Here is a 144,179-nt window from a genome sequence, read left to right as displayed (position 1 = left end):
ACGCCAAACGTCTCTCCATTTCACATTTGTTATGCTACTGCATTGTATTCATTAATCTGTCTCGAATCTCATGCAATTGGCCATATGTAGAATTTCCTGGCCTTTCCATTGATGTATGTTTTAACACCGTACGTTTATTATGTCTATATATCGCCATCTGTTTGTCTGCCGACAAACACAGATGTCTGAATCTTTTACCTCCGTTTTCACCTGTCTGTGTGTAGATGCTACTTTACCGCTTGCACACGTCAATAACATCTTCAAAGATTCTGTACGTTTATCTCAGTAAGGAACCGCCAATAAACCAGTTAACACCCAGCCAGTATGTCACTCAATCTCCTGTCCTTACAGTGTGTTCTTTTTTGCAAACCCCTTCAAGAGGAAAGGTTTCAGTGGCTTTGTCTGTTCTGCAGCGATTGTCAAATTTCGGAAATAGACCAATAAAAGAAATTTTATCGGAATCTTCAACATTTTCAGTAGTACAGTACCCATTTTAATGTTCATGAGAAGCTGTGAGTTAATTGATAAAATATAAAAAATCAATCAATCAATCAGTATAATGAATTTTAAAATAAGTAAATTTTATGATTTTACTTAATTTATTTTGAATTTTAATGTACCTTTTGTAGTGAGTACATATGGAAACACGAGTATAAATGTATTTATTGTGCGAGTGTGTTCCAGTATGAAAGCGCATGCCTTTTTACACTTTTAATTTCATTTTCATTTTTGTTCATAATTAGCAAGTGGCCTATTTGGTCCCAGTGCTAGGCTTCTAGCCTAGACTTGTCATTTCATCCTAATCCTTCGGGCCAGCCCTATGAGAGCTGATAGTCAGGTCAGTGGTCTGGTTAAACTTTTTAATAATAGTAATAATTAGTGAGGTGATGGTGCGGCTCCTGTCGTGATGGGATTAGGTCATCTGTCATCTCTAGAGAAGCTCGATGTCTAACAGGCAGAGTAATGTACAGTTGCTTCAGTGGCAGTTGGAGCGATTCTGGAGTGCCTTCCAGGACTCTCTTTCCCAGCTTATTTCTCTGAATTAGGAGTTAAAGGAGGATTTGACCTAGTGGACAGAACAGAAACTTCTTAAAGGAAGTTCCTTTGAACTCTCTACCTCTAATGCTTATGTTTTCAGACCTATTGAGAGACGCGTGAGATGCACACCTGAGAGGAGAGTTCATTTCGGGTGTGTAGCCAAAGGATTCACCTTGTCTGCTCATCAAAATTCTGGGAATGCAGGCACCATGGCAAGCATTTCACGCATTTCAGGTGCAGTTGAGAGGTCACTCAGTAGTGTTGTTGACAACATGACTGCAGTAGCCTACATCAACAAACAAGGGGGAAAGGTGTTTTGGAGTCTGTATCAACCATAGTTCTTCGTTGGGTGAGTGGGTTCCATTCTCAGCTAGCACTCTGCTGGCCGCGAGTTCGAATCTCCGAGCGGCCAGTGAAGAATAAGAGGAATTTATTTCTGGTGATAGAAATTCACTTCTCGTTATAATGTGGTTCGGATTCCACAGTAAGCTGTAGGTCCCGTTGCTAGGTAACCAATTGGTTCTTAGCTACGTAAAATAAATCTAATCCTTTGGGCCAGCCCTAGGAGAGCTATTAATCAGCTTAGTGGTCTGGTTAAACTAAGGTATTATACTTGACTTGTATCAGCCGTGTTGCAGATGCACAAGTTGGCAGTTAGATAAGCCATCGATTTAACTGCAGGATACATTCTGGATAAGTGGAGTGTTATTGCAGATCAACTCAGTTGTCACAGTTAGGTTGTGGGGATAGAAAAGTCTCTTCATCCTTGATGGCAGAGAATTTGTTTGAGTTAAGGTGGTCTCCTATGCTTAATCTGTTTTTGACCAGGTTGAACAAAAAACTTGCTTTTCTGTTCTCCAGTTCCTGATCCCCGGGCAGTAATGGAAGATGCTTTTCAACACCCCTAGGAAAGCCTATCTGTGGGTGTGTTTCCACTGTTCAGACTTCTTAGCAGGGTGATAAACAGTGTTTTGTCACCCCAGATATTCATATAACTTTGTGGTTCCTTGTTGGCCACAAGCCAAGTAGTAACCCAGTCTTCTACCTCTTCAGGTCGAGGAATCAAGAAAGCTACCATCATGGGCCACCCTCCCATGACAGCTGCTTGTTTGAACTTATCATCAGGCAGTTCACTCCATGCACCTCCACACTTATAGGTTATCCAGCACCTCCTGAGAGAGAGAGAAAGAGAGGCTGCAAGGGCAATGTCAAGGTACCTTCCATATTCCTCAGTAAACGTATGCCAAGTATCTCTCTGTTTGGAGTATTTATTCCGTGGATCACTCCCTCATCTACCTTCATCAAGGCAACCTTCTTTCAGTCTCTGCAGCAAAAAACTATCACTCATCCTTGTTGCAGGTTTTCAGGCTGAAGGAGCTGAATCTCAACATTTCAGTGGAGTTGTCTATGCAAAGGAGAAATTTTGAATGGTCTTTCCCCCCACAGAACTCCAGCCCACTAAGTGGCCTAGTAAGGGAAAGACTTACCACTTAGTGGTATGTCTCTCCCTTACTAAGCTTTCTGTTTCATGCTACAGGCAGAGTCCTTGTACTTAAGACTGTTTATCTCTTTGCTTTGGCGGAAAGGGTGGGCGAGTTACATGGCCTGTTGTATCTCATTCGGCATTTGGAATGCATGGTATTTCTCTCATTCTTTTTCATTCCTGAGTCTGGCAAAAATTTAGGATCCATCTGTTTATGACATGAGATTCAAGAGTTTCTTGATTCCCTCCATCTGAGACTTCATTGGTGGCAACCCAGATGTGATGCTACTTTCCCAAATTTGCATTTATAAGTACTATTTGAATAGAACCCATTCCCAAAGGCTGGAATACATTAGATGTGTCATTAGCATAGATAAGCACAAGAAATAGTTGTCAGAAACACACTTTCTTTCTGGCTTTGTGAGGCTTTTAGGTGGGCCTACACCTCTTCCTCCTCTGAAGATTTGGCTTCCCTTACCAATTGAGAGATCACGAAGTCAGGAACTTTCTGGTTTTTCAGGTAATGAGGGCATGTGTCTGGCAGAGTCTCTACCTCACTGTACCTGAGGGATGTTGCACACAAGTTCCTAGATACCTTCCCTTTGGGACCCGTGGTGGCTGCTTAACAAGTTGTGTAAGCACCTGAGCTCTGTTTCAGACAAGAGTAATATCTCATCTGAGTACCAAAAGTCTTTTTTGAGTCTGGAGGTGTGTATGTAGAATGACCGGGTTCCCTTGTATCCTTTCCCCTCTTTTGAGAATAGTATCTGGGTTGGAGTACGGGCTGCAGTTGGAAAAGAGACCAGTGAGAATATTTTGGGCATCCTGTTCTAGTCCTTGTGACTGGGAGGTATTGCCTTCATCCTGTTTCTTTTAACAAAGGGAAGGGAGCTTGGCAGAGTTGTTCCTACACGATATACAAACCATCGGCCCTTTACATTAGGAATTATTTACGGCAAAGCTGGACACGGCTGGTAAAACTCTTGAACAAGGTGATTAGGCAGTAACTACCGTCTGGTAGGCGGGAGTCCTGCCTGCCCAGATGTAAATATTCCAATTTGCTTTCAGCCATCATGCTGTGCAGACGTATGATCGTGCTCTCTGACCTGACTGCTGTTTTTTTACTCTTTTATCCCGGTGGTTTCTTTCTTGTTTATTTACCTTGTGTATTTGATATCATTTGATATTTAACAAACCCACGAATTATATTTTCCTATTGGAAGGCCGCCAGCCCCAACGTGTATGCACTGGGATCGGCAGCAAGGACTCACCCGCTATCAATCAGTGGTGTTGATAATCAAATAATCAACAGCACCACAGTAGCCCTTTATGTTGTTCTCATGGCCTTAGTGCTTCTTGGTTGGGCATGACTATAATTAATCATCTGTACTTAGTTTTGTTCTTGGTCACCTATGCTCATACTGGGAGAATGGTTGGGGAGCTGCAGAGATGTCGCAGGTTGGATATATGTCTCTGACGGCACTCTTGCTTGTGGTTCCCCCTCCTTCGTTCTCCCCCTTGTGAGCTTCCTTTAGCTCCCCCTCTGGGGAGTTCTCCCGTTCGTCATCTTCGCTCGCCATCGGGTGGAGATTGTCGAGGGGAAGGGGGGTGCTCCTCTCGTTTCGAAGGGAAATCCCCCCTCGGAACAAGAGGAGTCTTCCTCTACTAATTTTCTTTGTTTTTTTCTTCAGGTTAACAGCGAGCACTGTGAAAGTGCAGTAGTAGTGATGTCTGGATATCTTTCTCCATTGGTGTTGGATATCCTGGCTTCTGTAGAGTTTCCCTGTGGGCACATGTACATGATCTTTCGACGATGATCCTGGTTAGGTTGATGGCGATGAGAAGGCCCCTGCATTGGTGTCTACGTTTTTCTCTGTAACCTTGACAAGGCGGGCCGAATGTTATTCTGCTGGCACTCATGTATGCCGTGCCACTGCTGCTTGTCGTACCCGTGGTCCCGTCTGCTCCTCCTGTGCCTCCTGTCTTTTTGCTCCTGTTGCCCTGGCGGCCAGTTTCTGAACCGCTCCTGCTGTGCCTCCTGCCCCAGCTGCCTAGTTGCTCCTGTCACCGCTGCAAACATTCTTGAAGTTCCTGCCGGCCGTGCCGCTCCTGCCTCAGCTGCCTGGTTGCTCCTGTTGTTTCTCCTGGTGTTCCTGTTGCCTGGGCCACGCCTGTTACGCTTCCTGATTTAGCTGCCTTGTTGGTTCCTGTGCTTCCTGACCACCATCCTGTAGAGGATGTGAGAGATCGAGGAAGAAGCCCTTCTCCCCTTCTTCTTCTGAGGCTCATAGGCCGAAGAAGAGGAAGGCTGCCTCTCCCTCCTCCTAAGAAGTCCCACCAAGAGGCTTCTAAGGGGCTGCCTCCCTTCATGGGGAGGCAGTCGGATCTCTCATTGGCTCTTCCCTGCCTCCAGGCTCAGAAACCGATTTGCTTACCCCAGGGTCTTGCATTTTGGGAATCACGGGTGTGCAGACTTCGGTTTACTCTCCATTCGCCATTTTAGGGTTCTGCCTCTAGACTAGTGCTGTGTTGGGTGCTCGATTTTCTCGAGTCACACTAAGTACTCAAGAATCTTCGAGTCTCTTGCATCCTGAACGGTGTTGGAGAGACCTCTCACCATCCCGGTTCAGGCGCAGGACAAGAGAAAGAACCAAGACATGCAAGAGTCTCGGTTATTCCTGCCAGTACTATTTTGAATGCTTGATCAGTTCCGAAACAGTGCTCAGTCAGGTTCCCAGACTGGTGCCTCGGTCCCGAGGGTTCGAGTGCCTGGACAGGCAAGGAGGAGGTTCCCTTCAGAGGTCCTGTGGGACTTCTGAGGGACTATCTCTCTTCGGAGAGGCAGTGCATTCTCTCATTTGGCTCTTCCCAGCCCTTGGGGTCGGGAACCAAGTCGCCTTCCCCACTGGGGTCTTGTGTCTCGGGGGCCTCGAGTGTGCGACCTTTTGAGGCTGCGCTCTTGGTTCCAGTTCTTAGAAGTCTGTGTCTAAGACTGATTCTGTGCCCGTTCCTCCTCGGTTTTCTTTGGAAGCCGAGAGGAGATGACTCCTGACGATTGTTCTTACAAGATTCGGGAGTCTCGCCGAGCACTCAGTTAGCACTTGGATTCCTTGGGATTGCGAGCACTTAGATTCCTTAAGATTGCGAGCGCTCAACTAGTGAGTCATCGAGTGTCCGAGATTCTGCAAAATCTTGGTCACTCCCCAAACTGGTACTAGGGAGTTTGATTTCCGGTCTGGTTTAGGCACAGGACGAGAGGTGTCAAAGAATTCAGATGTTTCAACACTTCCTGCCTGCTTTGTTCTGACTGCTCGATCAGTTCTGAAACTCGTGTCTCAGACCCTTGGGTTCGAGCACTTGGGTTAGCAGACAAGAATCCCCTTTAAATCTTCTTCTTAAGGGAGCCTCAGCCTCAAAGGAGATTAAAGCATGTTTTGAGGATAGCGCTAGGTCACGGCCAAGCTTTCCCGTCTCGGCTAGGCTCAGCCCTGCTTGCTTGCCCAGCCAACAAACACGTTTACGTGATTGGTTCAGATCAGCTCAGCTCATGCAGTTTGGCTTGCGCACCCAGTACCCGATCACGTTTACGTGATTAGTTTGGCGAACCAAATGCTGTCAAGGTTCTCCTTCCTCAGGAGACTTGGCTCAAGTGAACTTTCACTCTCTTCAGGTTAGCGCTTCGCCGTGGCGTTAGCTCTCTCCTTCTTCGGTGCTGCTGTCATCACCTCTGGTTGATGATCACGAGCAGTCGGCCTCTCCTGCTGGTTCTTCTAGCAGGGCAGGCAACAGTCTTGGTTTATTTTTGAGGTGCAGTGAGTCTGAAGGTATTGATTGCATTTAGGAGCATACCTTTTTCTGAGAGAGGCATTTTTTGCTTTTAGTTTTGTTGGCTGTACTACTGAAACCCATGGCACTGGGTGCTGCATCCCATTCTGTAAGAACAAGATTCTCATGACAGTGGTTACTCAATGTGGCACCGCCCCAGTACAGTAGTACCATTAGGTCTGATGAAGGACTCAAAATAGAGGCAGTACTTTGTGAAGTAAGAGTTTCATAAGGATGGTACTGTATCCTTTAGTTTTTTAGCTAGCTGTGTTGTAGGGCTGGTATTCAGCTAGATAAATGTTTTATAAGTTTTATTGAAATAACCTAAAGTTCATAGTTAAATTATTTATTTCAATACCACATTCCTAAAACCCAACCGACCTTCCTTCAGCCTAGTGGACAAAGAAAAAATGGAAAGCCAGAAACTTGCTAGAGTTACCTGCAAATGAGTAGTTAGAAAACAGACATCCTACCACCCAACCAGGTGTAATGGAAGTTTCTTCTGTGCTCTGTATATAAAGGTATAACTAGATGATTGTTTATTATAAAAATTTTGTTATGTTATTTTGTATTTTTCCTAACATACAAACCTGAGGTCTTTACATATGGGATTAACTTTCAGCTAGCTGAAAATCGGCTGTTAAACTTTTGCAAGGTGATGATGGTAATAGCTACCAATGGTAGAGGCGGAAGGAAGCACAGCCCACCAAGTCAGTGTGCATTCAATTCTACGCAGTTTACCTTTTGGCCCAGGTAAGAGAATGACGGGTGGTCAGAGGTGGGCCCTTTATGTAAGGACCTCAGGTTTGTATGTCAGGAAAAATACAAATTACATAAAAAATTTGTCATTTGTTCCTACATAAATACAAACCCTCGGTCTTTACATATGGGAGAGTTATTTTTGGAGGGGGGATTCTGATTAAATCTCTGAAACGACTGGTAGTTCGGCTCAGCGGGGTACTCTCGTCCTGGTCATGAAAGAGCAATGGAAGGAGACCATAACCCTGATCGATTGAGCAAGAGAGTTGTTCAATTGCCAGACTTCTGAGCATTTCAAATTAATGAAATGTAATATTGCAATACACTCCCTGAACACCTGAATTAGCCCTTAATCCCACTAGCCCGAACAACTCTCAACTACCCATCCCACTATAGTGGGAATTTTAACAGCCAGCGTTACCAACACTGCAGGTAAAATCTTGTCACTTGAGCTACCATAACAAACGGTTGGCAACGCTGACAGAGGTGTGCGCCGACATGCCCCATTTTCGTCAATTGCTTTTTGTTCGCACTGCTGGAAGGTTGTTTCCTTCTGCAGTGCGAGGTTTTAATCCTATTGCCCGACTTCTCTTTGTATTTTGGACTTGTGGTGAAGACCTGAATTGGATTTAACGGTTTTCTCCTGGATTTTCTGGATATCTTCGACGTGGAACGTCTTTTGGATTTGGACTTGCTGGTTCCCGGTCTCGATTGTGCGTCACGGACTTTTCACCTTCTACTACCGTGTCATCGGCTTCGACGTCGGCCTCGACTGTCTACGATGGTGAACTCTGGCGCTCATTGCTTCTTCTTCCTGCAGACAGATGAGTACCTTGAGACACGATAGACATTCCGTCAGGTGTGTAGGAAGGTTAATTGTGATGTCAGACTCATTGCAATGAGTGTTCCCATTGGAAGGCACAAGAGAGGGATGATTACATTCGTCATCGCAAGTCTTCGGCTCGTAACGGCGGCAGATGTCGGTCAGATTCTCGTTGCCTCAGTGTCTCAGACTTCTGCTACAGATCAGTTGATGGATTTAGCGAGTTCAATGGTAGTCAAACAGATAGAGGATAGGATTGCAATTAGGAAGATTCAATAGCTAGTCTTCTTCAACATTTCTCAGATAGGGATAATAGTAGTATTAGGATGTCTAATTCTTCTTTCTTTTCAGCTCCCCTGCCTGTTCCAGAACCAGCCCTAACGGGTGCTGAGGGTAATGGCAGAACTGCAAGCCTCCGAGTGGGTAGGGTCTGCTGGCCCCCTCAGTGCGGAGCAGGCAGTGAAGGATCCCCCCCCAACCCCCTTGTAATATTGATAAATGTAATGTTGATAATGTTAGGATCAAGATCTAGGTGTGATAAAAGAGGATAGGTTTGGTAGTGAGGAGAAGGTTTTAACGGTGCAGTGTCATTCTCCTGAACGGGTTCTGGTTTCAGGTTCGAGTGGTTTTTGTTGTGCTCTGACAAGAGTTTCTCCATCTCTTCTTTCGATTTGGCTCAGTCTCAAGTCAATGTTTCAGTTACGTGGGGCAGAATCCTTCTGCTTTCGCTTCTAACTCACTTCCTACTGTTTTCTAAATCTCCTACTGTAGTTTCCCCCTTCCCTGTATTTTCTACTCCTCCATTTAGTAAGGCGGATTATGGTGTGTCCTTTCGGCTTCTAAAGTAATTTGCGGGACCTGCAATTGGCTGTGGCGGGTTATAAGATGGATGGCGGGGTTTTTCGACAGGTATAGACCTTTGGCGAGAGGATATATTTTTTTCTCGAATGTTTTCTCTAACATTAGAGAGTATGTGACACAGTAGTGTCCAGAATTCATGTCGGATATGTTTTCAGGATTATTTAGGGAGGCCAGATTCGGTGTACCTTCTTTCCTTTTTGTTCTAAGTTTTCTTCTTCGTTATCTGTCGCTTCATCTCCTGCTCCCACATTCTCTGTTACCCCCTTTTCAGTCTCCTCTTTGGCCCTTTCTTCTTCTGTTCCAGTCTTTCCTGCGGCTTCCGCATCTTCCGTTTTCCCTCTTCCTTCGATTTTGGTTTTCCTCCTCTCAGGTAACTTTTTTATGCGTCTGCTATTCCTATGCCTCCCGCCTTTTCCTTCCTTAGTACAGTCTTCTCCGGTAGGAGGAGCTTCCAGACAGGTGAAAACCCTGTTTTCGGCAAATTTTGGCCGCAGGGGTCTCTTGTTCCATCCCTTTGGGTATGCGCAACCCCTTGCTTCCGCTTCATGCGGCTGTCCCGATAGCATCAGGTATTTCACAGGGTCTTCCCGTCGATTCCAGTTCGGGTTTGCGCTCCGCGGTTTTGGCAGAGCATGCGGTACTTTCTTCGAGCGGTCCGCGGCTTTCATCGCCTGCATTTTCTGTGGCGGTAACTCAGGCTAACTTCTACCTCTTTCATTCTCTCTGCTTCATCTTCTTCCGTCCCTCTACAGCGGTTTCGTTTGCGCATCCTCCCCCAAGATTTAACAATGTTGGTTTGGCTACTCTCACTCGTCTTCCCCTTGGTAATAATGGGGAATCGGCTCCGGGTTTTTTTATCGGTTTAGCTTTCTCTTCCCGCGGATCCAATAATACGGATTCAGCTTCGGGTACCCGATTAGGTGCAGGTGCGCAGCATTCTGGTTAGGCTGGTCCAATTGCGGACTTCATCGTTGTCCGGGGCTTCGTCCAGTGTCTCCTCCTTTGTCGGTCTTAGACCGTTCGGACATTGCGGAACAGGATTCTTATCCGTAGGTGCAGGAGATTCTGGCGGACTTAGAATGTCCTCTTGCCAGCAGTACGATTACGGACACAGGCTTGAGTATGTTACTTCATCGTACCCTCAAGTAAGAGCTCCGGACCTCCTGATTTTGAGGTTTTTATGACACTAAACCAGCTCCTGCCTCTTTTTCGTGTTGGCTGGTTTGGTTCGATCGGGTTAGCCAGGCTTTGGAGGAGGCAGATGTTCGCTTGGCATCGGTAGTTGCTTCTAATAGACAGCACTCTTCTCTTCTCTCCTCTCTCCGAGTAGGACGACTTACGCAGTTCGAGGTAATCCTTCAGCAGGTGTCAGGTTGCCCTCAACGAATCGGTTGAGGCATTCCTGTTTAAGTCTCCGGCGTCGTTTCAGCTCGTAGGGACTTCTCTTAGGAAGCAGGTGCTTGGGGGTATGTGTTGCGCAATCAGACTGAGGCTCTTGCGCATTATTTCTGGATGCGGTTCAAGTTATTATAATGCGGGTTCTAAAGAGTGACGGCTATGTCCCTTCGGATCCGTGGCTGTTGGCAGCCTAATTATTTATCTCGAGGGGTTTGGCTCACCAGGCGAAAGCTTTGGCTTCGTCTACGACATTTGGAGCAAGAAAAGTCGAAATTTCTATCTTGGTCATCTTCCCCCTCAGTATCTGGACGTTCATAAGAGGGATTGCTTAGAACACCATTAGCCTTAGCTAATTCTTGTTCAAGGATGATGACATAGCCAGTATGACGAACATGGTTTCTTCTAACTCATGTCTCCGGTGTCGGCAATTATGCATCGTCGAGGATACAGAGTGTTGAGGTATCGAGACGATATAGTGTGTTGAAGTATCTAGACGATACAGAGCGTTGAAGTATCTAGACGATACAGAGTGTTGAAGTATCTAGACGATCGTTTAACTGGCCTCCTCTCCAGAGGAGCTAGTAAGAGCGAGGGAATTCTATGAAATTCGTAACATATTCAGGTAAGCGGATTCTCTCTTCCTCTGAGGGTTTTCACAACCCTAGAGAGAGTCCAATCGGTCCTTCACAGATAGAAAGGTTCCCGTCCAACAGGGAACGGCCATTACCAGCTTGGAGAAGCTTCTTAGGGAGAATGTCTCAATCTCTCTCTCTCTCTTTTAATTCCAGGGTCTCGTGTCCGAATGCGCTCTCTCTTCAGGTATGTCTCAGGAATCGCTGGGACTTCCACAACGAGAACGCTGTTATAATCAGGAGCGATTCTTGCCTGTTGGATCGTTTGTGGTAGTCAGAAATGCATCTGACAGGGGAAAGGTCTATCGACTCCCCTCTTCCTGATGTTCATCTGTACACAGATGCCTCAGATCAAGGTTGGGAATCAACCTTGGAGGAATCCAGGCCTCGGAACGAGAGTAGTCAATAAATCTTTGGGAAAATCAATGCTATAAAGGAAGCCCTTAGTTGTTCTCAGTCTTAGTGCGCTACAGAGTAGTGGCTATGTTTAGCGACAGCGTAATTGCCGTGTCGTATCTGAAGAACTCGGAGGGGAACAGGCTCACAGAACTCAATACTATACTATAGCACATAGTCCTGAGAGGGTGCGAAGAACAAAAAGTGTCTCTTCTTCCCCAATTTATATCGGGGAGTCTCAAAATGCGGGCAGATTCGCTAGGTCGCTCTCGTTCAGGTATTAGGGGAGAGTGGACTTTGACTCTGGAAGTAATATGTCAGGTTCTCCGTAAGTGACCAGCAACTGTCGACTTATTCACGCGACATGATTAAACCATCATCTTCCGGATTATTTCTCTAATGGTATCCCTATTTCAGTAGTCACCAAGGTGACGTTACAAGTTGGAATCACATGCAAGTGTACGCCTTTCCTCCATCCGGTCTCATTAATCAAGTAATAGGGAAATTACGGAAGAGTGTCAAGATGACCTGGACTCTAATAGCTCGCCTTAACACACATAGTTTCCGGAACTCCTAGAGCTCCCTACGGGAGTTCCGTTGCCCCTACCAATGCAAAACTACTACTACTCAGACAACCGCATTCTTTCTGTTATTTTCCAAACCCTCGCGTGCTGGACCTAGTTGCAGGGCAACTGTAGAGAGAGCCGCTAAACAGTCCAGACCCCCTAAAACTGTGCCTAAATAGTTTTCTTTTAGATTAAGTCAACCCGTAAGCCTTACCAGGTTCAGCTAGAATGGTATAGAAGTTAGTGTCGTAAGGAAGGTCATTCCATCTCTTGACCTTCCATAGCCAAAATAGCGGATTTTCCTTTATTCCTCTGGAAAATCAAGTCTTTCGTATTCGGCCATTGCTGACTACCACTCAACGATTAGCAGTATATTTAGTTTCCACATTCCTGAAGTTTCAAGTAGTAAGATAATCGTTGATTAAGTTCTTGTAAGATTGAACGTCCTGTTTTTGCCAACTCGGGCGCCCTTATTGGGACGTACTGGAAGTATTTCAATATTTATCTTGCTTTCCCCTGCCTTTGAACCTATTGAAACTATAACGTTAAGACACTGAGAAGTTGCCTTTTCTTACGGCTTTAGCTTCAGCTAAAGGGTTGGGTGAGCTTCAGGCAGTTTCGAGGTTGGGTTCCTGTCTTCCAGAATTTGCGGCGACGAAGAGTCTGAGAATGATAAAGTTCTTTATCTGCAAGTGTTCATTACTGGTGATCCAGCGGAGATACCTTTATGTCCGGGGGGAGCATTAAAGTCTGTTTATCAAGGGTTGCGAAACTCCTTCCGCTTCCGCACACACTTGTGTCTCCTCGAATCCTTCCCGTCCACTGTCAGAGGATGTGATTAGTTACTTCGGAGGGCTTCTCAGGGTTGTTCTTCGTCATCTTCAGCTCTGTATTTTCCCGACCGCACAGTATTCGTAGTATGTCCAATTCATCTTCCTTTTCCCAGGAATTATTTACTGCCATCTATTCTGGAAGCAGCTACTTGGAAGTCCGTCTCAGTGTTTACGCATTTTACTTAGTGACGTTCGATTCGCCTCACAGCGTTTAGCGGCGAAGTCTATTATGTAGGGTGCGTTCATTTAGCTGAGGGGGTATTAACACGGAGGTTCGGAGGGTTATTCTCTTAAGGGGTGTTTACACGGTCAAACGGTTCATCGAACACGGTTCGCAGACCTGTGTTTGAAGTGATGTTCGAACGTGTGAATCAGGTATTTGGTTGTCGAACACATTGTCGACCAGTTTGAAAAAGTCTGTTCGAGCCTGACTTTGTGGGCGGGGCTTCATTGTCCACAAACCGTTTGAATGTGAGAACGCGCGTCGAACATCAAACTTCAGTTTATAGTTGTAGTAGTAACAACAGTAGCAACACCAATGACTCCGAGATCATGAGATGTCGCACTATTTTGCATGTGTAGCGGCGAAGTCTATTATCTTAGGTGCGTTCATTTAGCTGAGGTGGTATTCGCTTAGTGCGGAGGGTTATTCTCTTAGGCCACATTAGCGGCGAAGTCTATTTTCTAGGGGCGTTTATTTAGCTGATGCGGTATTCGCATAGTGAAGAGATTCTTAGGTTAACCAGATAGAGGAATTCCTTTTAGTCTTTAGAATTCTTAGGCAACAGTGATATAATCACATGAACTTAGGTTTAGTACGTGTTAAGTATCTTAGTCTTTGATAGTTTCCCTACGAGAGTCCAAGGGGGTACTCTAATAGGCTAGGCTATTTCGGCGGCACCGAGATACTTCTTCGCTCGTCAATCGTCGGACCTTATCCGGAGGATCAGGGCTCGGCACATTGCTTCATTTCCCTCCATACATGAGAGGCTATGAATAGCCACATGGGAGGTCACCGTACTCCTCCATACATGAGAGGTTCTGAAGAACCACATGGGAGGTCGACGGACTGAGACAGTACGGACCTGACGGGCAATCAAAGTACTTTCCATCATGTCTCATCACCAAAAGCAACGATATAAGGTGAGTGTTTAACTAGATAGTACTGACCTGACTCGATCAAAAAGTACTCTCCAACAGGTCTCTTCACTGAAACCATTGATTGATATGGTGAGTGTTTGGCTAAATGGATATCTTATACAGAGCAGATTGGTGAGCTACCATCTCTGCGGTTGTCAAAGGGGTGTGCAATAGAATTGATCCCTCCTCCTCTAAATGTTGTTAATCGGGCTAATTCAGGTGTTCAGGGAGTGTATTGCAATGTGAAGTTTTCATAATAAAACTAATATTGTAATATTTACCTGAACACCTGAATGATTCCCACCCTCCTTCCCCACATCAATTTTGACCTTGAATAAAGCAACTGACGAAAATGGGGCGTGTCGGCGCACACCTGTGTCAGCGTTGCCAACCGTTTGTTATGGTAGCTCAAGTGACAAGATTTTACCTGCAGCGTTGGTAACGCTGGCTGTTAAAATTCCACTATAGTGGGATGGGTAGTTGAGAGTTGTTCGGGCTAGTGGGATTAAGGGCTAATTCAGGTGTTCAGGTAAGTATTACAATATTAGTTTTATTATGAAAACTTCATATCCTTGATTCAAAAGGTTTAGATGAACCAACAGTGTTGGATACTGTAAAGCTAAGAATAACCAACTGTTTTGTTCATAGTCAGTCCCTCTCTCCCCTTGCCAGAGAGAAGGAAGGATTTGCATCTATTAATCCAAATGAAGCTAGATTATAAATAGGATACTCAGCCAACTAGATCACCTGCATGCACGCCCATTCACTGCTTGACAGCTCGATCACTGTTCCTCTACCCACTGGAAGAGGAAGAAAGACAGGAGAAAGGGAGGAGGCCAGTCCCACACACATCTTCCCCTTGCTACTGCACACCGTAAGTGAGATGCAACCTGTCCTTCAAGAGCTGGGTGAAATACATGACTTGTTGAGTATCCACCGTAGGACCCAAGGAAAAGGTGTCCAAGGACCTATGAGCAATGTCTCAAGGTAAAAGGAGATGAATGTGATCTGCATGATTACATTCCATTATGTACTCGACTGACAGGTTCTTACTGAATGCAATGGATAGACGGATGCCCCTGGCCTCGAAAGATGTCTCAAGATGTACTGATGACCACCAGGAAGTTTGAGGGTATGCTTGTTTGATCATCTCACTAGTCAGAGAAATGACAATTTGGACACCGTTTCTTGGCCAACTCGAAGCTAATGAACAAGTCGTTGGCACTCGGCTGAACGTCTAGTCTTTAAGGAGGCAACATAGACGTCATACTGTCTTTGGAACCATGGGACCATAGAAGTGGAATGATCAATCTCACTGACCACCTTTGAAACTTAACGGCAAAAGGCATAAGTCTCTGGATGTAAATGGATATTAAAGATGCCTTGCTTTGTTCAAGACTGCGAGAAGACAGAGCAGAACAGCGCCAGTTCAGTAAGTCGAGAAAGGAACGACTATGATCAAACTTCTTCAAGGGTTGAACAAATTTCCGGACGTCTAGGTGACAAGATGAACGGTCTGTACCTCCTGACTTTAGCAACTGGATTGTTTGTAATTACATCCATCTTACTTAGGATGTGTCTGGATAGTCACTGTACTGAATGTTCTGCTGTCCACTCGTGTACTTGCCTGCAGAAGAGTATATGAAAGGACACTAGGCCCTTTGTTGACCTTGGCACTACCATGGTATCGTTGCTATCAAAGGAGTGCCTATTCGGGCCCTGAGACTCCTGAAACTGCCTTAAGATCCACATAACATTCTCTCCCTCTCGGGTTGTAGATCAACTAGTAATTGCAGCTGCACCAGCTACTGCTTACATCTTCTACATCTTTCATTTCTCACTGGGGGAGTGTAATTATATAAAGTCAAAAGAAATGGAGATCCTAGACACCACTTCTTGGCTGAGTTGGAACCAAAAACAAGTTGTCGGCACCTAGTTTGGTGGTGAAGTCCTAAGTGATAACATGAAAAGGCCTTCAGGCACTTGGTAGTCTTTATGGTCCTTAGAAACGGAATGCTCATACACTGTTGATCTCCCAACGAATCAGGCAGAACGACAGGAAGTTTTAAGCCCAAGACATGAATCATGAATGCGAAAGATGTTTCCTAGACGCCAACAGCATCTGAAGTTCCTAGGAAGTCGCTTTTCTACATAACTGACTAGACCCAACATTTCTAACCATGGATGCAAAAGATGTCTCCTAGACATCAGCAGCAACTGGTGTTCCCAGGAGGTTTCTAACCATGGATGCGAAATGTCTCCTAGACGTCAACAGCATCCGGTGTTTCCAGGAGGTCACTATCTAAGCAATGAGCAGACCAAATAGTTGCTAAACTTCGCTGACCTGACAAGAAGCAATATTTTCAATGTGGCACAGTTGATGACTAGTATGCCCACAGTCCATAAAGACAAGGTCAAATGATGTCAGCTTCGGGGTGTCGAGATTGAATGACTAACCCGACTGTCTTCCTAGATCGAACAATTCTTTGAAACGTCGAGGTGTCAAGACTAGTTGTCGATAACACCAACATTGTCATACATCCATCATCCTGGAATGTGTCTGGTTGATCAGTGTGCAGAAATATCTATTTAGTAGACTTCTGTACCTACCAGCTATATTATCATGATTATGTTTTGCTTTGCTACTACAGTATATGTGATTCATCTTTAGATAAATCTATTAATTAATCTATTAAGTGTAAAGTACAGGTTATTTTAGGTCAGGAACTTTGTGGAATTGCTGTTAACTTTAAGGTATCTAGAAAATATTGAGTGCTGGCTATATTATATGGTGTTTGTTACTTACCAGAAAGGCAGATCCCTAGAGCCTCTGTTAAGTTGTGGTGCTAGATATGTAATATTATAGTGGTGCTGTCCAGCTCCCATCATTAACAAACTTACAAACTATCAACGTGTAAATCATGAGAGCTAAATAAATTTCAGGTTAAAGCCACAGAATCCACATACAGTAAACCTTGTAGGGTATTATCAATATATAAACAAAACTAGAAATATAGCTATCTACAATTCAGATATTACTGTAGACTGTATCTTTGTTCATCACTGTATAAGCCAAATATTCTTCTTTTAGTTCAATATGCGAGATATTGACTGTAAACCATGTCCTCAAAATGTTGAATATATCAGTAACTTTTACTGACAATACATTGAACATTAGCATTATATGCATGGTTATTCTGTGTATCCTTTTTTCTATTTAATAGGTTGTTCTGACATATACTATAAACTACAATACGGCATAATCAGCACAGTTGGTTGGGACGCCTCTACAGAGACCACGTCTGGAGAGAGTATAATGACTTCAGCACAGAAGATGAATACATTCTCAGACACATCCACTACAGGAGGCACACCATTGGCAAGAAGCAGACGTCGAATAGATTGGGAATATATACATGATTATCAGTATTTTGGTAAATTCCCATGGTGGTATGATGATAACGGCAATACAAGTTGGTCTGAAGAATACTCTGAAAACCAGAATAAATTAAAAAAGAATAACCTAGCTTTGAATGGTATCGCTTACACAGGCAGCTGTGAACAATTAGTTTGCATTGGTCGAGACCACATCAACAGGACAGGAGCAATTCATCCTAGGTGTGAGTATTTCAATTTGAACTGGAGGAGCTTCATTCAATCTTGCTAAGTAATGTGGTAATTGTAAACATAATATAAATTTTTCCATTGTATGTATATGCAGGTAAGTTTTATTTTATGCATTATATATGTAGGTATGTATATGTACATATATTCGTAAAATAAAGTAAGTCTTAAAATAATGGATCGCTCACTACCAGTCTGCATAAGGAACTACTTTTATATTTTGAAGTACTCTAAACATTCATCGACGCTCAAAGAAAGGGAGCACTTTTAGCTCAGAATGATTAAATCAAGCCAAGTGAAGGTCAGGCCATACATATGATTGTGATGCAAAATGCTAGTCTCATATCCTCTCATTCAATTTGGGTTCTAAAGTTTCCATACAGCCATGTACTGTGCTGGTTTTCCAGATATTCTCAAAATCCTCATACAACTGTTTCTTAATAAACTTGTGATCTGAAATCCCTCTTCCTTGCCTAAACCCACACTGTACTTCACCTGTCAACCCTTCATTCACCTGTGTCCCATTTTCAATCAGAAACTGTACCATGTACACTCCATTTTGTACTATAATAAGTAATATGATACCCTTGTAATTATTAACCTTCTCTTCTACCTTTACATTTATTCAAAGGTACAATAAATAGTATTCTCACCCACTCTCTCTGAACCTTTCCCTCATCCAGAAGTACCTTGCACACTTTGACTGTTCACTCTCACACTTTTTCAGCAGTGGTTGGCAATACAGTGTATTTATTTATTTTTCTAAAAAGCTTTTTCAATGGTGACTGGTATCATCACGGTTATCCAGTGTACCTGGACAACTGCAAACCACAAGTGTGTTCAGAGGGTAGTTGGGTGGAAGTTGATCACTTTGACCCAAATTGGGAAAGTAACTGCTAAACAAAACTTTTTCTAAATATGGTAAGGCTGCAGTCATGAATAATTAGTATTGTGTGTCAATTTACTTAATGGAAAACTATGAATTTATGAACTCACAATTTGAGAAGTTGAAATGAATTAATTTACTTTAATCATGAACAATTAGAGTTCTACACAATATTTCCAATCTCTCCAGTAAAACAGAATTATTCTGGAAGACTGAGCTTGAAACAAGAAATTGTAAAGGCATGTGTAAAACAACACGCTAATGCTGAAAAGGCATATTCGGTGCTTAGGAACTCATACACCTTGCAATGACAGTAGACCAGACAGTGCAACTTTGATTAAAACCGAACTAAAATATTATTTTGTATAAAACAATGAACAAAAACCACAAGAATATGCCTTAGAAATTCAAAAGGAAAGTGACTACAGAATTTTAAGTTTACAAGTTCTTGTGGACAAAGTGAAAACAATCATTTTCTTTTCAGTTACCAGGGTCTTTCAGGATGTTTGATATAGCTGTTTCAATCTAAAGTTATTTATTTCAGGAGTGCTGTGTAGTACATTACTTCATTGCTTTTAAATTTCTTACTCTTTTTTTATCTGAAATAATCCTTGGATAAAAATAAACTTACCTACCTAATGAAAATTGTATGGACTATAGAGAGAGAGAGAGAGAGAGAGAGAGAGAGAGAGAGAGAGAGAGAGAGAGAGAGAGAGAGAGAGAGAGAGAGAGAGAGAGAGAGTGCTAAAGGAGTTAGCAGTCATGGAGAAAGCATCTCTTTTGAAATATAATATATGGAAGGGAAAAGTTAACATATTTACAAGAAAATATCATCTCCAGAAGAGAGGATGACTTCCAATGTAGCAGGAACAGCAGTTACCATAAATATTCAGCCATTAATAAAGTTTCTTGATCAATTGCTGTATTCACAGTTTCACTTAGCTCTAGACATATGATTGATCTACAAGTTCTTGTACTATATAATGCACATGATTTATGTACCTATGCAACTTGATATTTGCTATTCCCATTTTCAAAACACCTCACTCTGTTCAATAGTTGCTGCAGAAATTTCTATTTAGCAGACTTCTGTACTTATCAGCTATATTATCATAATTATGTTCTGCTTTGCTTCTGCAGTATTTGTGACTCATTGTTAGATAAATCTATTAATTAATCTGTTACGTGTAAAGTATAGGCTATTTTAGGTCAGGAACTTTGTGGAATTGCTCTTAGCTGTAAGGTATCAAGAAAATATTGATTGCAGGCTATTTTATTAGGCCTTTGTTACTTATCAGAAAGTCAGACCCCTAGAGCATCTGTGTAAGTTAAAGTGCTAGATATTCAATATTGTAGTCATGCTGTCCAGTTCCCATCATTAAAAAACTTACAAACTATCAATGTGGAGATCATGAGTGGTAAATAAATTTCAGGAGGTATTATCAGTATAAAAACAAAATTAGAAATATGGCTATCAACAATTTGGATGTTACTGAAAGACTGTATCTTTATCCATCACTGTATAAAATATTCTTCCTTTAGTTCATTATGTGAGATACTGGACTGTAAAACATGTCCTCAAAATGTTGAATATATCAGTAACTTTTACTGACAAATCATTGAGCATTAGCATTAATATGCATGGTTATTCTGTGTATCCTTTTATCTATTTAATAGGTTGTTCTGACATATACTATAAACTACAATACGGCATAATCAGCACAGTTGGTTGGGACACCAATACAGAGACCACGTCTGGAGAGATATAATGACCACTCTAGAGGAGATGAATATTTTCTCAAGCACATCCACTACAGGAGGCACACCACTGGCAAGAAGCAGACGTGGGATATGATTGGGAAAATATATTTTATTATAATTTCCCTTGGTGGTATGACAACGGCAATACAACCTGGTATGAAGAATACTCTGGAAACCAAAATGAATTAAACAAAGATAACCTTCCTTTGAATGGTATCACTTACACAGGCAGCTGTGAAAAATTAGTTTGCATCAGTAGAGACCGCATCAACAGGACAGGAGAAATTCACCCAAGGTGTGAGTATTTCAACTTGAACTGGGGCCGCTCCAGGCGAATCTTGCTAACTCAGTAAACTGGTCATTGTAAACATGATATAAATTAGATAAGTTTTGTTTTGTGCATTACATATATAGGTACAGTATGTACATATATTCTTAAATAAGGAAAACCTTACTAATGAACAGAGTATGCTACAGTACTCGTATATTTAGAAACACTGTACTGTTTCATCTAAGCTCAAAGGATGGAACAGTTTATTTTGAAGAACTGTACTGTTTTCATCTATGCTCAAAGACAGGGAGCACTTTTAGCTCAGAATGATTAAAGCAAACCAAATGAGGGTGATACTTATGAGTGTGATGCAAAACACAAGAGTCTCATATCCTCTCATTCAATTTGGGTCCTAAAGTTTCCACAGAGCATGTACTGTACTGCTTTTTCAAATATTCTCAAAATCCTCATATAACTGTTTCTTAATACTGTAAACTTGTGATCTAAAATCCCTCTTCCTTGCCTAAACCCACATTGTACTTCACCTGTCAATCCTTCATTCACCTGTGTCCCATTTTCAATCGGAAACTGTACCATGGACACTTCATTTTGTACTATATAATAAGTAATATATTATGTCCTTGTTTATTAACTTTCTCTTCTGCCTTTACATTATTCAGAGGTACAATAAATAGTATTCTCACTCACTACCTCTGAACCTTTCCCTCATTCAGAAGTACCTTGCACACTTTGACTGTTCACTCTCACACTTTTTCAGCAGTGGTTGGCAATACAGTGTATTTATTTATTTTTCTAGGTTGCTTTTTCAATGGTGACTGGTATCATCATGGCTATCCAATGTACCTGGACAACTGCAAAGCACAAGTGTGTTCAGAGGGTAGTTGGGTGGAAGTTGATCACTTTGACCCATATTGTAAGTAATTGCCAAACAAAACTTTTTCTAAATATTGTAAGGCTGCAGTCATGAATAATTAGTATTGTGTGTCAATTTAATTTAATAGAAAACAATGATTTTATGAACTCAGTTTGAGAAGTTGAAATGAATTAACTTACCTTCATCATAAACAATTAGAGTTCTACACAATATTTCCAATCTCTCCAGTAAGTTAGGAATTGTTTTGGAAGACTAAGCTTGAATTGAAAAGAAGAAACTGTAAAGTCATCTGTAATACAACAGGCTACAGTGATGCTGAAAAGGAATGTTTGGTGCTCAGGAACTTATACACCTTGCAATGACAGTAGATAAGAGAGTGCATTTTGATTAAACAATGAACAAGAAAGTTACAATAATATGCTTTTGAGAATAAAAAGGAACTTTTGAGAATAAAAAGGAAAGTGACTACAGTATTTGAAGTTTACAATTTCTTGTGGATATATTGAGAATCATTTTCTTTTCAGTGTCATTTTCAGCTACCAGAGGTCTTTCAGAATGTTTGATGTAACTGTTTTAATCCAAAGTTATTTATTTCAGAAGTGCTGTGTATCATACATCACTTCTTTGCCTTTAGTGTTTCTTACTCTTTTATTTGAAATAATCCTTGGAAAAATCCCTTACTTACCTCCCTGATGAGAGAGAGAGTGTTTTGAAATATAATATATGGAAGGAAAAACATATATTTAAAAGAAAATATAATTTCCAATAGAGAGGGTGAATTCAATGTAGCAGGAACAGCAGTTACCATAAATATTTAGCCATTAATAAAGTTTCTTAATCAATTATTGACAGTTTCACATAGCTCTGGACTCAGAGTTAATTTCCAGTCTTGTACTGTATAATGCATTAATGTACCTATGCAACTTGATATTTGCTATTCCCATTTTCAAAACACCTTACTCTCTGTTCATCAATCACTGCAGAAATATTTATTTAGCAGACTTCTGTACTTACCAGCTATATTATCATGAGTGTTTTGCTTTGCTACTGCAGTATTTGTGATTCATCTTTAGATAAATCTATTAATTAATCTATTACATGTAATGTACAGGTTATTTTAGGTCAGAACTTTGTGGAATTGTTGTTAGCTGTATCCAGAAAATATTCGAGTGCAGGCTATTTTATATGCCTTTGTTACTTATCAGAAAGTCAGACCCCTGCAACATCTGTGTAAGTTGAATGCTAGATATTCAATTTGTTCCGACATGATATACAAACCGTCGGTCCTTTACATTAGGAATTACTTTCAGGCGTAGGCAGGAAACAGCCGTTAAACTCTTGAGCAAGGTGGTTAGGCAGTAACCACAGCCAGGTAGGCGGGAATACCCGCCTGCCCGGATCATTCGGATGTAAACATTCCAGTTTGCTTTCGGCCGTCATGCGTTGCTGACTTGTTTTTCATTCTCTCTGCCTGACTGTCGTTAAGCTCATATTATCCCGGTGGGATCTTTCTGTATTTTTGTTTATATATACGTGTGTTTGATATTTATTATTACAAACCCACGATTTGTGATAACCTTGCATAAGCCGTCGTTCCCTGCGCTGTCTTGGGTTTGACGGCCAAGGGAGTAATTGGAGAAGCATAACCAAGTAATAATGCTTCTCTTCCAGCAGCCTTTTACGTAAATACTGAAGGCACCCCTGTACATTGGGAGATATAATTTGGGACGTAATATCTTCTCTCCCCTACATTCATCGGGACGTAAGAGTTCATTCCCTTCTTGGGCTTTTGCCCTCCGTGTATAAGGGGCATCACTAATTCCTTCCTACTTATGCTGTGTTGCTCGCCGCCTGCGCTTGGAGAACTGCGGGCCGGGTGGGAGGTTGCGGGCGTCGTCGGTAAGTTCTGCTTCCACAGCGCCCTTGGTGGCCTCCCCTCCGTCCTTTTTTCTCTTCCCGTAGGTTCTTCCTTCTTCCCTTTAGTAGATCTCTCTCCTTCACTCTCTTCGCTCACTTGCCAGGCGAAGACCAGAGGTGGGGAGCAATCGGGCGACCTCTTCTAGAGTACCTCCTCCCGCTGCGTAGGGCAGTTCCCCTTGTAGCGAGAGGAGTCTCCCTCTACTAATCATCTTTGCTTTTTCTTTCAGGTTGACAGTGAGCATCGCAGACACAGCAGTAGTTGGCTGGATATATCAAGGATATCTTGCATGAAGCAGTCCCTACATTCATTTAGTGTTGCTTCAGGATCGACCACAATACCTGGTTAGATGACATATTTCCACGTCGGGATCGTTCTGACATAGTTCCCGCCGATGTGGATTAATTGTTGTCATTGCTGGTCTTCATGTATGCTGTTGCACTGCCTGCGGCGTATCTGTGGTCCATATACTCCTGCTGTTCCGTGTTATACTCTTGTCAACTCGACGACAGTCTCTGGGCTGCTTTTCCTGGTCTCCTGCCGCAGCCGCCCTGATCGTTCCTGTCGCTGCTGGTACTTTCATGTGACATTTCTGTCCGTTGCAGTAGCTCCTGCCTTCCGAACCGCTAACATAGCTCCTGCATCGGCTGTCCTGATCGTGCCCGCTACTTCTCCTAGTGGTCGTGCCCAGGGCCGCTTCTGTTGTGTTCCTGCCAGCTGCCCTGGAGGTTACGATGTCTGCCATCCTGTAGATGTCGGTGTGAAGGGGAAGGAAGTCGCCTTGTGGAAGTGACGTTCCTGGCCGTTGCAATAGCTCCTGCCCTCCGAACCTCTGCCGTAGCTCCTGCATCGGCTGTCCTGATCATGCCTGCCGCTTCTCCTGGCGGTCGTGCCCGGGGCCGCTTCCGTTATGTTCCTGCCAGCTGCCCCAGGGGTTACGATGTCCGCCATCCTGGAGAAGATGTCGGCATGAAGATGAAGGAAGTCGCCCTGTTGAAGTGATGCTCCTGGCCGTTGCAGTAGCTCCTGCCTTCTGAACCACTGCCGTAGCTCCTGCATTGGCTGTCCTGATCATGCCTGCTGCTTCTCTTGGTGGTGGTGTCCTGGGCCATGTCTGTTGTGTTCCTGCCGGACTGGCCTGGAGGTTACGATGTTTCGTGTCCACCAGCCTGTAGAAGATGTCGGAGTGGAAGTGAAGGAAGCTGCCCTGTGGAAGTAGCCACCGTCTTCTTCATCTTATCTTCGATTTCGTCTTCTGCTGCGTCTTCCCTTCCTCTCCCAAGGTCCAAGGGGGTCCCAAGAATCGGACAGATGTCCGTCAGCCGAAGGAAAGGAAGGCTGCTTCTTCCCCGATGCCCTTGGACGTCTAGGGACTGCCTCCTTCCAAGGAGGCAGTGGGTCTCTCGTTGACTCTTCCCAACCTTCGGGTTAGGAAACTGATTCGCATAGCCCTGGTCTTTGTGTTTTGGAAGCCGCGGGCGCGTAGACCTCGGTTTACGATCCCTTTCCCAGTCCTAGAGGTCCTGCCTCTAAGATGGGGGGCTGCTTGGGGCGCTCGTTCGCGAGCCGCTCTGAGTGCTCGAGATTCTATGGAATATAGAGTATCCCGATCTGGTCTGGAGAGATTTTCCTTGGCCCAGTTCAGCAGCAGTGTGAGAGAAAGGGCCGAGGCACCCAAGTGTCTCTGCTCTTCCTGCCAGCACCGCAAGCGCTCCCCGAGTGCTTGCCAGTGCTCAGTCGGGTTCCCAGCCTGGTGTCTTGATCCTGTCGGTTCGGACACAGAAGAAGCAGGGAGAGAGATTCCCTTCCGGGAGTCCTATGGGACTTCTAAGGGATTGACACTCTTCCGGGAGACAAGTTTCTCGTTGGCTCTTCCATGTTGGCGAACCGGTCACATTCTCCTGTGGGATCTTACGTTCGGGGGCTGCAAGAGCGCGGCCTCTCGAGGCCATGTTGCCAGTCTTGGAAGTCTGCGTCTAAGACTGGTTCTGTGCTTGGCTCTTTCGATCTCTTATGAAACAAAGCAGCCGCTCCCGATTTTGGGAGTCTCGTGGGTAGCTCGAATTCTGTGAATCACGGCGCTCTCCTGACGAGAGGCACAGGACAAGAGAAAGTGCCGAGATACCAGGTGTCTGGTTGCCAGGGGGTACCCAGGTGTCTGGGGGCCGAGATGCCTGGGTGTCTGGGTGCCGAGATGCCTGGGTGTCTGGGTGCCGAGATGCCTGGGTGTCTCGATACTGCCCGCCAGCTGCTTCGGTTGCTTGGCCGGGCTTCATTCTTGTGTCTTGAACTTTAGGGTTCGAGCATGCAAGAAAGCAGACACAGAATTCCCCTTTGAACCTTCTTCTCGAGGGACCTCGGCCTCGAAGGAGTTTAGAGTTCAGGAAACTAGCAATTATTCACAGCAGATGAGTCCGGCCTGCCCAGTTACGATTGTGTTTGCTCTGCGCGGCTCGGCTCGGCCCAGACTGGTCGGCGTTTACGAGACTGGCTCGGCTCGGCTCACCCCGCTTGCCTCCCAGTCCGCCACATACCAACCAGTTGGATCACGTTCGCGTGATCGGCTCGGCTCGGCCCTACTTGGTTTTTTCCGATTTGGGTTCTTGGCTATGTTCGAGTGAACTTTTTGCTCTTCCCAGGAAAGTGCTTTGCCGCGGCACAAGTGCTCTTCTTCCCCTGTGTGGCAGTAATCTCCTTCGGTTGATTATTGCTCACGGTCCACCTCTCCTGCTTATCTTACTGGCAGGACAGGTAGGGATACTCTTTCTCCTCACCTGTTCCCTTCTCTCTCTCAGTTGTTCTGAGAGGCGTGAGATGGACAGAGAGAGCTCTGACGAAATTATCTTCAGAGTTCAGCTGCCTGGCGTGCTTTGGGCGTCGGTTCCCCGATTCTCTCGTAGTATAACCAGGTAGCCGAGGAGGGTTTCATGGGATCTGTCAAGGTCTCCCTCCAAAGGGAAAGGTACAGGAGTTTCACGCTTCAGAAACAGCGAGGGTCTTCCTCTTCAAGTTGCAATTGCCCCCGTGTTTTCGGAAAACTTCGCTGACGAATCGGTGCAAGGATCCCCAGGACAGGACCGCAGCTCCCCCAATGAATAACCTTCATCACTTGCAACCCTTGCAGTTCCCGAGGGACCGAGAGTGTCGGGGACCGCCGCAGCCCTGGCTTCCAAGAGCGTTCTTGACCTGATGAATTCTTTTCTTCGAAGGAGTTAATTCAGGTCGAGACACCAAGCTTCCACCCCTGCCTCGACAGAATATGAATTCTTCTTGCCTCAGAGGGTCTTGCCCTCTGCAGTTTGTTGGGCAATTCTGGTGCTAAGAAGAAGGACTTGTCCCAATTCGGATCTCCAGTTTCGTAAGTCCCAAGTTGGCTCAACCCTTAGGAACGAACCTTTACTTGGTTCTGCCTTTCTCTTTCAGAGATTTGCCAGATACCTCGGTAATCAAGGTTCGTACCAGGGCACTGACTTGTCCTTTGGACAATGGCCAAGAGCTTTGGGTCTTAGTCATCTCAACTCGACCTTGAGTTCAAGCCAGGCCCCCCTCAACTCCTTAGCTAAGAAGTCCTAGGCTTCAGAAGAAGTTTGCAACTGCTGATGCCTGGACGAAATGATACTTATCAAGTCTCTGGAACTGGCAGCGACATTGCCGAGACCTGGGAATGGATTCCTTTAGGAGAAGTATCTATTTCCCTTAGGTCTCAGCAATTCTTTCCATCGAACTTCCATCCCACCTCCTCTCCCGTGCTCCCGATTCGGGAAATGCCAGCCCGGCTAGAGCTAATTGGCTCGGTACCCTGTCATCTTGCAGAAGCTTCCCCATGGTGGAGAATGGAAGTCTGCTTCCATTCCTCCGTCCTTCTTTCCTCTTCGAAGTATGAGGAAAGAGTTAGGCTAACGCATGATTGGAGGAACCTTCGAATATGCTTGCATATTCCCCTCACATCTTGTGTCTACTTATGGATTCACAGATTGAGGAATAGGTGCACACTGGTAAGACCTTGTCTTGAAGTTGTGTGACCGAGACGATTAGTACCTTCTCATCACCGTCCTGTGCTCAGGGCAGCCTTTTGGCCGTCCGAGAATTCAGGATGGGTTTTGTGGCACTCACTGGTTTCATTGAACAACAAAACCACAGTAGTGGCATTTGTCGACAAACAAGAGGTAATCGTTTTTTCCTCCTGTTTCATCTCGACATTTGCAGGTACTCGAGTGTTGTTCTATTGCACACTCGACAGCTCAATTAACTAGATGCATTCCTGGTGGGGATGTATTGGTAGGCAAGCCTGGCCTCGGGTTTGAGTGATTGGGACGGAACATGCTGCTCACTCTTTTCTTCACGAAGATTCATGCAGAGACTGCTCGACTGAGAAATCCCTCCCGTCCTTCTGTTGCCTCCCTGCACACAAGTCGGTAGTTTTTTCTCGCTCCTTCATACCATACCAGGGGCCGCTCCGGTGAGGCATGCTGTCTTTTCAGGGAAAACTCGATATCGACATTTTTTCCCTCCTTATTTGTCCGTTTCGCTAGGGGTTCACAAACATTGCTCACCCCGAGTTACAGACAAATACTTGAAGACTTCGCCTTCATCCAACATGATTGCCAAGGCATCGAGAAGAGTTCCGATTGACCCAACCTCCTGCAGCAGCTACACAAGAAGCGATTCTTGAAGCAGTACATCCCTGTGTGTTCAGGACTGGGAGACTTTCCAGCTTTCCTTGCAAGCACAGGCTTTCTCGCTGAGCCAACGGATATAGCTGGATATCCCTGGATCCTCCCACACTGTCCCAGGGACTGGATCCGTCTTCGCTGGTGGTGTCATTGTCGGAACTTCTTCTCGGGTCAGAGTTGCTTGTCAAGCCTGGACTTCCTCGTCTTCTTCACCGAGGGTTGCTTCTCTCCCTTTCATTTGTGAAGAACATAGGCCCTTGTGACGTAGTCTTCTATCTGAAGTAGCCTTCGTCTCCTCAGACGAGTTAGCTACGGACGAGAAGCTTCTTCAGTTGTGCTGTCCCAGGAACTGTTCCCTGGGTGGCATGTGATTCTCGTTTAGGGTTCCTGTCCGTGCTCTGCACGCACCTTACAAGAGTTGTTGGATAGAGATATGTCTTCTTAGGACCATCTCTCATCTTACCCTGGCCTTGGCATAGAAGATGGAAGAACAGGGATGGGGATCATACCTTGACTCCTTCTTGGATGTCATAAGTGGACTCTGAATCCATTGGCATCTACTGTCGGGTTCGAGTCCTTCTTGTTTCCCTCCTCCTTGGACTTTTTGTTGATGATCCAGATCATTCGTTACTGTCCTATTAGGGAGCTGTGGTACTTTCCGAAAGGCTTGACATTCCTAACCTGGATGTCGTCAATGTTTCTGCTAGTACTGTCTCTCCCCAGGAAGAAGTGTCTAAGGACACATCTTCCTCCTGACTTCGTGAAGTGATCAAGGAGGTACTCGGCAGCTAACGACGACGATACTGGTACCTTCCACCCGAGAGCTCACGAAGTCGATGGCTTGGTCCATCCCTCGCATTCTGGAAGTTTCTGTCGGTCTGGAAGCAAGACGTGGTCTCTCAGACCACACTCTTGCCTTCTTCCTTCGATGTCTTGCCCACAGGCCCTTGGAACCCTTTTTTCCTTGGCTCTGTGGTGGCTGCTCAACAAGTTGTGTTGTCTTACCCAGCTCCTTCAAGGGATGAATGGCATCTCGCCTAAGATGTTGGTTCTGGAAGTGAGAAGGGTTCCAAGAGTGACTTGGCCTCTCTTCCTCCTCCTTCCCCGTCCTCCAACTTCTCCTCCCTAGGGATGAGAATAGAACTTGAAACAATAGCTGCTGGAACTGGCACTGATGCGGTAAGACTACACATCAGAGCACCCGTTCTATTTTTCTTATAGAATCATAGAAACAATTCCGCTCCTTCCTCTAGCAAGGGAGGAAGGAGAGACTGACAATAAGGAACCTTATCTCGGCGTTTCTTTACTGCCTCCGACTCTAGATCTTTCCAGCCTATTTCTTAGGAATTAAGTTTCCTCACTCATGCGAAAAGGTCCAGTATCTGACATTTGATCTTGCAGTTCCTACACTCTGATCAATATGTCAGAGGCACGGTTTCTCCTCCTCGCTCTTTCGACCAGGAGTAGTCCAGGTGTGCAAAACTCCAGTCAGTTCAGGAGACTCACTCAGATTCCTCCCTCCAACCAGCGAGTCTTCCTAATGTAAAGGACCGACGGTTTGTATATCGTGTCGGAACAAATCGCAGTTTTTGAAAGTAAATTGTATTTTTCATAACTATACAAACCTAAGGTCCTTTACATTTATACTATGCCTACCTCATGCCACCCCTCAATCTGAACCTGGACCGAAAGGCAAACTGGAATGTTTACATCCAAGCAGGAGGGTATTCCCGCCTACCTGGCGGTAGTTACTGCCTAACCACCTTGCTCAAGAGTTTAACGGCCGTTTCCAGCCTATGCCTGAAAGTAATTCCTAATGTAAAGGACCTTAGGTTTGTATAGTTAGGAAAAATACAATTTACTTTCAAAAATTGTGACATTGTAGTGGTGCTGTCCAGTTTCCATCATTAACAAGCTTACAAACTATCAGTGAGTAAATCATGAGAGCTAAATAAATTTCAGGTTAAAGCCAGAGAAAATGTACACAATAAACCTTGTAGGGTATTATCAACATAAAAATAAAATTAGAAATATGGCTATCAACAATTTGGATATTACTGTAGACTGTATCTTTGTTCATCACTGTATAAGCCAATATTCTTCTTTTAGTTCATTATGTGAGATACTGGACTGTAAACCATGTCCTCAAAATGTTGAATATATCAGTAACATTTACTGACAATACATTGAACATTAGCATTATATGCATGGTTATTCTGTGTATCCTTTTTTCTATTTAATAGGTTGTTCTGACATATACTATAAACTACAATACGGCATAATCAGCACAGTTGGTTGGGACGCCTATACAGAGACCATGTCTGGAGAGAGTATAATGACTACGACACAGAAGATGAATACATTCTCAGACACATCCACTACAGGAGGCACACCACTGGCAAGAAGCAGACGTCGAATAGGCTGGGAATATATACATGATTATCAGTATTTTGGTAAATTCCCATGGTGGTATGATGATAACGGCAATAGAAGCTGGTCTGAAGAATACTCTGAAAACCAGAATGAATTAAAAAAGGATAACCTAGCTTTGAATGGTATCGCTTACACAGGCAGCTGTGAACAATTGGTTTGCATTGGTCGAGACCACATCAACAGGACAGGAGCAATTCATCCAAGGTGTGAGTATTTCAATTTGAACTGGAGCAGCTTCATTCAATCTTGCTAAGTAATGTGGTAATTGTAAACATAATATAAATTTTCCATTGTATGTATATGCAGGTAAGTTTTATTTTATGCATTATACATATATGTAGGTATGTATATGTACATATATTCTTAAAATAAAGTAAGTCTTAAAATAATGGATCGCTAACTACCAGTCTGCATAAGGAACTACTTTTATATTTTGAAGTACTCTACCGCATTCATCAACGCTCAAAGAAAGGGAGCACTTTTAGCTCAGAATGATTAAACCAAGCCATGTGAGGGTCAGGCGATACATAAGATTGTGATGGAAAATGCTAGTCTCAATATCCTTTCATTCAATTCGGGTCCTAATGTTTCCATACAGCCATGTACTGTGCTGGTTTTCCAGATATTCTCAAAATCCTCATACAACTGTTTCTTAATAAACTTGTGATCTAAAATCCCTTTTCCTTGCCTAAACCCACACTGTACTTCACCTGTCAATCCTTCATTCACCTGTGTCCCATTTTCAATCAGAAGCTGTAACATGCACACTTAATTTTGTATTATTAAGTAATATACCTCTTGTAATTATTAACCTTCTCTTCTACCTTTACATTTATTCAAATATACAATAAATAGTATTCTGACCCACTCCCTCTGAACCTTCTCTCATCCAGAAGTACCTTGCACACTTTGACTGTTCACTCTCACACTTTTTCAGCAGTGGTTGGCAATACAGTGTATTTATTAATTTTTCTAGGTTGCTTTTTCAATGGTGACTGGTATCATCATGGCTATCCAGTGTACCTGGACAACTGCAAACCACAAGTGTGTTCAGACGGTAGTTGGGTAGGAGTTGATCACTTTGACCCAAATTGTAAGTAACTGCTAAACAAAACTTTTTCTAAATATGGTAAGGCTGCAGTCATGAATAATTAGTATTGTGTGTCAATTTACGTAATGGAAAACTATGAATTTATGAACTCACAATTTGAGAAGTTGAAATGAATTAATTTACTTTCATCATGAACAATTAGAGTTTTACACAATATTTCAATCTCTCAGTAAGTTAGGAATTGTTTTGGAAGACTGAACTTGAAAAGAAGAAATTGTAAAGGCATGTGTAATACAACACGCTAATGCTGAAAAGGCATATTCGGTGCTTAGGAACTTATACACCTTGCAATGACAGTAGACCAAACACTGCATTTTGATTAAGGTACAAATGAAATATTATTTTGTATAAAACAATGAACAAGAAAAAGTTACAAGAATATGCTTTTGAAAATCAAAAGGAAAGTGACTACAGAATTTTAAGTTTACAAGTTCTTGTGGACAAAGTGAGAATCATTTTCTTTTCAGTTACCAGGGGTCTTTCAGGATGTTTGATATAGCTGTTTCAATCTAAAGTTATTTATTTCAGGAGTGCTGTGTAGTACATTACTTCATTGCTTTTAGTATTTCTTACTCTTTTTATTTGAAATAATCCTTGGATAAATCCCTTACTTACCTCCCTAATGAAAATTGTATGGACTATAGAGAGAGCGAGTTTTCTAAAGGAGTTAGCAGTCATGGAGAAAGCATCTCTTTTGAAATATAATATATGGAAGGGAAAAGTTAACATATTTAAAAGAAAATATCATCTCAGAAGAGAGATGACTTCAATGTAGCAGGAACAGCAGTTACCATAAATATTCAGCCATTAATAAAGTTTTTTGATCAATTGCTGTATTCACAGTTTCACTTAGCTCTAGACTTATGATTGATCTACAAGTTCTCGTACTATATAATGCACATGATTTATGTACCTATGCAACTTGATATTTGCTATTCCCATTTTCAAAACACCTCACTCTGTTCAACAATTGCTGCAGAAATATCTGTTTAGCAGACTTCTGTACTAATCAGCTATATTATCATAATTATGTTTTGCTTTGCTTCTACAGTATCTGTGACTCATCGTTAGGGAAATCTATTAATTAATCTGTTACGTGTAAAGTATAGGCTATTTTAGGTCAGGAACTTTGTGGAATTGCTGTTAGCTGTAAGGTATCTAAAAATACTGATTGCAGGCTATTTTATTAGGCCTTTGTTACTTATCAGAAAGTCAGACCCCTAGAGCATCTAAGTTAAAGTGCTAGATATTCAATATTGTAGTCATGCTGTCCAGTTCGCATCATTAAAAAACTTACAAACTAGCAATGTGCAGATCATGAGTGGTAAATAAATTTCAGGTTAAAGCCAGAAAAGTTAAGTATACCTTAGTTTTACCAGACCACTGAGCTGATTAACAGCTCTCCTAGGGCCGGCTGGCCCGAAGGATTAGACTTATTTTACGTGGGTAAGAACCAATTGGTTACTTAGCAATGGGACCTACAGCTTATTGTGGAATCCAAACCACATTATAGCAAGAAATGAATTTCTATCACCAGAAATAAATTCCTCTAACTCTTCATTAGCTGGCCGGGGAATCGAACTCCGGCCCAGCGAGTGCCAGTCCACAGCTCTACCGACTCACCCATAAACCTTGTAGGGTATTACCAGTATAAAAACACAATTAGAAATACTATATGGCTATCAACAATTTGGATGTTACTGTAGACTGAATCTTTATCCATCACTGTATAAGCCAATATTCTTCCTTTAGTTCATTATGTGAGATATTGGACTGTAAAACATGTCCTCAAAATGTTGGATATATCAGTAACTTTTACTGACAAATCATTGAACATTATTATTAATATGCATGGTTATTCCATGTATCCTTTTTCTATTTAATAGGTTGTTCTGACATATACTATAAACTACAGTACGGCATAATCAGCACAGTTGGTTGGGACACCAATACAGAGACCACGTCTGGAGAGAATATAATGACCACTCTAGAGGAGATGAATATTTTCTCAAGCACATCCACTACAGGAGGCACACCACTGGCAAGAAGCAGACGTGGGATATATTGGGAAAATATATTTTATTATAATTTCCCTTGGTGGTATGACAACGGCAATACAACCTGGTATGAAGAATACTCTGGAAACCAAAATGAATTAAACAAAGATAACCTTCCTTTGAATGGTATCACTTACACAGGCAGCTGTGAACAATTAGTTTGCATTGGTCGAGACCACATCAACAGGACAGGAGCAGTTCACCCAAGGTGTGAGTATTTCAACTTGAACTGGAGCCACTTCAGGCAAATCTTGCTAACTCAGTAAACTGATCGTTGTAAACATGATATAAATTTACCATTGTTTATGCAGATAAGTTTTAATTTGTGCATTACATATGCAGGTACAGTATGTGCATATATTCTTAAAATAAGGAAAGCCTTAAATAATGGATCATTTACTTACAATTTCTGCATAATGAACAGAGTAAGCTACAGTACTTGTATATTTAGAAACACTGTACTGTTTCATCTAAGCTTAAGGGAAGGAGCAGTTTATTTTGAAGAACTGTACTGTATTCATCTAAGCTCAAAGACAGGGAGCACTTTTAGCTCAGAATGATTAAAGCAAGCCAAATGAGGGTGATACATATGAGTGTGATGCAAAACACAAGAGTCTCATATCCTCTCATTCAATTCGGGTCCTAAGGTTTCCATAGCGAATGTACTATACTGCTTTTCAAATGTTTTCAAAATCCTCATATAACTATTTCTTAATAAACTGGTGATCTAAAATCCCTCTTCCTTGCCTAAACCCACACTGTACTTCACCTGTCAATCCTTCATTCACCTGTGTCCCATTTACAATCAGGGAACTGTACCATGCACACTCCATTTTGTACTATAATAAATGATATAATGCCCTTGTAATTATTAACCTTCTCTTCTGCCTTTGCATTATTCAAAGGTACAATGAATAATATTGTCACTCACTCCCTCCAAACCTTTCCCTCATCCACAAGTACCTTGCACACTTTGACTGTTCACTCCCACACTTTTTCAGCGGTGGTTGGCAATACAGTGTATTTATTTATTTTTCTAGGTTGCTTTTACAATGGTGAGTGGTATCATCACGGCTATCCAATGTACCTGGACAACTGCAAAGCACAAGTGTGTTCAGAGGGTAGTTGGGTGGAAGTTGATCACTTTGACCCATATTGTAAGTAATTGCTAAACAAAACTTTTTCTAAATATGGTATGGCTCCAGTCAATTTACTTAATGGAAAACTATAAATTTATGAACTCAAGTTGAGAAGTTGAAATTAATTAATTTGCTTTCATCATAAACTATTAAGAGTTCTACACAACATTTCCAATCTGTCCAGTAAGTTAGGAATTGTTTTAGAAGACTGAACTTGAAAAGAAGAAATTGTAAAGGCATGTGTAATACAACAAGCAAATGCTGAAAAGGAATATTTGGTACTTAGGAACTCATACGCCTGAAATAACAGTAGACCAGACAATGCATTTTGAATAGGGAACAACTGAAATATTTGATATAAAACAATGAACAAGAAAGTTACAAGAATATGCTTTTGAAAATAAGGAAGGTGACTGTTTTAAGTTCACAAGTTCTTGTGGAGAAAGTGAGAATAATTTTCTTTTCAGTGTCATGTTACCTATTTCAGAAGTGCTGTGTACTACATTACTTCTTCGCTTTTAGTATTTCTTACTCTTTTACTTGAAATAATCCTTGGATAAATCCCTTACTTACCGCCCTGAAGAAAACTGCATGGGCTTGAGAGAGAGCTTTTGCTGAAGGAGTTAGCCGTCATGAAGAAAGCATCTCTTTTGAAATATAATACATGGAAGGGGAAAGTTAACATATTTAAAAGAAAATATCTCCAGTAGAGAGGATGACTTCCAATGTAGCAGGAGCAGCAGTTACCATAAATATTCAGCCATTAATAAAGTTTCTTGATCAATTATTGATAGTTTCACATAGCTCTGGACTTATGATTGATCTCCAAGGTCTTGCACTATATAATGCACATGATTAATGTACCTATGCAACTTGATATTTGCTATTCCTTTTTTCAAAACACCTCACTCTCTGTTCATCAATTACTGCAGAAATATATAATTAGGAGACTTCTGTACGTACCAGCTATATTATCATTATGTTTTGCTTTGCTACTACAGTATTTGTGATTCATCTTTAGATAAATATATTAATTGATCTATTAAATGTAAAGTACAGGTTATTTTAGATCAGGAACTTTGTGGAATTACTGTTAGCTGCATCTAGAAAATACTGAGTGCAGGCTATTTTATAGGGCAATTGTTACTTAACAGAAAGTCAGACCACTTGAGCATCTGTGTAAGTTGAGGTGCTAGATATTCAGTATTGTAGTGGTGCTGTCACTTTTTCTATTTAATAGGTTGTTCTGACATATACTATAAACTACAATACGGCATTATCAGCACAGTTGGTTGGGGACACCTATGCAGAGACCACGTCTGGAGAGAATGTAATGAGTACGCCACACGAGATGAATACATTCTCAGACACATCCACTACAGGAGGCATAACACTGGCAAGAAGCAGACGTGGAATAGATTGGGAATATATGTATTATTATCAGTATCATTATAAATTCCCATGGTGGTATGATAATAACGGCAATACAAGCTGGAGTGAAGAATACTCTGAAAGCCAGAATGAATTAAAAAAGAATAACCTAGCTTTGAATGGTATCGCTTACACAGGCAGCTGTGAACAATTAGTTTGCATTGGTCGAGACCACATCAACAGGACAGGAGCAATTCACCCAAGGTGTGAGTATTTCAATTTTAACTCGAGCAGCTTCATTGAATTTTGCAACTAAGTAATGTGGTAATTGTCAACAATATAAAATTACTGTTGTATATGCAGATAAGTTTTATTTTGAGCATTATATGTGTAGGTACGTTATGTACATATATTCTTAAAATAAGGAAAGCCTTAAATAATGGATCATTCGCTAAGTCTCTGCATAATGAACAGATTACTGTATGCTACAGTACTTGTATATTTAGAAGCACTCTACTGTATTCATCTAAGCTCAAAGACAGGGAGCACTTTTAGCTTGGAATGATTAAAGCAAGCCAAATGAAGGTGATAAATATGAATGTAATGCAAAACACAAGAGTCTCATATCCTCTCATTCAATTCGGGTCCCAAAGTTTCCATAGAGCCATGTATTGTACTGCTTTTCCAGATATTCTCAAAATTCTCATTTAACTGTTTCTTAATAAACTTATCTAAAATCCCTCTTCCTTGCCTAACCGTGCACTGTACCTCACCTGTCAATCCTTCATTCACCTGTGTCCCATTTTCAATTAGAAACTGCACAATGCACACTCCATTTTGTACTATACAGTAATAAGTAATATAATGTCCTTGTAATTATTAACCTTCTCTTGTACCTTTACATTTATTCAAAGGTACAATAATAGTATTCTTACCCACTCCCTCTGAACCTTTCCCTCGTCCAGAAGTACCTTGCACACCTTGACTGTTCACTCACACTTTTTCTGTACTGGTTGGCAATACAGTGTATTTATTAATTTTTCTAGGTTGCTTTTACAATGGTGACTGGTTTCATCACGGCTATCCAATGTACCTGGACAACTGCAAAGCACAAGTGTGTTCTGAGGGTAGTTGGATGGAAGTTGATCACTTTGACCCATATTGTGAGTAATTACTAAACACAGCTTTTTCTAAATATGGTAAGGCTGCAGTCGTGAATAATTAGTAGTGTGTGTGTCAATTTAATTGATGGAGAACAATAAATTTATGAACTCACAATTTGAGAAGTTGAGGTGAATTAATTTACTTTCATCATTAACAATTCGAGTTCTACACAATATTTCCAATCTCTCCAGTAAGTTAGGAATTGTTTTAGAAGACTGAACTTGAAAAGAAGAAATTGTAAAGGCATGTTTAATATAACAAGCTAATGCTGAAAAGGAACATTTGGCACTCAGAAACTCATACACCTTGCAATGACAGTAGACCAGACAGTGCATTTTGATTAAAGTACAACTGAAATATTTTATATAAAACAATGAACAAGAAAGTTACAAGAATATGCCTTTGAAAATAAAAAGGAAAGTGACTATTATAAAGTTTAAGTTCTTTTGGACAGAGTGAGAATCATTTTCTTTTCAGTTACCAGAGGTCTTTCAGAATGTTTGATAAACCTGTTTCAATCCAGTTTTTTTATTTTAGAAGTGCTGTGTAGTACATAACTTCTTCGCTTTTAGTATTTCTTACTTTTTTATTTGAAATAATCCTTGGATAAATCCCTTACTTACCTCCCTGATGAAAATTGTATGTTGTTGAGAGAGAGTATTTGTGTGAGTTTGCCAAAGAAGGAGTTAGCAGTCATGAAGAAAGCATCTCTTTTGAAATGTAATATATGGAAGAAAGGGAAAAGGTAACATATTTAGAAGAAAATATTTCGAGTACACTGCATGACTTCCAATGTAGCAGGAACACCAGTCACCATAAATATTTAGTCATTAATAAAATTTCTTGATCAGTTATTGACATTTTCACATAGCTCTGGTCTTACGATTGATCTCCGAGGTCTTGTACTATATACAGTAATGCGCATGATTTATATACCTATGCAACTTGATATTTGCTATTCCCATTTTCAAAACACCTTACTCTCTGTTCATCAATTACTGCAGAAATATCAATTTAGCAGATTTCTGTACCTACCAGCTATATTATCATGATTATGGTTTGCTTTGCTACTACAGTATTTGTGATTCATCTTTTGACAAATTAATTAATGTATTAAGTGTAAATTACAGGTTATTTTATGTCAGGTACTGTACTTTGTGGAATTGCTGTTAGCTGTATCCAGAAAATATTGGGTGCAAGCTATTTTATAAATATTGTAGTGGTGCTGTCAGTTCCCATCATTAACAAACTTACAAAATAACAATATGCAAATCATGAGAGCTAGATAAATTTCAGGTTAAAGCCAGAGAATCCGCATACAGTAAACCTTGTAGGGTATCAATATAAAAACAAAATTAGAAATATGGCTATCAACAGTTTTTAATATTACTGTAGACTGTATCTTTGTTCATCACTGTATAAGCCAATATTCTTCTTTTAGTTCATTATGTGAGATATTGGACAGTAAACAATGTCCTCAAAATGTTAAATATATTAGTAACTTTTACTGATAATGCATTGAATATTAGCATTGATATGCATGGTTATTCCATGTATCCTTTTTTCTATTTAATAGGTTGTTCTGACATATACTATAAACTACAGTACGGCATAATCAGTACAGTTGGTTGGGACACCTATACAGAGACCACGTCTGGAGAGAGTATTAGGACTACAGCACAGAAGATTAATACATTCCCAGACACATCCACTACAGGAGGCATACCACTGGCAAGAAGTAGACGTGGAATAGATTGGGAATATATATATTATTATCAGTATCATTATGAATTCCCATGGTGGTATGATAATAACGGCAATACAAGCTGGTATGAAGAATACTTTGAAAGCCGGAACGAATTAAAAAAGGATAACCTAGCTTTGAATGGTATCGCTTACACAGGCAGCTGTGAACAATTAGTTTGCATTGGTCGAGACCACATCAACAGGACAGGAGCAATTCATCCAAGGTGTGAGTATTTCAATTTGAACTGGAGCAGCTTCATTCAATCTTACTAACGAAGTAATGTGGTAATTGTAAACATGAAATAAATATACCATAGTATGTACAGTATATGCAGCTAAGTTTTATCTTATGCATTAGATATGTAGGTATGTACTGTACATATATTCTTGAAATAATGTAAGTCTTAAATAATGAATCACTCACTACCAGTCTCTGCATAAGGAACTAATTTTATATTTTGAAGTACTCTACCGCATTCACCGAAGCTCAAAGGAAGGGAGCACTTTTAGCTCAGAATGATTAAATCAAGCCAAGTCAGGGTCAGGCAATACATATGATTGTGATGCAAAACGCTAGGGTCTCATATCCTCTCGTTCAATTCAGGTCCTAAAGTTTCCACAGAGCCATGTATTGTACTGCTTTTCTAGATATTCTCAAAATCCTCATATAACTGATTCTTAATAAACTTGTGATCTAAAATCCCTGTTCCTTGCCTAAACCCACACTGTACTTCACCTGTCAATCCTTCATTCACCTGTGTCCCATTTTCAATCAGAAGCTGTAACATGCACACTTTATTTTGTATTAATAAGTAATATACCTCTTGTAATTATTAACCTTCTCTTCTACCTTTACATTTATTCAAATATACAATAAACAGTATTCTCACCCACTCCCTCTGAACCTTTCCCTCATCCAGAAGTACCTTGCACACTTTGACTGTTCACTCTCACACTTTTTCAGCAGTGGTTGGCAATACAGTGTATTTATTAATTTTTCTAGGTTGCTTTTTCAATGGTGACTGGTATCATCACGGATATCCAATGTACCTGGACAACTGCAAACCACAAGTGTGTGCAGAGGGTAGTTGGGTGGAAGTTGATCACTTGGACCAATATTGTAAGTAATTGCTAAACAAAACTTTTTCTAAATGTGGTAAGGCTGCAGTCATGAATAATTAGTAGTGTGTGTGTCAATTTAATTACTGGAAAACAATGAATTTATGAACTCACAATTTGAAAAGTTAAAGTTAATTAATTTACTTCCATCATAAACAAGAGTTCTACACAATATTTCAAATCTCTCCAGTAAGTTAGGAATTGTTTTGGAAGACTTAAGCTTGAAAAGAAGAAACTATAAAGTCATGTGTAATACAAAAAGCTACAGTAATGCTGAAAAGGAATATTTGGTGCTTAGGAACTCACACCTTGCAATGACAGTAGACCAGACAGTGCATTTTATTAAGGTACAACTGAAATATTTTATATAAAACAACGAACAAGTAAGTTACAAAGGAAAGTTACTTTTAAGTTTACAAGTTCTTGTGGACAAAGCGAGAATCATTTTCTTTTCAGTGTCATTTTCAGTTACCAGAGGTCTTTCAAAATGTTTGATAAACCTGTTTCAATCCAAAGTTATACATTTCAGAAGTGCTGTGTAGTACATTACTTCTATACTTTTAGTATTTCTTACTTTTTATTTGAAATAATCCTTGGATAAATACCTTACTTATCTCCCTGATGAAAACTGTATGGACTTGAGAGAGAGAGAGAGAGAGAGATATATATATATCATAATATATGGAAGAAAGGGAAAAGTCAGTACTGTATATTTCAAAGAAAATATCATCTTCTGCTACATTGGAAGTCAGGATCAATGTAGCAGGAACACCAGTTACCATCAATATTCAAATATTAATAAAGTTTTTTATCAATTCTTGACATTTTCACATAGCTCTAGGCTTATGATTGATCTCCAAGGCCTTGTACTATATAATGCACATGGTTTATATACCTATGCAACTTGATGTTTGCTATTCCCATTTTCAAAACACCTCACTCTCTGTTTATCAATTACTGCAAAGTATATCTTAGTTTAATCAGACCACTGAGCTGATTAACAGCTCTCCCAGGGCTGGCCCGAAGGATTAGATTTATTTTACGTGGCTAAGAACCATTTGGTTACCTAGCAACGGGCCCTACAGCTGCAGAAATATCTATTTAGCAGACTTCTGTACTTACCAGCTATATTATCATGATTGTTTTGCTTTGCTACTACAGTATTTGTGATTCATCTTTAGATAAATCTATTAATTAATCTATTATGCATAAAGTACAGGTTATTTTAGGTCAGGAACTTTGTGGAATTGCTGTTAGCTGTATCTACAAAATATTGAGTGCAGGCTATTTTATAGGGTTTTTGTTATGAAAAGGTCAGACCCATAGAGCACCTATTTAAGTTGAGGTGCTAAATATTTAATATTGTAATGAGTGCTAAATAAATTTCAGGTTAAAACCATAGAATCCACATAAATCTTGTAGGGTATTATCATTATAAAAACTAATTCGAAATACAGGTACGGCTATCAACAATTTGGATATTACTGTAGAGAATATCTTTATTCATTACTCTATAAGCCAACATTCTTCTTAGTTCATTATGTTAGATACTGGACTATAAACCATGTCCTCAAAATTTTAAATATACTGTATCAGTAACTTTTACAGACAAAGTGAACATTAGCATTAATATGGATGCTTATTCTGTGTATTGTTTTTTCTATTTAATAGGTTGTTCTGACATATACTATAAACTACAATATGGCATAATCAGCACAGTTGTTTGGGACACCTATACAGAGACCACGTCTGGAGAGAATATAATGACTATGTCACAGAAGACGAATACATTCTCAGGAACATCCACTACAGGAGGCATAACACTGGCAAGAAGCAGACGTGGGATATACTGGGAAAATATATATAATTATAATTTCCCTTGGTGGTTTGATAATAACGGCAATACAAGCTGGTATGAAGAATACGCTGGAAGCCAGAATGAACTAAAAAAGGATAACCTTGTTTTGAATGGTATTGCTTACACTGGCAGCTGTGAAAAATTAGTTTGCATTGGTAAAGACCACATCAACAAGACAGGAGAATTTCACCCAAAGTGTGAGTATTTTGACTAGATTTTGTTTTAAGCTGAGTACTTACACTGCATCTTGGTATCTTAGTATATTGTTCATTGAAAATCTGAAGCAAATAATACTGAATATGTAGATAAATTTAATTCTGCGCTTACATAAGCATGTGTATAAATAAGTCCTGAAAATGAAGCCTTCAATAATGCACTCATCAGCAGACTCTCTGCATAATGAATAGAGTTGGCTACTGGACAAACTTGTATTTGTTCCTACGGAAATAAAAACCACTGCCTTTTATACAGGAGTATTCTTCAGAGCGAGCTGGATCAGTGAACTCAGTAATAAGGCAGATACATGGTGGGTCATGGGGATAAGTGAGGAATACCTCTCACTCACTTACCTACATTAACTTCTTTTTCTTTGGCTATCAACTTTAGTTGAGTTTTTTTTTTTTTTTTTTTTTTTTTTTTTTTTTTTTGAGAAGTCTTCAGAGGTTTGAAAGATTAGTTCCTTTATCCCTTCTATTTTTATCATTAATGAACCCTCATTGTAATTTCAGCAGTGTTGCAATTGTAGAGATAGTATTGCTGTTGGGTGATGATAAGTAGAAGAGGTATTAGTCAAATGTTGGCCTACCTCTTTCCCTTGACTACTGAAGTCCTTCCCACTCCTTCCCTGATTACACCACTTCTGAGGAGAGGTACGTTATCACGGGATGTGGGGATTATAAACAATCCCTTATGTGTCGTCTGTAAAGTCTGCTGTTGGCTGCACCCTTATGGTGTCTTGGGTACCTAATACATCTGCTGTTGCTGCAACACTTATGTTACCTCCTTGTGCTGTAGCTACTGTGAACTCTATGTTGTTGGGTCTACCGGCAGTCTTCCTTCCAAGGACATACTGCAACATCTTGAGGGAGGAAGCTAGACCCATCACCTCCTCTTCATGTTCAAGCTTTCCTCCACCACCTCGTCTCTCCTCCTCTCTTGTGAGAGGAGGAATAGAAGTCCAAGGTCTCTCACAAAAAGTCCTTTGGGTTTCTCGCGGCCACTATTCCTTTTTGAAGGAAGGCAGAGGCTCATGGATATCTTTAGGTGATTGTTTTAGTCTGTGGCAGGGCAGGCATAGGCCATCCCTTACCTACACACTTAGACAACTGAGACAAGGCTATGTCTTGTGTAATTCTAAGGGCGCTGGGTCCCAAGACTGACCACTCATGGGTGCAGGGGGAGAGGGGACCCATGTCTGAGGAGACATATAGGGATGGGATTACTCACAACCGATTTCTTTGGCATGGTGCAAAGTGCCAGGTTTTCTTGGGGTTCAAAGGGGAAGCCAGTACTATCTGCCTGCTAGGCTACTGCACACCTTTCGGGGTTTGCACAGTACCAAGCACTCTCTTTAGGGGAGACCCTGTGGAGCTCTTCCTTCTGTGTCTTTTCAGAAACTCGACAGAACCTGTACTTCAGAGATTACCAGGGATACACACCTTGTTTGGGTTATACAGCCTTGCTTGTAAGTGGTATACAAGCTGGTTTGCAAATAACCCTTCCTACTTTGTTTCCTTGAAGTTCACCTAGTTCAAACAATCCAGCCTGTTTGTTAGGTGCGTGGTCGATCTTCCAATTGTGCATACACCATGGTTGGAAAGTTCAAAATGCCTCTTTTTTGGGATACACCAGCTTCAGGGATTGTGTAGTGGTGTGCATACACAGCAGTGCATGTGCACTTTCCTGCTCACCTGGAGAATGAAGCAAACAACTACAGAAGCTGAGAAAGTCTATGGACTGGTGAACCACATTTCACTAACTCTCCCAAGTGGGAGTAGAGTCCAGCGACCTTAAATGTCTCCACACTTACATTAACTCTTCTTCCCTGCCTTTCCAAACAAGCATGGTTCATTCAACACCACATCCTCCTTTCAGTGTGCATACAGTCGTCAGATTAAATGGAAGTTGGTTTACTGGTGGTGTATGACACCTTTTATAGTACTTTGAGTGCTTCATGTGCTGCCATGTTACATAATAGTGCCTTTTGCAGCTCTTTGAAGTGGCCCTTTATTAGCCTAAACTTTATCATGCATAGACATACAGATGTTTGTGCTATGATTCTTTATGGGAGATGTTCTATTTGGAAGTCGATGTATTTTCTACTACTATTTCTTTAGCACGATGTATTTTCTACTACTATTTCTTTAGCAACATTCACTAAAGGGTGTGAAGTCCCTGCCTGCATGAATTAGGGTAGAAGAGACTCTTTAGCATTAGCAGTAACACTTCTAGGAGGAGCATACTCTGAAATCAAGTCAGAGGGTGAAAGGGTTCCTTTAGCCTTGGTAGGCAACCCTTCCAGGAGATGGTTACTCGGAATATAAAACTAGTTTACCAACCTTGAACTGTACCATAGCCATTGTACCATGGCCTTCCCTTACTCTTAGGTTTGAGTTCAGCACAGCTTGAAGATACAGTCATTTTTCCCCTGTTTTGTTCACTTTCCTGTTTTTTCAAAAAGTGTGTAGGGCAGCCTGATGAAAAAGTAATTGTTGCCTGGTGGGTTATAAGGACAGTGCCTTCTTCTTTACTTAACCTTTTCCTTCTCAGCTTCTCAAATTTCTAAATCCATCCTGACTGCCCTCCCCAAGTTTGTTGTGTCAGACCGGGCAGGTTTCTGTTTTGCCTTGCATAGTGTCCTGGCTCCACCTTGTCAACCAGTTGCTTCTGGCACATTTTTAATGACATGGTCAATTTTACACATCCTTAATGAAAACATTGTAAACATTTGTTGTTGATTTTGTTGTTTCTTGTCCTAAACTTAACCCCTGGGCCTGCTACTCATTGCTGTAATAAAAATTGCAGAGTACTTTACACTTTACTCAAATATTCAAGGCTTAAGGCCAGATTTTTGATCTCAGAGTTGTGTCCATTAACTATGATGTGATGTTTTTATCTGAGAAACTTGTAAAAAGCAAACTAGTCAAAGGTGAATTTTTAATCCCAGGGTTTGATGGCCCTGACTTCATTTATCATTGTAACATCCCAAGGTATGGCTGTATACACTAGGTCTGGACAACCTGTTTATCGTCAGCAAAATAGTGTAGCTGCTATAAAGATTTTTGTTATAAGGTTTCTAGTAAGTTCTGCATTGTTTATGTACCTGCTCTTTAATGCAATCCAAATACTGATGATTCTGTATATGACCCTCTCTTGGAGAGGATTAGTATGGGTCAGTCACAAGATTCAAAAGCTTCATTTGCTATTTGTGGAGAATCAATGCAAAGCAAAATAAGTGGCTTAATTGAAACTCCACAGATTAACACAGAATCCACAGATGATAGCAGAGCATATCCAAAGTAACTGGGTAGATTGTAGAACAATGGGACTACCTCCAAACAAAACGTTAGGTTTGTTTACGTCTGCGGAACCTGCCCCATCAATCTGCAGTATTTTCATTTTACTGTATTTTCATGACTAAACACATTTTTTATAAAAAATTAATTACTAATTTTCAGATATTAATATTAATGTAAACACAGCAAAATATCAATAAAATTTTTCTAAAAATATTTCCACCCCAAAACCACCCCTAGAAATTCCAAACGCAAAGCTCACAAAAAGGAAAATTCATATTGGGAAACTGAAATACCTAGGCACAATGCTACTTGATATGCTATTGGCTGGCATTTGCAAAGCAGCCAATCCAGAAGCACCATTCATTTTCCTTGGTGCTGATTGGCTGTGTACCCCCGAAGACTTTCTCTCTTGAAGTTGTATACGTATGTACTGTGGAGCCCCATCTCTGCCACTTCAAAGCATATACTTCCACTGTTTGAGTGTTTCATTTGTGTATGTCTACTTTCCACATCTTTGTTTGTAGTGTAAATCTGTGTATCATGTCCTAAGATGCCTCCTAAATGCCCTGCTCCAAGGCTTCTGGCAAAGCCTAAGCGCCAGAGGAAGGTCATGACACTCCAGAAGGTAGGGCTTCTGGATATGTTGAAGGAAGGGAAAAGTTATGCCGCAGTAGCCCGTCATTATGGTGTGAATGAGAGTACCATCAGTACATCAAGAAGAAGGCCGAGATAAAGGAAGGCCGTGAGTGTTAGCTCTATGGTGGTGTCAAAGTTTCCACTGTGAGTGATAAGAGCATCATGAGGATGGAGTCGGCCTTGGCCTTTTAGATCACAGACTGCAGTAAGAAGATCCTCCTCGACACCAACACCATTTACGAGAAGGCACAACTACTCTACCAGCAGTTTTCAACTGTTACAGAAGGCGGCAATGTACATGAAGCAGACTTCTTAGGCTTCGATGAACCCACCGAAGAAGAGGATGGTTTTTGGGCCCGCAAGGGGTGGTTCCACCTTTTTCAGAAGCGGCATTGGCAGACATGGAAGCAGTGGTGAAATATCCCGAGACATTCAAGAAAATCATCAGGGACAAGGGCTACCATCCACAACAGGTGTTCAATATGCTTACCTTCATTATGTGTGCCAATGCTGCTGGCTTCATGCTGAGACCAGGCCTCATTTACATGGCTGCAAACCTCAGGGCCCTCAGGAATAAGATTAAGCACATGCTGCCTGTGTTTTGGATGCACAACCCCAAAGCTTTGGATCACCAAAGTTCTTACGTCTGCTGGTTCATTCTGAGCTTCACCCCTCAAGTTAAGGATTACCTCAACAACTTGTGCATGGAGTTCAAGGTGTTGCTGATTATGGATAATGCTGGTGGCCACCTCTGGATCTTTATTACGAGGAGTCCAACTCGAGTTCCTCCCCTGCCAACACCCCATCTCCTCCAGCCTATGGACCAGGGCGTGAACCATGCCTCCAAGACACTCTACACCCAGAACTCCCTCGAGCTCATTGTGAATGAAATGGGCACTGACAGTCCATTTACACTGAAGAAGTATTGGCATAAATTCACAATTGCCACATGTCTGACCATCATCAGCCAAACAGTGAAAGATATGAAGGAGACCCCTAACACATGCGTGTGTGTATTCACGATTATAAAAGCTTCTCTTCTGAAGAAATTCAACATTCAGCTATTGATAACGCAGTCCAATTGGCAAGGATGCTTGATGGAGAAGGCTTCAATGACATCACTGAGGATGAAGTTCACCCTCACTGATGTCCACTCTGACCCCCTGATAGACCAGGATTTGGAAGAGTAAACGAAGTCTGCCAACAAAGACGAAGACATGCCAGGTTCAGGGGATGGGGACAAGGAGGATGAGGGCCTGTCTTTGGAATGTCTGTCCCAACTTGAGAGGATGGTCAAGGAGATGCAGGAGTTGATTCTGGCAAGGATCCTTTATATGGAAGCTCCATAAAGTTCACAAATGGCCTTGATGTAGCAATGGCGCCCTATAATAATGCCCTCACCAGCATGAAGCAGCAGCAACAGTAGCTGCCTATCACCATGTTTCTCGAGCAGATGAAGAAGGACCCTCCAAAACCTCCCAAAACCCCTGAAGAAGTGCTTGAAGAAGGAGAAGAGGCACCCCAGAGGAGATGTAACTCCTCTGCTTTGCTGTGCAGTCATATCTTCACTGTCATTCATCGTATTGCACAGCTAATTCATCATCTTCAACCAACATTCATCACTGGTGAGTACCTGTATGATTTACGTAATCTTGAACTTCTCATTATTTCGTATATTTTTTCCAATGCATATTTAAATACTGTATTTAGGTACAGTACTTAATTTTGGTGCTGTCAAAATGTTTGCAAGCTTCCCTTTTTTCATGATGACCTTTTCAGAAAAAAGTTCCTGACAATTATTCAAAAAGAATTCCCAGCGTTGAACATTAAAATCGTTCCAAAAATCCATTAACGATTGGATCTCTGTTCAAAACGAAAGACCGCCTTAGTCCTCTTCTAAAATCTAATATTATTTATAAATATACGTGCCTGAGATGTGATCATGGGACTTATGTGGGTTGTACGAGGAGGTTACTCAAAGTGAGAATCGATTCTCACGGGGACGTAAGTTTTAAAACAGGCAGTAGATTAAGAAATCCCAAACAGTTAAATATTAGGAACCATTCTAAGTTCTGTAAAACATATATTGATGATAAGTACTTTATAATTATAGGTCAAGTACATAATGAAAACGACCAAACAATCATGGAGTCCATTATGATAAAAAAAGATAGTTCCAGCCTTAAATACACAATCCTCCTCTGTTCAGTTGTTTATCACCTAAGGTGCGTTGTTTGTTTTTACGAAACTCTTTCAGTCACTGCCCGTACTTTGCGAGGATAAGGTGCAGAATGGCCATATTTTTTTAGTGTTTCATGTAATTTTACTGTTTTTAAAATCTTACAGATATTTTGTACACATTTTTAATGTTTAGTATAATTTCCTGTTTTAAGATTTTCATAAATTATTTTAAAGTTTTCTACATGCTGATGTTCATTAAATTTTATTAATGGATTATGCAATGTTTAGTTTTAAAGTTTGTTTGAATCTTTATTATAGCCTTGATGATGCGGCTATGAGTCGTGAAACGTTGGCAAAGTAAATGTACCTGAGTACAATGCCTTTTCCTTTGGTTCCCATGATGAGATGTACCAGAGCTGCAGCTCCATCTTCTAAGGATATATATACGTGTCTATATGTATATATTTATATATATCTATATATATACAGGCAGTCCCCAGTTTACGACAGGGGTTCTGTTCTTACGCCGCGCCGTAAACCGAAAAATCGTCGAAAATAGTCACAAATACGAAGAAAACCTTACTTTTAATGCTTTTGGTGCTTTGAAAATGATGAATATATATAAATATATATATATGTACACATATATATATATAGCCACATATTAGCATATATATATATATATATATATATATATATATATATATATATATATATATATATATATATATATATATATATATATATATATGTAGAATCTACTGGTCACTTTTACTGACACATATGTAATTTAATAGCCACAATGCCCTCTAAATTTTGAATTCTTTCGCACTTTTTCGGATGTGCTTGTAACTACGAAGCCATACATCCAGACGCAAGAAATTGAAGACTGACTGCCGGGTCGGGACACGAACCACTCCCCGCCTTAAAACCACAAGAAGGTGACGTTGCCGACCTGACCACACACACACAAACACACACACACACACACATATATATATATATATATATATATATATATATATATATATATATATATATATATATATATATATATATAGCCATATATGTATATATATATATATATATATATATATATGTATATATATATATATATTGCTATATATATATATATATATATATATATATATATATATATATGTATATATATATATATATATATGTATATATATATATATATATATATATATATATATATATATATATCCATATATATATATGTATATATATATATTATATATATATATATATATATATATATATATATATATATATATATATACGTATATATATATATATATATATATATATATGTATATATATATATATATATATATATATATATATATATATGTATATATATATATATATATATATATATACTATATATATATATATATGTATATATATATATATATATATATATATATATATATATATATATATATATATTATATATGTATATATATATATTATATATATATATATATATATATATATATATATATATATATATATATATATATATATATGTATATATATATATTATATATATATATATATATATATATATATATATATATATATATATATATATATATATATATATATATATATATATATATATATTATATATATATATATATATATATATATATATATATGTATATATATATATATTATATATATATATATATATATATATATATATATATATATATATGTATATATATATATATATATATATATATATATATATATATATATATATATATATATATATATATATATATATACATGTATTTATATTGTAAAGATTAGCCCCAAAATACGCTATGAAAACCGCCCTAAAAGCTGCTTTGATATTGGCCTTAGATAGGCCTCTGTCTACTTTGAACCTGGGAGGAGTCCTGGCTACTGGATCCGGTTAGTTTGAACCAGTGAAAGTCCTGGGTATAAGGGCTCAGGAATATAATAGTTTGGGGACAGTAATCTGGCTTTGCACTGTTTTCTTTGGTACAGAAAGATGCAAAATACCATTTCTATGAGATAGCAGCATGCCCTGGGTCAGGACATCGGCCCCCCCTACCCCTGTCCAGAAGCAATAAAAGGTTGCTAGTTTAAGCCGAGGAGTCACGTCTCGGCGGTCTTGCCCTCTGCCCTCCATTCAGCTCGCCGCCACATGGAGCCCATCGCCGCCCTTTGTGCCCCGTGTTCCATTCCACGTGGCCTTAGAAGACTGCAAGGGGGATTGCAAGTCTCCAAACGCGAAGGATACTCAACGGCGGCCTTCCCATCATCCCACGGCGCCTTTTCCGCCCCAACCTACGATTAGAAGAAATACTTTGGAGAAGGAGGCCCTCTGTCCACGTCCCCACATGTGGTCCTCGGCAGAAGACGTCGTCATCCCTACGCCCCTACAATGTGGTAATGTACCCCAGAAACGAGTTGCTAGTCACGATTGCTTAGCCCTTTTACATTTATTAATTTCTGGGCCGATAACTTTGTGTCCCTGCTATCCCTTGGTTCAAGCCAGGCCCATGTGTTCACAGCTTCTTTCCTCTGAGTCACAAGTAACACCTCGGGGGATCCTTGGCGCCTTCAGTGCACCCCTGAGTAATTCAATCCCAAAATTCCAGCAATAGATGTGTAACGTGGGACCTAATATCGTTTCAGACAGACGCCTGTAGCAGAATTATCCTTGGTCCGTGTTCCTGGCATTCCCAAGTTCCCCCCCTTCGGGAGGACTTCTGCGGCAGTAATTTACCGTGTTCTCAGTTAAATTTCCCTTTGATCTTGTGTGCTATCAAATATAACTATTTTTATAACCACGTGTTTCACGCACTCCCCATTGAGAAGGAGCCCTCCGCTCCGTGTACTGCTTTTTTTTGTTTGTGTTTTATATGTCCTGGGTATCTTACAAGGCCATTTTAGAGTAAAGTAAAAATTGTGGAGTCATAAGATCCACCTGCACCAGGAAACATATAAAAATGGCGACCTGACCAGTGATTCTCGTAATGATTGCATCCCCCCTCTCTCCCCTTTGTTGTTTGTGTTGCAATTTGTGAAATCAGCAATTAGCTCAGCTAAGCTGGATACGAGACAGATTACGAACCTTTGAAAAGCCAGCGCAACAGGCCAAGGAAATTCTGCGTAAGTAAACTGTGTTTATTTAGCGTAGGACCTTTAAAAACGTGACTAGCCCTAGAAATTTTTTTATAGTAGGGCGCATGTCCGAGAAAACGAGAGAGAGAATCGCCGAAACTTAGCTTTGGAAGCCTTTGCACGTGGCTTGCATGCCATTCAATTAGGTTATATAGGTGATAAATCATTAAAGGAATAGTGCATATCCCTCCTGTAGAAACGAGTGATTTCGAAACCGAATCATTAGATAGGCGAGAGACCTCGACGGAAACCCACGTGTTCAAAAGTCAGATTAGCATTGCTGACTCGTTCCTCTCTCTCGTTTTAGAAATAGGAGCGAAAGCGTATATTATACGCCAAGGACGAAAAGGGTCAACAACCGTTGTCTCTCAGTTTGGGGAAGTCCCCGGGTGTTTACGTCGTTCATTCATTTGGCGCAGACAGCCTTGACCATTCATTCCATGGCCCAGTTAGGAAAACATTTGTTTGTTTGATTTGCTTCGCTCTACCAAATTGTTTTGCATTATTGGGGGTCTGACATTATATGTTCTGTATTGTTCTGTTTTTTTTTGTGTTTGTTTTGTGCTGTTACTACGGCTGCGTGTGTTGCCTATCTGTTGTGATTGTGGGATGGCCCCCCCACCTAATTGCCCTTGAAAATAACACTTCTCCCATAAGTCATTAAAACTAGCACCCTCGCTGATCAGACGTCGTCTGTGCGGAAATTCTAGAGCGCCTATATATTCTATTCTTGTCCCCAATAAATCCGTGTCGTCGGTCCGTTGGTGAGACCAATTCATTTTCCATTCCGTCCCCAAATGAGCCCCTATCAGCCTGCTTCGTCGGTAAATCGGGAGACCAATCATTGCTAATCCTCGTCCCCAATCAGCCCGCTTCGTCGGTAAATCGGGAGACCAATCATTGCTAATTCATCGTCCCCAATCAGCCCGCTCCGTCGGTAAATCGGGAGACCGATCATTGCTAATTCATCGTCCCCAATCAGCCCGCTCCATCGGTAAATCAGGAGACCAATCATTGCTAATTCATCGTCCCCAATCAGCCCGCTTCGTCGGTAAATCAGAGACCAATCATTGCTAATTCATCGTCCCCAATCAGCCCGCTCCGTCGGTAAATCGGAGACCAATCATCGCTAATTCATCGTCCCCAATCAGCCCGCTTCGTCGGTAAATAGGGAGACCAATCATTGCTAACCATCGTCCCCAATCAGCCCGCTTCGTCGGTAAATCAGGAGACCAATCATTGCTAATCCATCGTCCCCAATCAGCCCCGCTCCGTCGGTAAATCAGAGACCAATCATTGCTAATTCATCGTCCCCAATCAGCCCGCTCCATCGGTAAATCGGGAGACCAATCATCACTAATTCATCGTCCCCAATCAGCCCGCTTCGTCGGTAAATCGGGAGACCGATCATTGCTAATTCATCGTCCCCAATCAGCCCGCTTCGTCGGTAAATCGGAGACCAATCATTGCTAATTCATCGTCCCCAATCAGCCCGCTTCGTCGGTAAACCGGGAGACCAATCATTGCTAATTCATCGTCCCCAATCAGCCCGCTTCGTCGGTAAATCAGGAGACCAATCATCACGTAATTCATCGTCCCCAATCAGCCCGCTTCGTCGGTAAATAGGGAAATCATTAACCCATCGTCCCCAATCAGCCCGCTTCGTCGGTAAATCAGGAGACCAATCATTGCTAATCCATCGTCCCCAATCAGCCCGCTCCGTCGGTAAATCGGGAGACCAATCATTGCTAATTCGTCCCCAATCAGCCCGCTCCGTCGATAAATCAGGAGACCAATCATTGCTAATTCATCGTCCCCAATCAGCCCGCTTCGTCGGTAAATCGGGAGACCAATCATTGCTAATTCATCGTCCCCAATCAGCCCGCTTTCGTCGGTAAATCGGAGACCAATCATTGCTAATTCATCGTCCCCAATCAGCCCGCTCCGTCGGTAAATCGGGAGACCAATCATTGCTAACCCATCGTCCCCAATCAGCCCGTTCCGTCGGTAAATCGGGAGACCAATCATACGTCCTTTGGAAAAGGGTCCAAGATTCCCACAGCTCTGGGAAATTAATTCTGTGTGCTACTAGTGTCCTCTCCCGCCTGCAAAATGTCGACACGGTCTCAGCAGAGCGAGGATTTCAAGTTCTTCATGTCCTCAGGGAAGGAACTCGGCCTTTCCGGAGAGAACTAAGAGACTGGGTACAGGAGAGGATGGACGCCATACAGGCAGAACGACAAGCTCAGGAGAGACGAGAAGAAGCCGCAAGGCAGGAACGAGAAGTAGAAAGACAGGCTCAGGAGAGACGAGAAGCAGCAGAGAGACAGGAAAGGGACAAGCAGCGTGCCCATGAACTCGCAATGCTGCAACAGAGTGGCCCTTCGCCTCCCCTGCCCCCAGGGGATGAGTGCCTTCAGCCAGGCTCTGCCTGCATGCCGAAGTGGACAGAGGCCGAGCCAGAGGTGTGGCTCAACAGCGCCGAGACAGTTTTAAAGGCCTGCCCCTGAGTGCAGCCGAACTCTCCCTGGTGTTGGGCAAGTTCCTTGGAGGGGAAGGCCCTGATTGCCTAAAAGCCCTCCCGCCGGAGGAGCAGGAAAATTGGGATGTCGTACACCAGACTATTGCCAAGGCGTGCGAGATAACCCCTGAACGCTGGAGGAGGCGCTGGCGCGGGCTAGTGAAGGAGGCCAATCAAACCTGGGCAGACTGGGCCTACAAGTCCGAAAGTGCCCGTGCCAAATGGTTCGAGTCCGTGGGGGTTACGACCCTCAACGATGCCATCGAACAAATACAGATAGAGAACTTCCTACTCTACACCCCGCCGGCCCTGCCACGCACATCGCCAAGAAGGAGCCCCCACCTTAGCTGATTGCTGCCGAATAGCAGATCTATGGGACACCCATCACCCCAGGAGAGCTTCGCTGCAGCGCAAAATTACGCCACCCGCCTACCTATCGGGTGCCCCTCCAAAGAATGGGCAATCACAGAAGCCCGTTGTGTGCGGGTTCTGTAAAAAGATCGGGCATGCCAAAGAGCAATGCCGCAATAAACCACCCACGTCTCTCTCTCCCGGACAGTCCCCTAATAAAAAGGCCTGCGCGCCTCTGCCGGGGCAGTGCGAAGAGATTTCAGCCAAACCTTTTGCACGGCGTGCAAGGTTTATAAAGCCACTCTTCCTCATGGGCAAAATGCCCTAGAAATAATAAGGCAGGAACTCCCTTAGTCGCCCTGGCAGTAACGAATCCCGAGTCCATAGGCCCTCCTGCCGAGGTCCCATCTATGTGGCACCTCCTCGAGGTAAATACTCAGCACGCCAGGTCAAGGCATTTGACGACTCTGACGCGCAAATTTCCCTCATAAGGAGGGACAAAGTTCCCTATGGAGCTATAATTGACCGACGCAAGCTCGTCACCATTGAGGGCATAAACGAGTTTAAGATGATCCTCCTACAGTCAACTGAGGGTCACCCGACCCCAAAGAGCCAGGACCCTTCGTCTCGCCGTAGCGAAACACATTCCAGGAGGCTATGACGTCCTCCTGGGCCAAGACTTTGCGTCCCCTTTGCAGCCACAACCATTCTGAAAACAATCCCCATTCCCCAATAAATCATCAAAATCCGAGTCCAGTGCCCGGCACGGCTGAGGCCTCAGCCAGATCTCCCTTCAGGAGAATCTCGGCCTTCAACTCCTCTGCCAGTGCCCCTTCGGCGCACTGAGCAGTGCCAGTCTCCGTCCGTCCAGACAGACGAGACCACCACCACATCGCCACCAGCGCCAGTGCCAATGTCAGTGCCTGAGCTGGTCACCCCTGCATGCAAGTCGACCCCGCCCCCTCCGGCCGTCCCCTCTCTTATGCCGCCCGCCGCAGATTCCTCCGCGAGTCATGATTCTGCCCCGCCTTCCTGGGCCGATGAACTCTGCGATCTGCGCCCGGTTAATGTCCAAGATGGCGAACAAAATTCCTGGGTCAGTTGTCGCGGCAGCTGACCCAGATGGCACCCCTTGCTCAAAGCCCCTTTGGCCTCGGGCCTCCGATTCCCCAGCCAAGGACAACGGTCCAAGGAGGAGAGGTTCAATTGGCGGGTTACCACGGGTGTGGGCGATCGCAGGTAGTCCACAAGGAGCCCTGAGCTCTTCTGGCCCCTGTGCAAACTTGGCATAGGGCCCCTTCTTCATCTTTGAACGTCTTGGCACCTTTCATGCAGGAGAGGATGCCAAGGCCTTCATATCCTCTTCCTTTCCTTTGCAATTTCTATCCCTCATCCTTCTCTATCGATCTTTCCTTCACACTTTCCCTTACTTACCACATTCTAAAATGGCAGTTAATATATGGGATATCCTCCCTTTTAAAATGCACAAATCATTTTATTTTTCAGAAGCAGTAAGAGGGACAGAGTGGGAAGTGGCACGCCCTACGCCCGTCCTTTGGCACAAGGCAGGCGTGTCAACTCTTCCTGAAGGGGTCGCGCCCTTTGGGTTTCTTTTCCCCGCCCTTGGGCTGAGAGTTAGCTCTGACCGTCGTCTGTTGGCGACGGAAGTTAGATAAAGAAGTAAATCATAAATACCTCACTCTGTTATCCTTTATTTTCTACGTATATTATTTACTTTTGCATTTAATCTTTTCTCATTTTTTAACGAATCTCGATTCACAAGACTCCTGCCCTTACGAATTTTAACGTTGCCTTTTTAATCACTGCGGTGCGGCCCGCCCTTTAGTATGAAGTAATATCCTTCGTTTGTTGTTCTGTGTAGTTTCCTTTTTTTTTTTTTTTACATTTTTTTTTGTTGAGTTATCCCTGTGGAGAATGTTAGCCTTGTCCATTTTCCCCTTCATTTGTTTATCCTCCCATTCATACGTCGAGTAGTCTATTTATAGCTTACACCCAAGTTGTAAGCTGCAGATGTAAAAATTTAGCGTCGTTTAAGTTGGCAAATTAAAACCCGCGAATAATCTCTTTGCCTCACAGCTGTCAAGTTCTTGTCCCTTCAGATTAGCGTTCGTGGGAAATATTAGTTAGGCTCGTCGAGCTTATGAACCGTGGGAGGTCGATTGAAAAGAAGAATTGAATTCTATTATTACAATTTTGGTAAAGGGGATATTATTTAAAACCTACAGTGTATTGTCCCGAATGCTGCCTCTTCAAGGCACAACTAATAAAATGCATGTAATCTAGCATTAAGAAATCAGTGGGTTTACATGTGCTTCCTTTTAAATAATGCCTTGTATGTTTTGTGTTTGTTGTTGCTATTTTGTAATTTTGAAGTGTTCTTTGTTTATTTTCGTCTGAGCGCCTTATTACCCCAGTAAAGTAAATCCAATAAAGAATGGGTAGAATCAGTACTTAGGAAGTATTTGAGCAATAATTAAAGCAATAATTAATTTGCAAGTAAGTTCACCCTTTTATTGTATATTCTAAATTGCACTCTGCTCCTAAAGTAAACCTTCAGTTTGTTATTGATCAGTGTGGCAGCAGAGTTTTGCAAATAAAGTAAAGTAACGATTGTAGCAAAGCAGAAGATAGAGTAAAGTCGAACGTTTTCTTCGCTCATTTTTGCTGTTGTCAATATTCGCACCCATTTATAGGTGTGAATATTATCTTGCCAGGGGAGCTGTAAAGATTAGCGCCAAAATACGCTATGAAACCGCGCCCTTCCTGCTTTGCTCGGCCGATAGATAGCCCTCTGTCTACTTTGAACCTGGGAGGAGTTGGCTTGGATCGGATTTTTGAACCAGTGAAAGTCCGGGTATAAGGGCTCAGAAATATAATAGTTGGGGACAGTAATCTGGCTTTGCACCGTTTTCTTTGGTACAGAAAGATGCAAATCGTTTCTATGAGATAGCAGCGTGGCCTGGGTCAGGACATCGGCCCCCACCCCCACCCCTGTCCAGAAGCAATAAAAGGTCAGGGCCAGGCAGCCCTTTCTCACACGCGGTCGCTAGTTTAAGCCGAGTCACGTCTCGGCGGTCTTGCCCTCTGCCCTCCATTCAGCTCGCCGCCACGTGGAGCCCATCGCTGCCCTTTGTGCCCCGTGTTCCATTCCACGTGGCCTTAGAAGACTGCAAGGGGGATTGCAAGTCTCCAAACGCGAGCGGATACTCAACAGCGGCCTTTCCATCATCCCACGGGCGCCCCTTTTCCGCCCCAACCTACGATTAGAAGAAATACTTTGGAGAAGGAGGCCCTCTGTCCACGTCCCCACACGTGGTCCTCGGCAGAAGACGTCGTCATCCCTACGCCCCTACAATGTGGTAATGTACCCCAGAAACGAGTTGCTAGTCACGATTGCTTAGCCCTTTTACATTTATTAATTTCTGGGCCGATAACTTTGTGTCCCTGCTATCCCTTGGTTCAAGCCAGGCCCATGTGTTCACAGCTTCTTTCCTCTGAGTCACAAGTAACATCTCGGGGGATCCTTGCGCCTTCAGTGCACCCCTGAGTAATTCAATTCCAAAATTCCAGCATTGGATGTGTAACGTAGGACCTAATATCGTTTCAGACAGACACCTGTAGCAGAATTATCCTTGGTCCGTGTTCCTGGCATTCCCAAGTTCCCCCCTTCAGGAGGACTTCTGCGGCAGTAATTTACCGTGTTCTCAGTTAAATTTCCCTTTGATCTTGTGTGCTATCAAATATAACTATTTTTATAACCACGTGTTTCACGCACTCCCCATTGAGAAGGAGCCCTCCGCCCTTGTACTGCTTTTTTTTTTGTTTGTGTTTTATATGTTCTGGGTATCTTACAAGGCCATTTTAGAGTAAAGTAAAAATTGTGGAGTCATAAGATCCACCTGCACCAGGAAACATATAAAATATATATACAATATATATTATATACATATGTATATATATATATATATAGGAACACTATACTTCCCTTTTGATGTAAATTATCAATAAAATTTTTGAATCTGAATTTGAATATATATATATATATATATATATATATATATATATATATATATATATATATATATATATATATATATATATATATATATATATATATATATATATATATATATATATATAATATAATATCTATTATATACATTATATATATATATATATATATATATATATATATATATATATATATATATACACACGAGTATATAATAACAGCTCCAACTTCGCCCCTTTGGACACAATATTTCCACCTACATTGGTTATGACGCAACAACTGAGAAACTCCCCCAGTCTCTAGAATATTCTGGATAGTCTCTCTCCAAACAAGGGTATGGACAGGTTGCAAGGCATTCTTAGATATACATATCCCGATAACAATTAAATTCCAGACCCTCTCACTTAGACTTTATTAGTGCAAGGGTGTATCTTAAAGTGAGAATACTAGGATACCACCATGGAGGATACTTTATGCAATCTCACTAGGCACCCTAATTGTACTTACTATAATCGACTTCATAAATGGGATATGGTTTCACTAGGATTTCTTTAGTCAGTGACTGATAAAAGAGAAAAGTGAAAACAGAAGATAAAAGGAGAGATCTAGAACGAGTATCGGCAAGGAATTGTCATCTTCAGACTCACCTTTGGGGAGTTTAGTCAAGATCACTTGCATCTGATGCCTGGGATCTGTTGAATCAATCCTCATCGGTTCCACACAGGTTAGAAAGACAAAGGAGAAGAGCGTCTTTGTGTGCTCTAACTCCTGGTTACCGCTGAACTGGCGTGGGTCGAATGTGTGGGTGGGTGCTTGTTGTAAACAACCCTTCCTTCGTACCCTGCGGGCAGCCTTAAAAATGACAAAAACTCGCCAATACAAAGTTCAGGGAAAAGAGAGCCTAAGGTATCCCCCAACTAAAGGTGGCCCTAGTAAAACCAACCCTGTTGGATAGGTCCCTAAACTAAACTTATAATCCGCTAAGACGGTTGACGTTTTTGAAACATTCCCTCCCTGCATTCCACAGAGGAAGCTTTTTTGGTGCTTTCTTTTCTTTGTCTTTTTGGTTTTGGTTATACTTCTATTAAATCAAAGAAGAGAGGTCGAACAGCACAATATTTGTAATAATGTATATATATAAATATGCACACACACAGGCACTCCCCGGTTATCAGTGTAATGATAAGCAAAAATCGCCAATAACCAAAAATCGGGGTTTATGTATATACGTATATGTAGAATCTACTGGTCACTTTTACCAGATACATAAGTAATTGTAATAGCCAAATGCCCTGTTCTTGAATTCTTCGCACCTTTTAGATACACTTGTCACTACAAAGCCTTAAGATCCAAGTGCATGAAATAAGAAGTTGTGATGTCCGGTAGTGGGAAATGAACCTGGGTACCATAATCACAACTAGGTCACGTTGCCAGTCAGGTTGGCATCATGACTTGGATCTTAAGGCTTTGCAGTGACAAGCATTTCCAAAAAAGCGCGAAGAATTTGGGTAGTTAAGAAGGCATTGTGGCTATTACAATTACACATATATACAGTGAAACCCCGTATTCGCAGGGATCGTCCCACATCCCCGCGAATAGGTCAAATCCATGAATGCTTAAAACCCTCTAAAAACAATTAGAACTGCCCATTTTGATAGCTTAAACCAAGAAAAACCCTGTAAAATGCTTATACCGAGTATTTTAATAGTTTTATCACAAAAAGTGCATTTATTCATGAAAATTATATGAAAATATAGTAATTAGTGAATATTTCTCAGTGAAAATACATGAATGGGCGAATTTTCCATGAATGATGGCTAGATATGTTCCACAGAAAACCCGCGAATTCGTGAGTCCGCGAACCATGAGAACGCGAATACGGGGGTTTTACTGTATATGTATATATAATGTGTATATATATGTATATGTGTACAGTAAACCCCTTGTATTCGCAGTCTCACAATTCGCGGACTCACCTATTCGCGAATTTCTCTATGAAACATATATACGCATTATTTACTGAAAATCTGCCCATTCAGAGCATTTTTCACTGATAAATATTCACTAATTACTGTATTTTCATCTCATTTTCATATTTAAATGCACTTTTTGTGGTAAAACTATTAAAATACTCAGGTAGTGCTCGTGTTATAATGGTTCACCTTACAATAATTCTATTTTGCAACGGGGTAAGCAATTAACATCGATACAACATTTATAAAATATTTTTAAATTTTATGGGGATGCAGGCAGCAGCATACAAACAGGCACCAAGAGAGACCAAATTACAATAGACCAGCTTCTTTTCCTCCAGCTCTTTATCCCATCTTCTAGTTAAAAAGTAACAGAGAATGATAAAAGTATTGCTAGTAACATTATACTCTTGAATAAATGCGTGCGGCCATAAACAACCGACCAAGAAACTGCTGTATGTTAATCACCGAATCGGATAACAACAGCCCTTTTGCTTGTATTTCAACCATCGTACGGTAATACACAATTACCGTAGGTTATAGTACAAATGACGTTAAGTAGAATAGAACTGATATATCTTTACATTATACCCTTATTTGGTATGGATACAAGATCGACAAGGAAATACACTGCTAAATTCAAGCTGCAAGTTGTAGCTGAAGCTGAGAAAACAGTGTTCAAGCTGCTAATGACCATAAATTATTGTGCATCGGCAATATGGATGAAACTCGACTATAATTAAAATGGAGAGAAAGTATTTTAATCAAAACTACTGGGCATGAAAGAACACATTACTGCTATTTTTACGCTGATAAATGATAAAAACGTAAAGCTCGTATTATGATGAAATCAAGTGAAAATAGCGGACGGAATCTTGATTTTTTTACACAAAACAAACGCTCCAAAACAGCCGTCATCTATTAATGGAAAAATAGCTAAATTAATTTCACAACGAGACATATTTAAGTTATATTTCGACTTAAAAATACTTCGTACAGTATAACGAAAAGTAACCATGACCCATATAAATAAAGTATCTAGAGATTCATTTATGCTAACTAGAAGCAAGAAAAGCACTCTGAACTGAGTTAAACATGGCAAAATAAACACCTCGTAAATGATTTCCAAACCAGAACATTGATCGCTATGATCGCAGTTTATAATACAAAAGCAATATAAGAATATATACAATATTACTGGATACAGTGAATTAAGGCATAACATATTAAAAGATCCATGGAAAAGAGGCATATTCGTTATGTTGATCTTTGTATAATACGATATGCGAATATAGAATACAGTATAATGTAGGTAGGCTACCGTATAAGATATACCATGGTGTAGGCTACGCTAATTCTTGTTTGTTATTCAATTTCTTTATGTATTGAATTATTATAAGTCACTGTACATGAGCCTCCAGAATTAGCTGATATTAATAATTACTATACTGTGTATGTATAGAGTATACAGGCAGGCCCTGGTTATTCATGGGGGTTCCATTCTGAGGGTGTGATGATAACCAAAAATTGCCGCTAACCGAAAATCGGCGATTTTCGGTTATCTGTGCCTCTGTTAGGTATGCATCAGCGCCGATATGCAGAAATTGGCGATTTTGGCGCCAAAATTGCCAATTTTTGTCGCTAGACAAGCGCCGTAAAACTGGATCGCCGTTAACTGAGCCTGCCTTTAACCGGGGACTGCTTGTACTTTATAGTGTAGGCTAGGCTACCATATACGTATACATGGTACTGAATACCCTAGTGTAGGCTAGGCTATATTCGAGAAATGTTTTTCCCAACGAACAATGGGTTTTTTGGAACCTAACCCCATCATGAGTAGGATAATACTCATATAAGCATTTTTAGTTTTTTTGTGTGTTTGAACTATCAAAATAGGCAGTTCTAAGTGTTTTTTGAAGGGTTCTAAGTATTCACGGGTTCTAGCTATTTGTGGGGGGGGGTGTGTGTGGTATGCATCCCCCACAAATTCGGGGATAGAGCAGTTGCAAACATCTAACGCAACTGTTCTATCCACCACACATTATCAAGAGGGCTATTAACAAAGCGAATAAAATATACTACAGAGGTCCCACTCACAACAGACAAATAGACTTTAACAACTAAAAAAACCTTCCGTATGACGAAAACATCCAAAAAGCCACCGAACAACTCGGGTCTAAAAATCCTTTTATTTTCCATTATCCCAAATGCATCGAGAGCTCGCTCATTAATGTATACTTAAATAAAAAAGGGGAAGAAGCCGGAGTTTACAAGATTCCGAGCAGCAAAGATTAATAGAGCACAGAAGATCAGTACGGTATGCTTCGGAGAGTTCAGGGATTTTCCTACATATCAGAGATACAGGCCATTCCATAAATTGGAGCAGGGCGGAGCTGGTTTTCGAAAGTGGCTGTCCATACAAAACAAAGATGCTGGAATCTGCTATCATCAATCAAACCAACAATATGAACTTGTCAGGAGGACATTGGAATTCGGACGACATCGACGCCTTAATCCTCAGACCTCTTCTGAAGAAGGTGTTCCAGGGAACACGACCACCAGACACGTCACCAAACGGGAGTTAATGAGGCCAAAAACCACTAGGGAATTGTTTATTTTTCCCTCCTTCTTAGGAAACGGTCACCCGCATACCATCGAAGACTTAATGCCACACCTACATATACTTTGTATATATACCCTTGTAACATTTCATCTGTCCATATTTTACCAGTGAACAGGGGCACAGAAGGAAGTGCTCGAAATATATGGTTGCAACGTTCAAACAGTGTTTTATGGGCCTTACCTGGTTAACAGTGGGGGTTCCATTCCTGGCCGTGTGCCACTAACTGAAACTCGCTGTTAACTGAAATTGCTGATAATTATGGTAATGAATGGCGTTTACGACCACGTAAGCACGCAAACTGCTTATCGGTGCCGATAAACTACTTACCGACATCGATAAACTGCTTAATGACAATGATAAACCGCTTACTAACGCCGAAAATCGCTTACTGCCGCCAAAAATCTGGTTAACGTTGTTAGCCAAGCGCTGTAAAACTGGAATGCAGTTAGCCAATGCCACCAAGAAGCGAGGACTGCCTGTACATCTATATCTATATACTTTATATATATATAATATATACATAATACAGACATATATATATACTGTATATATATATATATATATATATATATATATATATATATATATATATATATATATATATATATATATATATATATATATATTATATATATATATAATTATATTTATATATATATATTATATATATATATATATATATATATATATATATATATATATATATATATATATATATATATATATATATATATATATATATATATATATATATATATATATAAATTTTCAACTTCCTTCACAATTATTACTCACATTATTTACTGTTGTTTTTTGCCAACACTGACATTACTTCATTTAATTCACCTATTGGTTCTTCCAGGTTGTTTTCACAATGGGGATTGGTACCATCATGGTTATCCACTGTACACGGAGGGTTGCTCAGCACAAGTCTGCTCAGCCGGTAACTGGGTGCAATTAGTAGAGTACTCGGACCCATACTGTAAGTAATTAATGAACAGAATCGTGACTACATAAAGGAAGGGAGCCTAGTGCTGTTTACATTTTGTGTCATCCAAGTCCATGGAAATCAAAGAGCGCACAAAAATTGGGTATTTAAGAAGTTGAAGAATATGCAAGCAGTATGTTCCTTCAGAACATAGGTATTTTTCAGTGATCTTTGAAAAAATAAGTGTCATCCCATGGTTTGTGATAGTGGCTTATTCTATACAGTCCATTTAACAAACAGCATCTTTTCAGGATAGACATTGTCAGAACAAAAGCAGAGATCTACACTTTTTGAATTGTTTACATTTTCATGAAAGTATTATTCATTTATTACTAGCTCATATTTAGACTTAGAAATGCATAGCCAATCTTCTGATAAAGTTCTCTAAGTGATAAGTAATTCTAATTTTCTGAGTTTCAGAGAAAAATATACTGTGTATACTGTATATATGTATATTTGTATAATATTTATACTGTATATATGTATAATATTTCCACACAGACACACACACACACACACACACACACATATATATATATATATATATATATATATATATATATATATATATATATATATATATATATATATATATATATATATATATATATATATATATATATATATATATATATATATATATATATATATATATATATATATATATATATATATATATATATATATATATATATATATATATATATATATATATATATATATATATATATATATATATATATATATATATATATATATATATATATATATATATATATATATATAATATATATATATATATATATATATATATATATATATATATATAATACAAGTTTGACAAAGGAAAAACTCTATTTTGGTGGCCACTGTGAGTCCTCAAAGGAGTTACTCCTTTGGTTGGTCTTGGCCTGAATACTGACTTGGATTTTAAAGTGATAAAGTATAAAAGGATTTAAGGCAAGAGGGCCCTTTCCCTTGCCTACGGCATTTACTGAGTTTTCCATTCATACTCCTCACACAAATGCCAGCTGTGCACAGCTCAGCCAAGATCCCCAGTACTTGCTATGTCTGTGAAAGTAAACACACCACAAATTTGCATGCCTTTTTCTCAGTTAAAGTGTACCTTAGTTTAACCAGACCACTGAGCTGATTAACAGCTCTCCTAGGGCTGGCCTGAAGAATTAGATTTATTTTATGTGGCTAAGAACCAATTGGTTACCTAGCAATGGGACCTACAGCTTATTGTGGAATCGGAACCACATTATAGCGGGAAATGAATTTCTGTCACCAGAAATAAATTCCTCTAATTCTTCATTGGCTGGTTGGAGAATCGAACGCGGGGCCAGCAGAGTGCTAGCTGAAACGGTACCCACCCGTCAATGAGGAATTTTTTTTTTTGTCAGGGAAAGTGGGTGGTTTGAAGACCTATTTTGCTAACCCCTGTGAATCGTCAAACCCTTTTTGTCAGGGAAAGTGGATGGGTTTGAAGACCTATTTTGGTAACCCCTGTGAATCTTCAAACCCTTTTTGTCAGGGAAAGAGAGTGGGTTCAAAGACCTATTTTGGTAGCCCCTGTGAATCTTCAAACCCTTTTGTCAGGGAAAGTGGGTGGATTTGAAGACCTATTTTGGTAGCCCCTGTGAATCTTCAAACCCTTTTTGTTCGGGAAAGTGGGTGGGTTTGAAGACCTATTTTGGTACCCCCTGTGAATCTTCAAACCCTTTTTGTCAGGGAAGGTGAGTGGGTTTGAAGACCTATTTTGGTAGCCCCTGTGAATCTTCAAACCCTTTTTGTCAGGGAAAGTGGGTGGGTTTGAAGATTCACAGGGGCTGCCAAAAATAGGTTTTCTTCATCAAAACCTGTCTTTTAGTGTAGCTGGTGTTTCGTCCTCAAAGCAGCTTACAAAAAACTGAGGTGACAAAATCCCAATGACCCAGATGAAAAAACTGCCTATGGTAGAGACACAAGTTATTACATAATGACCTTCTCTGTTCCAGGTACTTAGCAATGTTAGGTGAATATTCTTTACAGTAGACTATATTTTAAAATTTCACACGTGAAGCCCATGTCTCAGAAAGAAGAATGTGTAGATGTCATTTCCTCTTCCTATCTTGGATAGAAAAGCAGACAACATTAAGACTGATTTTTCTGCCTGTTGTTGAACAGGAACAATGACTCTTTGGCCAATCTGGGGCCATTAGGTAGGCAGCTCCACTGAAAGACAGCATTGTGTTCAGAACCTTTGAAACCTGGGACAATGGAGAAGAAGATAGAATGTCCTTCATTTATTCCAGAATTGTAGAAATGCATCTCTTGCCATTGCCTGACTGGCCAGGTTTGGAGGCAGTAACACTGGAAGTTGATGACTTTCTTTTGTGGCAAACAGATCCACCTACAGATGCAGATACACGTGAACAGTTATTTGAAAGGAGCTTCTGTCTGTTATTACATTAAGGAGCCCCACAAGGTGGTTGCTGACAAGTGTCACTTCTTTGCCCGAGCCATCTATTGGTTAGACAGCATGACTACATTTAGAGTGGCTGAGCCGGAACCCCAACCTCTTGATACAAGTCATCCCTGTCAAATTGTCTCGGACCAACAAAATCTGAGTCCTCATTTGGAGGTTTCGATACTTGAAGACAGCTATCAGCTCCAGGAAGTTGATTTGACACTTTTCTACAGCAGGTGATCTTCCCGCTACTTGACGACCCTCCAAATGGCCTTCCCACCCTGTCAAGGAGGCATCCATTTATGTTACTAACCAAACAAACAGTGAAGTCAGTTTGACCTATTTTACAGGAGTTCCCTTTCAGGGCCACTGACAGAATCCATAGATGGAAAAGCACAGACAAAATCCATAGATGGAGTACCTTCCCAGCTACCTAACTTCTAGAAAAATCCAGATTGCGTAAGGAATCTTTGTAGGTACTCCCTCTCTCTAGTTTGAGTCTGGCTAAGAAGACAACTGATAGCGAAGGATATCCCAGCAAAGTCTCACCCACACAAAACACATATTGAGTGTGAGGTGGGACTTGTTACAGTTTATCAGGATATCTTTTGACTGGAGTCTGTTGACTGCACCTCTCAGGTTTCATAGGTGCTCTTCTTTGATGGCTCCCCTAATTAGCCAATTAACGAGGGAGGCTACCTGTTGAATGCCTTTTTTTTTGTGGAGGGAGAATACTCTCTCCCGAGCTCTGTCAAGAAGATGTACTCTCCTTCCCCCTACATTTCCCCTGAAACTTTGGATTCAAAAGGTTAGCTGGTTCACTGCCAGGAGCATGTTGCTTACTTTGCATATGTATGACAGCTACCTAAACTCAACTTTATACACAGAGGGCTGTTTATGGCAAGTGGTACGTGCTGTCCCAGTGGCAAACATTGGATTAAGCAGTTTGCAGTGGCGAAAGCAACCTTTGGGTTTAGCAAGCTGCATATGTATACCCATTAAGTGGAATGCGCACTGGTACGGACTGTAAAGACAGTTTCAAGTGACAACTGGGTAAAAGACAGATTCTATGGGTTACCTTCTATTAGTGATAATATAATTATTGGTGTCATCCCTTTCCATCATGACTAAACTAGGGGTACCATTACAAGGTTCAGCTGGTTTAATATATTAACAAATAAAAGAGAAATCCCTAGCCCGCCAAGAAAAAACCATGCCTATCATAAGAAATGGGTTATATACACCTTGAAATCTGATTAAGGTACTGTAGTAATAATACAGCATTGTAATGGTTTGGTACTCTATTTTTGTGGTGGCCTTGCAAATCTCATTTTAAATACCACATATAAAGTTAAATTGTCAGGTACTACTTTTAAAACAGTTACCAAGTTTTTGTACAAGATCATGTCATTCTTGTATGCTCAATTTGAGTTTCAGGAGTATTGTAACATGTAGACTAGCACATTTTTATGATGAATGCTAGCATAACAAAATTAAATTAAATACTGTATAAATAAGATGTATTAATTGATGTTGTATTTTGAGTTATTATTGACTATATATTTAGTACTAAATGGAACGTGTTCCTATGCAGTTCAAAATAGCCTAACAAACCATTGAAAATACCACCTATATTATATTGGATGGTATACACTTCAACTTACCCTCAATTTTTGCAGTGAGTTGGGACTTAAGATTTGTATTATTACACTAGTAACTAATATATCATAAAAGCTTTAGTTTAATATCAATAACCAGAACTAGATAATATCTGCTACAACCTGCAAAGGAGGAGCCACTTTTATGTCTTATCAAAAAAGTTGTTACATCCCTATCTGGAGGAGTAATACATAGTTAAGAGTAGGTCCACCTAAACTCATTTTCCATTACAAGATAGTGAAGATAACTGGGGAAAGAAATTAATTCACGTGTTTCTTAAATTATTCATAAAAAGGAAAAAAGGGGCACTGAGTTTACAACTAAGCTGTTAGGTAAATACATAGGGCGAACTGCAAATCAGTTATAATTTTGTAACCGAGAAGTTTAACAAAAATAAATTTAACTTTTTACCCCATAAACAAAAATGATCTACATATAATGCAAAACCATTGACAAATGATTTCCAGTAATAAAATAGCTAATTACTGAGTTTTAAAATTTGCCAAAGCTGACAGCAAATGTGGAAGGCATGACATAGCCAGAGTAACCTAAGCCAAAGTCCCCTCCTTGAGGATACACTAGCTAGCCAAATTTAACAGTTATGCCTAAATGTTGTAAATTTTTAAGGAAAATTTGTAAAGTGGAAATGCGTATTATGTAGAAGGATATGTTTTGTTGTATTTGTATTCAGTTGTGAAAAGCATTGGGTTTGGCTGTTTCATGTATTTAACTGTAAGTATACATGTAATAGTGTTTAAGTATCGGTTGTTGGTTGTTTGTTGGTTTGGTTGTTAGCCGAACGTTTGGTGTTGGTCAATGACGATCGTGACGTCAGTCTCGTTACAGCTCTGGTGCAGTGTAGCTGTACCTAGGAAGGACTCAGGAGATTCTGCCATGGTTGTCGGTGCCTTCAAATTCACTTTTAAGAGATATGAATATCTAAATGTAAGGAGAATTTCTTGGAGTGTCCTTTGGACGAGGATTACGAAGTAAAGATTGTGCCCATGCCAATCTCAATTCAGGTTAAGAATATTGAATGCGCCATTTAAATTAACATTAAGTTTGCACCATTTATGTCTTGGATAATACTGTATACACAACGCAATATGGTTTTCAGTGTGAGTTAGAATAATATAGTTGAAGTAACTTGGGTGTCGTAGCATAAGACTTAGCTACGATTAGGTTAGTACATTTCAAACCGTTTAGGCTATACGATCACTTTACAATTTGAAATGCTATACCTATTCTGAATGAGTCGGAATAAGACTATCACTTAGCTTTCCTCAGCAGCCTACTGCAACATTGCGTAAGTATAGCACTGCAAATGCTGAAATATTTCAGACTGGTTATAGGAGCATGCAACTCTTTCACCAGACCAAAGTAATGGGGATCTTGGCCAAACTGCATGCTGTTGCCACATCTTTGTGAGAAGGGCAACAGGGAAACTGGGTAAATGCTATAGGCAAGGAAAAGGTCCCTCTTGCACTTGTCTGGACAAGACCAAGTATGATGTTTCTTTGATATTAATTGGTTTGTCAAATGGAACTTTGGGAGACCAAAAGAATAATTCCTTTTTAGACAAATAGTGGTTATGCTAATACTGTGATTGATATATATATATATATATATATATATATATATATATATATATATATATATATATATATATATATATATATATATATGCAATAAGTCAATAAGTTACCAAATTGCACGTGAGAAATGTATACATAGACAACCGCATGAGAGGTGAAAATTAAAGACCAGGTACCAAGTGCTTTCATGTACTGCGTACACTTCTTCAGGGTACCCTAAAGAAAATGTGTCGCAATACACGAAAGTGCTTGGTACCTGGTCTTTAATTTCTTCTCTCGTGGTTGTCTACGTATGTACATACAAGCAGTCCCTAGTTATCAGCGGGGTTCTGTTTCTGAGGGTGTGATGATAACCGAAAATCGCTGCTAACCGAAAATCAGCAATTTCGGCACTTTTTCGGCAATTTTTGGCGGTTATTGGCGCCGAAAAGCGCAATTTTCGGTTATCAGCAGCTCTGTTGGGTATGTATTGGTGCCGATAAGCAGAAATCGGCGATTTTCGGCACCGGAAGATGCCGATTTTCGTCGCTAGACAAGCGCCATAAAACCTAATCGCTGTTAACAGGGGACTGCCATTAACCGACTGCCTGTATATATATGTATATATAATATACTGTATATATGTATATATATATATATATATATGTACATATATATATATATATATATATATATATATATATATATATATATATATATATATATATATATATATATATATATATATATATATATGTACATATATATATATATATATATATATATATATATATATATATATATATATATATATATATATATATATATATACATTATATATATATATATATATATATATATATATATATATATATATATATATATATATATATATATGTACATATATATATATATATATATATATATATATATATATATATATATGTACATATATATATATATATATATATATATATATATATATATATATATATATATTATATATATATATATATATATATATATATATATGTACATATATATATATATATATATATATATATATATATATATATATGTACATATATATATATATATACATATATATATAATATATATATATATATATATATATATATATATATATATATATATATATATATATATATATATATATATGTACATATATATATATATATATATATATATATATATATATATATATATATAATAATACTTCGATCTTACACGATTGAGTTGCAAGAATTCACACACACACAAACTTTTCACTGGAACCTAACTAATGGGCATACGCGATTTTTTCACACACACACGAAATTCTCGAAATCCTGCAGAAGTGGGTGTTTAATTTTTGAAGTAATTTACAAGTTTTTCATGCTTTTATGTAAAATCTGTATGAAAAATGCATTTCATTCTTTTTATTTGTAAAATGTGTATGAAAAATGTATTTCACGCTTTTATGTGTAAAATCTGTATGAAAAATGCATTTCATGTTTTAATGTGCAAAATCTCTATGACAAATGCATTTCATGCTTTCATGTTTAAAATCTCTATGAAAAATGCATTTCATGCTTTCATGTGTAAAATCTGTATCGAAAATATATTATTTTTATTTTTTTACATGCATAAATATGATGCAAAGGTAATTTCAGCACATTCAGTTAGTGTACTTTTGCAAGATGTGATACCCATTTGCAAAGTTGCTGCACTTCTCAAAGATGATACCCCTGCAGAAAATGCTTGTTTAATGTTTTGAAGTACATTTATAAGTTTTCATGCTTTTAACTGTAAAATCGATATGGTAAATTTATATTTCTGTACATAAATATCATACAAGTATTATGCCCATTTGCAAAGTCTCTGTCACAAGGACTTTACATGACCTTGAGATGAGGTTGTTCAGTCGCGTTCATTTGATAAAATGAATTGGTTAATGTAATATCAGAGATGTAACTAAGAGTTGTATAAGTGTCATTCTTTGAAAATTACTCTGTTCACCCCTGAGAAAAGTGCTGGTGCAATCTGTATGTGCATGTAATTACAGCACGTTCAGTTGGTGTACTTTTACAAGATGTGATACCCTTCGTTACTGCATTTTTCAAAGATGATACCCCTGTAGAAAGTGTGTTTAATTTTTAAGTTTTCGTGTTTTTAGGTGTAAAATCAGAATGGACAATTTGTATTTATATATTTGCGCATAAATACGATACAAAAGCAGTACAGTTACTTTATTACAGTATCTCTCTCTCTCTCTCTCTCTCTCTCTCTCTCTCTCTCTCATTCGTCATTACCTGTACAGTATATAATTTTAAATTGATTGAATTTTACCTGCACTGTACTACCTTCTACGAACATTATGTACATGTTTTCGATATTTTATGGAATTGTACTTTTGTTGACTGACACGACGTTTTGCCCAGTGACACAAAGAAAACGGCTTCTCTCTCATTTGTCATTACCTGTACAGTATATAATTTTAAATTGATTGAATTTTACCTGTACTGTACTACCTTCTACGAACATTATGTACATGTTTTCGATATTTTATGGAATTGTACTTTTGTTGACTGACACGACGTTTTGCCTAGTGACGCAAAGAAAACGGCTTTTACTCTAAGTGACAAAGAAAACGGCATCCCATGAATTAAGGGTAACATTAGTATACATACGCACCTACTGTAAATGCGCTATTGTGAAACTGTGCAGTACTCAATTTTTATGTCAACCATTTACTGTATTCCTTCTTTAAAAGTAATAAGCTAAATTTTAAATAAAATTACACTAACTTTAGTTCATTTAAAAGTTAGCTTAATACTTTGTAAGCATATTTAGTACTTAAACTTTGAAATAAACATTTATTACCATTTTTAAAGACCATGCCAAACTTACGCAAAAATTCACCTTGCACGAGGGCTCCGGAACCTAACCTCGCGTAATTTTGAGGTATGACTGTATGTATATATATATATATATATATATATATATATATATATATATATATATATATATGTATATATATATATATATATAGTGTATATATATAATACAACTTTTACAAATTTTATCTCATAATTTGATAGGCTGCAGTGCTTGGTCTAATAATGACTGGTACTACTGGGGTTGGAGCTATGGCTACGCAGGTACATTAACTAGGTATCGATTCCGCTGGTGGTATGAAAATGCTAAGTGGCAAAATGAGTACTACAATAGCGACCATTACAATACTTACTACGCATCCCTCAATAACTCATTGTATGATTCGGTATGCCGAAGATATGTGTGTACAGGCCGAAACACCTTAAACATCACTGAAGAAATCAAGGAGGACTGTAAGTACTTGACCATTTCTAGACATTTGATAACAGTTTTTGCCATTTATTTTTGAGCTTCACCTTTACTGACCTTCAACCCACACTAAGCAGCTTGGTGGTCGTTAAAGCAATTTTGATAGTAAAGGAGACCACTGATGTTTCTAACCTCAAGGTTTTCGTAAGTCGTTCAATTGTTGCCCTTTCAGGCTGTGAATACAACATGACATGGTACCATCATGGTCTACCAATTTACAAGGATGATTGCATTGGCTACGTCTGTTTAAATGGAAGCTGGCTGCAGACAGACTACACAGACCCAAAATGTGAGTTTCTTCTAGATGTACAAATAACTAAATGAAAGTAATCTTTTTTAAGGAGCTGGAAAGAGAAACAAGGAGGATGTGTGAAAGGTTTTGGCATAAGAATATGAAGCCTTTATCTTGGTCAAATTGACTGACAGCACAGCAGTGATACTTGCACTTGACTTCCCACAGCAATATTTTGTCCCAATTTCATCTCTGTATTAAGAGGCCCTTTTTTGGTCACATTACTGTATATTTTCATTTTCAGATATTCAAAACCTGAAATAAAATTTATTTTTTCCAGGCTGTTGGAATCCTGACACTGATTTCCAATATAATAATTACAATGAATATGATTATGACTCTTATCAAAATAGTCAGTTCAAATCCTGGTATAAAGTAAATGAAACAAGAACAAGATTCATGGCTGACTGCCAAGAAGTAACATGTGCTTCTCGAAACAACTGGGTCTCAACTGGTGTTGTAATCCCTGACTGTGAGTAAATTACTTGGTGTGAATTTTTCCTTAGCCAGTAGTATTTGCATTTAGGCATTGCTGTTTTATATTTCCCTCATGCAGTATTGCATTTAGCAAATTCATTATCTGTTAAGTTGTTTCTTACAGTCACTTCTAGCTTTTAAACTGGATGCTGTCATGAAGTTCACTCACTTCTAAGTCAGGTGTAAGCAGCTCACTGTGTCCTTTTCTTAAGCTGACAAGCTTTTATCATATTTTCTTAAAATATAGTTGAGCGGGTAACTACAAAAAATAGGGGAAAAGAGCAAGTGGTGATACAAGCATGAAACTTGGCTCAACTATTCTTCTTGTCCCTTGGTCTCATTATCAACCTCCGGCCACACAAAATTTTGCCATTTTCCAAGATGGCCGACAGGTTTTTCATAAGGACGTCCTGTGGGTATTTGAATACTGGTATTCAATTGATTAATCACATTCAAATCCTAAGTCAATCCCAGTTTATATTAAAATATTAAAAACAAGCCTTTATATATGTAGATACATCATTTCTCTGCATAGAAATATCCAAGATGGCTGTAACTATATCAAAAATGTCTGCCAAAATGCCAAAAATTGGTACTTACGCTCATGTATGAGGCTAAAGGTCGGATAATGCATGGATTGGGGGTAACTTCAGTCTGATCAGTTCATTTTTTGTAGGTTAGAAATCAATTAATCCCCAGTTAATTAATTTTCATCCTCATTTAGAAAAAAATGGGTAATAAGCTTAATGCTGTTTAGCTAGCCCCACTTCAAAGTTAAACAGCTGCACCTGAATTGGCAGGATGTACCAGCATGGGAGAGCCGAGCCAAGGAAGATGGGGCTTTAGTCTTCTAGATGGTGTACAGATCACATGGGAATTCAATAGCATTGGATGAATGATTGGGCTAGGGGTAGGATTATGACATATCTGAGCCTAGTTGTAGCCCATATCTGAGAGTGCATATATGTTATATAGGTGGTAAAAGGATAAACCCTCGGCTATAGAACAAAAGCAATGGCAGGACAATCTTGGAGGTCAACGTCTGTCCTGAAGGGAGATAGTATGACCAACTGGAAGCTTTGTTGCTTGTGCCAAGAGGAAACACATGAAAGACTAGTTGATGCATCTGGTGCTGGCTATGTTACCCCTGCTACAAACATTCCTGAATTCTATAAGTTAAATGCAATGCCTATACCATTTCACCCCAAAAGGCTTGATGAAGGTGACAGAATTCTGCAGACCTTTGAAAATAACAAAGCAACATATCATGAATCATATACGCTGAAGTTCGAAACAGCAAAACTAAAGAGGAAAAGGAAGTCATTGTGTAAGACAAAGGATGATGATGATGCCCCATCAGCAAAATACACACGTAGTAGACAAGGCAGATGAAGACGATGCAGAAGAATCTAACACTCAAAAAAGAAGGAATATGCTTTATTTGTGACCAACCAGCACCAATCAAAGATTTACAATTGGCCATGACATTGCCTTTACGTGAAAAACTGCAACGATGTGCCGCCAACCTACTAGATGAGAAACTTTGGCCAAGCTTAGTTCTGGAGATATTGTTTCTCAGGACCATATGTATCACCCATCTTGTCTGACAGGTGTGTACAACTGGGAAAGGGCCTAGCTAAATTCCCAGAAAATTGGAGATGATTATGTGCAGTACAGATAAGAGGCATGTGCCCATGCTTTTGCTGAGCTTGAGATGTACATAAGAGACAAGCAGTTGACTATAGATGGGTGCTGCTATTTTACAATGGTAGAACTTTATGATTTGTACAAACAAAGACTGGAACAGCTAAATGTTGATGCTTCCTTTGTGCACCAAACATGGTCGAAAGAACAGATACTTGCCTGCATCCCAGGACTGGAGGACTTTAAAAAGGGAAGAGAAATTTGGTTTGCCTACAAAAGGAAAATGGGAGAAGCCCTAGCCATGGCATGTGACTACAAGGATGCACTAATCGTGGCCAAAGCAGCTAAGATATTGAGGAAACAGATGCTTGAACATGAGATAGAATTTGATTGAACCTTAACAGCAGACACTAGAAGAGAATCTGTGCCACCAAGTTTGTTGGAATTTGTAAGTGTGCTACAAAACAGTGACGATATAAAATCCCAACGTAAATATGGAACATCATCTACTGATCTAACTTTAGCACAACTTTTGCACTTCAACTGTCATAAGAATCCAGCATCTTCTACATTCTCCATACATTCCAAGTCAAGAGAACCTCTGTTTCCAGTATATATTGGTCTCCTGGTCTTTGCAAAAACCAGGACGCGTCAATTAATTGATACATCCCATCACCATGGAATCAGCATCAGCTATGATAGGGTTCTGGAATTGACTAAAGGGTTAGGAAAAGCAGTTGTAACAAGGGCTGTGGAGGAAGTAGTAGTTTGTCCCTAGGAGAGCTGTTAATCAGCTCAGTGGTCTGTAAAACTAAGGTTTTATCCCACTACACTAAGAAAGGGCTCTTTACAACTTGTGCTGTTGACAATCTGGACCATAATCCAAGCACTACAACTGCACAAACATCCTTACATGGGACAGGCATATCTTTGTTTCAGCATCCAAGCACTGATGAAAAGGATTAGGACAGAAACTTGGCCCAAATCATCCAAAGTGGAACAAAGTAAAAAAAAAAAAAAAAAAAAGTACCTTCTCTTCCTGAATATTACACAAATGTACCTCCTGCTCACTTTAAACTTGAGAATCCCCTCCTTCATCCAGTGGAAGTGCAGGACACCAACAGGTTGTGCTTTCAAAGTATCGGACAGGAGTGAAAATGCTATGTCCATATCTTGGGCAGCACATCACGCTTCTCAGAAGCGACAGGCCCCATTTGAAAGAAGCTTGTCATCAAGGTTGCCTCTTTTTCAAGAGGCAGGTAATTCAGTTGCAATGATAAAACATGCCATGGATATTGCAAGAGCAACCACACAGTTTCGCAGTCCTGGCCAAATCCCAGTTCTAGCAGTTGATCAGCCACTATTTGCAATTGCTAGGCAAATCCAATGGGATTGGCCATTGCAGTATGGTGATATGGTTATTATGTTTGGAAGGCTGCATATAGAAATGGCAGCATTCAAAATTCTGGGTGATCTCTTGAAAGACAGTGGTTGGACTGGTGCTCTTGCAGAAGCAAAAATAGCTACTCCTGGAACAGCAGATTCGTTTATTTCTGCTTCACATTTGAAGAAGACATGTCTAGCCCACCAGATGACAGCTTGCAGTTTATATCAGCTGCATAAAAGCTGCCTATATGACATATATCCAGGAATCAGAAGAAGAAATTGAGCTAAGCTGTGAAAGCTGGATCAGAAAACGAGAATCAGTGTCTCCCCAATTCTACTTTTGGAATCTTGTGCTTCAGCTAGAACTTCTAGTGTTTGTTTTCATCAGATCATACCGAGAGTCTAATTTCCAACTGTACAAAGATGTGCTGCAGGAACTCATTCCTTTCTTCTTTGCCCTGGACCATGTACATTATGCCAGGTGGCTTTCAGTTCATTTGAGGACAAGGAGGCTCTCCAAAATGACACATTTGATGAATTCACAAAGGGAAATTTCTCTGTCCACAAAACCACTCGGCCTTTTTCCTCAATGGCTATAGATCAAGCACACGTGCAGAATAATGTTCATGTGAAAGGAGATGGGGGAGCCGTTGGCCTATTTGAAGATGAAGATGCTCTCTTGCGAAGGCAACAGATTGATGGCATCTGGTTTCCATATTGGACAGATTTGCCAATAGTAGCAAAACCTTGCCAAGAACTGAATAAGTGTGGTTGCAAAAAGGAATGCAATGGTAGGTGCAAGTGATACAAATCTGGACTTAGCTGCACAGCTCTCTGCAGCTGCACTTGGTAAAACTGATTGATACACAAAACATATTGGTTTATCTCAGGAGATGCATACTTTTTTATCTTTGGCAGCCATTTTGGAAATATGGTGTTCATATGGTGGCCATATTGGAAAGATGGGTTCACTTTATCTCTTCATGACAGTAAGAATGCCAAAATTCAAACTCTCAATCATTATATGGACAGTATGCAACTTTTATAGGCTTATGAAATGAAAATTTCTGAAATATACAGCAAATTTGCCTTCATTTTGGAAAAGTGTCAGCCATCTTGGAAATAGCCAAATACTGAGGTGGCCGGAGGTTGATTTTGATTTATGGGGATAATAAGAGTTCTCATGCCAAATCTGTTGCTTGTATCGCCATTTGCACTTTTTTCTCATTATCCCACTCCACTAACATACATTTTTCATTACATGATACAAGGTAATCTTATTTTACACCGATGGTGTTTCCAACAGAACATGAAGGATGAGTATTGTAATTTTAATTATAGTTTCGATTACATCAAAAAATTTTATGCTAAGGTTGTATTTAAGTAATTGATATAATTACTACCTGGGTTGTGTAAAGCTGGTATATCTATTCTTGGTCAACAAAATATTAAACTATATAACTTTACTGAACTATATTGCTAATGATCGGCTATAGAATAATATGCCAGATGTGGAATTTACTTACTCATAAGTGTAAAATACCATACCTCAATGAAAACGATTTTTTAAATAAAAACTTCACAAAGCTTGAAAGCTTTATGATGTGTTGAATTTGCTCTGAAAATTTTAATGATAAAAAAAATTAATTTGCTTTCACTGACTTTTACAGGCCACATCCCACCAGGTGAGTTGATAATACCGTTACAGTGTGATATAGTAATGTTACATATGTTGTGATTGGAGTGAAACGATAAAAATGGACAGACTCATATAAAGGAAACTTCACCACATCATCTCACCCATCGTTTCAGGATGCAATTTTAACGGGATTCATTACAACCACACGATGAGACTTCCAGGATGTTTCCAGGTGTACTGTGCAAGAGGAGAATGGGTGCAAATCGGACACGTAGATGCAAATTGTAAGTGCATGAGTTTTTATGACAATATTCTCATGTAATAATAACAGTCCAAATCTATCTACTCTGTAAAATACAATTTCTAAAATGCAATTTTTTCCATTTACAGTGACTTCTCCTTTGAAAAGCACACAAGCTATGCATTATTGTGTAAAAGGAATTTGCATCTTATTAAGAGAACACAAGAAAGAATGGCATAAACCAATAATGAAATGTCTATGGTTTGTTTTATATAAGTAACTTATAAGAGGTGCTAAATAATGAACAGGAGGACATATACTGCTGGTGTATTAGGGAAAGCAGGCCGCTTATAAAGCGGCGTGCGGACGTCATACAAAGGAATACAATAGGATACAGGTGACCCGAGGTTAATTGCTCTCAACGTAAATTCGGACAGGCAAACACAAATAACATAAAAGATCAGATTACAAGAATTGACACACTAATACCCCGACACACATAAAAAGTAAACAGGCATAAATAAATTGGTAACAGATACGTATTTACATAGATGAAAATGTGGCTATTTGGCTTGACCTAGGCTTGTAGGAGAGTCACCGTAGAAAAACGGTAGTTCCCACAGAAAACCCGTTGAGCGGGGACTTTACAATACTCCCCCCCCAAAACGTGGGTAACATCTGATTAAACTAGGTATCTGCTGAGCTGCTGGAGAGTGCTGCAGCTCCGCAAAGTCAGCTAGGGGGTGTGGTGTGAGCGGGAGCGGCTGGTTGAGCGCTGCCCTGGTGCTTTCGGGGGTGGCCACGCTACTTCCTTTTGGGTTGGGGTGCTTTCGGGGGTGGCCACGCTACTTCCTTTTGGGTTGGGCTGGCTGTGGGGGCGACGATCCCTGCGGAGGGCGCTGCGTGGTATCGTCGACAACTTCCTCCAACAGGGCTGGCTTGAGATGGTCAACAGACACCCAATCGTCCTTCCCGTGCACGGCCAGCCGGAATGCTTTGGTGTTCTGCTCCAGCATGCAGAAGGGCCCCTTGTAGGGCCTGGTTAGGGGCGGGCGGACGGCATCGTTCCTGATGAAGACATGGGTGGTGGAGGACAGGCCGGGAGGCGTGAACAGTGTTGTCCTATCGGTGTACGTCCGCTGGCAGGGGGCGAACTTCCAGACTGTGTCACGGAGCCTCTGGACTGTCGGGTTGTGGCGGTCTCCCATGACGAGTTCGCCCGGGGCTACGAGGGACTCCCTGTAGACTTTCTCTGCTGCAGACGGGTCACCGCTGGCTCTGGGGTGGTCCTCAGCCTGAGGAGGACCCAAGGCAGTTGATACTTCAATCCTCGGCGGTGCAGCGGGCCATGAGGACGCCTTCAGGGACCTGTGGAACCGCTCCACCAATCCATTGGCTGCGGGGTTGTAGGTGGTGGTGGTGGTGTGGTGAGAGGTCCCCAGTAGGCGTGCCAGGGCAGACCACAGCTCGGACAAGAAGGCAAGACCCCTGTCGGTGGTTAGGTGGTCCGGGACACCGAACCAGCTGACCCAGCTGGAGAGGAGGGCCTCAGCACACACACTGGCGGTGGCTTCATGCATGGGCGTCGCTTCAGGCCACATCGTGAAGCGGTCGACGATCGTCAGATCACTGGTCCCACCTGATGGGGGAAGGGGGCCCACCACATCTACATGGATGTGTCCAAACCGCCTCCCCGGCTGGGGAAACTCGCCCACCCCTGTTTCGGTGTGCCTCCCTACTTTGCTGTCTGGCACCGGATGCATTGACTCGCCCAGGCCGTCGCATCCTTCAGCATACCATGCCAGACGAACTTCTCTGCCAACAGCTTGGCCGTCGACCTGCCGGAGGGGTGGGACAGCCTGTGGATGATGTTGAACACCAGATGGCGGCAGGAGGCGGGTACCAGGGGGCTAGTTTGGCGGTGATTATGTCGCACAGCAGTGTTGGCCCCCAGGGCGAGGGGCACGTCCTTCCACTTGAGCGAAGTGATGGCGGTGCGGTAGGCTGGAGTCTCTGGGTTGGTGGTCTGCTCCGGGCGAGGTCCTCGTGGCGATCCCGAGCTGCCCCACGTTGAGCTTCGATCCCAGAGAGGGTGTCGCTACAGGGTTCTTCCTGCCGGGGAGGTATTTGATTGTGCAGGTGAACTTCGCGATGGCCTTATGATGCTGCTGCTGCCTGGAAGACCATGCATCCCCTTGCTTTGTGAAAGCGTGGACCAGTGGCTGGTGGTCCGTCCAAACTGTGAAGGGCGTACCCTCCAGGAGGAACTTGAAGTGACGTACCGCCCGATATACTGCACAGGGTTCCCTGTCGAAGGTGCTGTAGTGGGACTTTGCGTGGCTGAACTTTTTGCTGAAAGGCGATGGGCTGGGGGGCTCCGGCGACGACCTGCTCCAGGATGGCCCTACAGGCGACGTTGCTGGCGTCCATCATCAGCTGAAGGGGGGTGTTGGGGTCCTGGTGGGCCAAGGCGGTTGCCTCGGCGAGGGAGACCTTCATCAGGGAGAAGGCCTGCTGCTGGTCGGGTCCCCACACTAAGGACTCGGATGGCCCTTCAGGATCTCTGTCAGGGGGGCCATGGTGGGCGCGACCCGGGGGATGAACCTCCTGTAGTAGTTGACCATCCCGAGGAATTCTTGTACGGCCTTGATGGAGGTGGGGGTGGGGAACCTGGTAACGGCTGCGACCTTCGATGCGAGTGGTCGGACGCCCTCCGGGGATATCTCATGGCCCAGGAAGTCAGCTTTTTCGACGCCGAAGGTGCATTTATCAAACCTGACGACGAGGCCGTTCTCCTGCAGGCACTGCAGGACCTTCCGGATGTGCCGCAGGTGCTCTTTGGGGGAGCTGGAAAAAATCAGAATGTCATCTATGTAACAGACGCAGAAGTTCAGGTCCCCCAAGGATGCTGTCCATCAATCTCTGGAAGGTTGCCCCCGCGTTCCTCAGGCCGAAGGTGGAGAAGGCGAAGATGTAGGACCCGAAGGGCATGATGATGGCGGTTTTGGGGATGTCCTCTACAGCAACTGGTACCTGGAAGTAGGACTTCAAAAGGTCTAGTTTAGAGAATATTTTGGCCCCGTGAAAGGAGGCCGTGAGATCTTGCATGTTTGGGAGGGGGTAATGATCTGGTTCAGTTGCAAGGTTGAGCTGCCTGCAGTCGCCGCAGGGTCTCAGGAGGTGTCAGGTTTCTGCACTATGTGGAGGGGAGAGGCCCACGGGCTGGAGGCCTTCCTGCACATGCCCATTCGCTCCATCTCGGCGAAAGGGTCCTTGGCCTCCTGAAGGCACCGAGGGGGAAGCCTCCGGAACTTTGCGTGCGTTGGAGGCCCTTTGTCTTAATGTGGTGGTAGATTCCGTGCTTTGCAGGGGCCCGGGCACCTGGTGCAGTTTGGGCTTGAAGACGTCGGGAACTCCTTCAGCAGCTGGGCCTGCTAGGTTTAAGAACACGACAGTCAGGACCTTCATTAAAAGGGCCCTCTCCCACTGCTCCACCTGGCAGGACACCAACAAGGAATTTGAACGTGCTGCACAAATGTTGGTGAACAATGGTTTCACCAACAAACTCATCAACAAAGAAATTCGAACTGGCCTGGAAAAATGGTACAACGGTGAGAACACACAACCTGCCCCCCAAGATGACATAAAGATCTGTTATAAGGCCCGGATGCGTCCCCAGTACCGTGAGGACGAGAACTCCATGAAGAAAATCGTCATGGAAAACGTCACCCCGACCGAAGACAGTAAGAGAATAAATCTTATAATTTATTATAAGAACTGCCGCACCCGTGATCTGGTGATGAAGAATAACCCCTCTCCGCCAGCAAGAGAACCCCTCAAGCAGAAGAACGTGGTCTACCAATTTGTATCTCCTGTCCGATGATGCCCGGCGCTTATATTGGAATGACCACGATCGTCTGTCAAAAAGGATCTCCTGCCACGCCCAGGAGGGTGCCATCATGAACCACGCCCGTGCTACTCACAATATTTCCATCTCCGCGACAGTATTATACAAAATATAAGTATAATCGGAGAGCCGCCGACCCTCGGCGTCTGCGCCTGCTAGAGGCGCTCCTCATTGCCGAGAGAAAACCAACAATGAATACGACGCAGGAGGCATCGCTCCTACCCACGAATTTAAGAAGAATAATGCAGAACACCCACCAAATCCAACGAATACCTGAAAACGACAACCCTGAGAATGGAGATGCCCCTGATGAGCGAGGCGCCCTACGAGACAATCCCCGACTACGACAGAAAGAGTAGATAATGACATCATTCATCCGCAGCCCAATAGCAGCCAAACTACCGATGATGTCAGCCGGCATGACATCACGCAATGGCAGGCCAATGGGAACGCTGGAATGAATGACATTCCCAGGTTGCGAAGATCTGTCAGGATCGAGCTTCGCCCAGAAATTTGGCTTGAAGTTTGCCGACTGCAACCAATCAGAATTCGCCATCCATGACCCCCCGCTGAAGCCCGTGTATAAATTCAGAAGGACCTATGCAATCTGCCAGTCCTCTACTAGCTCCCGCTGGAGAATGACAGAAGAGTCTGTCGAAACGCGTCGCGGCAACAATTGTATAGAACCAACTGTATAGAATATATAAAGAAGCAGAATCCAGATTTTGACTTTTCCCCCATGAAATGACAAATATAGGCGAGCTGTTAGCATGCACCTCCACTGAAGAGAAGTCCGCAATAAGGAAAATAGAAAAAGTCTTCTACAAAATAAATGCAGCTGAAGCAGCAATAATATTCAATAGAACCTGTTTAAATGAGGGTCTGCTGCCAAATTATATTATTATTATTGTTATTATTATTATTTAATCTTATTAATATTTGAAAATTAGTACTTATTATTAGGTAAAAAATTCATTTATCACACAAAACAAATAAACATATACATGTACCATAAAAATTCTCTCATCTCGGTAAAAAAGAGAGAGAGAGAGAGAGAGAGAAATTAGTGCTTTTACTATTTAATGTTATTTAATTTACACATAAAAGCTTGTAAACTTATAAATTACATAAAAAATTAAAACACTTTTGCAGGGTTCCTCAGTATTCGCAAATGTTCGTGTCTGTGAAAAACTTGTGTATGACAATTAGTGAGGTTCCAATGAAAAGTTTGCATGTCCGTGAATTCGCGCAACTCGAAACGCGCAAGTTCGGGGTATTACTGTATGGGCTGGCCTGTATGGGTTGAACCCTTAGCGGCAGCAAAGTTAGCTGTAGCCAAGTCATTTAGTGCAGCTAGGCCTTCAGGGTATGGGGTTGGGAGGAAATATGCTTCTCCATACCCAGACCAGTAGCCCAGTCTTCTACCTACAACAATGGAAGGAAACTTTCCAGCTACATATAAAAATGGAGGGAAACTTTCCAAACCTTCCACCAGCTATGACTAGATGGGAAAAGAAGGGGGGTCACAACGTAGCAATCCTATTTTGCTGTTGTCACAATTGTAAGGATGCATGTCTTGCCTTTGGCAATGAAGAAGAGGCTCAGAATGAAATCCTGGATGCTTACAATGACTTCTACCTTTCCCTCTCTAAGAAACCAATACTGTCTACTCTTTCCCTCCAGATTCTCTAAGATTTCGTCTTACTGGCAGTGTTGAAAGCAGTGATGGAGAAAGGCACTAGCAATTGTACAGGACCAGTCTCTGGCATATTTTTACTGTTGGCCCTTGTTAGTGGAGAAGGTGACTGGGACTGTAGATTTGTCTCTGAACACTCACCATTACTGTGTGTGTGTGTGGCAGACTTTTAGAAGGAAACAGCATGTGCTGAACTCTAGTCCATCACAGAGGATGACTTCACATGCTCAGATAGTTCTGATGGATGCATACGAACTGAGAAGTACCTCCTCTTGTCAACATTCCCAAGATAGTTTTGAACTGACTACCGTTACTCAGACGTTTATAAAGGTTTTCACATGAGTCTTTTCTTGGGCCCATTCACAAGCTTTACATTAGCTGTGTTACCTGGACAACTGGTTGATCCTGGAGTCCTGCGAGACCTTTGTGCCCCAAGACAGAGTCCTCCTACTTATTCTCTTGTTGGCTAGGTGGGGCAAACTGGTAGAGATTGGATCTCAAACCCAAGTAGCAGACAAGTATGTGGGTAGCCTTCTAAGCTCAGCAGATTCAGGAACAAACCAATTGGTTTTGACAGGTTTTCCTCGGCTACCTGTCATCTTGCAGAAGTTTGTTTTCACATAGGTAGATCCTGCTCTTGCTTTCCTGATGCTGAGATACCATTGGTCAGCTTCATGCAGTCGTTACTCTTACCTGGTTCTAGCTTTGTGAGGGGACAACCCAAACCCCATAGGACAGATACATCAAAGGAGAACTATGACACTCCTGAAGGTTTGTGTTGATCTTTGGCCATGGGACACACCTTTTCTGCATATCAATACTGGGAATTAAGGAACTGTTGTTATGCATGTATGTTTCCAGAAACAGTTGATAGGTCACTTGGTAATGCTGTTAGGGACAAGAAAGAACTACAGTGGCATTTACCAGGCAGAAGGAGGTTTTGCTCTCACTTTGAATACTGACATTTGTAAATGCACTGGCGGATGGTTTGCCACAGTCACACTGCCTGGTAGGGTGGGAGGGGCTGGCAGGCTAGCACAGTTGCTAGGGGTCAGTTGGGAGCAACAGAGTGGTACTAACCTCCTCTGATGGTGGAAGAAATAATCTGATGTAGGGTTTTTTTCTCTTGTGCTTGACCTCTTGGCTTCCATCCTGAACAGAATTTTTCAGTATCCTGTCCTTCTGTTCTATTCCTCAGGACAGTGATGCAAGTTATATTCCAGTACTTTGGGATAATGTGGAAGTACTATGTTTTCCCCACCATTTAACTTGTTTTTCTTGTCATGTGATCAACAGTTTTGATCACCCTGATATTCAAGATAACCCTGGTTACACCTCGTTGGCTTGGCCTGTAGCTGAATGGCATCCAGTGTGCTAACTCTCATGACTAAGAGTTCTTTCTCCAGTCAGTGTCTGTTTAGCAAGCCACTGACTTTTCATTCACCTCTGCTGAGATGAGTTTTTGTCAGGCCATGCTGTAAGGCTTTCTGCAACCATACGCAAGGTTTCTGACTGAAGAGCTTGGATATCCCTTCCTTGTTGGAGCTGTCTATGCATGATGGGGATGTGGAGGTCTTGCTTAACACTGTCCTTTGCTTTGTAGCCCAAGCACCTTACCACCCACTGAGTGAAGCCTTTTGGCTAACTTAGTTGTGGCAAAGTGTGGTGAACAGTCTCCTGGAATCCTGTCCGGACCTCTTCCTCTACTGTCCTGAGTTCATGATGGAATCTCAGAACTCATCAGGAACAGTACATTCCTGATAGGAGATTTGAGAGTTCTTGCAGCCCCTCACTCTGAGATTTCACTGGCAGATATCCAAGTGAGATGTTTCTTATGCTAGCTGCAAGGTACTTTGTGAAAAGGCCCATGCTCTTAATTCAGAGTACTGGTGCCTATTATCAGTTCAGGCAAGCATAAGAAGGTGTCCAAGAATACCCTTCCTTTCTGGCTCTTTCAAGTTCCCAACAAGCTTATGACTCTTCTGAGGACATCAATTGCCATACTTGTGCAATGCCCCGTGAAGTCAAGGTGTTGGACCATCCCTAGCCTTTTCAGATGAGCTTTTCAGTCTTCCAGGCAAAGGGATATTTCTAGGTTATGGGATATCCCCTTCTTCATTCTATTGGAGTTTTGTCACCCATGGGTCCCTAGATATTCTCTTTGGTTGCTCAAAAAGTTCTGCAGGCACCCAGCTTCATTTGGACGGACAAGTATCTCGCCCAGGCACTTTTACTGTAAGCCTGAGGTTATAAACTCATAGTGAGTGGACTTAGTTTTTCCATTCCTTCATTGTTGAGCATCATTAAGGTGGAGGTATCAGCTGGGTCAAGCTAGATGCTGGTATCTACACTTTGAGCACTCAATTTTAACATGTTTCCAAGATATCCCTCCATGGGCATGGGTAGAGCTACAATGTAGACCCATTAATTGGGATTAGCAAGAAGCGGCTGCCCATTACTTGGCATTTGCAAGAAGTAGCTGCCCATTACTTGGCATTAGCAAGAAGTAGCTGCCCTCTAATTTGAGTTTCCTATCAGGAGGTTTCATGGTTCTCCAATATTTTTCTGCCCAAGAGTGATCTTTCTCTTGAGTAGTTGCTTACTCAGGCCCAGGACCCTACTGCTCTGTCACCCCATATGCCAGAGTAGAAAATTACAGGATTCATCACATCCCCAGCTCACTTATGCTACCCAGGAGCATAACAGTCAAGTAGGGTTCAACCCCAGTCAGTCATCAAAGACAATCTCCCACCAAAGAAAGAAGTCTCATATTTAAAAGGTGATGGTTTGTATTGTTGTAGGAACAAATAAAATTTTTAAAGTTATTTATATTTTCCTATGTATACAACTAGAGCTTTTTATAAATTAAACCCACTTCAGCCACCAGCTTTGTTGCTGTGGGCAAAGAAAAAAGTGACTAGTGACTGGAGGTGAGTGAGGGGTATTCTCCACTCACCTCCCATAACCACCAGTTAACGTGTTGCCAAGTTCAACAACCACTGCATCTCATTCTGAAGGATACCCTATATAAATGTTGTTTGTATACCTGGGAAAAATCCAAATTACTTAAAAAAAAAAATGTGTACATTTTTGTCCATACTTATGTACATCCTTAAAACAATGTTATATGTATACCGTATTGTAAATGTATGTCGAACTTTAATTTCAGCTTTTTCCAAATTTAGGTAGTCAGTGCAGTGCCTACTGGGACCCTCACCTAGTGACATTTGATGGGTATTATTATGACTATCATGGAACCTGTGAATATGCCCTGGCTCAAGATGGGATGACAGATGATCCTCAATATGCAGTCAACTCTGAGTTCATGTAATGTATATTGATTTTATCTTGTTTTCTCTGTGGTTAAATATAATTAAGTAAATATTTAACCATCACATCACAGCATCTCTCTAAGTAAAGTTGCTAAACATATTAGTAGTTTTCTGACATCACCATTTGTAAGTCATTGAAGGGATGCTGAAAAGCGTATATAAATAGGTGATAGGCAAGACTTGTAATAGGATATTAAAAACACTGGACAAAATTTGTAAATGTTCACTTTTAAATGAAAATTGCTAATCACTGAACATATTAATTCCACACAAACTGATTAACATTTCAAACTCTAACATTATTCTTATTTAGAAAGACTTCACGTACACATCACAGACAAAGATGCCAAGTCTATATGTGATGGAAATAAAAAAAACATCTCTACGAAGCATCTTGAGGATTTCAAAAAATCAAAGATCCGGTTTTCCTCTATATGCTGGACTGCACTGACATCTTCAAGGTCATTCAGTGATGCTTGGGGTCACACAAAAACAAACTTCAAGGTCGTGTAAATATGTAAGTTGTTCGTGATTCTTTCTAGAATAAAATAAGAAAAAAAAGAGACCTCATGGAAGTAATATAAGTTTATGTTTAAGTTTGTAATAAAAGTAGGTTTTTGCAAGTAACAGAACTAAATCACCCAGTTTACCCTGATATATTGACCAGATACGCAGTCACAAAAAAAGTTCAAAATGATTCTCTTTCGATTATAAAGCAAGGAGGCTTTCTGCCTGGTAATAAGTTAACAAAAAAAATACAGGCAGTCCTCAGTTATCAGCGGGTTCAGTTATTGGCAATCCTGTTTTTCGGTGCTTGTCTAGCGACGAAAATCAGTGATTTTCTGCGCCGATAAATCACATATTGGTGCCGATAACCAAAAATCGGCGCTTTTCTGCGCTTATTTGCTTATTGTCACACCATCGGAACAGAACCCCCGCCAATAAATGGGGACTACCTGTATTTAATAATTACATATCAACTTCTCAACAAGAACATCATTGGATATTAATGTTTAAAACAGCCAGTAGAAGAAATTTTATTGATGGAGGAGGAAGCTTAATCATAATGAACAATGAGAGGTGAAACACAATGAAACCACAAGACTCGGGCAAAACTCTCATTTTGCATGCCTTGAAAACGAAGACTGGAAAGCCCATTTTTATTAATGGAATTGTCGTGGGAAATACAGGTCTGTTGGCGATAAAATAATGAGAATCCTTTTTAAAGCTGAAACTAAGTGTTTGAATTATAAAAAGCAGAAGAGCAACTTTCTGGATCATTTCAGTGGTATGGTGTTTGGTAACTATGTACATTAATGGCACTTCATATGAACTAGTGAATGGTGTCCAATAAACACCATATGGCATAAATCTGCCAAAGTTCTTCACTTAACAGGAGAAATTCGCTGGATTTTAAATAGTCTGTACATTCACTTAAGAGGCACTGGTATATTAACGAAGTGTCAAGTACAGTAACTTACTAGGAATAAAAATTCATATAACAGCAATAAATTTCATTGCTATGTGCAAACTCTGCTGACATTTGAAAACTCCTAATAAGCAATGTTGTAAAGGCAAGCAGTCCCCAGATATCGGCTGGGGTTCCGTTCTGACAGCGTGACGATAACCGAAAACTGGCAATTGTTTTTCTGCGATTTTTGTTAATTACCTGCGCCGAAAAGCGCCAATTTTTGTTTATTGGCGCCTCTGTTAGGTATATATTGCGGCAATACCCAATTATCGGTACTGATAAGCGGAAATCGGCAATTTTCGGCGCCAAAATTGTAGATTTTGTTGCTAGACAAGCCCTGTAAAACCGGGTCACTGATAACCTATCCTGCTGATAACTGGGGACTACCTGTATATATATATATATATATATATATATATATATATATATATATATATATATATATATATATATATATATATATATATATATATATATATATATATATATTTTTAGCTTATATATGTATATATTTCATTTTTATAATGTCAATGTTGTTTCATCCTGAAAGACTTACCTTTATTGTCCTGCCGAGGCCCACATAAGACACACCAACTAATATCAAGAATCCTCTCATAGCTGGTCTAGGCCAGAAATAGTGCTTCATGGCACAGTGACAGTATGAAAGAGCTCCAGGCAGGAAGATTTTTTTTTATAATGCCTACAGTGATTACCTGGGGGATCACAATTCATCTTTTTTCTGCAGATGTGGCAACAGGTATGCCATTACTCTCAGTTCTGTGCTTGTATGAACATGCATCTGTTGACTCCAAGACTTTCATCCATTTTAGTACCTCATTACAGAGATATCACAACTATCAGCCAGGAAAAATTAAACAAATAGTCAAGCTCCCTGCAAATGACGTTCCAATAAATTTATCTCGTTTCATGATAAATTTTGAAATTTGTTCTGACTGGGACATTCCCCTTGGGTCCAGAGCCATGGATAATACATTCTCGCTACACTTTAGCTTTTGGCTCTGTAAATTACAATAAAATAAAAGTTTTATTAATAATTCACTAATCTGATGCCTTGTCTCGCCGTTAATTTTTAGCTTATGATGAAACGAATAATGTCACCGCCCAACATTTTCTTCCATCACATTAAAATAATGGCCTTGACTTGCAGAGTTTTCCGTATGCTTATACTCTCATTGTTTCTCCTTAATCAAACTGCTTTTTTCTCTTAACTCCATTGCAAAATTTCAATATAAATGTTACTAAAACTTCAGTAATACACAGGAAACCACCTCTCCCCTCAGTTAAATTTGACATTGGGGTTTTTCATGTCTTGATTTCATTCAATCTATCAGCCATGGAGATCTACTTTTCACTAGTATTCATCCATCTTTGAGGGCATTACATTATCAATCCATATATCCACTAACCCCTGATTAAGTGAATCTCTTATGGGTACTTTCTTAGTGGGCTCTTACAGGAAATATTTCCTGTAAGAGCTATTTTCATTAAACTAACTGACTTTTATGATACATTAGTTTTACCAGTTGAGCCATAAGTAGGAGTACTGTAAACATTGTATTTTACAACAATAATAACAATTTACTACCTACCATCAATATACTATAATTTATATACAGTATGTGGTACTTTAATTTTACTGTAAATTGTTAGGCAAGTTTAATGATACAATACTTTAGCCTACATATCATTAGTACAATATCCTTATTTTACCTGGTATCAACCACTAAGCTTGTCTCTTAACCATATGTCAAGGTCACGTACTTCTAGAAACCAATTATTACATTATTTGTCACAGATTAATACTGATGCAGACAGCTATGCTGTGTGTCTGCATACTCATATTTGTTAATATATTAAACTGATTAAATTTCAAGTTATACCTCTAGTTAAATCACAATTTACAGAGTGACACCACTAATTAAATTATCATTAAAAGTATGTCACCCACTGAGCTTGCCTCTCAACCAGTTGTCACTGTCATGTACAATTTTGCGGTTTCATCTTGGTGCGTGTCTCAATTTTTTGGCTCCTACTGCTTTTCAAGGTTTTTACTTTCTTACTACATGGCTGGTAATAAGTAGGACCCAAATGTTTACTTCACTGCCAGTGGAAACGGCACAACCACCCACAATAGAAGTTGGAGTAGTTACCAGATTTATGCAAAGTATGAAACATGCCCCTAGCAGCAGCCCTAAATGATGATGGTTCTCATTTAAACTGGCCCTTTGGGTTCAGGGATCAATAGGAGTGCAATGGGGAAGGGGATACATACTTCTAGAAGTTTGTCAGGGAGTGTTAGTGTTCCCTCCCCAACCTAAGTAGATTCCATGCTCTGGCAAACATGCAAAGACTTCAGAATCCGTGATCTTCCTGTATGACTTCATCGAGTGGACCAACTTGCTGAGCTCTTGTTTCTGAACCCAGAAAGTCCAGGTGCACCGCCTGTGTAGCAATCCAAATCTAATGTTGGAGTCCCTTACCAGGGGCCCCTCACATGTGAATGAGTTCCCAGAAAGGGATCCAGGCTCTCCCATGCAACAGTTGTTTTGAATCATGCAAAGCAGCTTGGCAGAAATAATCCAAGATTCCCCATAGGCTAGGTGGCAGTGATCCAGCTGTCCCAGTCCAACCCATCCAAATGGAGATTCCTCATAAGAAAATTCCTGCAGATACTTTTTTGGAGTTTCAGAAATGGATTGGAGATCTTACAAAGTATCAAGGGAGACACTGTAAAAGGAATCATGTTGGGAATTCAGGGCAATCTTATATTTGAATTTTTTAAAGGCCACCTGCATGGAGATGGTTACTCTTGCTAGATCCTTGGAGCCTGTGAACATAAGAATGCACGACCAAGAAGAAGTTGAGTCGGTCTATTCGATTCCCTATAGAGTCAGACCTTAATTCACAAAGGGACAGCCCTCCTCCTTTGATATAACCTACTGGTTCTAACATTCCTACCAGTTCAGAATATAACCCCAAAACTCTTGGTGTGACGCCTTAATGTTTATCCTTTTGTTGGATGCCAAAGACCTCATCAACAAAAGAAAAGCAATGGTTGAGGAGGAACATGTATTTCTACACAGAGAATTCCTTTCCCAATACAGAATGTGCTTGGTCCCTCTTGCAGTATGAATTCAGAAACTGCCAAATGAGACTGTCATCCTCCCCTCTGGCATGGCAGCAAAACCTATTAAAATCCCCTTATTCCATTTTGACAGAAACTAGTACCTCCACAATACTGGAAACCCGCCCCCCCACCTCCACCGGTGGTCCCCAGCCTCTTGCCCCCTTGCCTTTTAAACAGTTAATCATGTGAGGGCAGACTTTCAGAACTTTGCAGCTACTGGGAAACATGAGTCAGGGATAGAAATATAGCCATTCCTTTCAGCCATCCTAGTATCTGACAATTCCATAACTGAATATGTAACCCTTGGTCTTCCTTTGCACGAAAAATGCTCCCACTGGACATACCTACCCAGTTGTTTGGTGGCCCTATGACCAATGTCTCAGATGGGACAGACTTCTCAGTTTTGTGTGAGGGTTCACCACCTTTTCGTTCTATGCTAGGGTCCACCTCCTTTCTGTCCTAACATCTACTGCTATACTGGAAGTGACTGTGAGGGAGCTTCTGAAGTTTTGTAGGACTGCCTTAGTTATGGCTGCAAAGAGAGTTATGCAGACCTTATGGGTAGTGCTCTATGAATTATGGATGATACCTCAGACCCAGAAGAGAAGCATTGTTGGGCGCCTGCAGATTGCTTCCTAATGTCACCACACTGTTATATTCCTTCCTCTTTGAAGAATTTAAGGAATTTGTTGTAACAGAACTTACCCAGAACTTACAGGACAAGCCCATCAGCAAAATTGTATTGCGCCAGTTCTGTTGGGTAACTTGGAACTCAGGAAACAATGTTACCAGGAGTTCCACACTCCAATACTAGTAAGGCCCAGAGCAACTTGGAACCACACACTCCATTCTTGCATAGGAGATCCCTCTAGCAACAGAAAAGGGGCAGCACAACAGCAGCAGCTACAGTAACAACATCCTTATTTTGGAAGGCAGAGACATGCCCGTTAAGTAAAAGTCAAGGCAATTCCTGGAATGTCCATAAAGTGTATAGTAAGAGACTTAGCAGTTTGGGATCGTTTTCCACAGAAACATGCCCGTTAAGTAAAAGTCAAGGCAATTCCTGGAATGTCCATAAAGTGTATAGTAAGAGACTTAGCAGTTTGGGATCGTTTTCCACAGAACCACATCAAGAGGCATGCTCAAAAGACTCTCCTAAAGGTAACCACAAAGAAAGACGCCAGGAGTATTTATTCAGTGTCCACAAAAAGGATTCCTCTGATTTGAGAATGATCTTAGACTGGTCAAAGCTGAACAAGAGGAGTTTAACTGATGGCCCATCTAAATAACTGTCTAGTCTAGGAGACCACCAGAGAGGAGTGCTTACAAGACCTGTAACTGGTAAACAATAGAGTCGTCAACAAATTTCCAGATTATTGTGACAAGTTGTGCTTCATACCCCTTAGGGATTTTGTGTGGTTAGAACTTTGTTGGGATACCAGTCAAGGCTGGTTTTCTCTTCCCAGCCAGAATGAGGCCAGGAAAGATCCATGGTGTCCCCAAAATAGTTGGAATGGATCTTGGGGCTGTTAAAGTTCAAATCTGTGGTTAGCCTATTCCCTCAAACTGCAACTCTACGGCATGCTCAGCGTCTGGGTCTGGCATAACTGAAAAGTGCTTCATGCTTCATGATTGTCTCCACCTGCAAAAATGGGTACTTGGGAAGATACTCCATTCGGAGACCTGGAAGGGTAACAGGTCAGTCTGACCCCCCATGCTGTATAATTAGTTACATATATGGATGGCTCCTTGACGGATGATCATCATCAATTTGCTGAAATTGATGACCCTCTTCCTGTCTTTCAGAAAACTGAAGCCTCCAAAGAGGACCTGTATTATCATCACCCACATGAATAAATATCATTGCTGTTGATCCCCTGGCACTTTATTCCTGGGGCAAGAATGACAATCTGTTGAATAGGAAATCCCTAATTCTTCTGTAGGGAATCAGCATTACACGTAAGATATTCTACCTGGTCCAATCACTTCAGGTTTACCTAGACGTCACAGCTACCTTTGAAGATGATCCTTAATTCTTACTACTTACTACTAACATGCCACTCTCACTGCAGTGGCTGAGAACTAGCATAGTGTTCCTAATTAAAAACTTCTTCCCTAAGTTGCATGACATCTAGAAAGTGGGTGCCTTGTTAGCTTTCTCTGGAAACATTTCTTCCAAAGAAATTTCAGAGTTTGCAGGTTGGTCATAACACAGTATTCCTCAAACATTCCTCCCATGAGATTGAAGAGGTTCAGCTGCACCATGTCAGTAGGTAGTCGGGTAAATCCCAGCCACAATTACTCCCTAGCACAAAGTGATGTGGGACAGGGGACTCTTGATGCCAAGGCTCTTTACCTGGCCCCCTTTATTACTTATTATTCCTTCAAAGGATTCCTGAATAAAAGAGGAGAGGTGATCTCTATCATGACTCCTGCATGGATTGCTCTTCTATCTAGGCGGTTGGGATTCCTTTCTCAGGAGCTACAGCACTTTATCACCCGTTATTTTCTTTTGTATGCTCCTTTATGTATGAATGCAAACACTATCAAAAAGTAGGTTTGAAGTAGGAAAACCTGTTATTGATAGCCACTGTGAATCCTTAAACCACCCACTTTCCCTTTGTTGAATATTCTCTTTCACAGACTGGTGAGGAGAATGGCTGATCTGTGCACTCGAGTCTTTTATACTTAATCACTGTGCCAACAGGCACTATTTCTGACCTAGATCAGCTATGACAGAACTCTTGATATTAGCTGTTCTGTCTTATGGAGCCCCTGTCATGACCATAAGATAACAACTGTGTTCATATAAATAATGAGCAAAGCAAAAGTGACTTTGACATCTGTCACTTTCAAGCTTATTGGTGATGAGAGCTGATATAGAGGCAGCAAAAGTGCATGGTTTCTAGAAGCTAACATAGTTTGTTTTTTGGCCTTTAAATTTCAGAATGTTGTTGGATTACAATAATGACCCTCTATTGACATATATACATACATGAAATTTTTATCACACCGTGATTTATATACATTCATGAAGCTACAAATGTTGTTTAATATTAAATTCACGCTACCTCGGGAATATCCCCGATGGGGAATGCTCATCGAAGGGGAATTTATAAGTGATAAATGGATCGGTACTGCCCGGCAGTGCCGATCCATTTATCAGCTCTCATCAATAATAAGCTTGAAAGTGACAGATGTCAGAGTCACTTCTGCTTTGCTCATTTTTAACAAGACTTTTAATTTTATAATATATATTTAAAATATATATATATATATATATATATATATATATATATATATATATATATATATAATATATATATTATATATCTATATATATATATATATATATATATATATATATATATATATATATATATATATATATATATATTTTATATATATCAGTGATTCTCAAACTGGGTGACGTGGCACCTTGGGGTGCCACAGACAGTGCCTAGGGGTGCGGCAAGATTGTCGTGAGTTTTGTCTTGGCTAGATCATCTCGATGAACATTTGCAAAAAAAAAAAAAAAAAAAAAAAAAAAAAAATTTGCAGAAGTCTTCATATAATTATTATCAGTGTGTCTACTCTAATGCATTCACACACACACACACACACATATATATATATATATATATATATATATATATATATATATATATATATATATATATATATATATATATATATGTAGTATGGAAAATAATTTTATTCATTAAATAAGAAGTTAATTCATGCGATATGGTGGGATGGTGAAGAAGGGGTGTCACAGTAATGATTACATTAGTTAGTTAGGTGCCATCACTCAAAGATTGAGAACCACTGATATATATATATATATATATATATATATATATATATATATATATATATATATATATATATATATATATATATATATATATATATATATATATATATATATGTATGTATGTATGTTTGATTGTCTGAATGGTAGGCAGCTTTCATTGCTGATAAAATATAATAGCAATGATTATGACTAAAAATTATTTTTATCTGTAACCATGTGCACAGAAACTTTTTACTCATATTAGCTACTGATACATACTTTTTAAAATTTTCTAATGACAGTATTTTGTACAGTAAAACTATACTTTGCAGCATCCCGTCATGTACAGAATGAATATTGAAAATAGAACTAGATCTTTATCTATATGATCCCAAGAATTCAACATTTTCCAGGGAGTGTTGGGGTGCTGCTTGTGTCGGACCCAGCACATTCAAAGACAGCCCTGGGACCGTCGTTAAAATGGGAGCGTATGGAAGGTACACACCCGACCTTTACAAGGTGAGGAACATTTCATTTCTGGTGTCAAATAATTACTTTTTTTGATCCTAAAGATCAGTTTTATCTGCTGACACAGTTGGTGATAGTTGGTTCTTAAAAACAAGTTTGTTTAGTCTGATATAACAAGAAAAGAAACACTCTCTCTCTCTCTCTCTCAGTCCTTCATCATCATCTCTTCCTTAAGTCTTAACATTTTAGTATTATGCTACCACAAAAGTGCCATGTCTGGAATTGAGAATAGTGAAACCGACGTAGAGAAATGCCTCAGAAAATTTTATAACAACACCTTAATTATGTAACTACATATGTGCACTGCTATATACAGTAATCTCGCAGTTATCCAGAATACCGTTATCTGGAACTCGACATTATCTGACACCTGGACCAGGGATCAAGGCCCCAAAGATGTATGATATACTGTATATAAATTTCTATAAATTTTGAAAAAACCACCCTCTGATGGTTGGCAATACTGCGAGGCCTCAAGAAAATGTTGGTAACACTGCCAATGCTCAGGCTGACCAGGAAAGGGTTTTGGGGGGTGGGGGAGGCATCAAGAAGTTTCCATGGTGATCGGGTCGGATGGCTTGGTGCCATCGGAGATAAGGGGCAGTAAGGCTGGTTAGAGGAAGGCTCAGAGAAGGGGGTTGTTTTGGAAGGTGTGTGGAGCTGAGGAGCCATTTCTATGGCTGGGAAGGGGTGGGAGACAGTGTTGGATGGGTGAAGTGGATTAGACCTAATTTGATAGAGCTTGTTTGGTGTCATGTTTTTCTGTTTATGATACAGTAATTTATATTTGTTTGTTGAAGGATATGTACAGGAGAGAGAGAGAGAGAGAGAGAGAGAGAGAGAGAGAGAGAATTCTCTTGTGTACTGTTATGATATTTGCAGTAATCATATTTAATATCAACTGAACTTGTACTGAAATAAATTACATTAAATCAAGCAAAGCAAAAAGATAAAAGAAAAGCAACATGTACGTCCGCACTTATTTCATGGCATGGGTAAACTTACTATAGTCACTTTGGTGTTCTCTTGCCTATGTATGAAATATGCATATTAAATATTTTTAAGGTGATTAGAGATGAAAAATTAACAGTGATAAAGTATTCTCGTGTGCTGTTATGATATGTGTGATAATCACTGTCAATTAAACTTGCAATGAATTACAGTACATTAAAATGAGCAAAGCAAAAAAAAAAAAAAAAAAAAAGACACCGTTATGTACGTACTATTTCCGTGGCGTGGGTAAACTTGCTGTAGCCTGTTTGGTTTTGTGTTGCCTACATTTAAAATTTGGATTGTAAACTTTTTTTTTTTTACAGTGATTAGAGATGAAACATCAACAGTGATAAAATATTCTCTGTGTACTGTTGTGTGTGATAATTATTATTATTATTATTATTATTAGATGAAGCCTATTCACATGGAATAAGCACACAGGGGCCACTGACTTGAAATGCAAGCTTCCAAAGAATGTTGGTTGCAACCTCCCACTGCAGACCCCACACTGCAGCAGTAACTGATCATGATACAGAGCCACTGATTTTCCATCACTCGGGGACATGAACCTGCAACATCTGAGCGGCATGCCACAACGCTAGCCACCCTACCAGATTATCACAGAGTCAACTAAACTTGTAATGAAGTATGGTACAGTAAATTAGACAAAGCAAAAAATATGGCAACACATATCTGCGTAGGCATGCACTCATTCGATGGTGCTGTGAACTTCCTGGAGTTTTAGTTTCATGTGTTTATGTTATGGTACAGCATTAATTGATATTACATTAAAGGATATGTACGATACCAATATAAGTTATATAGAGAGAGAGAGAGAACTGAGGCATGTTTACATTAAAGCCTAATACAGTAACACGCACACTCTTGCATTATTTTGCTTATATTTTATGCTACAGTATTCTCGTTTGTATTTTTGCTGTATTTTCTCATTTTTTTTAGTTTTACAGACCAAAAATAAACGCAACCGTGTGTACCTACATACATATGAATGCACTCATTCCATGCCGTTGGGGAACTTGCTACAGCCTGTCTGGTTTTGTCTTGCCTACATATGAAATTCGCATTTTAAATATTTTTACGGTTATTAGAGATGAAATATCAACAGTAATAAAATGTTCTATTGTGTACTATTTACAATAAATGTGATAATCATAATTTAGAATCAACTAAACTTGTAATGAAGTATGGTACATTAAAACAAGCAAAGCAGAAAAAAAAAATGTACATACACACCTACTCCATGTTGTGGGTAAACTTGCTATAGCCTGTTTGATGTGGTCTTGCATACATGTGAAATTCACATTTTAAATATTTTTACAGTGATAAGAGATGAAATATCAACAGTGATAAAATATTCTCTTGTGTACTGTTATGATATGTGTGATGATCATAGTCAACTAAACTTCTAATGGAGTACAGTACAGTATATCAAATCGAGCAAAGTAAATAAAAAAATGGTAAACATGAGACAGAACAGTAATGTGTTAATAAACAAACTCATGAACATACAGACAGAAGAGCTAGAGGAAAAGAGTTAGCTTTCGCAATGGCTATTGGCTCAAAAGCTTGATGTCAATTAACACAATCATGAATATTATCGCTTGTTATTGGCTGATGTGGATACGTCATCAGTTTAGGAACGAATCATAGAAGGTGCGTGGGTGGACAAGCACCACATCGTTTTATGGTTTTGAATGCCTGATAGGCCTACTGTCATAAACATATCATATACTAATTGCCACATCTCTAAGCTTCAGTGCACTCAGTAACTAAGACGGTTTTCCCTCTTCGCGGTTGTTCAGTCGCGCTTTTGAACTGATTGAGAGTGGGCTTGTATTCAATATGCATATGTTATGGCGCACATGGCATTCTTAGTGGTGCTTGCAGCATTGCAGGTCATGCTTGTATTGTGCTGCTGATTGTATGTATGGCCCAACCTCGTCCTAAGAGGGCAAGGAAGGTGCTGACCCCTAAACAAAAATTGGAAATTGTTGAGAGGATGAAGCAATATCGGACCAGGTCCCGTATGATGGAGGAGTACAACATTGCCCAGTCAACCCTACACGATACTAAGGCTTCACAGGATTTGTCAATTAGACAGCCTGGAGTAAAGCCTGCAAGGTCATGGCAAAAGCCATGCTGGTGGAGGAGGAGGAGGAGGAAGAGGACTAGTAAACCTCCTAAGTTTTTTCAACATCCAGCCATCTTAACCTGTTAAGCGTCACCCACGTAATAATACGTTTACTGCGATCTACTTGGTAGCGCCTTCAACGGGATATTACGTTCAAGACTTTAACTCTGCTTTTCAAGCTGTCAGCCCCGTAATAATACGTTTACTCGTATGGAAAATGTTGGAACATCATTTGGTAACACTCTCAGAACACGTAAGCTGTAATTGATGACGTATTTCCTCCCTGGCAACTCTTTTCAGTTGGTCGCTTGATGCCTAGATGACTATTTTTTTTTCAGTACGCTTCGGGCGTTTTCAGAGACAACATGACTGTGACGTCGTTCTCAATGAATGTCACAAAGAGGAGGCGTATGTCTTCAGGTGAGATAAATCAAATCCTAGACGAGGTGTCTGATACTGAAGACATATTTGATGATGAGAGCTCTAGTTCTAAATCCTCCATGATGAGGATATTGAAGAAACAAACTTTTCTTCCAATAGTGGAAGTGAAGATGACTTTTCATTGCCGAGTGACTGGACTCAGAGAGAGAGAGAGAGAGAGAGATCCCTTTACTTTTGTTGCTGATCCCGGCGTGAAATTTTCAGTTGAGGATAAAGAGAATCCATTAGAATTTTTGAGAAATAATTTGATGATGAAATCATTGATTACATCGTGAAAGAAACAAACAGATTTGCGAATCAGTTTCTAGATGAGAATGTAGAACATTTGTCTCCACAATCACGAGTACATAGATGGATTGTGTGTAGCCCCCTGCTTTAGAGATTGGCATACAAAAGAATAATAGTGCATGTATGTACAACACTTTTCATTCAGCATTTTGTAGTCTTATGAAATAAAATAATAGTAGTAGTAATAGTTTTTTATCCTATCATTTAATAAAATTCCTACTCTTAACTACAGTACGAATTATAAGCATAAAAATCAATATTAACTTTGAAAAACTATCATCAGTGATATGACCGCTAATTGCAAGAAAAAGCGTGACGGTACGCTAGCGGCGAGCTCATCCGGGGGGGACGCTTAACAGGTTAAGCAAGAAAGTTAGTGCACACAGGTAAGTGGGAGAGTAAAAAGTATTTTTATAGTGTTATTAGAATTGTTATTTTGTAAATTATCATACTGCATTGCATACAAGACAAAAAGGGCTTTACTTTTTATGTGAACAACACAATGTATTTCATAGTAAATTAAAACCGTGTAGCCTACTGAACTGTGTCGTATATGAGGGGAAAAAAAAAGCAGGTTGCTTTTTGTTTTTAAGTGTATCTATGGACTTCATTTTGTTAAAAATATGGAAAATAAGGTAGATAATTGCTTTTAAATAAAGTTTTTGCTTTAAAATGTGATGGTTGTTGTTTATAAGAATATTAAGTGTTGACCACAATGAGGTATTGACAGTGGTAGGTGAGGAAGGTTAGGAGATGTCCTTGCTCACCCCTAGTTTTTACTTTTCATTATCCGGTTTTGCCCATGTCCGACGGGACCTTGGTTCTATTAATTTGGATAATTGAGGGATTACTGTATGTGTGTATAAATATATATATATATATATATATATATATATATATATATATATATATATATATATATATATATATATATACACACACACACATCGACCCCGTGTTTTTATGGGATGCATACAATTACCCACATGAATATTTGACAACCCCTCTAAAAAATTTTATGACTGCCTATTTTAATAGTTCAAACAAAAAAAAAAAAAACCTCTAAAATGCCTTATGCCTGAGTATATTAATAGTCTGTCACAAAAGTGCATTTAGTCACAAAAATTAAATGGAAGTACAGTAATTAGTGAACATTTCTCTATGAAAAATACCGCGAATGGGCAAATTTTCCGCGAATAATGTGTCCATATGTTCCTGAGACAAAGCTGCGAATAGGTGAAGCCATGAATCCATAACTGCAAATAGGTGGGGTCCACTGTATATATATATATATATATATATATATATATATATATATATATATATATATATATATATATATATATATATATAATAATAATGAAATTATATACCGAGTCTTATAAACAAATAATGACATGCAGAGAATAAGTGATAAACAGAGAATTAGCAATAAAGAGATACCCTGAATGGATTCACAGTTGTCGGACCACCCGAAGTTCGACAATAAATCAGTGTTGAGTATCTTATATGGAAAAAGGACTGCCTTCAGCATCTTAGTGAAAATCAGATATGAAAGTAAACAGAGAAGGGCATAGACGAACTATGAACGATTTTCTTATGTGAAGACCACACCGAAGATATCTGTGGGTTCAAGTGGTGTAAAGACAAATCCAAGATTGTTAGTGAAGGAACCCTCAGTGTTCACAACATCGGAGACTAAGGCAAATTCATAATCTTAGCATTGGATACCACTAATGGAGCCTTGATATCGGCAGTGACTTCAAGTACCTAGATTAATTTGAGGGGAGAAGCTAAGGACTTAGGCTCCTCCTCTAAGAGTCAGGCTTATCTGCTTGGCCAATCAGTACCAACAGTGCCAGCCAGATCTCTAAGGACTCCCTATGGAAACCCTTTGTCCAATGCCCAACAAGAATACCCAGAGACACACCTTCAAGGGTTGGAATTGAGACAGGAGGTGTTTTCAAAAGGGAGCAATGCCCAATTATCAACAGGGATTCTATTGAACACACCTACAAAGTCGAAATGGAATAACTAGAGGTGCTAAAAATAGGGATCAGCAAATATAAGCAGAAACACTAGAGAGAGAGAGAGAGAGAGAGAGAGAGAGAGAGAGAGAGAGAGAGAGAGAGAGAGAGAGAGAGAGAGAACAAGAAAAAAAAAGAGGGTAGTGTGGGTGGTCTGTGGAGGTGACACTGCGAGCCTCAAGTGTTTGTGGACTTAGATAAAATTTTGTGAGTGCACAGAGACTAATAGGAGATGAATCTTAAGTCTAAGTTTCAGACTTATAAAAGTTACAAAGTGCCTTATTAAGATAAAGACGCAGTCATTTACGGCTACCCATATACAAGGTGGAAGAAAGCTCATAAGAACTTTAAAACCAGAATAAAGTAATTTCAAGGAACCATATTTCTCATTTCAAACCAAGACATTAAAAAACTTGTGAAATTCCAAGATAGCTGACATCTAAGCATGTTAAGTTGAGTGCAACAAGCAAACTGTTCCCTCTGAAGACAAAGCCCATGTGAGACACACAAAGTTATCGAAGAAGAGAACCACCTCCCGACAACATATATACAGGTGTATATATATATATATATATATATATATATATATATATATATATATATATATATATATATATATATATATATATATATATATATATACACACACAGGCAGTCACTGGTTATTGGTGGGGTTCCATTCCCGACAGCATGATGATAACCAAAAATCGGTGATAATAGCACTGATTCCTGGTTATCGGCACTGATAACCGGCGATCAGTGCTGATAACCGGTTATCAGCGACGATAACTGGGAATCGGGGTCGAAAATCCAGTTATCGTCATCTCTAGACAAGCACCATAAAACCGGATCGATAACTGATGCTGCCGATAACCGGGACTGCTTGTATGTATATATATATATATATATATATATATATATATATATATATATATATATATATATATATATATGTGTTTTCTGTAAAATTAATGTTTTTTGCACTTTTGATATATTTTCTCTTGTATTTGTCATGTTTTGTGTTAGGGAGTAGCTCTTGTGTGCACAGCTGAATGTTTGTTCAGGTGTCAAGTGGGTGACCACAGGAAATCCTTTATGCGAGAGAGACTCTTAAACCAATTAAGTTGTCAGCTAAAGGGAGATGAGATGACAAGTTTGATAACAGTGGCTAGTCTAAAAGTTTGTTGTTTGCACAAGTGTTAAGACAGGAAATCCTCTATTAGCTAAAGAGATGTAGGTTGACAGGTTCAGATTAGCTGCCCGATCCCGAAGCCTTCTCTGTTTGGACAAGTGTGCCACAGGAAACCCCTGTCAATTATACAGATAAGAGGACAGGCCTATATAGCTCTCTAGAGCCAGGGAAAAAATTATCTTGTTTATTTTCCCTTCTCCAGAGGAAGAAACTCTGTTTATTCCTGTTTTCTTCCACAGTGACCCAATTCCAAAAATGCCTAACTGGCAACACAGGTTAATTCTCATAGTAGAGTTTTGGCTTTTGAGAAGCAGTCCAGTTAAGACAGAAACTTGGTAGAGTTAGGTTGGTCTCTCTCTCTCTCTCTCTCTCTCTCTCTCTCTCTTATCCCCTCTTCCTTCAGAAGAAAGTAAAATTTTGTGGTCACGCTCCTGATGTATAATTTAAGATGTGAGTTTAGTGGAACTATTAGTGTAACCGTGTCGTATAACAATTGTGTTTTGAGCTGCAGCAAGAGTTGGTAAAAGTGTTCAGAAACTTGTATAAGGTAAAGTGGTTTTACTTATTTTTACCATGGTAAAATAAAAGACGTCAGATTTTGACTTAGTGAAATTACTGGTGATAAATTTTTTTTGCATTTTTGTATGTTCTTTTTTTGCATTTTTGTGTATTCTTGACTTTGCATTTTTTGTATGTTCTCATGTTTGCAATTTCATAGTGTTACCCAAACTTTTGTGTTGGTGGTTTAACATTTATTTACTTAACATTTTACATATGTTGATACTTTAACATTGCATACATGGTTTTATTTACATTTGTTAAGATTCCTTTTTCAAATCTTGAGTAAATCTTGATCATTTGAATTTTGCTTAGTTAACATAATTTCTTGATAATTTAAAGTTTTGTGAATTAATCTTGTTTAAGAATTGATTAAATCTTATATTGTTTTCCAGTAATGGTAAGTTTTTTCAGATTGTGAAATCTAATTTTAACCTCTTCTTCTTCTTCTTCTTTTAACGTGCTTTTATTCCCATTTTTGTATGGGGTAAGCACGATGCCTTCTTTTGAAGGACTTTTTGATTTGGCTTTGGGGTAGACCTGTGGTCTCTGAAGTTAGAAAAAAATTTTTGTATTCAAAGTTTTAAAAACACGTTTCATCTTTGACCACCAGTGAATATGGTTATTTGTGTATGCAAGTGATAGATATGTTTTGTTCTCCTCTCCTAAATGGAAGTGAATGAAGACCAGGGAAACAATTAATAGTTGTTTGATGGAGTGATGCCCTTCTTTATGTAGTATATCTCAATACCTCACACATAACTTGATAAACTTAATTTGATTTTTCAAGTGATAAGCAAGTTTTAAGGGATCACTATAACCTTGAGAGTGTTTACGTCATAATTTTATTGTTATGAGGGTTCAGGTATCTGGCTGAAGTGAGGTAAATTTTTGGATTTTGTGACTAGTTGTGTGATAACCAGGTACTTGGTCACTTCATGACTATATATATATATATATATATATATATATATATATATATATATATATATATATATATATATATATATATATATATATATATATATATATATATACACACCAGTGTTTTGAAATTAGAGCCCCCTCCACAGAACAAATGGAAAGTTATGAAGTTTTCTGCTATAGCCTATCTCCAAGTACATTATTTTAAGTTTCTATTAAGCCATTTTTCATTTTACATTTCTTGTATTTTCAGACTGAGTGACAGAGTTAGATACATACAGCCATGGCTAACGACTCTGAGGAAATCAGATGGATTGACCGAATCTGGGCTATAACCTTCAGAGAGGCCAGGGATGCTGGCACATCCTTCATTTCACATTCCTGGATAGCTAAATGCATTAAAAGAGATGAATCCTTTGTTAAAAGAAACGAACAAAAATCCATATGACTGTCATCGCAAAAAGAGTGAGAATCTTGGAAGGCCTGAAGTCCTTTCTCAGGAGTCAAAAGACATCATAGCTGAGGCAGTGGGTAGACCAAGAAAGTCTTTACGTAAATTGGTGCTTGAACTAGAAACAAAAAGGGAAAAAGAGAACTTATAGTGCTGTATATCATGAGTTGAAAAAATCTGGTATCAAGCCATTTCATGTTATCAGCAAGCCCAACATCACTCAGCAACAGAGAGAAGACCGTGCATGGTTTTGTGGTTCATTTCTTAGATTGGGATGAAGCTGACTTTCTCCATGTTGCCACATCAGATGAATTCTTCATTTACATAGTCAGGAAGCCAAATCATAAAAATGACATCGTTTGGGCTGCAAAGTTGGATGATAACAGCGATGATGTGCGCTATCGCCAAGTTGTGAAATTTCCTGAATGTTTGGGAATTTTTCTCTGTTTCACAGCCAAACGGTTAATGTGGATCACCAAAGAAAAAGGACAGTCATGGAATGGCGAATACTTCAGAGAAACTGTGCTTACTGGTGGAGTATTTCCTTTCCTCAAAGATCCTGAAAATGTATTATCTGTTGAAGAAGTCCCATTTTTACATGATAAGGCACCATGTTTCAAGGCTCTCCAGACACAGGAGCTGCTTTGAAACAATGGTACCAATTTCTTCTCGTCAAGTGAATTTCCAGGTAGCTCCCCTGACTTTAATGTATGTGAAAACATTGGTAGTATCTTAAAGGATCGTGTTGAAGCGCGCACAGTGAACTATGATGGTATAACAAGCTTCGACGACCTGCGAAGAGAGGTGACCGAAGTGCTCAGGGAAATGGAGTTTGAGTCTCGGCTTTTTTGCGATTTGCTGAAATCATACCCCTCAAGAATGCAGGCTGTGGTACAGGCAGATGGAAGCCACACAAAATATTAAATACTCTGAGAGAAACTTGAATAAATACCTGTTCTGAATTACTTTTGTTTTTGTCCATATCAATTTTAGTTTATGCTGTAGAGGGTTCTAATTTCAGAAACACCGTGTGTGTGTGTGTGTGTGTGTGTGTATATATATATATATATATATATATATATATATATATATATATATATATATATATATATATATATATATATATATATATATATATATATATATATATATATATATATATATATATGGATTAGAAAACAAATTAATTGGGCTTTGAGGAATTTAATGAAAGTTTTTAAATTTACTTTTTATGAATATATCATAACTTTGTCAATATATCATATGCTTGCAGGTTTTGGTTAATGGGGTGTTGTACGAGATTCTGGATCACATACCAAGGTTTGTGAAGGAAGGCGCAACTGAGCACCAAGTGTTAGCCTGGAGGTATGGCTACGGATGTATTCGCCTTCTTGGTTCCAGTCAAATAGCTGTCAGTACCCTATGGATTTTTTTTCATTTACAACTTATGGAAGACTTTAAAAATCTGTGTTGCCTTTCCTTTATCATTTTTGATCGTTTGTGATATGATTGAGAGCTGACTCTGGCTTTGATTACTGAAAGCTATGAATCAGCCAGAAGTAGTATTGAATAAGAGAATTTTATTTACCTTCATTATACAGTAGTAAGAAAATCATAAAACCGAAATATGGTTATGTTTTCTTACTTTTATTCAGATATCACGAAAGATGTACCATGCTAATAGCAATCATAATCTGGATTTTATATTTTGTCTCTGCAGGGAAAACCCTTGCTGCATAGCAGTGGCAGATTAGAAATAAGTAAACATTATTCAGTGTAAAACCTGAAACAGAGTCATGAGAATAAAGTAGCTTTTATGTAGCTATTTATGCTGATGCAAGTAAGTGTAAAATTACTGTTGTAAAGTGCTATTTCATTCAGTAAAATTTATATCTTTGTTGGGGTAAGAATGTAAGTGAAAGTTGTTAAACTTTTCTTACGAAAAATGGCAGTTGGGTCAAGTCAATGGCAAAACTTTTCAGGTGGAGAAGTGTGGTTCGTCTTTGTCCGTCTGGGCATCACCTGAATTCCATGGGAAATTATATGGACTCTGTGGCTACTTCGATGAAAATGTCGATAATGACTTCACCAAAAGAGATGGAACTACTGCTGCATTAGAACGCTATCCTACGGGAGTAGTGTTTCCGGACTCTTGGGAGGTAGGGAAAACTTATGGAATGAATTAGTGCTTGTAGCTTATTGCCAATAACTTAACAGTGTAATGATATTACAGAATGAGTTCATTTTAAAGTAAACTTAATTAGTAAGTAGCCTTGAGTGGTGTGGTGTCTTGAGGAAATTAATATATTTATCTGTTTTTGAAAAGACCTGTTTCTTCTCATATAATGTTAAGTGGGCCAGCTTAAAGATCTCTAAATCAATTTACTCTATTATCTTAATATTCTCCCTTAATGAATTAATTACAGCTTAAAAATTCAATGAAAGTAAAATCTTAAAATTTTACTTGCAGGCCACTTGTGCCAAGGGGGCCCTTCATGGTACAACTCCTCAGCTAGCAGTGGAAAGAATGAAAAGAAATGAGGTAAGTGAGGTTCCTGTATTGTAATGGAATTGAAAGACAGTTATCTTATACATATACCGCTGTACTGAACACTTCATTTTCAATCCACAGGTTAGGAATTGCACCTTGGAAAAGAGGTTGAAGACAGACTACGCAGTCAGTGTAATCAAACTGTTGTGGACTCAGAATTCTATCTCAGGAGATGATCAGTGTTCTGATTGGTTGGTTTTCATTCTTTTCAAAGCAGAGAGAGAGAGAGAGAGAGAGAGAGAGAGAGAGAGAGAGAGAGAGAGAGAGAGAGAGAGAGAGAGAGAGAGAGAGAGAGAGAGAGTATTCTGATAACTATTGTGTGGGTCCACCAAAGCATAGTGGCAGTAAAGAATCATTGCTAAAATTGAGGGAACGACAGAAATTCAAGGTCTGCTGAACTGAAGTTTTTTTTAGATCAGTTCCCGATGTTGCTGTCTGGACAAAGTAGACAGGCAGGTGACTGCTGGTAAAAGTGTACTTAGTAGAAGCAGTGAAAAACAATTATACCTTTAAAGAACTGCAAATGGTTTTGGAGTAGTTTGTTTACTTTCGTGTAAATTTTCTGTAAGCATAAAAGTTGGTGATGGGTAAAACTGTTTGTTTAATTCATCTGCTCTGAGAACACGAAGGAACAATGGTATACTGTACAGGCTGTATGGAGAGTAATATTAATCAGATATCTTAAAATGGGAAAGGTTTAATAACAACTCCAGCAACAATGAAGATCACAGTCCAAAAATTTCTGAAGAGAAAGTAATGCAGAACTGATTCAAATAAATGTTTTTTTAGAATGTGCACTTACCAAACTACAAAAAAACCTTTATTTGAATCAGTAAGAGGTGAAACATGACACTTTCCGTTGGGTCACTGATTTAGTAGTTCCATATTATGAAGCAAATCACAATGGCAATGTTCAGTGAAGCATCGAGGAAGACAGAGAACAAGAATGATGTAGATTCAAATTATAGCAATGAACCATGTTATCTGTATAAACAATTTTTTTTTGGAATTGACCCAGTTAAGAGGAAACTTGACAGAGAAGCATGGTTTGTAAATTCCCTATTGTTGTAGGGTAAAGGCTCACAGGTGAACCAAGTACAAAACTTACACGGCACTTCCATATCCTTGGCATTCATTGCATACAGATGTATCGAACCTTTAAATATGATTTGTTAAGAAAATTTGTTTCACTACACTAGTTTCAATCTAAAACCCAACTAGGCATATGAAAATATCTTCAAGCTGGTGAAAAGTACTAGAATGTAATCATACCAGGATCCAGTGAGGTGTAGGGAAACAAACTTTCATACAAAAACATATATAAAGGTTGGTTCCATTTGTATGCAAGTATATGAAAGTACCATGTAAATTTTGTACTTAGTTCACCTGTAAGCCAGTACCCTACAACTATAGGGAATTTATAGGCTGGGTTTATTCTAAAGTTTGTTTACTTTGATTGCATGTTATGTAAAGGAAGCCATGTCGACGTCGTCCTTAGGCATCAGTGATATTGTTGAGTGTAAGAAACTGTCACTACAAACATGCCTTAAATACACCTCTCACCCTGCAACTTTATATAAATACGGGCAACTGTTGTTTTGGATGAAAATATATTTGGACTTTGATGCAGGCTTAACATTCCCGTTATTATGGTAAATGAGAGAGAGAGAGAGAGAGAGAGAGAGAGAGAGAGAGAGAGAGAGAGAGAGAGAGAGAGAGAGAGAGTGTAATCATTAATTCTGAAGAAAGTATTTCATCCATAAGCAGTAATTTCATATGCTAAGGATTTCTGAGACACGACAAGTAGCTTTATAGATAAAAAATGAATAGATAGTAACTGAAACTTTATAAATTGTTATAAGAAAATATCGACCATTTACCTCACTTTTCAGACAACTGCGTATTTGATACGTGCTCCATCTACCAAAATACATCTGGCAACGCAAATGTTGTTGAAAATTGGCTGGGCAAAGTTCAAGCATCCGTGGTAGACATCTCAGATGTACAGAACAAAACCACTGGTAATGACGTTATCTTTTTACTTTATAGTCATGACACTGTGATGTTGAATGCATAGCTCTGAGTATACCCCAATGCAATGTGGAGGACATTTTTAAACATAAAAAATTTGCATTTTTTTCTTAAACATCTATAGTTGGCTAATTTTTAATATACATTTTTTTGGTTCCTCCATGTTTATTTGCATCCCTGACTGCCTATACTTTTTGGGAGCGATCTTTGAAAAATGGTAAAATAAAATGCTAGCCATGAAATAGCAATTTTTTTTTGTATTTTATATTCCATACAAACAGTGGACTGAAGATTTTACTCTTGATTATTCATTATCTGTCTCCCCATTTAATTTAAACTGCTTCCAGATCCTGGTCTAAACACATGCTTAATTTCTCTCTGCAGATACTGATGTTTTACCAGAGATTTTGTTCCAAGAGCCTTTCAGTGTCACTACTAAAGTGACAGAGATGACTAAGCCAGGGTCTTCTGAGAATACAGGTGAGTCTGGTGCTGTATTAGATGAAAGGACATGTAAGCCCCATATTACTCTCAGGTAACAAAATCACAAGATTTTAGGGAGAATCCCTCACCAACGACGTTCCAGATGAAGTAATTGAAGAGTAACACCTTAAATTGTATTTAAGGTACTTTCAGGTATTAAAGAAAAGGCATTTAATAAAAAAAAATAGACATATGGAAACTAAGGTTGAAAATCAAAGGTTAATTAGAGAAATTTTATATAATTTGTCCATATGACTGCTAGAAAACAAGAAATCAACTGAATATTTACGAAAAATTAAGTTTCAGTTGTAAAGGCATAGGACAAAGGGGGGCTGATTTTTACAAATTTTAAGGAGTAAAGCCTTTTCAACTGAACCATAAAATCGTCTGTATTCTTCCTCTGCCCCATTTTGAGGAGACAACTTAGTTTTGTCTTTAAAAGACATCCTACATCGGTTTCATTTGCAGTATTTCTAATCATTATTCTTCACAATGGTCTTCTCTTCTTAAATGAAATATGTAGTCAGGTGTATTTTACAGCAGTTTTGTTTAGCTTGTACCTGTGATCATATTCTCTTTTTTCCATCTTACTTTCTGCCCTGTCCTTACAATTGTTCCGTAGTGCAACTGCGAGGTTTTCCTCCTGTTACACCTTTCAAATCTCCTTTACTCTTGATTTTCCTTTCAGCATTGAATGACCTAATAGGTCCCAGCTCTTGGCCTTTGGCCTAAATCTTATATTCCTATCTTAATATTAGTCTTCACTAACCAATTATTCTTTTTCTGTACTGGGCTACTTTTTGTATAGGGGACCTTAGGCTTGAAGGAGCCTCGTTCCAACTAAAATTGTAGCTTGGCTTGTAATAATATTAATAAAAATAATAGTATACACACGTTACCCGCTTGCAAGTTCAACCAGTAAAGATGGTCTAATATATTTTGAAATTCATGGACTCCAATAAGTTCTCAAACTTTTTACTGCACATATCATGGTAGAGCAGTCTGGACACACACACACACACACACACACACACACACACACACACACACACACACACACACACACACACACACACACACACACACACACACCATTATGTCAGTTACTGACTCAGTTCAGTCTGGTCATCTGAGAGTATGGTTGGGAAAGCCAGGTTACTTAGGTCAGTCTCAAGCCCAAATAGATAGGGAGGGTTGGAGTTAGGAAGGATATCTGTCTGTAGAACATTGGCACGACGAATTATGAAATATATATATATATATATATATATATATATATATATATATATATATATATATATATATATATATATATATATATATAAAAAATTTGTTCAGCATATTGTAATTACCATTTTTCCCAACATGGAAGATGTTTTGACCTTACAGATGAACCCAATTTTAACTATTAAAATTCTGAAAAAATAAACTATAATATAAAGATGCACATTTATGAGTTGACTGCTTTGTTTTGGTTGTTGTACTGTTCACATTCTGGTGTCTTGATGCATTAAAATGCAGTGGGTTTGATTGTTATGGCATTTTGATTATGGGACTTACTTCTCACTGTCATCTTATGTTCCAACAATATGGTATTATGTTTAGTAGCATTAGCACTAGGAACGTTCTTTGGAGCCAAAGGAATCATTAATAAACACAAATTCTACACAAATAAGACACTACAAATAATATACACAATAGCACCACATTTACAGAGACTGCCAACTGTGTCACAGCCGATCCTAATGTATGTAATACAATATTTTTAATATTTTTAAATGATTGAATACTGTATAATATTTTATATATATTAACATTTGTTGTTACTGTATCTGATTTCACTTTTTTATTGATTTTTGTCTTTGTATGACAAAACAATGTCCTGTATATTATACACAGTATAGTTTAATCATGAACTACAAAAATACTTTTATCGCTGTATTTTAATCTTTTATATTAATTTACTCTTTAAATTACAATACTATTCATTATTTTATGTGTGCTAACATTTTTTACAATAGTGCAGATTTTTAATTCTACTTTTATACCTTTTCATTTTTGTTGTTAATGATGTAAAATTGCATAAAATGATGGAAATTGATTTCTATATTTCTCTGCTTTTTTTGGCAAAATCTGCAATAGAGTCTTAACACTTGCTTTTTGTTCCAAGATCCTGTTGATGACACTAGTTCAGCAACACCGATAACTAAACCAGGGTCTCCTGCTGATAAAGGTGAGTTTGGTATTGAACAAAATGGTCTGTTTGTCCCATATTACCACATACAACAAAGTTAAATTTTGCTGTAGATTTCTTAATAACTTCATGAGAGAGTATACAGAATTAGAAAAGTAATTCATTAGAATTCCAGATAATTGCAGGCTTTAGGCAATGTATTTAATAAATGTAGGACTTATCTAGGAATGCTGGTTTTCCATCAATTATCTGGTTTCATGCTATCCAACAATGACACTATCAGAGGGCCCCAACTATACAGTATATATATACAGTATATATATTATATATATATATATATATATACACAGTCAACCCCAGTATTCATGGGGATAGGGACCACAACCACCAGCAAATAGCTAAAATCCATGAATACTTGACATCTAAAAATGCTTATAACTGGCTATTCAAATAGTTCAAACACCAACGACCCCCCTAAAAACATTTATAACTGTTTATTTTAATAGTTCAAACACCAAATGTATGCCTTAAACTAACATCCTACACAGAATATACCTTAAACTATCACCTAAAACACTTTAATATCATTTCAAAGTCATCTTACAACATTACCCTTAAAAATATATGGCTTACAGCTAAGTGTGAAACTATTCAAGTTACTCATATATTCAGGTACATCCATTTTCTCTTTATATATACAAATTTAAAAACCATGCTATGATTGTTGGCAATGCTGTTCAGACAACAAGAAGTGATGGTAACACTGCTTACAGGTATAAGTTGTCGAGAAAGGGTTATTTTGGTGGGTGGGAGGATGGGAAAAGAATTTTTGGGGTGGAGAAGAGGCCCATACAAGATGGGTGGGGAGGGGTAGGCAGGTGTTTGGCTTCTTGAGAGCTTTCACGATGTTTGTTGGCTTGAAAGCATCATCACTTAAACATCATTTCGTACACCTTTTGAGAGGCTGAGTATTGTGGGGAAAAGTTGGCCAAGGGAAGCTGTGATTATTTTATGACAACTTAATATCTTTTAATAAAATACTCGTATGATTTATATAATTGTGTTTGTCATTAAACATATTGCATTGTCTGTTTACCTAAGGTTTCAACTGATGATGTATGTCTATTTTACTGTACTGTACAGTATATATTGGAGGATACTAAATTGTCATAAAATAATCATGCATAACACAAGAGAGAGAGAGAGAGAGAGAGAGAGAGAGAGAGAGAGAGAGAGAGAGAGAGAGAGAGAGAGAGTGTTACTTGGGAGCATCGTCTGCCCGTATGACACAAACAATATACTAGGTATAGCATTTAGTTCCTGTTTGCTTTTCGTTCATTTGTAATTTTCAAGTTAAATCACATCGGGGGGGGGAACAGGTATTACATGTCCATATGAGTCCAAGACATGATAATACAGTTAGGTAGCATTTGCTGTTCATTCAGCTGTAACTATTTAAAAACTGCATAGTAGCTGTAAGTCTCTCTCTCTCTCTCTGTAAGCTTAAAATCTCTTGTAATCGAGTCGAATGTGGACTGTAAAGATTTCCAAGGTAATAAAAATTGCAGTTTTGCATATCTCTCTTTAAATCTTATCATAGGTTGACTTTCATACCTTGGCCGCTTTGTTACTCACATTCAAATTATGAACTCGATATTTAATACAACACATGATAAATCCCTTAATATCCTTAATCATGGAGAGTAATGAATATCATTGTGTTATTAAGTAAATATAGTGCATTATATATTTATCGAAGTTTTCTAACAATGATTTTCGAACTATTGAATTGCTTATGTAGTTTTTCAGGTGTAAAGATTTCCGATATTTTTGTAAGCCATACAAAATACATAATACTGTAGTGATACATCTTTAAAAAGCCCTGCACACACACTTAATCAGATCTGATTGAAGTGTTTATTAGAATTGTAATGATGAGGTGCCAAAATACAGTATGAAATGATAACTACTTGTTCAATAGAAAATCAGCAAGTATATCCGACCTTTATTCATAAAAATACTCGTATTCAGATACAACAATCTTACACTAATCTCCTTCATTATAGTCCCCTTGGGTTGCCACACATTTCTCCCAATGGTTCTACCACTGTCGGAAGCAGCACTGGAAAGCCTCTTTCGAGATGGTGTGCAGCTGGTCCATCGCATTCTGCATGATGTCTTCTTTGGACTGAAATCTGGTCCCTTTCAGGAGCATTTTCAGCTTGGGGAAAAACCAGAAGTCACACGGAGCCATGTCAGGAGAGTAGGAAGCCTGATGAAGCACAGATGTGTTGTGTTTGGCCAGAAAACTCTGTATCAAATGTGAAGAATTGGTGGGTGCATTCTCATGATGGAACTGCCAATTAGAGAGAGAGAGAGAGAGCTGCGCAACTTAAGTTTGTGGGTGTGACTTCTGGCTTTTCCCCAAGCTGAAAATGCCTCTGAAAGGGTCCAGATTTCAGTCCAGAGAAGACATGCAATGGACCAGCTGCACACATCTCAAAAGAGGGACTCCAGCACTGCTTCCAAAAGTGGTAGAACCATTGGAAGAAGTGTGTGGCACCCCAATGGGACTACTTTGAAGGAGTTTAGTGTAAGATTGTTGCATCTGAATACGAGTATTTTATGAATAAAGGTCGGATACTTTTTGAACACACCTCGTATACTGTATACACGTATATGTGCCTGTGCATACATACATGTATGTATCATGTTGCTGTGTGCTTGCTTGCCTTTCACTTTCTTTCTGTGGGTTGTTCTTTATAAAAAAAAAATTCAAGTTCAGCCCAAGTAAGCAATTGCAGCATATTACGCATAAGAGAGAGAAAGAATTTTAGTGTTAATTATTTTACACACTTTTTTATGTGTACAGTAGTATACAGTGTATTCTGTGTTGCCTATCAGCAGACTAAAACGTGTTGTTTATAAGCATATTTAGTTTAAATGGTTATGTGGTGTTGGCAAGGTAAGGAGAGTAAGGGTATGAAGTTGCTGATTCACATCCATAGATTCTTTGTAATCATATCCGGAAATTACCATTACCTGACTTGTCTTCGACGTATTAATCCAGATATGGGAGAGATTACTGTAAAACCACATTTTTAAGTTTTTACTGGTTTCTTTCTGTACATTATAATAATGTACATTATGTTAATGTTTGTTTTTGTGATTTCAAAACCTGTTTTAATTTGTATTTTTATGGTTTTCCAATATTTGTGTTCCTGAAACTAAGTTAGTCAATTTTTATTTTTCCCAATCATTTTTCACAAAAATGCAGTGAAGTGGAAAATGGTGGAAACGAAATGACAAAAGATGAGGTGTCACTGTGTTTTAGATAGCAGTATGACTCAAGCATAAGAACAGCCCCTTTCTCTGATGAGTTATGCTGCTCAACAGCTTCTTGAGAGCAACATTCTCTCTGGATAATAAACTGTATACTCCAGATAACTACCTTTTGTTTTCCGCAGCCTTCCAAGTTTTATTCTTTGATGGAAGGTTACAGCTGAAGGATTATTTCAGTATTAACATCAATAGGACATCACATAAACAAATATTTTTTTCTTACCCATGTATGTTTTATTTCAGGCACCTCCCGTAGAAGGAGTAAACTGCTGCTGCAAGTTTTGATGAAAGTCAATATGGAATGATGCTCCAAGAGTCAAGAAGGAAAGAATAGTTAAATACAGCATTTGGACCTGATCTTTGGCATTTTTTTTCATAATTTTGGCATGAAGTTATTATATTCTCTAGATAAATGCTTCATCAGATAAACATCTAAGATGACAGGAATATTTATAATTTTTTATCTGATGGCAACATTATGGTGGCTGATTTTCTTTCCTATGTATTGCATGAGGCATTGTAAGTCTGTTAAGAACAATGTTTAGTGGATATTGTACATCTGTTAAGAACAGTATTTGGTGTGTTTTTAATTATTTGGTACTATGCTTTTGCCAAAGAATTTGTAGGGCTGGTTTACTAATTGTGTGATAACTACGAGCAATCGTCTCCTTGGTTAGTACCAATTAAGCCCACTGGCTCATTGGTTAATATTATGTTAAAATAAAATGTTCTTAGTTTTTAATGCTTTAAAGTGGCAAGTTTTCCTTTCAGAATAAAAGTATTGTTCTTGCTTTCTATTCTACTAAATACTGTATCAGCTTTAAATTTCCAAATGTATCCTAGTACCTACCCCCAAAAGTTTTCCACTAGTGTATAAAAAGCTTGTCAACCAAACCTCTAAATACATACAAATGCTCCTGAAAATAACTGTGATAAAACAGTCAATTTTACTTTTTTTTTTTTTTTTTGTAAAGAGCAGCTTTGGGGAAGTTAAAGTTTTCAGGTATGTTCATTATATAATTCCTCTTTCAAAGGGGCCTTCAAAGGAAAAAGTTTCCTTTAAAATCTATAGTCTGTTTCATTACATCTGCAAACAGCTAGCTTGTGACTGGTTGAAATCATTGTTTACGCTATCGTAGGCTTACTGTGATAAATTTGCAAACTATTTCTTCAGTAATACTCCTGATTGCTCATAATCCTCACACCTATATAGATCATAAACATACCTATTACACATAACTATAAAAGCACACGAAAGACGAATCTATATCAGATAGTCTAAGCAGCTCAAACAGAAATGAATGATGGGCTTTAAATACTTATGCACATCTCACTGTAGGTCAATCAAACGACATCTGGCTGAGCATGAGGAAATAAAAGGTATTTTACAAATTTCTTGCATGCAAATTACAGGAGGAAGGTAATATTCAAAATAACATAAAATCGTGTTGTGTTGTCCGTGCTGTCTGGAGTAGGCGAAAAGAATAGCTACTGCAACATTAGCTGAAAGGCAGGAAATTTCAGCTGATCTATGGCAATGGTACTGCAGTTTTCTTTCCAGAATACTTTGCACATTGTGACATTTACTTGATAATACAAATCAATGTAATACCTTTGATAGGGCAGTTACAAGATCATTTTGCCAAATAACTTATAGCACAAAAGTTTGAAATCTCAAAGAGTTCCAGTCATCCTTTGTGTGTTTATGACACATATAGTATGAAAGGCTAGCCTACACTTATTCTCTTATTAAAGGCATTGGAACGATACGTATATAGAATGAATAAATCGGGTTACAATAAAAGAGTAAATTTTTCTGATATGAAATGAAAGTGTGGTTAAAGGAAGGCCAGTAAAATGAAACATCTAGTGAATAAATAGTGTAGTCTATCGTTCCCTTGTCAGTGTTTTGTGTTAAAGTGGTTAACATCATTACAGATTATTTTTCCAGTTTACAGACATGGATACAACTCTGGTAATATAATGAAGTTATTTTTATATTATGCAATAAAGCTGTGCACTGCAAGAAGTTTGAGTGATAAGGAAAACTTGTGATATAAGTAATTTGTGGGCATAGGTCTGTGTGTAGCCTATTGGAGATAAGTCTACATGTAGTCTAGGCTATACCAGTAAGATCAAACATAAAAATTGGAAACTCCGTTTGTTTGTGTATGTGCTGAGCGTTACCTATACAAATCGGCATGTTTCTGATTATTATATACGAAGGTGTAAGGGTTCTTAAGTACTGTATATAAACATTCAAATATGTTACTGAAGAGTTTTAAAATTTATGTACATCACAATAAGCCGATGATATTGGAAACGATTTTTAGCTAATCACAAGCTACATATGCCTATGTGCCACATCTTCACCCGTGGGTGGACAGATGAGACGAAGCCAACAATAGTTTTACCTTTGAAAAATTAGTCCTTATGTTTGTGGTCCTTCTAAACAGCTACCATAATCTCCCAAATTTTCAACTTTAAATCTGGCACCCATTTCATTTGATTTTCTTTGCTTTTAAAATTCTTTGCTACAGAAGAAAGCCTTCTATTTTTAAAATGTCAAATTTTGTTCCTTTCAAACACTGATGCAGAAATTTTCATGGTAACCTATCCATGTGCATCTTCTACCCAAAAACAATTTTACATAAGACACCACAGTGCCTAAGCCACCATCACAAGTTCTAGGGGACATATTCTATAATGCAGAAATCTTCCTTCTTTTGCTGTAGAGTCTCCAGTCCTCTAAAGCTTCAGATGCTTATAATTTTTCTAAATTCTTTCTTCAGTCGACTCTAGCAACCTAATTTCTGTAATGTATTTCGTTATTTAGAGAACGAATTTCACCTTCAACTTTATTTTTCTCATAGAAAGATTTCTGAACTACTGAAATGTTTGGGTTTTCATGCACAAATTTTACAATGTAATTCTTTTACTCTTCAGAGTACCTGTCATTTCTTTATTCTGTCATTTGCAATAATAAAAATATTGGCAACATAAAATTTTGTTTCACTGTAGCAGTCCTGCAAGCTAGCCATGATGTTGCACCCTACTTTACCACCATTTGGATCAGAGGTGCATAAAGTGATGATATTTTGTTTATGAGCTATTGTCAGATGATGGGGTCAAACAATATTTAGAGAAATCTAACGAAAATGCAGATGACCAATGCTTCCTTGAGGCAACTGTGTAGGATTTTCTTACTTTTCGTTGCTTGCTATATTATCATCCAATTAAATCGTAGTTCTCTTTTTTATCTGAAAAGACATTTTCCTTCACTGAATTCATAAACATTCTATATATTTGTGTAAAAATATAGTAGGGACTTGGGATGTTACATATAATATAAAAGTAAACAATTTCCATGAATCGGTTAGAAAGTCGGTCCCTTATGAAAGTCTGACTTAAAAGATGTCCATATTCACTGCTGCCCTTGTGAGTTGCCAACTACACTTTTATGTAATCTCCAGAATTGTCTAAAAATATTATACAGACGTGAAATTCTTTACATTGAATTTAGCTTCAAGCACGAGCTGGAAATGGCTGTTCAAACTTACTGACATGTTAGTTAACTATCAACAGGTAAGGGGAAGCCCCGTCCACCTGTCGATCAGCACTCCACTTTGCCTTCCGGCCCAGTTGCCAGATGAGAGGGATGACTAAGATGGGCAGTAAATGTAAATAACTTTAGGTGTTGTATGTTAGGAAAAATGCAAATTACTTCTAATATTTGCTACATGTTCCTACAAACAGACTAACCTTCATACTTTACTTAGACTTATCCAATGATGGGAGGAATCTGGGTTCTCTCTGAACTAATCGGTAAGTTTGCCTAACTCTGGAATGTCATCTTCTTTGTCAGGTAGGAGCTAAAGAAGGAAGACCCCATACCTCTAGCCCGCTGTACAAATGAGGTGTTGCAACTGCTAGACTTCTGGGTTTGCACAGCTATTAATAATAATTATTATTATTCAGACGATCAAACCTACTCATATGGAACAAGCCCACCGGGCCCACTGACTTGAAATTCAAGTTTCCAAGGAATATGGTGCTCATTACCAAGTAAGAGGAATTAAAGGGAAATACATAAAGAAGAGATGCCACTTATTAAAAAAAGAAAAAAATTAATAGAGATAAAAATATATAAAAATGCAAGAATAGTATTAGGGTAGTAATGCATTGCATCTTTGCTTTAACTTCTAAAGTTCCAATTGCATGACATCCTCTGGGAGGCTGTTCCACAGTCCAACAGTGTGAAGAATAAAGGAACTCTGGAACTGAGAAGTTTGACAGCGAGGCACATTTACTGCATACTGGTGCGGCTGTTCAGCAAATCTGGTTGCTCAGTAGAAAAAGGGAATGAGGGATCAATTGTGAATGTGAAAAATCTAAGTTGAAATACAACTTTGACAATCAAGAGGCCATCCATCGATGGTCCAAGTCATAACTGCTAATATTAGGAAATAGAAACCTACCACCATGAAACCATGAGCCACTCTATCTAAAAAGAGACAAATCTCTGGCAGAAGCAGACATCCACACTGGAGAACAGTGTTCTAGTAAAGGAAGCACAAATGACCTAAATCAGGTTGCACTAACAATACCTAACTTTCATGCAGCATTGGCTGAAACTTTCAATAGGTTTCTCAAAAGTTATATGCAAGCCAAAGGTTACACCTAGGATAGTTAAAGCTTCAGACTCATTCAGCAAAGCTCCATCTATCTGCAGGGGAGGATGGGGTGGGAAATTTGTACGAGATCTGCTAATCAACAGTGTTTTTGTTTTACTAGAGTTCAGCCTCATACCCCACTGACTACACCGTTCCCTGATCCGGTACATGTCCCGATTGAGGCTGAGGGCAGCTTCATTTCTCATTAGTGGACACTTTACTATACTGTACCTGGAAGTGTTGCATCACCGGCATACTGAGCAATCTTGTTTTCCAGGGCAACAACCATATCATTTTTATATACTAAAAATAACATTGGACAAAGAACACTACCCTGTGGAACTCCAGACAAAATAGGTCTTGGTTCACTAAAGATCCCGTCCACAGCAACTCTGCCTACCTGTAAGGAAACTTTGAAGTAATCCTAAAATATATCTACCCACTCCATGATTCTGGATGAGTCATGTGCCCCCCTGGTCATCTCATGGAGTCAGGAAAAACAGTGTTCTTACACACCTCTTTTGCAGCCCTGCCAGTACTAATGAAGAGGCACAGACACTCAGGCCTCAGGAGTTGAGTTCTCTTTTGGTAGTACCTCAGCTTCTATAGCTACTACAGTAGCATCTTGTCTAGATCACTACCAATGACTTCTTCTAGGGATGGGATCGAGAAGGATTTGAACTTGATGTCAGGGACTGATGGGTTCTAAGTCTTCAACATGAAATCAGGACAAATTCAAGCGTAACAGATCCTTATCCCCTTGAGGCTTAACATATGAGAGGCCATGAAGCTCGCTGATGCTGCACTAGGAGGAAAACAGTCTCTAGGGCCAGATCTCTGTCTGACGACTGTTGTAAAGGCTCGTGCAGACAATGAGTCAAACTCCTAAGGATGAGTTCCCTGGGGGGAAAAGGTTGTTCAAAACCTCTCAGGAGCATGGAGATCTCCTACGAGGGTGAGAGATCTACTCCTTTTTGTCTCAAGACTTGGCCTAAGACGGATCTATAACCTTTAATGGCTGAGACAGAGAAGTTCCTCACGGCAAAGCTAGATGAAAAAATGCAACTCCCACCATCATCAGCTGGTGGGGAGGAACACCACCCTTAGTGTCCTCTTCCCTTGTCCCCTTTGCTTCCTCCAAAAATGGATGGGGGTTGAAAGGAATGAGACTTGGCCCCCTTCTTCCCATGAGCAGAAGGCTGGAACCCTCTCTGGGACCAGGAGCCTTGGACTTCCTCTGAGCTTAAGAGAAGGTGCCAGCTGAATCTGAAAGTTTGATCGCAGAGCCTCTCAAAGGCCCAAAGGCCTTATGGGATACTGCCTGCTGGAGAAAGATGTTGTCAACAAGCAACATCTCCACCATAGTCTCTACCTTGCTTCGACCACTCTGTTGGTCATGAGTTCGAATCTCCGAGCGGCCAGTGAAGAACAAGAGGAATTTGTTTCTGGTGATAGAAATTCATTTCTTGCTATAATGTGGTTCGGATTCCACAATAAGCTGTAGGTCCCGTTGCTAGGTAACCAATTGGTTCTTAGCCACGTAAAAATAAATCTAATCCTTCGGGCCAGCCCTAGGAGAGCTGTTAATCAGCTCAGTGGTCTGGTTAAACTAAGATATACTTATAACTTTTTGAGAGAAAAGAGAGGTAGACCCCAGACAACTCCATTCCTTAGTGTCAGAACCAACTCTGAACCTATGTACCTGGAGAGTTGGGACAGCACTGCATCCATCCTCTTCAAGAGGTAGTGTGGCCCTACCTCCAAACAGCAGCAATCTCTTGGAAGAGGCATCTTCATCTGGGGTACAATGCCCCAAAGAGGATGCCACTTTTGCCACCATGAAGGACCACAGGTTCAACCACAAGACTTCCTGGAGTGCTGTTATGGCACTCAACTCCAGAACTTTCACCTCCACCTGCAAGAGGGGGGGCCTCTCTACACAGAGACAGTCCAGTGAAAGACTGGGTGACAAATGCGTCAGGGTAGGGTCAAGTTGTACTTGGAATGAGCAAAATGTAGTCATAGGCCAGGGATGGAGGGAGTGACTCACTAGACTGCCTGGACCAGGAAGAATTCACCTAGTCCAAGACACCACTAGCAAGTCAGGACCACAGCAAGTCAATCAATGTCTTGGGTTCTCTATGAGAACTCATTTGAGTCTTGGTGGCAGAGAAACAGCCTGCTGAAGTAGCCATGGTTCCTTCCTCGAGATCATTCTGCTCACAAATGAGCAGAGTGCACCCAGTACAGGAGAGAGAAGCTTGTCAGAGCCCCCATCACTCAGGCATACAACCTGTTTGCTTCTAAGACCAAACCATGGGGTGTAGGCCTCCATGGGAAGGCTGGGAGAGGGCACAAACACTCCTAATCCCAGCCCCAGTTCCTGTCCAACCCCCACTTCTCAGGAGCACATGACAGACGAAGTGGCAAGTGAGCAGTCCTGGATACCATAGCCCAGCCAGGCTAGCCAGATCAGTACCAATGCACTTGGGTTCTGGAAACCCTGAATTGCAGTTGATGTTGAACACAGCAATAAATGCAGCAGTGCTCATGGCACCGCTAGGGTGAGCCTGATCAATCCTCTCTGCAAAGGGATGCTGACTGCTGGAATCCTTACAAGACCTGCTGGGAGAGCCAGATGTAGCAACCCTCTTCTTCCTCTGCTTGGAGTTGAAGGTGAGAAGGTGGAGGAATCAAATGGTGACAATGACAACAACTTCCCCCTATGCTTCTTTGATTTCTTTTTCCTATTGAGTCCAACAAAGGTCAACACTGATGAGAGCGTACAGAGTACTGCCCCAGAGAGAAAGTTGTCACTCCTCAGGACACACTGCTCTCTGCACATGCAGGGATACTGTGTAGGTGGGGTGGTCAGAAAGTCAGTGAAAACTGTGACTGCTGAAGTCGTAAAAGTCACACAGTCACGGTGGTAGTGGTCACAGGGGTCAGTCACCCTTCCAGGAGCAAGGTGACCAAGAAGAGAACACACTGGGCTCCTTTGAGAGATTCAGGGAAGGCCACAAGCCCCTGAGCCTCTTTGCCTCCCACACACACTTGCAAAAAAAGGTAAGGTTAGTAGAGGTCCCTCCTGCCAAGAACAAGAGCTTACTTGAGGAGTACTCTCGGAGTGGAAAGAAGCCTCTAGAGAGATGCCAGAATGGTCACCTACCCCATTTCAGGCTCTCTGCCAAATGACTGTAGGAGTTGGCAAAGGGGAAGCCAAAACAAGTGGAAATTTGGCAAGTGGAAGAGGGGTGCTTAAGACCTCCTTTGGTGTCACTGGCGGAGTATTATGCTTTGACGACAGCGGGTAGTATGTCTTCTCTCCTGTCTTCCTCAAGGCAGGCTTCACACTTCATTCATATGGCCATTCACAGCACTCTGTCTCGGTTGCATATGCTTCCTGCATGACACACTGAATGTAGATCAATCTCAACAGAAGGAAAGAACCTATTGCAAGGCTTGTCTCTACCAGAACAGCATCTCTTATTCAGGGCTTCCTCAGTACAGAGGAAGACTGCTTAGACATGTCATGGGTGTGACTCATTGTTATGTGCAAAAGTCAAAGCCAAGACTACAAAAATATAAGAAATATTTAGGAATACTCAAGTTAACAACAGTTTTTTTGTAAAGAACTGGTGAAGGTTGGAACTGAGTCATGAAAGAAGTCTGCACCCAACAGTAGCTGGAAGCAAAGCAGAGTGCATACCAACAACATTAGCTAACTGAGTGTCAGTAAGCTTGAATGGTTTCCAGCTCGTGCTCGAAGCTAAATACTTTGTAAAGAGCAAAGGTTTATCATTTAGGCTAGTTGGAAACACTCTGGGTATAAAAAGTACAGTAATGAAGAAAATTGCACCTACAGCATTATATATCCATTGCTTCTAACCTGCTACAGTTTTAGTAACAGCCTAATGCAAAAGTCAACTGAGGAATGTAACAGCTGTGATAAGTAAGATATACTTATCTATATGCTTGATATTACCCATGTACAAATGGAACGGAGATTTGATTAAGAAGGTGCAATGAAAATATTTTCTTTGGACTATATCCACCAGGAACCTCCTGCCACAGGCATAATTAGCAATGTAGCATCTGGTGGAGCAGGTTTCTATCAGGGTTGTGGAAACTACTTTTCTTGGGTGGCTGGCTTTTTTTTTTTTTGGCAGCATTCAGTGGCACAGTTCTTGTCTGCCTTCCCATAATTCAAGATGGTATATGCAAAGTATTGGTGGGTTTGGGCGCCCCTTTTGTTGCGGCTTGAATGGGCACTTCTGCAAGACGTTGGTTTGAGTGCCATCGTCTCCATCCTGATGGTTTTACTCTTTGGCTTTGCAGCTGGTGTGGGCCACTTGTTTCAAGGCCTTGGAGGCCTCCAGCAACTTGTCAACTTCTTCAGTAGTTCTGCTATGGAGTTCCTTCATCACTGAGGTGGCTGGCATGAATGTTTGTTAACAAGCAGCGTAACCATATTTCCCCTGCCAGGTCAACCTTCTTGTGGCTTCTTGTCTGTGTCAGATTCCAGCAATGTCAGGAGGGGTTTGAGTTTGTCACAGCATGCCCTCGCTGTTATGTCTCCCAGTGGTGGGTTCAGCAGGTTTAGGGGCTGTCAAGAGCAGGCAGGCAGCAGTAGGAAGAACTCTGCTATTATAAACTTAGGCAGTCATTGTATCCAATCCTCTCACCTTGCACATCTTGCTGGCTCATGACCAGGGGGAAGAAGGCATCAGCAATTGCTATGAAATAATACATCTCTTTGGTAGAAACCCTGATATTTCAGAGGCAGAATTGTATTTCTGCTCTCCAAAACTAGATACTGTAGGTGGTTCAGTTGATAAGGTACCAAGCAAAGGTTTAAGGCATTTGTGTTTACTACTCCATTCATGGGCTTCGTTCTGCAACATCTCTGTACAAGATTGCCTCACTAGTAGTCGGCACGACCACAGCTGGTCTGTTAGCCACCAAGGGGTTATGCAAGAGTTGTGCTTGGGCCTTCCATGAAACTGTTACAATCCCTAAAACTCTCAAAAGAGTGTGCCAGAGCTATATGTTATACTTAGTCCATTAATGGCCTTGTTTTCTCAGTCAGTACAGCATTAGTTAGTCCATTAAATGCATGGGGCTTATGTACTCTTGAGAGAGACAGCCAGAGTTGGAGCAATGTAGTTAGTCTCTTAGTTTCTCTTTGGTTGGTAGTGTAAAGATAAACATGTGTAAAGTAAACATGTGTCCTGGAGCAACTTGATTTATTCTCAGGATCAAGTCCCTGATTTTGATACACCAAGTAAGTAAATTGGGTGTACGACCAAGACCAAACAAAAAGGTGATGCCTGTGACATACAGGAACATGAGTGGAAGCTGCTCTGTAATTTGCTGCAGAACCTAATGGTTAAACCTGGGTTTGGCAGTGAAGCTTGGCATCACAGTATGAACATGCTGTTATCTCTCAATTCAGGAGACTGCCAAAAAACATGAGGATACAATGAGAGCCTTAATAAAGGTGAATACTTTTGAAATAGATCCCTTACAAGAAGGTAGGAAAACAGAAAGGGAACAGGTTTTTGCTGTTAAGCTTGGTGCAGATGGCACTTGCCACTTAAAGGCTTGCTTGGCAAGCACTACATCCAACTGAATACTGATGCAATTCGCATGTCCATTTCCTGACTGTCAAACTGCCTATCTTAATGTGAGAAAAACAACCTGAAGGTTTTGAAGTTAGCTGGAAAAATGATGAACAAATTAGTGTGGAACTAAGAAAATCATTATATAGCTTGAAACAAAAGTGAATGGAGCTGAAATTTTTCTTCCATTATGACTGAACAAGATTTGTTTTGATCATTTGTTGATCTTTGTATCTGATCTAGACAGACTAAAATGAAGTAAAGTAATGATTTTACCACCTAGGGTCAATTATGTTATTGCCAAAAAATATAAAGTTTTACCGTTCTCAGTGTCAAAAAATGTTTGAGCCGTAAATTTAGATGGTAGATGGAAAGATTTCATGGTTTCTTGATCTACTGTACCACTTTACATGAAGCTGATGCGATAAATAACCCAATCAATACATGTAGAAACATTAATATCAAAGTTGGGATTGAAAAATTCTAAGCCAAGATTTAATCTTTGAAAAATGCCCTTAAAAGAGGATAAATGAAGCCTAAGCTCAGAGTTAGCCCAGGTCCAGCTATACAAGCCTGAAGAACCTCTAATTTTTCCTTGTTACCAAAATCAATGCTGGGGATTCTATGGCCAATGTCCTACTAAAAACTTCTTATTTAATATTGTTTATGCATTTGATTTAGAAGTGCCTCTTCACAGAACCAAAGAGTTGAACAACATACAGGCAATACACCCATGGATAGCTACTGGTAGTGACAGCCAACATTTTGCCATGGTTGCCATTTTAACAGTGCCAGTTATTTTGTCTATAGTGTTATCCCAGCTTTCCTCTAAAAAAAATATAGTGATATTCTCCATCAGCTGTTTGATACTGTAAAATGACTAGATTGTTCATCATTAAAATTTCATAGCAAACTAAATTTCTCAAAAAAAACGGCTTAGATATGCACTGAGTCAACCGAGATTTGATAACACCATCCACATCAATAAGGCTAATAAATCAAATACCAGAGTAAAAATAGATCAGAAACATGTCTCAGATATGGAAGAATTAAGAAGACATTGAATAAGAACTCACTTAAAGGAAGTCAATAAACAATAATGAACGAATATTGAATAACAAAAAGATCCACTATTCCACCGATTCTCCACTGTTGCCATATGTATAGGCCCTATCTCTTAGTAACTATCAAAATGTTTTACAACACTGCCACAGAACTATCTCAGACAGCCATCTGATCACTTCATTTGTAAAGTCCCCGCTAAGCGGGTTTTCTGTGATGGCGACCTGTTTTCTCGGCCGCCCCTAGGATAAAGGGTCACGCAGGATCAGCCATACCCAATCATTTAAACTGTTTTATGTAACTATTTACCTGTTACCAACTTGTACATTATATGTTTCTTATGCTCAGGTATCAGAATGTATTCAACTTCATTATTGTCCATTTTTGTAACTCAGCATGTATTTGTTCATTGTATTTATTGTCAAATGTTACTGACCTCAGGTCACCCTGGTTCTCATTGTACTCCTCGACGTGACGTCAGTCTGCCGCTATATAAACCACCTGTGTCCTCAATAAATCAGCAGTAACTTTATCCTGCTCATTTCTTTCACACCTCTTAAACATTAAGCCAAAGCCTCATTGGGGAGTAGAGCCCTCAATGCACCTCAAATAGTTCACTATAGCATTACTAAAGGGTGTTTGCAGCATCCCTTCAGCCCCTAGCTGAACCTACTTTTATTAGTCTTTTACTTTTTAAACCAATTCCTGAGTCCTTTCTTAAATTTTGCTGCCATTCCTCTCTAACTATTACTGCTTGGTACAACTGTGAGGTTTTCTCTCAGTTCCATCTTTTAGATCCTTGTACACTATCTTTATATTCTGAATTTCCTTATTTTGCTGTCCAACCAGATGGTATTTATAACATATCTTTTTACTGTTTCATGAATCTCATGTGCATAAATTAATTCCAGTTAGAAATTCTGAATGATGCAGAAAGAATCTTTTGCTACGAACCTTTGGCCAGAGCTGAAACCAGGTGAATTTAATGAGACCAAACAAAAGCCAAGTGTCCTTTATGTATTCAGCTAGCAGTTTTCTGTTTGTGTGCGTCCTGAATTTTACATGAAAAAACACCTGTTGCTTCACCACTGAGGAGAATACTGCCGATAAAGCTAGTATTATATTACTAAAAAAAGAATTGGTTGGTGTCTATGGTTGCATGCATAGCTTAAGCAGATGCGCAGGCTATTATGTCGTAGAGAAAGGACTGAATATTGCGCCTCTGTTTTGCATTTGTGAAGCAATATTTCTCCCTTTTAGAAGGTTAGCTTTAGTCTTAGTTGATACAGTACACGTTGCCATACCAGTCACAGTAGATTTTTTTTTTGTACTTCTACCATACTGCAGCAGCAAAGAGCCAATAATTGTTATGAGAATGCTGCAATGCATGCATGTAGTTGCAATCTTAATATTGTAGGTAGGATAAGCAAATATGCAATATTCTTCAACAAGTTATGAAAATACCAAATCTTGGTTAAATGTCACTCATGCTGTGAATGTATTGTTGGTTGCAGTTTTTTTTTTTTAAATATTTACAATATTAATATATGTCAGCATTTTTTCTTTTGATGACAGTTATCAAACATTCATTACAGAAACTTAGGCTAAATGTAATCCAACAGATGGTAGTGTGCAGTTTGGGCTGTGCATACTTATCAAATAAATCTGGCCAATATAAAGTATGCACACAATAATATATATATATATATATATATATATATATATATATATATATATATATATATATATATATATATATATATATATATATATACACAGGTAGTTTACGATGGGATTAGCAATTAATACCGACACAAAAATATTTTTAAAATATTTTTAGATTTTGCACAGGCACAGGCAGCAGCGTACAATCAAGCAGCAAGAGAGACCAACTTACAATAAACCAACTTCTTTTCCTCCATCTCTTTATTCCATCTTCTAGTTCAAAAAGTAAAAGAGAACGATAAAAGTATCGTTAGTTATGTTATACAGTACTCTTGCGTAATTGCGTACAGCCATAAACAACCACACAAGAAACTGTTGTTTTGCTAATAATCGAATCGGATAACAACTGTTTTGCTTGTATTTCAACCATTGTATGATTAAACAATTACAAGCTTGTGCAGCTGCACAGCAGCTGAATAAGCTTGTGCAGCTGAGCTGACCGAGCTTGTAATTATGTTACAAATGACGTTAAGTACAATAGGACCGATATATTTTTTAAACTATACCCTTATTCACTTTGGAGAAAAGATCATCAAGGAAATATACTGCTACAGCAACTTTAAGCTGCATGTTGTAGCTGAAGCTGAGAAAACAATGTTCAAGCTGCTAATGACTATAAATTATCGTGCATCGCCAACATGATGAAACTCGACCGTAAATAAAATTGGAGAGAAGGTATTTTAATCAAAACTACTGGGCATGAAAGAACACAAATTACTGCTGTTTTCAAGCCGATAAAAGATAAATATGTAAAGCTCGTATTATGATGAAATCAAGAGAAAATAGCGAACAGAATCTATTTTTTTTACACAAAACAAACATGCCCCCAAACCGGCCAGTCGCGATTCCCGTGAATGTCATATATTAACGAAAAAAACAGCCAAATTAATTTCACAACGAGACGCATTTAAGTTATATTTCGACTTAAAAACACTTCGTATAACAAAAAATATCCTTGTCCCAAATAAATAAAGTATCTATATTCATTTACGCCAACTTGAAGCAAGAAAAGCGCTCTGAATTGAGTTAAATGCGGCAAAATAAACACCGCGTGATCAATTCCTAAAACAAAACATTGATCACAATTTATAATACAAAAGCAATATGATACGCAATTGGATACAATGTAGTAAAGCATAACTTTTTAAAGGATCCATGAAAAAGCTGCACATTCGTTATGTTGATGTTTGTACAATACTGTTAATATGTGAATAGAGTTCAGTATAATGTAGGCTAGGCTACCGTATATGTAGCCTATACGATATACCGTAGTGTAGGCTAAGCCTTGTTTGTTATTCAATTTCTCTTTATATTGCATTATCATAAGTCAATCTGCATTGAACCTGCAGAATTAGCTGACAATAATAATTACTATATCATTTATGTATAGATTATACTGTGTAGTGTAGGCTAGGCTACCAAATAAGTACAGATGGTACTGATTACCCTAGTGCAGGATAGGCCATATTCGAGATATGATTTTTTCAACAAAAGTATACAATGTCCAAATTGCACATTACCATTTGTTGGGCTATGTTTAGCCTTGGTTGCTGTAATGCATGTTTGATAACCTCATCAGAAGAAATACTGACAATATGGATGTTGTAAAGAACAGCAACCCCAGAGTACCTGAGGGTTGTTTATCTTAACAAGCTAATATTTGGGGTGGCTGATGTTAACAAGCTCATTCTGAGGATGGCCAATCTTTACAAGCTTGTTTAAAGAATTATCAGATTTTAGCAATAATTTTTTCCTGAAGGAAAAGTTACAGCTTACAGTTTAGTTCTCCACATATATTTGTTAAGAGAACACCCTTTAGTTATGGCTCGTCCAACATACCAGGATGTTATAAAACCACTTACAGTTGAGGATCCACTGCCAGTTATAAACTGGATGAAGCAGCATGGATTATTGAGGATTGAAATGAATTGCAGCAAGTGTAAGACTGCAATGAACTGGACAGGATGCTCATCAATACAAGATAAATACGTATGGAATTGTCAGCAGAAAGATTGTGCAAAATACAAACAAACCACGGCAATTCGTAAAGACTCGTTTTTTTTCCGATCAAGATTGTCACTACAGAAATGGATAGAAGCAATATTCTATTGGTGTGAAGATATAAGTGTTACTCAGGCTGTAAATCTCTTGAATCTTTCAAGAGTAACAGTAGTAGACCTTTTTAGTTCTTTCCGTAAAATATGCACAAAATTCTTCGAAAAAAATCCCATTCAGCTTGGTGGTGCAGGACTGATTGTTCAAATTGACGAATCATGCTTTTCGCATAAGCCTAAGTACCATAGAGGACGAGCAGCCAAGGAGCCTATATGGGTCTTTGGTCTTGCGGATACAAGTACAGTGCCCTGTTTAGGTTACATGGAGATAGTAAAATCTCGTAGTGCCATGACCCTATTACCCATAATACAAAAAGTGGTTAGGTCAGGAACGGTTATTCATAGTGACTTATGGAAGGCATACTCAAATATTCAGCGAGATCTCGGTCTTGAGCATTATACAGTCAATCATTCTGTTTGTTTTGTGGACCCCCATACAGGTGTGCATACACAAGCAATCGAAAGCTATTGGGGAAGGCATAAAGCAAGGATCAAGAGCATGCAAGGTTGTAAACGGGAATTTCTACATGCATATCTTCAAGAATTTATGTGGAAAGAAAGAAATAAATAAGACACGTTTCATGCATTCTGCAGGGCAATTGCTGATCAATATTCTTAAATTTAACGTTTTACTTTTTAATTTTGAAATATTTGCCAAATTTTGCTTTTTAATTTTGTAATATTACCAAATTGCTATTTTTTATATTTCAATAAAATGCTCTATTGCCGGGTTATTTATCTATCCTTACTTTAATAATCATCACTGTTGGGGTGATCTTTACAACGTTGTAAAGAACAGCAACCCCAGAGTACCTGAGGGTTGTTTATCTTAACAAGCTAATATTTGGGGTGGCTGATGTTAACAAGCTCATTCTGATACTGGCGGTGCATCTGTTTGTTGTCGGCCAAATGGAATGTCCCTTCGCCGTGTTCAGTACTGGGGGGTGGCTGATGTTAACAAGTTCATTCTGAGGATAGCCAATCTTTACATGGGTACTCTGGGGTTGCGGATCTTTACAACGTCCGACAATATATTAATATTGTAAATATCTGAAAAAATTGCACCCAACAATACTAAGAAAAATAATGTATTTTGATATAAAAAATATTCCTAATATTAGTAACGTAAACAGTATGGGCCTTCTAGTGTGTTTAATTGTGTGTCTATCAGTTTTCACCATTCATTTGTAAACAAAATTTGATGTTCATTGCTATGCTAGCATAAGTGTTTGTTAAACAATTGTTAGGTACAATGTTGGGTATAAAACAAGTAACAGGGGAGTGTAACATTTGTAGGGCGAAACATTGTTTATTAATATGCTGCTGGGATACCACACACGATAATACGAATGATATAGTCAGTGAGGGTGCCAAGACGAAGAAGGATATCGGTCTATTCTAGGTGTCAAATTCACTTTCACTTTCCCAGACCTCGAATACTGCCATCCTCATTATCTTAATGTGGTGTTCTGGCGTTTATTGCTCTTAATTGCCGGCATTTACTGTATATGAATAGTCTACGGACAGGGCCTACTTATTTTACCAATATTATTCCAATTCATTCAGAATAAGTATAGCATTTCAAATTGTCAGTGTTATCGTAAAGCCTAAACGATTCAAAACATACTGACCTAATCGTAGTCTAAGTCTTATACTATGACACCCAGGTTACTTCTTTCTTATGATAGTTCAAAATGTGATATCAATACATTGCATTGTGTATATTTACAAAACAAACGATAAACTTACTATTGGCGCATTCAATGTTCCTAGCTCGATGTACCGTAATCAGATTGGCATGAGCACAATCTCTATTTCATGACCCTCATCCAAAGCACACCTCAAGCAATTCTCCTTACATTTAGATATGCATATCTCCTAAAGGAAGTTTTCCCTAAATGTACTTGGAATACTTAAGTGGATTTGTAGGCACCAACAATCATGGCTGCTTTCTTGAGTTCTTATTGGCTCGAGCCGCACTGCATCAAAGCCGTAAAGAAACTGACTTCATGGCCGTCTTTGACCTATAGTGCAGCAGATTGCTGTAAAAATCGTTCAGATAGTGAAACAAGCGTTGAAATTTGGCACAAACATTCCTAAGACTACGCTCTCTTAGAAAAGGGCGCTGTACCTGAAAATCCAAGATGGCGGCTATTTTTTCAAAATGGCCGCCATCTATGTTGAGATTCACTGGTTTGGGAGCATCTATTGGATGGAATATGCCAGTTTTTTTTTTTTTTTTAAACCTCGACTTTTAGGTTATAAAAATGTTCCATACCACACATTTTATTGAAAACCCTTACTAAATGAATTGTAACCAAGTTGGCGTACAAAATGGTTGCCATAAAAGTTTTTTTTCTATCCACAGCGCTAGCAGACATAGAGACCAACTGTTTTTATTTAATGGTATATTCATGTGATCAGACAGTTTAACTAATATGCTATTTTCAACTGAAATAGTAATGGTATGGTCACATACAACATTGTGTCTAAGACTGTAACCATAAAAAGAAAAGAAGAGAAATACGGACTAAACATAACCAATCTATGTATAGGTCTCTCAACCTACACCTTTGAAAAATTCGAGGATAAGAAGGTAGGCATAGCATGACACGTTGGATGCTCAAGCTAGATTATCTACTGAAGAGAGGCAATATTTATCTAGACTTCACATTTGCAAGTGCACAGAGCTGTGCAGGGAAGACCCAGCTTGTAGCACTTGCACCTTTCCTGACAGCCTGCTTTGCATCCACATTTGGTAAGCTGTTGGCAACTCTTGGCTAAGGGCGAGTTGGTTGTCCAGAGGAATTGCCATGCTTCACCAGACTTTTGCCATCCCCACTCAGCAGGGTTCTCTGGCTGTGGCTGACACTGGGTGGCCTGCCCCCACACACACAACCAGCCTGGTACGCAGCACGCTTGGTGTGTTGGAGGAGAGCTCCCCTGGTTGGTGGAATGGCCTCATATGCCCTTTGTTTTCTGGCAAACATATCAAGTCTAGCCTCATCCACAGTGCCAGCAGTGCTGGATCTTTCATACATAAGTATGACAAACCTCTCCAGGACCTTCAGGTAACTCTCTTCCACTCTGAGAGGGTAGTGACTCAGTTTGGAGAACACAGTGGAGGCCTCTGGAAAGATGTTCCATGTCTGCCAGGCGGTCTTCTTGCCCTTGCTCCGGAAGGCTGACACTGTATCACAGCCTGTGAATGCATGGAAGAAGAGCATGCCATTCACCTTCTCCTGGCCCAGAGAGTTGCACAGGTCATGCACAGCAATCCAGCGCAGGCTCTGGCCTTGGCCAAATGCCACCCATAGCTTCTCTAGCCCTAGATTGTGGAGAGTGGAGAAAGCACTGACTGCAACGACAAGAACATCTGTGTCATTTGCTTTAACCGTGATGGTCTTGGCTCCATGTTCTGTGGCATATTTGGCATGGAGAAAGATGCGGGTGTCAGCTTCCTCATGAGAGCACTTTTCCAGTCCCTGAAGACTAGCCTCATGAGTGCTGAGGACAGCAGACCCTTTCGTGGCAATGACAACACTTGTGGCAGACATCTGGGCAACTTTGTCTGCCAGGAACTGGAACAACTCTGTCTTGTTGGCATCGTGTCTTAGGAAATTGCGCCAGTTGGATGGAATTGTGTTCTTGTCTGTCACCTTGCGCCTTCCTCCTTGACCACGTTGGAGCCTGGTCTCAGCTTTGAGGCTGGATGTATTGTATACATCAAATACAAGATGTGATGATGTGTACTTGCTGCTATAGGATTGTATCACAGGCAAGAAGTCGCAAAGTGCATAGCCCTCAAAGGTCTTTCCTTTCTTTGGTGGCAAGGCATGGACCAAAGCTGATCCATCTACAATGAGGACATCAGTCTTTGGTTCTTTGTCTTCTAGTGTAACATGACTCTCCAGGACCGAGGTCAGCTGAGACTTCTGACATGTGTACAGCCTACCACCCTCACTAAGGGAAGCTGGGAATGTTTGATTCTCGTGCTGGAAGAATTCCTGCAGATCACATTCACGGCTCTGACAGGATATAAATAGCTTTGAGAAAAGCTGGCAATCCTCCTTCAGAAGTTTCTGCTTTGACTGTTCTACAGGAGCAGCTTCTTGCCTGAAGAAGTCAGTTCTGTTCTTCTTTATCGGCTCATAGAAGGAGACTGCATTGTTTGCCAAAAGAGTCTGAAAACTTCTGAAATTTAGTGCGGTCCTCTGTCAAGGTGTGTCTGTAGAAGTTCTGCTGAGCTGGGGTGGGCAATGTCTTTGTTGTCAATGGAATACAGATCCTGGCTCTCTTCCTGAAAAGGACTTCCCAAGTGTTGCAAAGCCAATGACAGCTTGCTGACTCTCTCCAAGAATGTCTTCTGCGCATGAGGTGTTTGTTCATGGTGTGTTGTCTGCTCATTAGACTCCTTACTTTGAACCTCTGTTTCGTATGCAGACACCAAGCGGATGATCTCTGGGCCAACCACCATCCATCTTCTGAGTGCTGACGGATCTTCAGTCAGCCCAATGGCTCCGCCATCAGCCTTTACAAAGGCAATGGTCTGCTCATGAGCTTGGTCAAGGGCCATTGCTGAGAACTGGCGACTGGTCTTGTGCACAACAAAGTTGCCAGCCTTGAACTCCTTGTGCAACTCTGGGTGTGAACTCTCTAGGGTAAGCATGTCCCTGAGGTGAATAGGCAGCCAACGAGCATAGTTTGTATTATTGTTGGAAAAGAAGTAGGGTATCAGCTCATGCAATGCCTGGCAGTAGAGGACAAAATTGGCCTCACGGAAGGACCTGATCAGTAGGAATATCACAAGTTCCATAGACAACACCATGTGCCAGAAGTGGAACTGTGGACTCTGCTGTCTTCGAAGGTCACACCACTCCTCAAACTCTAATGCCTGCTCATTGTTGTTTGCTTTCTCAGCACAGTAGTCAGTGTATGCTGTCCTCAGGAGTTTGTACAAACTAGAGGCTGTAACCTGGTGCATCTGCCGTGTCCTGGTTACACTTGCAGCTGACAGGAAGGATTCTGCAGTTCCAGATGAAGCAACTCCTGCCTCCACCAGAGCTCCTGTCCAACCACTGCCATGAAGAAGAGTACCAAGAGATGTCATTGCTGCCATCTCAATGTGCAGACCACCAAACATTACCAGATACTTGTCTTCGCCATACTGATCAGGCCACTGCCACTGCACCTGCTTTGCTACGGCATAGATTGGCTGATCAGCTGTGATTATGGGTATCTGGCCAGGGTTCAGAAAATCAGTGACATCCTGCACTTTCTGCATCACGTGTTTGATCGTAGCAACAGAATGAGCCTGATCACGCAGGAGAGGAAGCAATGAAGTTATGGTTACTTCAAATTCTGGGCTTCTCTTCATTGAAGCGTGATGAGCTGACCACGTCAGATTCACTGCATCATCTATTTCCTGGGTGACTATGACCTTGTCTAGCCACTGATACTCCAGTGCAAGCTGTGGCCCCAAGATATCTGTGGGTGGCTTTGGTATTGCAGTGTTTGGTGGCACAGGGTTCTTTGTTTGAAAGGAAGCTGGTGAGATGTTTGTGAATGTGTCCGGCAATTCAGGCACCGACCTCACTTTCTCAGGTGCAAACTTTAGTTGCTGTCTTTCCTGTCCAGTGTTCTCCTTGGTGGGGTGCTGAAATATGGAGATGCTAGTTCCATGGAAGGAGGTAGTGGCAGTAGTTGCAGATGGGTTGTGGTCGATGTTGTCCATCACTGCAGTGGTGAACAACCCTTTTCGCAGTACTGGGGACAGACCACACCCTCCTCCACATATTTGCTAACTGTGGCATCTCCTAACTGTGCAGAGACCTCCAGTACTCTGTCATAAGAGATACTGAGGCCATACTGATGTAGCATTTCAACCAGGTTTCTCTTCCTGGTTTTGGCATAGACTGAGAGTCCCATGTAGACTGGGAATGGTGTTTCTCTGTCTTTGGAGTGTCTATGAGTTGTTGCTCCCTCTTTGTATCGGGAGTAGCAGTTGAACTGCATGAGCTGTGCAATGGCCTGGTCTGACTTTGATGCTCCAAATCGTAACTGTGACTTGATGTCAGCCCCATGCTCAACCATCCCTACAAACTGGAGCAGGAGAGGAGGCACAGAATTTCGTACACAAGCCTCAGAAAATGTGCCATCAAACCGTGACTGATGATCAAGTATAGACTTTCTGAGAATATTTGCTGCTTTTAGCAATGATAACTGCCTCTGAAAGATCAGATGATTGAGCAAGTGCTTTTCCCACATCCTTTTGAAATGCAAGTAATACATCTCTGCCAGATTTATGAGCCTCAAGTTCTGGAATTTCTGCCAGAAGTTTGTCTTTGAGTCTCGTGGAATTTACACTTGGTGACTCTACACCTAATTGTTCCAGACGTTGTTGGTAGAGGTGGCAAATATCTGCCAGCCGAAATGTGACTGGATCATCTGAACAAAGGTTGTTTTCAACAATGTATGTCATCAGTTCTGACAGAACTAGTGGATACACATCTGATTCTGACTCAGTGCTACCTTGGTCTTTCTCAAGGCTCCTCAGGTAGGACCTTTTCTGTTGTAGAGGGCACAAAGACAGGCATGGTGATACTTAAACTCCTGTGCAATGACATCCCCACCAGTCAACTTAGCAAGGAGCTTGCCATCACTAAGTATCTCTGCACATTCACGCAATTTCAAGTCAAGGCCCTTAGTACTAGCCTGTCTGAGATCAGATGCAGGTGCCACTTTCTCACAGAAAATGCAAACTTCATTGTCATGACTGGTTCGGCGCAGTTTTGCGACTAGTCTCAGTGTTGCTGGTCTGGTCATTGGATTGTCGCTTTCTTGCACGGTCCAGTTTAGTGTTGTTAAACAACAAGCGACAGTTCACATGGTATTTTGCTGCATTTTTCCTGAGAGTGGCCTCTATGCCATCACCTTCATCCAGCCTTGCTGGATCCATTATCAGTGGCATTTCATTAATTTCACTGAGCATGGGAATGTTCCTTGCCAGCATTGTGTACCCATCATGGTCTAGGACATGATGACTTGGAGGTGATGTCAAGTGCTCACCTCTTTTGTCCTTCTGACAAAGACAACACAAACTCCAGTTTGTTTTTCTACTACTCAATATTGGATTGGCATCACATTCTGCCATGATTTCACTTTTGATTAAGGCCGAGGGTTATCCTTTTACCACCTTAAACAAAGCACACATTCCTGTATGGGATTCAACTAGGTTCGGTCTCCCTACACCTAGCCCGATCATTCATCCAGTGCCATTTAAGTCCCGTGTGATCTGTACACCATCCGGGTAAGTACATGAACCATCATGTACAGCCCCCATACCCTTGGCTCGGCTCTCCAAGCGCTGGCACATCCTGTCTATTCAGGTGCGGCTATCTAACTATAGCTGGTCTGGGGCTGTTAGAAAGCATTTGGGACACTAAACTAAACTATACTACAACTACTAGTCTAAGACTACAGGATTAGTAAAGCTGGATTAGCTGGCACTGAACCCCATGCTGAGTTACACAGCAGTGATGTCACCAGTGTGCCCTGGTTGTGTGCAGACATACACTCTTTTACATTTATTAATTTTCCTTCAAAATTGATGAGTTATTCGAAAGAGATGGCCTCATTAGGATCTAAAACCACAGAAACCAAGATCCATGCTTAAAACGATAATTGTTGAACGGGCATTATTTCTCATTATAATTATTGTTTCTACCTTTTCTTGGCAGCCATATAGCCCCCATATTTAAAGGTAAACTGTACTGGGAAGCTACAGAAACATAATATTCACAAGAAATAGTATGGAAGAGCTTTACCATATTGCTAGAAGCAAATACATGCCATTCTAGTGAAAAATTAGCCAAAATCTGTCGATACTGGCCGCCATCTTGGAATTTGGCCGCCATATTAAATTTTTGCGTGGCCAGCGCCCTTTTCTGATAGAGGAACTTTAAAGAGCACTTGTAAAAATTTCATGCTTGTTTCACTATCTGAACGATTCTTATGAAATATGCAATTATCTGCTGCACTACTACACCAAACCTTCGACTAACCACCGGACAAACAAATGATATCGATATATAGTTAAGCACTATTTAATTTACACGTATACTTACAATTAAACACACGAAACAGCTAAAACAACCTTTTCATTACTAAACACAAACACAAAAAAAAACATAATAACATTCTTGTACATAATAAGCATTTCCACTTTATGTAAGTTTAAAGAGAATACATAAAACTATACCACAACTTGCAGAAAAGTACAATCTTTCTTGTCAATCTTTCAACAAATATATATATATATATATATATATATATATATATATATATATATATATATATATATATATATATATATATATATATATATATATATATATATATTACAGTGAACACCCTCTATTCACGGGGATGCGTCTCACAACCCCACAAATAGCTAAAATCCGTGAATACTTAAAACCCCACTAAAAACACTTAGAACTGCCCATTTTGATAAAGAAAAACCGTGTAAAAATGCATATACCGGAGTATTCTAATGGTTTTGTCACAAAAGTGCATTTATTCATGAAAATTACATGAAAATACAGTAATTAGTGAATATTTCTCAGTGAAAAATACAGCAAATGGGCGAATTTTCCGCACATAATGGCTAGATATGTGCCACAGAGAAACCCACAAATGCGTGAGTCCACGAATCATGAGAACGCTGAATACAGGGGGTTTACTACATATATATATATATATATATATATATATATATATATATATATATATATATACCAGTACATATATGGTAGATCTAACTAGTAGCTCCGCGGCGGCAATTTCCTTCTAATTTGACTTTTTCTACAGTTTTTTGGTTGCTAATTATGGATTTATCTTCAATTTTTGTTGCACGAATGTAATTAACCTGTAATCAACCCCTGAAGTCCATCCAACAAGGGGTTTCCATACACAATCTTCACAAGACAGAGCACAGGTGCGTGTGTTTGGAATGGCTCATATCCTGTCCGGCAAGTGCAATAACTTTTTAACGTATGGATAACCCCCACCACTCCAGTACTAAACACGGCGAAGGAGCATTCCATCCCCCAAATGCCAGTACTAACCACGGCAAAATGCATTTAACTCCCTCTTGTTGGCGAATGGCTCCCTGTCGTTTTTCCCGCCCAGAGGGCGCCTCCCCAACGTCAACATGTCCGCTCCATTTGTGTGTTCTCCCCCATCCAAAACCCTGAAATCCCATAGTCCCCCTTTACTGCTGAGTAGAGTTAGGGGACAAATAACAGGTGCCGACAACAAACAAACTCACCGCCAGTATCAGAAGTCCTAAAAGTGTAGAAAAAAACCAGTTTCAAAGGTAAAAACAGGCACGGAGTACCTAGAATTACCATATATATATATATTGTTACGTGTGAGGGTCTTGGTGATCATGTATTATTCAATTTACGTAATTTTTACGGCCCTGCAAACCAAGATTACACGTAACCTGCCACTTGAAGCCAAAAGTTAACCTCAAAGACAGTCGTTAATTAGCCAAAGGTCGCCAGTTAAGGGTTATTAACCTTAACAAAGAATATTTGAGATAAATTTGATTTTAAACGCAACGGTTCTTCCAAACATTCGGACGCTTGAGGCATAAAAAAAGCATCGAGATTTAACCTGATTTTGCTTACCCTAAATCCTAGGTATTTTACTGGAATAACGGGTTGAAGCTAACAATATAATAATGAGGCTTAATCTAGACTTCGTAAACACATATACAGTAAGTGGGGATGAAAGAGGAAACAAAGAAATGCAAAATACAGAAAAAGATAAAAGAATGGGTGAAGTTTTGAACAAAAACAAGAGCGACTTTACCTTAGGGCTTAACGTTGTGCGCAAACCAACACCGCCAGGGGTCTTCGCAATTGCTTCTTCACTTCACTAATAGGATAATAGAAAAGAAAGGGGACAGGGCCACCTTCCAGACGTCTGCCTGAGACGGCGGCTAGTTTCTCTCTGTTTCCCTGACCGGCCTGGGTCAAAACGGGCCTACAGTCATGCCTTAGGCGTCTATGCTCTGTTAAAAACATTCGCCACGAGAGACAGGTAAAAAGGAAAAAGGACCTTAGGACCACCTATTTTTAAGGCTGATATGGGAAATTTTCCTATAGGGTGGAAGGCCTAACTTACCTATCCCGTTCTCCAACGGACGTTAAAGTTTGAACTGAAGACGCTTCTAGCGTGGGACAAAGCAATTTCCCTGTCTTGATCAGGCTGATACTACTATCCCTAAATGTTAGAGGGCGAACAGCGTAAATATTTATAAAAGCTCCCCCTTTAAGAGGGCCTTCACTCCCTTTTCGGGCGTGAAGGTCTATACTAAAAAGCTGTTCGCCTCTCTAGGTTACTCTCCTTCCCCTGAGCAGATTAGTCCTGGTTAGCCTACCTAGCTACAGAACTACCTAACCTTAGATAGGATATGAGCTATAATCACTACTTAACCTAATTCTAATAGTACTAGAAGGTGCTCACGGTTATTATAGGCTACCTCCTACAATCATGATGTGTTTTAGACCTAGCCTAGTGGTACATTCTATGATATTCCTAGCTTAACCTATCCTAACCCGACCGTAGCACCAACATAAGAGTTAATGTTCTAACTAAATCACAACATGGTTTATTTTTAATACAATTAATAGTTACTAGTTAATTCATGAGGGTTGCCTCATATGATAAATGGGTGCCTCACTGAGGTCTTAGGGGCCATGCGTGTCACGAGCATCATGGCTCGTTTCACAATAGTTAAGATTACTGAAATTAGTTAGTCTACTTACATGATTACTGCGGCTCGGTGGTAAGTGGAAAGAACAAGGCTACTAAATTGATGTACCGTGATTTTAAGGCGGCCTAGGCTAGGTACAAATAAAAGGAAGAGATCACACTGGCTACCTTCTCTGGGCAAGGGGCCAGGATCACTTTAGATGTTAGGGCACTGTGCCGAGAGGGCACTAGTGCCAGGATGAGCGCGTATAGCTCGGCAACTACTGGGCTCTCTTCCGCCCCTTCTTCTTCTTCTTCTTCGGTTTCCTCCAAGGCCTATCAGTAGCTGGCCTAGCAGGTGATGAAAGCACCGACTCGGGACAGGCCAGAAGGGCTAGCGGGCGCCGAAGTCAGGGGCAACTGCAAAAGCTGCGGAGGACTCCCTACTCCGGCTGCTGCGACAACCGGAGCGAGAGCGATCTCGACTTCTGCGTCCGAGGATGCCAGTTCCTGGTCTTCCAAGGAAGGGGTACCATTTTCGATCCTCCAGGGTTCATCCTGAGTCAAATTTGCAAAGAAGAAGTTTCGGGTGCTGGAGGCTCTCCAGTCGCGATGATCAACTGCATGGGGAATCCTAAATCTCCCGGAGGAGGATTAGCCTCATGATTTAGACCCGCATAGGGCCTTTTCCATTGGTAGCTCAACGTCCGTGGCGGACGGAGTCTGGCACTGCTCAGTGCTCGCAAGAGGCACTGGCAGCAGTTGAGGGTCAGGCATGCCTGACAAGGGGTCCGGAGGTGCAATACCTCTCGGACGACTTGGGTTTGGCTGCGGCAGAGATTCCTGCCCCAGCAGGAGATCGTAGCCTCTCGTGAGTTTTGTTCGGGGGCGTCCGCTGGGCGTTGCTTGGTTGGGCAGCCCCTCCCAATTTGTGGAGTGGTCTGCCCGCTTGCACGTCCTGCAGCGGTACTGCTCCTCCTGAATCTCTCTTCGCGGAGGGGGAAGACCTCTTGGTGGGCCAGCCCTTCGCACTGGAGGGCTTTGGCCTGGAATAGTTTGTTGTGCCCCTTCCGCGGACCACTTTGGTGGCGGAAGGTGGAGGTTTGTCATGGTTGAGAGTTTTACATGTGGCCTCTGTGGAGGAGGTAACGCGGCTGCGAAGTGGCGTTGGTAACGGGCTTCCGCAGAGAAGATCCCGACCAACAAGAAGACCACCCGGGCCGAATTCCACCTACCACGCCAAGGCGGTGGGGTAGCGCCCCCCAAGGCGTCATAACCTGGAGTTGGACCGTGGGAACGGTGATGGTGTGGCCCTCTATCCACTTCATTTCCCACCGGTTTCTTCACAACCATGGCACCGGCTGGCACTTGGGCCCTAGTGATCAGGCTAATGTCTGCCGCAGTGTCTACTGTGACCGGAAGGGTCACTGGCAGGCTAGTGCTCTGAAGAGGGGCCACCGAGATGAACTGGGTTTCAGTCTCTCGGGGTAAAGGATCCGGTGCGGACCAGCAGCAGAAAATGAAGTGCTGATTAGGTTGACAAATTTGGTGGTGGGGACATGATGTGGACAGGCCGGAGATCCAGCATTGTAGTGGCTAGCAGCCCCACAGGATTTGCACGGGCCTTTTGGATGGGCTCGGTGGCCTGCAGTAACTGTTGGAGGAGAGGGCTGAGCGGATGAATCGGGAGCGGAGTTCTGGCTGGTAGGGTTAGGCTGCTTATTAGTGCCGAGTTTGTATCGGCATTCAGCTTCAGCGTGGCCCCCTTCTTGCAATAGTTGCACAGGGTCTTGCTAGGCAGTCCATTCTTCGGGCGAGTGGAGTTCGAGAGGTAGGCCGGAGGGATGATTCGCTTTCTGAGAGGTGCTATGCGACTGATTGAAAGTTTCCCACGAATCAGCCATGCGACAAGCTTCCATAAGTGTGGAGGGCTGTTTATCGTTAAGATATACTGCAAGGGGCCCTGGCACACATTGGAAAAGGTCTTCTAGCATGGTCCGATTGAAAAGATCCTCAAACGTCGTGCAGGCCAAGGAGTCGAACCAGCGCGTATCGGACTGGGTTTTGTGACATGCCCATTCCGTCCAAGACCAGCCGACTTCCTTGGCAAGACCTCGGAACCGTTGTCTCCATTTTTCTGGGGTTTATTTCGTAGGCCTTTGTAATGACTCTCTGAACTTCCGCCATGTTGCCTCTCT

General features: G+C 40.1%; 3 protein-coding genes across 3 annotated transcripts; all 3 read left to right on the top strand.

Moving 5' to 3' along the window:
• Positions 1-17,469: 17,469 nt before the first annotated feature.
• On the top strand, positions 17,470-36,209 carry LOC136841983 (uncharacterized). The gene is made up of 9 exons (XM_067109387.1): positions 17,470-17,475; positions 20,082-20,322; positions 21,114-21,230; positions 30,026-30,421; positions 31,192-31,308; positions 33,213-33,593; positions 33,726-33,730; positions 34,424-34,540; positions 35,763-36,209. Exons 1-9 carry the CDS (start codon positions 17,470-17,472, stop codon positions 36,207-36,209), a joined length of 1,827 nt encoding a protein of 608 aa, XP_066965488.1.
• Positions 36,210-39,847: 3,638 nt separating this feature from the next.
• Positions 39,848-75,002, top strand: LOC136841982 (uncharacterized). The gene is made up of 7 exons (XM_067109386.1): positions 39,848-39,923; positions 41,594-41,977; positions 63,665-63,784; positions 72,577-72,825; positions 73,014-73,130; positions 73,414-73,609; positions 74,822-75,002. Exons 1-7 carry the CDS (start codon positions 39,848-39,850, stop codon positions 75,000-75,002), a joined length of 1,323 nt encoding a protein of 440 aa, XP_066965487.1.
• A 3,453-nt stretch (positions 75,003-78,455) lies between these two features.
• On the top strand, positions 78,456-109,029 carry LOC136841980 (mucin-2-like). The gene is made up of 7 exons (XM_067109385.1): positions 78,456-78,563; positions 87,309-87,450; positions 96,284-96,389; positions 106,698-106,835; positions 107,407-107,583; positions 107,895-107,966; positions 108,994-109,029. Exons 1-7 carry the CDS (start codon positions 78,488-78,490, stop codon positions 109,027-109,029), a joined length of 747 nt encoding a protein of 248 aa, XP_066965486.1. The 5' UTR covers positions 78,456-78,487.
• Positions 109,030-144,179: the final 35,150 nt, after the last annotated feature.

Source organism: Macrobrachium rosenbergii, chromosome 9 (genome assembly GCF_040412425.1).
Source record: "Macrobrachium rosenbergii isolate ZJJX-2024 chromosome 9, ASM4041242v1, whole genome shotgun sequence".
NCBI classification, from domain to species: domain Eukaryota; kingdom Metazoa; phylum Arthropoda; class Malacostraca; order Decapoda; family Palaemonidae; genus Macrobrachium; species Macrobrachium rosenbergii.
Note: the sequence above shows the minus strand (reverse complement) of the source record. Positions and strands in the feature narration are given on the sequence as shown.

Excerpts from the sequence above, each read along its gene's own strand:
- LOC136841983 (XM_067109387.1), top strand. Across the intron at positions 20,323-21,113 it reads AGGAGAAATTCACCCAAGGT|GTTGCTTTTTCAATGGTGAC; the intron begins GTGAGTATTTCA and ends TTATTTTTCTAG. Across the intron at positions 30,422-31,191 it reads AGGAGCAATTCATCCAAGGT|GTTGCTTTTTCAATGGTGAC; the intron begins GTGAGTATTTCA and ends TAATTTTTCTAG.
- LOC136841982 (XM_067109386.1), top strand. The coding sequence starts at position 39,848 with ATGTACCTGGACAACTGCAAACCACAAGTGTGTGCAGAGGGTAGTTGG. Across the intron at positions 63,785-72,576 it reads AGAGTACTCGGACCCATACT|GCTGCAGTGCTTGGTCTAAT; the intron begins GTAAGTAATTAA and ends ATAATTTGATAG. Across the intron at positions 72,826-73,013 it reads TGAAGAAATCAAGGAGGACT|GCTGTGAATACAACATGACA; the intron begins GTAAGTACTTGA and ends TTGCCCTTTCAG.
- LOC136841980 (XM_067109385.1), top strand. The coding sequence starts at position 78,488 with ATGAGACTTCCAGGATGTTTCCAGGTGTACTGTGCAAGAGGAGAATGG. Across the intron at positions 106,836-107,406 it reads TTGGTTCCAGTCAAATAGCT|GTGGAGAAGTGTGGTTCGTC; the intron begins GTCAGTACCCTA and ends AAAACTTTTCAG. Across the intron at positions 107,584-107,894 it reads TGTTTCCGGACTCTTGGGAG|GCCACTTGTGCCAAGGGGGC; the intron begins GTAGGGAAAACT and ends TTTTACTTGCAG.